Source organism: Diadema antillarum, unplaced genomic scaffold, assembly GCF_040938485.1.
Source record: "Diadema antillarum isolate AM-2024a unplaced genomic scaffold, OU_Dant_1.0 seq00000824_RagTag, whole genome shotgun sequence".
Classification (NCBI taxonomy): Eukaryota; Metazoa; Echinodermata; class Echinoidea; order Diadematoida; family Diadematidae; genus Diadema; species Diadema antillarum.
The window spans coordinates 185,942-330,120 of NW_027271701.1; the positions used below are offsets into that span (position 1 = coordinate 185,942).

The following is a 144,179-nucleotide window of genomic DNA, read 5'->3' on the forward strand; positions in this document are numbered from 1 at the left end:
TGAGATCACAACACCTCCACTCAGACATGCCTTGCCAACTCTGCCATCCTCATCACCTAGTTTGGATCTGGCGCTGATGAACTTCATCACCTTTTGCCAAGCTTGCTTCGAGGTAGGCTGATTAAGTCTCGTAAGGTATCCCTGTCCTGGTAGCTCAATCCTCTCCCAACATTCCTGTAGAACATTCATACCAAGAATCCCTTGGACTGAGTCAGGTTCCCTTCTTTCAGCAGAATCAGCCAGGACCAAGACAACCCTCTCCCGGACTATCTCTCCCAGGACCTTGATATCTGTCTCAAAGCATCCGACGTAGGGGATAGTACTGCCATTAGCAGAGACTAGGGTGAATGGGGAAGGAATCTCCTTCAACACTATGCCACGCGGTTCAAGGTGTTCCCTGTAGAAACTCTCACAGATCGTTGTAACTTGAGAGCCTGGGTCCAGCAAGCAGGATACTTCAACACCCTCGAATTCGACTTCAACTGCATAACAATCTCCGACTGTCTTGGCCAGGAAGTCAGTATCCACATTCTCAGAACTTGCATCAACACGTGAGGTTCCAGCCCTTATTGGTCCTTCATTCCTCCGATCTGGCTGAGGCCTCTGTTGGTCTTGAGTGACCCTCTGATCTGGACTAGATGCCTGCTGTTCTGGTCTCCCAGATCTGGCATTATACTGGTTCCGTGTAGGGCTTGGTTGATTCACTCCTTCGGAATGAGACCAATGCTGATGCTGTTGCGCCCGCTGATCTTGGAACCTCTGTTGATCAGGTTGAGTAAAACGCTCACCAGTCTGGAACTGTGGTTGGTATTGCTGATATGCGTACTGATTAGGGTAAGGCCCCTGCTGACACCTTTCAGGGCACGCTCGTGCAAAATGTCCATACATCCCACATGCATAACAGGCTCCTCTTGGTTGTCTCATTGGGTAGGCAGGACGAGGACCACCAGTACCAGGGGGAACTGAACGAAGAGGTTGCACAACTTCATGCACTGCTTGCACCAGGTTCTCTCCCATCTTCTTGAGGGCCACCAATATCTCAGACGAAGGGGTTTGGAGCCCACCCTGTTTGGTCTGTAACGCCGCTTGTCTTGCACTGTCATGACCTGTAATTCGCGACTCCTCCCGTCCGGACCTGCGGATTGCGAACTCTCTCAGGTCTCGAAACTTGATAGAGCTATCTCACTCGTAACGGTCCCGGCAAGCATTCCGGAGGATCTGGTCATCCAATCCCTCGATGAACTACTCAACAAGAATGATGTTCGGCTCTGAATACAGCTTTTCATCTCGGCGACAGAGATTGTTGAACCGTCTCTCCAAATCGATGGCATAGTCTCGTAGAGGCTCTCCCCTTCTCTGTTTCCTTTGCAGGAATAACCTCTGCAGCTCTCCAAGGTTCTGGGCACCTGAGTAAGAGTCTTGCAAAAACTGGAGGATCTCCTCTGCAGTCTTCTCGTCCTTAATAAGGGCCTTGACCTCAGCCTTGGGGAGTCCTCGCACAAAATCAAGGAGGTACGAAGTTTTTTCTTCTTCGGAGATGTCGTACCTCGAGAAGGCAGCTCTGATACTGGTGATGAAGTCGTCCACCTCCGACGCCCTTCCTTCGAACACCGGGATCTTCCGTTCTGGGGCCATTACAAACTTGGAAGACTTTCTCATAGACAGCTCCTGGAGTTGCGTTCTCAGGTCTGCTAACTCTTTGCTCGTTGCATCACCGTCTGCGTGACCAGGAACACAAGGGACGTAAACCTTGTCTTTCCAGCCGCCAACTGGGGGTTGAATTTGCCCTTGCACTGCCATGGCTCGTCTCTTTCTACCATCCTCCTCCGTGAAAACCAGTCCAGTGGCCTGAGGATGAACACCTTGTAGAACTTCCAACAACAGGTGTCCCTCACTTTGCAAGGGATATTCAGAGATATCCCCCGGTGCATCTTCAATCTGAATGTAAGACATCTTCAACAATATTATAACTTGCTAGTTATACATAAACAACAAAGGTTTAGCCTTCTTTTCAAAGAAAGAAACAATCAAAACGTTTCTTTTCCTTTACAAAAAAGAAGGGAACACTGATGGGAAAACCTGGCCCACCTCCAATAACTTGCAGTCACAATTGCAACTGAATCATCCCTTGTCAAAAAATGATCTTACAATACTCTCACGGGGAATGGTATTAACTGACCATCACAATCAATCAATCCCCCTAAGTATACACACATGCATGGGTACCAGCAATATCACTGTGACATGACAAGAAGTTATGAATACCATCACATATAAACATGCAATGACATTGGATATATAACTGTAGCCCTACAATACACCTTCCTCATTCATACATGTACAGTATAGCATGTCATATCAATCAGTTACAGACATTTGTGGAACTTGGTTAATGCTATCCACACCTGTCCAATACAGTTTTTCAATCTGTAACAACGCCCTGTCAATCCGTCCTTCGCGACAATCGTCCGCTCTTTGACGGTGTTGAGTCCATGAAACGCTCTAGTCTTCACCACAACACAATCTCAAAGTTCCATAAGATAGCTGTTACCAAAACGTAGCCACATCACCGCTAGCAGGATGCTATCAGTCTACGTCATATACCAGCATCAGTCACAGCGCCGAAGAACGGTAGTCCCACTGGTTCAATGTTCCTCTGCTGCTATTCAATCCCGTCGCTAAATCACTGCAGCACCACAGTCAGCGGTCACCCAAAATGCGGAAAGTTACATCAGTTCCAATTTAATCCCCTTCTCGCTATGAAGACATGTCCGCGTGCGTAAAATCAACCCCCTTCCCGGTACAACAACAGTTTGCACCTGCTGTACACGAATGCTACATCTGTCTGGTCTGCTCCCTCATACGAAGTCAGGTCCACGAAGACATCCAACATCCATCCTGCTACAGCAACAGACTCATGGCGCCAACCACAAGACATAAGGCGCGTCCAACTCTCTCAGTTCCTACTGTAGCACACCGCCATCGATATCCTACACGGACGGGTATGCAATGATCCGTCTCGAATCCCATCCTCGTCGCCAAAAATAGCTGTAGTGGGGGAGATGGTGGTGTCCTCTCGGGGGATTATTGCGGGGTGTGGGTGTATGTGTGTTGAACTGGATGATTTACTAGAAGTGTGATGGGGTGCTAGGTGTGTGAGTACGCCCTACTGGTTCTGTTGCGGGGTTCTTATGGCAATCCAGTGGGTAAGGGGCGAACACGAGGCACCATGAAAGATGACCGAGTGGGAGACGGATCTGTATAAAATAATGGGAGAGGTCCCCAACAAAATTGACAGAGGCCCTCTATAGTCCAATGACAGCATATTGTGATCCATCACATTAAGATCTTGCTTCAGACTGTTGGATGTTTTATGAGAGAGAGAGAGAGAGAGAGAGAGAGAGAGAAGGAAAGAGAGGGGAGAGAGACAGAAAGAGGTAGATAAGGGGAGAGAGATAAATTAGATAATGTACACGATCTTGCAATTAGTTTGGGTTTGGTAATGAGAGTCCGCACTCTAGGCGTATTTTTGAATGCTTCAAGAGGACTCATTTTCATTCTTTAAAGCTATAAACAGGAGTCTGAACTGCATACCACCCGTAATAATTACCGGGTACATATTGCACTTGCGGTTCAAAGTGCGACGGTTGAATTTGTTTGCCGATCATTAAGCGCAATGCAGCTAAGACTTTACGCTAATGCTCTAAAATGGACTGCGATGGACTTTATCTACACGTCAAGCAGCATAAACATACATCGACATCGTTCCATGCCTACGAATGACAAGATTGCTACCGTTTAGAGAGAGCTCTGGAAATTTGACTGCAGCAACCCTTGACCATTAAAACAGTTTGGCTTTGTATATATGTTTTAGATCAAGTATACCTTGGTATCAGATATAGTCAATGACTATAGATGCATAGAAGTGATATAGAAGCATTCAATGTCCGTTAAGGTGTGAATGAGACTGGCACATCCTCCAATCATGGCCGCAGCAAACTCGACCACAGACCTTGAAGGACGGCACTTGTTATTCCTTCGTCATGAGATTTTATTTTGAAGACGCTGCCTAACTTCTGGACGCAATACTCACAGAAATCATATCTGGGATTCCCCTTATTTTTTCGGCAGTAAAGTAACGTACAAGGTACCAACATGGTCAATAAATGCAAAGAGTGCTGCACCCTATCTCTGAGGGATTTCGGCTTGTCCTCGACCAACTTTGAAGACTTGACACGAGACCAGGTAATAATGATACATTGATTAACATTTTGCGATTGTTGCCCACTCGGCCGCGTTTTATCGAGAAAATTAGCATGCCTTACACATAATACATTTACGCATTGGCCATAGGCGGGACTGATATGCCAACTGCTGATTACCTTGTCGTTTCCATGGCTACTGCAATTATCATGATATTGCATTGTTGTCAACCATATTGGACTTGGGGAAAATGGCGCACTGAACGTGTTGTGTACGATTCATGGAAATACGGATAGGGAATGTGTATACGTATAATAATACCGGTATCCTATACTGACATAAATAGATAAACAAAGAAATGCACAGACGTCACACAAGATACACACCTACAAACACTTCCATACACAAAAACACATACAGATGCACACACTGACCTCGTAATTTTGACATTTATACTCGGATATCTACCTATTCTGTACATTACCATTGTATATCTGTTTAGTCAACAAACATATCAAAGTTCTTTGTATGGGTGTTATCTCGTGCTTTTTGATTTGTAAACTGGTCTCATGATTGTGGGCACATCTCGACCCAACATATCTTAAACCAAATAAAAATCATTTTGTCGCTTTGTCAGTGGGCCCTTCACTGGATAGTCCTCCTCATCTACCGGATAGTGGTTACCGGATATTTCTTCGGATACGAGCTGTACCTATGGATCAAGGTGCTTGACATTAAGTTCTACATTTACATGACCGACTGGACATATACGGTCTTCGTCATCTACCATGTCTTAGCGCTGACAAATTTGGTGGCAGACATCATCCTTAAAAGATATCTCGTGACGCGAGAGGCAACGAGTGGTAAATCTTAAACCCTTCCTATAAATATTGTTTCCCTGCATCCATCGTGTATGATATTATATCCCACAACCTTTAATCTGCACCAAATTACCAACGCATCATGCGTCCTCTTCTTTGCCTTCTTCCGAAACCCTGAAGAAGACTTGTGATGCGTCCTAAAATTTGGTGCAACGATTAAATATTGTTGGACGGTAATACCGTATTATTCTCTTCGTTTCATCGTGCAAAGCGAAGCCAACATGAAGACCAATTCACATTATACATGCATAATGTATATTCACTATATATTCTCACTTGTGTCACTCTCTCTCCCTCTCTCTCTCTCTCTCTCTCTCTTGATTTATTCTTACTCAACATCCTGCAGTCCTAGGCTATATTCAAGTTTGACGGGTAGATATGTTGCACGCTCTTTATGAGGGCGTTGCTGTTAAGCTCCGATTTTAGCTAAGTCACATGTCTCAACTTCATCACCGTTATTATCTAATTTTGTATCATATAAAATTGGTTACTACACATTGTAGCTTGTCTTATCTGAACTCACATAGTTATCCTCATCTGTGAATTGAAAGTTGCTATTCTATCATCTCTTGATCTTTCAATTTCATTTTTGTTTGTTTGATGTTTTAAGATGTGCACGTCGGTAAAATGTATTGTTCAGCGTGTAGGCATTCTCTCATTCTCTCTTTTTCTTTCTTTCCTTCCATACTTTTCATCTATTCTGGCAAGTTGTGTCATGTTGTTGTGTTTCTTCTGTTTTGTCCCGTCCTGTCGTATATCATATTTGTCACAAGTGTTTGTAAATAAGTAATTCATAAGTTTTATGAGTGGTTCACAATCTACAAGCTTTGCTTTTTGGTGGACCTCCCTATTCTTTCTTCCTTTTTTTCAACTGAAGCATGACTTTGTATTTTTTTGCCAGTATGCGCTCTTATGTTTATCGATATCATTTATTTATTGCAAAGGCAAATGGTTTTGTTTATGATGTAATACCTGATTTATCTTGTGTTATGTTTTTGTTGAAAGAAGAAAAGAAGAATGAAAATAAATGAATTGAATTGAATTGAATAGAATTTGAAAGTTTGAAAGGAAAAACGTAATAACAATCTGATAGAATTTTACGTAGCATCACAATTCGTTCTTGAACAGTCTAAGTGTAAACAGTAAGTCGCTACATGGATACACAGCGTATACCTGGCCACTTTAACACTTTAGTATGATTGTGGCACACACTGTTTTGGAGAACGATCTTATAGTTTCCCCAAGAAATCATTTCTTGTCTTGGAGAAGATCAAATCTTATCCAGTAGACATCAAAATGGTAAGCATGGTAAGTTCGCGGTAACCAAATATCATAGAAGTCTGGCAGGGGAATAGCAGAATATAAACATTTTTGTGGGCTATATCTATATCTACATCTATCTTAGTCTATATCTATATCTCTCCGTTTATACATAAATTTGTTCTTTCACATGGAGATATCTCTATGTGAATCTATTTCATTATTATTTTTGTAAATCTATATCTATACATCTGTTTTAATTTATTTTTTTTATCCACTTATCAATATTAGGATTTTCGTCGAGGGACCCGCACAATACAAGCACTGCTTTTTTAAGTGGGTCCCTCCATTGTTTGCTGAACATATTTGAACAAACTTTTTTTTTAAAAGTGCAAACATTTATTTCAAAAAAATTATATTTACAAAATGACGTCATTGTATTGTCATATCATCTGCATGCCAACCTTGTTACTTTGTGTTATGTCGGAAAATAAAATAGATTTTGAATTCGATGTGATTTGATATACTAACATAATCAAAGTACGCTATTTCAGACAGAAAGAAAGAAAAGAAAGAAAATTGAACCCCCAAACGAAAAAAAAAAGTATATCGTATTGAATAAAATGAAATGCAAATCATGGTTTTCAATTCTCTGTTGTTCCTTCAGTGTTTCGGGTGCGGTACATGGTCCAGTGGCTCCTGTATAATGTGGTACAGACATGGACGATGTTAGTACTCGTAGTATTTTGGGGCGCCCTCTTCAATCCAGCTTATGTCGACTGGTTATTCGACCTCACGTGTCACCTCTTTCCTGGAGTCTTCAGCCTCATCGAGCTCGGTCTCGTCGCCACGCCCTGCCGTGTGGCGCAGGTAGTGTATCCCGCTACCTACGGCATCATCTACCTCACCTTCACGCTCATCTACTGGGCCACAGGGCATCCGCCCATCTATCCAATTCTTGACTATAGCGGCAACCCCGGGGTGGCGGCCGGGTCCATTGCCGGCATGGCGGCATTTATCTTCATATACCACATGCTCATCGTCTGGGGGTTGACGAAACTCAGGGTTCGGGTAGCAAGGAGGTTCAACCGCTTCCCCCGAAACTCAGAAAGACGTACGGATATCCTGCAGACAGAATTGATCGACATTGTTTTATGAAGAGTTATATACTGTAGTTATGTCATCAGTACTTTGTGTCCTATCTCCATTGCAAAGCGTATTCACATTGGTATTTGTCCCTGGAATCCGCGGTTACAAGCTTTGCTTTTGCGGTTCCTTCATGTTTCACATCTTACCGAGAATAGTCTTTTATGTAGGTACGCTGACAACCTTTCTTGTCATAATCCACTGTAGGGCCTACATTATATTTTGTAGTTTTCTTGTTTGTATTCTGTTTTGCTTATAGATTTTATGTCTAACATTAATGTCAAGTGAAATACAAAAATAAACGTCCTGGAACTGTTCACTGTTTCTCGAATGTAAGACCAGTGCAGTTTCAATCATTCAACCAAATTCAAAAAGAGCAATACAAAGCGTCACACACCTAATTCGACCAATCAATTTGTTTATATGTTCCTTAATAATGCATCGAGTGGGCTTAGTTTCCCAGGGCTAGTTTGCCCCGGGTTTTATGTCATTTTTCAAAACCCGTTCTGTACCAGAGACTTTGGACAAAAGTGTTCAAGGCTATGACATTTTCTGGACCAATCGAAGCACACGAGGAGTTAATAAGCGTCGGATGTGATTCGTGTTATTCGTTAAGGGATGACCAATGGTGTAGCTTACACATAATGTAGAGAGTCAAACAGATGTTCGAACATAAAATCTCTTTCACAAGACCTATGCGTGTGTTTTGAATCAAATAAATCAGTGACTTGATATCGGCAGTGCCGTTATTAATTATCGTCATGAACTTGAAGTAGCTATTGGACAACAAGAATAAACAAAGCATACACAGACACATTTTCTTCGTTCCTGTTAATAAACGAAAATCTGTCATGGCAGTGCTGTAGAATCGGCTTTCACATTTCAGACTTGTGATGTAAACCTTGGTTTTAACTTGTATGGAAAATAACAATATCTGAGATTTTGCCACTCTGCTTCAATTTTCTATAGTATGTCCCTCCCCCTCCCCCCCCAAAAAAAAAATGACAATCAGATTTTTGCAATGAAAACATCCATATGATTAAATTGTCTAAATGCTACTTCAGGGTCTTAGAATATAACATTTTAGCTCTATTTTGCAGAAAACCCCATTCGATTTGGTGAAGCTGTCACAGAAAAATATTGATTGTTGTCAAACATGTCATGAGTTTGATTCTTCCAAGTTTAGCACTTCGATGATCTTGTGTGTGAATATACACAGTAGTAGACAGAACTTGGAGGGAAGAGATTCCTGACATCCTCTACAAAATTCCTCATTTCTCTTTGACCACTGAAGTAAATCGAATGGGATTTTCTGTAAGATGTGGGTAATGAGTTTAAGTTTCATACCTTGAATTTGTATTTAGATTGATTCGATATTTTTAAAAATATCATTGCGGAGGGTCCCGTTGTATTTTTCGGGAGACACACGTTATAGCGTACGTGCCTCCACTAATATACTGTAAAAAAGTAAATGAAAAAAAAAATACCCCCGAAACAAAACCATCCAAATTAAACAAGAGGCAAGTTATGTGTACAGTGAACAACAGCTACGTTTATGTTGCCCTCTACATGTAGGTATATGTGTATCATATATCCTTTTTTTTCAGAGAACAAGAGAGAGAGGTCGCGCCTTAAATGAACATTTCTTGCTTAGAGTGTGATATGACATATATACATGACATAAGGTAGATGAAATCTGCCTTGCAGACAGATATTACTTTTTGCTCAGTATCTTTGCTGCCTATACCTCATTATAATGATCAGATAGTCTCATGCATTCCTTCGAAAGAAAGATTAAAGATGCAGAGTGTACATTTCGGTGTGAACGGTACTTCGTATTTGATGCGACCCGAGACAACGTGACAAGATTATATTCATTCAAATTAGGGATTTTTGCATCGAGTTGTTGTTATTCTTATTGCAAATGATTGACAGAATTCCCTTCGTCGACGTAAATGGGCACCAATTATTCAGTGTTTGGAGTTATAACGTAGATAAAAGAGTCATGGGCACATACTCGAGGTATATGTACGACCTCCTGATTGCTAGACAGACGTTATACTTACTAGACTGTAATAAGGACTTAAAAGTATTTGAATGAAGTGATTAATTGATATAAACGAATAATGTATAGATATGCAGTACCCGCTGCTACGTGGGATATGAGAACTATCACTGGCGATAAGGCAGACGGTCGGTCAGTGTCGGCAGTTAAGGTGCATGTAACGCCTGTCTAGCAATCGAGAGGTCATGGATTCTAACCCCACCCTATGTGTGCCCATAATTGGTTCTCAATCATGGCTATTGCTCTAAGCACTGAATGATCGTGCTTACGTCAATGGAGAGCACTGTCTTAATCAGTCAGTCATTTTTTTTTATTCTGTATTCGAATTTCGTTCAATGCAACAAAATTCACACTCAAAAATACAAAACAAAACATTTTATAAAGACAAAATGCATTATACACAAACATTATACAGAGATGTCAATCTTACATCATGACTCATATGACCAAAAACGAAATCCGTTTTTTTTTAAAAATATATACACATATATTCTAGCAAGGTGCCCGCAAACGGGAACACGATAATTTGCTCGAGGCTTTTGGGCGCATTTCACCATTTGTTTCTTGGAATATGAATATGTTTTTTACTTTTTTCTCTTCTTTTTTACCTTCTTTATTTCTTCTTTCTGAAAACCAACCAATCAAAAACCGACAGATATCAGAAAATAATATTCAAAATCTAAATTTAGTTTAACAAAAAACAAAAAATAAAGCCAGGCTTCATTAAGTTACAATCACAAGCACACACACACACACACACACACACACACACACGCAAATTATCTAAACGTATTAAAATACGTAAGCGTTGTGAAATATAGTTTTTCACTCAGTCATACCATGGCCGACTTCAGTATCCCCTCCATAATCTCACTGAATAAAATCAATTGGTATTTCAATTCACAAATGTTTGAGTACTAAGCCATACTTATGCAATTAAGTGTTTATTAGTGATTGATACACACTAGAGGAAAAGCAAACAAGAGCTTGTGTAACGTTACGTTTTGTAAACAAGATATGATTTATCAGATCAAATCACACAGGACCATGTTTGCTCTGGCTGCCACTTAGATCATAATTTGTTTAAAAAAGATAACGTTCGGTCCAAACAGAAGGACGATTGTATAATGGATCTCTCTGAGGTGGAAGTCAGCTACTTGACCTTCAAAGATTTAGCAAGTTTTGCTAGTTTTACATACTTGTGTGTTTTTTTTTTTATACAGGTTGATTGCCTGCGTGAATGATTTATCCCAGCATAACTCATTAGAGCCCCTATACCAAGCCTGCATTGATCCATCCAGCTCAAGAATATTTAGTGTTGTTGGCCACGTGTACGCTGATGCATAATAAGCCATTTCAGGGTTCCACTTTGACCATTAACAGAAAAAGGTCGTTTGTACCAGCAGAGCATGTTGGTTTTTAAATGCAAGAGATGAGCATCTATCTGATGTAATCAGTAATCCTTAGAAGTGGTGCTTGCCATCACATCCACCTGACAGCAAAAACAAAATCTGGCAATATCGATAGAAAATGATTGTTAATACATTGTACATTCAATGCAAATTAATGAATGCTTTCCAAAGTGCAAAATGATGGATAATTCTGGTCACGTCTGCGCAAGTTAATCCTTTGTTTGAACATGACTGATGATTTCCATAAATTGTCACATCGGGCAAGCTAATGCATTCTGTTGCTTGCAAACTGATGGAGTTTGCAAGTCATTTGTACCCATGTGCACTTATGGTAGAATATGACACCTCCTCTTGCCTCCTCGATCATTCTAACATATGACTTGTGAAGTGACTTTATCGTGTGTGTGTGTGTGTGTGTGTGTGTGTGTGTGTGATAGACATCTGTGAATTATTTCTATGCAGTCTACAAATCTCAGTATCGATACACACTTTGCTTGTTTTGCTTTGTTTCGGTTAATGCACAAGACGTACAATATCAATGAGGCACCAATTGTAGCAAACGAGTAAATACATAATTATGGTAATATACATATAAGTAACAAAGCTGCAACAAAGTTCATGCTGTATTCACCAACGGTTTATTTCTTCACACAAATTTTCGAGCGTCTCGCCGCCCTTTCTCAAGTGATGATACTTGATGCCTGTAAAATTGCATAATCACAATGCCCTTTCTTAAGTGTTGATGTATCAACACTTGAGAAAGGGCTGCGAGACGCTCGAAAGTTTGTGTGAAGAAATAAACCGTTGGTGAATACAGCATGAACTTTGTTGCAGCTTTGTTACTTATCTTTTTATCTTGCCAACACGTGGACTACCTTATCAATATATATATATATATATATATATATATATATATATATATATATATATACCGTATATGTTTACATTAATTCATTGTACATCCTATAGCTGCGTATTATTTGTCATTTTACTTTGTTGTATTTTCATTGAGAAATATGAAAATAAATTGAAAATATACAGATGACACTAGTGGCAAAGATTTGAGATTTTTTGAAGTACCTCAATATGCAAGTTTGATAAATTTATCACACCACTTTTTTATTTCTATATTTACAGATATTCATATTCTTTTTCCATTTTTCAGAACAAAGGGTATCATTGTGAAATAATTGTGACTATCGATATGCTCTTGCACAAGCTTAGTGAACTACACTATTCACCTTTTGTGTGTGTGTGTGTGATGAAGATGGTGTCTTCCAAATTGATCAAGCCGAAATAGGTATTTATTTAGTCAACATTAACTTTGCTCATTCTAATAATCCTAACGAAACTGTCTATGGCTAATACACTACATTAAGTACAATGTACATCTCTTTCAAATTATAATAATTTATTATTACGATGAAAATATTTCCTATTTGCATGCTTTTACAGTATTTCAAAGACAGACATTCTGGGACTGGAATCCATATGTCCCATGTAGAAAGGACGGCAGTGCTCAATATTTTCTCGCATCAAAGTATGATAATTTGCCTGAAGAGAAATACAGCATAACAAGCAAATATCTACATTGGTGCATATCAGTCAGTTCGCTCTTGCACAAATAATTATGTATTGAATTCCTTCAGGCTTTTTACCAATTTTACTCAATCCGAAAGAATATATTTCGACCGTGCATATTTGGGTGGTCGCATATAAATGTGTACAAATAATGTGTGACCATCATACACTTCAAAACATGCACAATTTCATTACAGGCTCTAGGGACACTAAACAGTACTTGCGTACTCAGATACAATGCTATACATAACAGTGAAAATATTATGGACCATGTCTCCCGACATTTTTTTGTTGTTTCCTAAAGGGGCTTTATGCTTTAATTATCCCTGTCTTGCATCAAATATCCTTCCATGGAAACTCCATACTCTATGCGTGTTTGCACGATAAAGAAGACAAATATTAGTCGAAAAAATTCTATCAAAAGTAATCTTTGTGAACAGTTTGTTTTTTGTTTCAAGTTTCATGGCACTGGAAATCAAAGAAACAGCATACACGGGGTTGATCCGGATGTCAATATAACAATAAAGCAATCAACATACAGCATTCAGTGACCTCGTATTAAATCTGTACATGGTGTTCGGTGGTTTCGGCAGCAGGAAACCGAACTGATCAACAGGAAATTATACATGATGTGGAGTACTTTTAGAATGTTGGACAGGAACACGCATATCGACAAAAACGAAATTCACGCACATAGAGTTTCGTAACAATCATGCGAAATGGAGTCCTTATGAATTACCAAATTGCACTAGGTGCCGTTAATAAATGACGAGTGCAATATACTTCTTATTTTAGAGTATAAGTTAAGTTGTCCTTTGTTTGTATATGGGCTTATTCATTAGATCAACATCTAGGCCTACTGGACTGGGTAGACTATCTTTCTGCGCCAGGGTTTGTAATCTGGCGGAGATTTCGACAAAATGATTATCATTCTACAATTGTCACGTGACATCCTTGTGACCCTGTTTCGTCACCGAGCAATGAAACAATGCTGGTCAGTCCAACGCACCGCCACGCCTTTAAAGAGCGTTTGGGCTTATGACGCAGTGGAGCTGTATTCGAGTATACCGCAGTGTATTGACGTATCCAACTTCCAGCAGACATTATTAATCTTCGAACGAGGTGATGGCGGTCGCACGTGCTGTTTTGCTTCTGGCCCTTCTCGGCCTTACAGCCGCAAAGCCCTTGGGACTTCTCGGAGACTTGTTTTCTGCTGTTACCGACATCCGCACCGCGCCCGGCATCCACACCGTGCCCGAACTCGACGTCGAACAATATCTGGGACGATGGTATCAGGTAACTTTGAAGGGCAGTGCCACAACATGTTCAAGTTAACTTTATCAAATAGATAACTGTATCGAGATTGATACAAAACGGACTTCAGATAAACAAAATAATAGAATCTTAAAGTTTCACGTGTTTTAAAACAAAACAAAAACCGAAAGTGGTATTGGTCGCACCCACATATCGATCCACACCGCAAGATGCGATGATGTCATCACCTCGTAATTCTCCCACTTTGAGTGTATATACACAAATATCATCTAATTATGTTTTTGTTGAAAATTCAGCAATTACAACCAATATTCACATTTCTAACTTGGCGTCGTTGTTGCTATAGTCTTTTACGAAACTATACGATAAGTTTGATGCGGAAGATACGTCTTATTATTTTTTTTTTTTCGGTTGCATTGTCGGAGTACATTCGGAGAACAATATTGCCGAATGTTGGACTTTGCCGTTTTTCGACATTCGCGTCCATCTCAAACTGTTCGCGTGCCCAGTGAAATCATTCACTAAAATCAGTCCTTTAACTTGGCGTCATAATGATTGCCATAAGCTCTTAAATGAAGATATGTCTCATTTTCGGCTGCATTGTCGAAGTACATTTCGGAGAACAACTTTTCCGATGTTGGACTTTGCCATTTTTTCGACATTCGCTTCCATCTCAAAAAGTTCGCGTGCTCAGTTATGAGCCCTTGAACTTGGCGTCATAATTGCTATCGGTAGACTTTTAGAAAACTATACATTGATTTAATGACGAGGATACACTACGTCTTATTTTGTTTATATCATATCTAACAAAGGAAGTGTTTATAGTATTGATTTTTTTTTGTATGTTCAAATCAATGATAGACTCTTAAGTAAGGAAATTGTCATATATGCCAATTTTAGCGTAATGGTTGTGAGTAATATCACTCTTTTGGAAAACATTTGAACATTTGAAATTCCATAGCTTTATTTTTCATTAATTTTAATGAAACTTCTATTACTCTTAATTTGTCTGATTAGTACTTTATGTAATTATCATATGATAGTAGGGAATTATCGTGAAATGCACATAGGTGCTAATTTCCAACTTCTGAAGTGTCTTTTGTGTAATAATTGTAGCTTCAAGATTTCCATTGATGACCGAAATAAAAGTTATGTAGACTGTCGGAATCATAAAGCATACTGCGTAGCTTGATTCCACAACAAAGTAGGAGTCTCGGCATTGCATTTGCATTATGCTTTCAGCAGCAAAGATAATGACCTACTTTGGAGTCTAGAATAATCAAACGCTGAAATACTTATCTGAACTGTTTTCTTTTCATCCTACAGATGTTCACTGATTTTGTCGTCACCTCTACATTTGAGAGAAATGCGGTGTGTGTTACAGCTGACTGTGAGTTTTCCAGAAACACCCATTATTTTTTGTTTATTTTTTTTTGTGGTAAATACGTGAACTTTTTTCTTTTCTTTTGTGAAGGAATAATGCCTGTTAAGATGTCACTCTTTCAGTCGAAAGTACGAAAAAGAGGGTTTTCATTAATATTATTAATATTATTATTTCAATTATTATTATTATTATTATTATTATTATTATTATTATTATTATCATTATTGTTATTATCATTTCGCTCATTGCCTGAATGGCTGTATTTTTGTTTTAATGCTTCTTCGGGCTAATCTTGAGGAGTGATGTATTTATCTTTGCTGTTATCATTTTGTCTAAACTTGAATTGAATGTGGAGGGGCTGGTTATCTTATCAGCCCATATATTATTGAGATGAATAGATAAATTGGACAGTGTCGACTTTGTAAAACAGAGAAAAGATTTTATTCGGTGATTACAAGTTAAACATGGACGACAAATTGTTAAGGGTTTATAAACGGGAATTGTGTAAAATGACCTCCCGACAATGCTGGGTTGATAGTGGCAGGACCAAATGGGGTAGAAAAAAAGTACAACAATGCCGACTCTATGGAGGCCTGTACCCTCGGAAGATATACAATAACAGCTTTCATTACCATTACTCATACAATAAAGTAGTGTTATATATCATTAGTATTTGTCCTCAACATCACTTCATCATTATTCATGATGAATGGAATTCTATGATATTACTATTAATACCATTGATGATATCATTATCATTGTTATGTATTGTTATTAATGTTACAATCCTCTGAAATTGTACATTGAATGGTTATGTACTGTATCTATATGTTAGAACTGCCCTGTGTTCTGTATATGTGCATGCATCATGCAAACAAAACAAATTTCCAGAAATGGACAGTAAAATCGAATTGAATTGAGGTGAATTGATTTGAATTGTCACTTTTTCATGAACGATGAGTTAGATCATCATAAATAAGTATCTAAGACATAACCAGATCTTAACCATCTCTATTTCTATAGATGGACTTAACGGGCCAGGAAACATTTCCGTGTACAACGCGAACAGGGAGAAGACACCCGACGGTGACCTGAACGACATCCGGGGCTATGCAACTGTTCCCGACCCAAGCCAACCCGGCAAACTCGAAGTGAAGTTCGATTCGGTACCGGGTGTATTGGGTCAATGTGAGTCGACGCTTTATTCATTCAATCATGAATTAATGTATTCATTAATTAAAACCAACGGAATCCCATTTTCTTTGCTCATTTTTCCACTAATGAATCATATTATTTCTGGTCAGTTTTCTTCTGTCTGCATGTGTTACATCAATAAAAAATGTCAACAAACCATCACATTTTTCATTTGTTACATCAATAAAAACGTCGACAAACCATCAAATTTTTCATTAATTCATTCCCTCTCTCTAGCTGTCTCCCTCCCTCTGCAAATACTTCACACATAATTCTTACGAAATAGACTCTTTCCGGGTTATTCGAGTCATGTTATGTATCAAGTCTAATAAATTTATCTTTCATCTGTTATCACACTTTGAGAAAGACAACAACAATAACAACAAAAAACACCAGAAAATATAATACGGGTCTAATGAAAATCTGATAGCTGATGCTAATGAAAATAAGTCATAGAAATTTCGAAAATGAAACACAATCAATACATGTATGCTATTTTCATACTCTTCATTAAGTTTGTTGTCTCCAGTGATGCTCGCTCTCTGTTCAATTGCATTTTGCAGACTGGGTGATTCGACTTGGCCCCGTCGTTCAGGGGAAGTACGACTATTCCGTCGTTACGGACTCCTTCAAGATGACCCTCTTCGTCCTAGCTCGAGACCCGGACAAGTTCCGCACAGATTACCAGGACGATGTCTTGGCCTTCCTTGCGGACCAGGGCTTCACGAGGTTCTACAACCGACCCATCGAGACACTCCAATCTGAAGACTGTCAGTACGCACCTAAACCGCCAAACTGAAATAATTATTCATTTCGATGTGATCAGCACAACCGGGCAAACCAATAAAGCAAATATTTGAAGAAAAAAAAAACCCGACAGATAAAGGACGTCATCAAATTTAAGTATCAGCATCTCATGCATATCAATTTATTATATTTGTATCAAACAGAATCTGAATTTCAAGAAATGATTCTGAAATTGCAAACTGGCAATCACGCCAATGTCCTACCATGTAATAAAAAATCATTATCCCCATGCGATTATAGATTATATGTATGTCTTGTACTTTGTGTGAATAGTAGTGATTGAAAATGAAGGGATTTTTTTTTGAATTATGTACCTCTACGTTTAAATGCACATATCAAATCAATACAAATGACTATATATACTTGACATGACTTTCATCAAATTTACATGTCATTAAATACATGAAAACGACTCATTATCTTTGTATATTATTTCAAACGCAAATAAATACCCGGTGTAGTTTGTAACTGGCATTCGTTGTCACCCTGCAATATATTTTTTGTCTCTTTCAACCCTTTGATGTATACAGTATGTTTAACTTCATATTTAAAATCTACCTGTATTTCGATAAAAAAGTAGTGTCATGTAGGTGCCTAATCCTGTATATACGGATGACATTGTAACGGCAACTGATAATAACAATTGGCTTAAAGATACGTATATTATACACACATAAGAAATAAACGTAAACAAGTAAGCATATATATATATATATATATATATATATATATACATTCAGCAAAAATAAGAAAGTAAACACTTTTTCAAGTTCACATTTCTCATAGAATATTTGGCTAGAAGCTAGTGTACTATATACCATATGAAAGATAATTTAATTGGCTATCACCCATGTAGGTCAATAAAAAGGGAAACTTCATGCATGAGTAAACACTTTAGTAAACACCTTCGTTTTTCTCTCCAGAGGCACAAAACTAAAAATATGATTATTGCAAAAATGAACAAGTTGTCATTCATGCGTAAGTGCTCTTCCATGTAACCTTAAGAACAAACGACAAATTTAACACAATAAAAAACATAAAATCGGTTGTAAAAAACAAACCTTTGATCTTTACAGTATCTTTGAAGCCCAAAAGATCAATAAAGGCTAAAAATAATGGAGGAAAATGAAGAATCTTCCGTCAAATCCAAATTCAAATGAAATGAAAGAGGAATCAATATTAACAAAAATGGTTGGAATTTGAATTGATTGCTAAAATTAGGAAAATTATAAATGATATTTGGTTTTTTAATTTGTCTCATGAACTCTTAAATTACTACATCAAAGAATGAAATAAAAATATTATATTCATCTTATCATCATTGTGCCCTTACTTCCTATGTCATTTGAAGTTTGAATTGACAGAAAATTCTTATTTCCCCCCATTAGTTTCCCACTTTGATTTTGTTTCAGGTTATAAAGAAAAAAGAGTAAGAAAACCTACTTTTGCTATTTAAGAATGTCTCTTATTGTGTTAAACTGGTCATTTGTTATCATTGTTATCTTGAAGGGCATTTGCAAATAAAAGAAAACATGCCAATTTTTGCAATTTTTATTTATGGCCCTTGGAGGACAAAAATGAATGTGTTCACTCATGCGTGAAATATGTCTTGATATTGACCTATTACGTCGATAGCCAATTAAATTACCTTTAATATGATAAGTAATATATTGATTTTTCATCGAAATTTTCTGTGAAAAATATGAATGCGGAGGAAAAAGTGTTTACTTTCTTTTTTTTTCTGAGTGTATACATTATATAAAGGATTATGATATACATATATACAAGTACTTATACATTTAATATGATATATATAATATGTATGAATATATAACGATAACATTTTGAAATATATCCATTATACACATGCATGATATAATATACGTCATCATAAGAATTGAAGACGGTGTAGGCCTACATGACTCTATGTTATTGATTGTTCAAGCATTAAAGTCAAAGAGGATGAAATATAGATCTTTGCAAGGCATCCATTTCTTAATGTAAAGAAACCACAAAAGCTGTTCTTAACTTCGAGTCATATACTCCAGCTGCGCGCATATCCTGCTTGTAAGAAACAAAACAATTCTATTCTCACCACTCTAAGTAATCGGCCTACATGCAGAAAGCGATGTTTGACTGAGTTTGAGGCAAAACCAGTAGGGATCTAACTCTATACAGAGTGAAAGTTGAGCATGGTATGCTATAATCATAAGCATTTTATAGCACTTTAAGCCAAAGAATAAAAAGACGAAAAGAATGCAGTAACCTTTATTAAAACACTGAAATTGAAAATTGCACCAAAGCAATAACTGAACAATTTACAATCATAATAAACCTTACTTTGATAGAACAGGACGTAACGTGTACCATGCATTCGTTTAACGACTTTAGGACTCTGCTGGATATGAAAGGACCTTTGACACAATTAGGAGACATGGATAGAGAACGTGTGAATCAAATTCAACAAATATTACGTAATATTGAACTATGGTCCTCCTGACCGGTCATATTGATTAGCCCATCTCTTGGTCAGGGACGTACGCAGATGAAATCCCTACCGATTTGATAGACCTATTTCTATAACCTACGTCACAGCATTGTGTAGCGGACAACCTTGATACCTCGACACCCTACCACCAGAGTGCGAATAATATATTGTTGCTGAACTTCGCCTATCACACTCTCATTGTAAGCTCTCTGAGGGCACACGGAAATGGCGGTTCCCTTTTTTCTCGTTTGTTTGCTGTCTCTTCTTTCTGGAGCGACGCCCGCGGCTCTCCGACACTTCCGCGGTAAAAAGGACATCCACACCGTTACAGAACTGAAACTCGACAACTACTATGGCCGCTGGTATGAGGTGCGTGTGCTTTCTAATATATTTTTAGTATATTTCTAGTATATTTTTGATGAATGTATGTAATATTGATTGATGTTTTGTCATAGAGAGTAAATGGTAGTTTAATTGTTATGATGAAAAATATGTGTGATTATGATAATGATCATTTCAGGTAATAAGAAGTAGAGGTTGGTGAAGTTTATAAGGAGGGCGAAAAGAGAAGATGAAGAAAAAGAATATGAGTAGAGGTTGAAGGAGGGGAAGTGAAGTAGAGGATGGTGAAGTTTATAAGGAGGGCGAAAAGAGAAGATGAAGAAAAAGAATATGAGTAGATGAAAATGACGTTGATTTTAGTAAGATTTTTGTATAAACATAGGTTATTTATGAAAATAAGGAAAAAGGTGGTAGAAATTGTTAAATCTTACTAAAATCAATATATTCATTTAGTGCGAAAGAAAGACCAAAAAGCAATGATTTGTTTTGAACTAGATGCGACAGGTCGTGAAATGTTAAACTTATTTTCATCAACTTCTTTCATGGGCTTATTAAAGAATGAATAAACTAGAATCGGTAAGATAATACTTCTCTTGTTTACCCTATTTATAAGCCTACACCTTACAGATTATAGAGGCCTACTACTATGAACACGCCTTGGTCTACACCTATCTTAATATTTCCAGTGTTAAACGGAATGAAATACGTGTAGTTGGGTCTACAGGAAGAAATAATTAGGGTGGCCTCGAAAAGGTCTCCCATGTCTGAGAATTTTCAACGAAGTACCACAGATCTGTAAACACTGCGGTATCCTTGTTTGCACTATAACTATTTGATGGTCAAGGAATCGACGTTCGATGATCAGGTCATTGCCAATTTATACACTGAGCAGTAGGGTCAGTTGTATAGTGGAAAAAAGCTGATCACATGACTTCATGACATGTCCCATACACTCAAAGGAAAACAATACAAACACGCTGGAAAATAAGACAACAGGAGACGACTAGAAATTAGATCCATTTCCCTGAATCTTAACATGATGATCTTATCTCTATGCCCCCAGAAAATCATTAGTAAGTATAGTATAAGGTCTTATTTACCCAGGGTAGCCTCTTCAGTGTTGCCACTGCTCTACCAGAGGGCCCTGCCATTATTATTATCCTAGCATTGCCGGGTACTCGTACCCATTTATACACCTGGGTCAAGAGGGACATGGTGGGAAAAACATCTTGTCCAAGGACGTAAGCGCTGGGCGGGACTTGAACTCGGGCCGTGCCGATCGGGAATCGGGAGTCGTATCCACTGTGCCACAGCGCCCCCACATACATATTAGACATATAATATGAGTTTGCTAGCAAAATGGGTTAAGCACAAATGTCAAACATTTTAAAGTGAGTCCATCATCAGATGGGCAATATCAAACCTTTCCAATTATTAACGGTCTATCACTTGTTGCATAACAAAGAATATTCCTGAAGATATTTGCCAATATTCTTGATTATGATTAAAACTATCCCTTATTTTCTAATCATTTTCTGTCTTTAGAACCTCTCGCAAGCGCCTCAAATTGCCAAGAATGGATTTATTTAACTCGTTTTGCAATCAAACTCCTCATTAATGATGGCGCAACGTCTCACTTTACTTTGTCCGCCCTTGGAATGATCACTAATCCTATCACGATCTGCAATCGAGAAACAATGATTTACGATCCTATTATAATAAATAAATGGAGAAATAACAGATGTAAGCCTATATTACAGATTACAACATGATTCATGCTTGAATACATATCAGCTTACGTGGCAATTCCAGTATTGTTCAACAACAATTTCTACTTTTTACTGCGTCTCTGTGCAGATGTATTCAGACCTGATCGTCAAGTCAACATTTGAAAGAAACTCATACTGCACCACAGCAACTTGTAAGTAAACTTATCTTGACTTTAGTCAGATTCATAGACAGTTACAAAGCATACTCTTCTCCAAATGCTGTTAAGGGTTTAAAAAGTTGTAATGTATTTGAAAAACGTCTATATACACGTTAAGGAGTAGTTAACCATAGGAAGGCAGTTCATCTTCAAACCACCTCGAGTGTCAATACATGATGATTACAAGGCGCGAATTATGGACATTAAAAGGAAAGTTATAGTTTGAGCGTTTGGCAAGCATATACGCAGTCATCCTATGTTCAAAGCTCTAGTCCTGCACTTATTATATTAGTGTCAAAGACACTACAGTAGGATCTTTGTTTTAGTTCAATGTTTCCGTGACTGTATAACGTCTTTTGTAACTGTAATTCTCATAACCACTACATGCATTTCAAAATAGATTCACAAGTTATGCAGTAAATATGTCCTTGACACTGAAGGATTTTTCTTCTTTCTTTCTTTCTTTCTTCTTTTTTTCATTCAGATGGCAAGGGAGACAACAATACAGTCACTGTTTTCAACTCCGGCCGCCTCGGCTCGCCCACCGGCTCACCAAGTGAAATCTCTGGCTATGCCTACGTCCCCGACCCGGCGGAACCGGGCAAACTCAAGCTGAAGTTCCCCAACATTCCCCTCGGCGATTGTAAGTGAATCAAAAATATCTATAATCACACATTTAGCACTTAAGTCAAGTCAAAACATTTTAGACGTAAAAAAACAAACAAACAAACCCGATGCTTTTTATAGTTTTACTTTAAGTACATGTTTCAAGAAAAGTAAAGTTATTCATAGTAGCCCCTTACATGTAGGCCTATTTTCTCCGAATAGTTCATATTCAAATTACTTGCTACTCGATTTTTTTTTTCCCTCTGAAAGGACGAATAAGGTAGGTAGGCCTAGCCTACAGTTTGTAACGTTTGCTACTGCAAAATTTCCTCCGTGCTAGTAGGCCTATATTTATCCGGGCATCTTGTATGGCGTTTAAAGGTTTACACATTGTACACTTGTATCTGCTAAGATTTCCAATCTTCACATATATTCAACTATAAATTATATGCTACGAGATACAGACGAAACATGAATGTGATATTCGAATAAGGAAATGGTGCAGAGCTTAAATTTCCCCAAATAGAAAGTCTCCAATCAAAAAAAAAAACAAAAACAAAATGAAGAACAGACAAATCTTATCAAGTAAGTCTGACTTTGTATAAAATTGTCAACAATCACATTATGAGAATGATGCATTATATTCATGATTATAAATGTGGATGTATAGTGCAGAATAAGTCTTGACATATACACAATCACCAAATATGCTTTGTAAACATTGCATCCCTATTTCTGTCCTACATGCAACCAGACTGGGTAGTGGCCCTGGGTCCTGTGGAGAATGACCAGTACCAATACAGTGTGGTCACTGAGCCCAGTATGCTGCAGCTCTTCATCCTCGCCCGGGACCCCGCAGACTTCCGCCAGAAGTACCAGGACCAGGTCCTGGATCTCGTGAAGGATATGGGCTTCACACGGTTCTGGAACAAGCCTATGATCACGTACCAAGGATCAGACTGCATCTACCCTGACCCGCCGGAGTTGTAGATGGGATGACCTTATACGATGTCCTTAGCATATAAGCATGGGAAGATCTTGTACGAACGATGCACCTATAGGATATTGACTGTGCTTGCATGCCTAATAGGCCCTATCATATCGGTGCTTTCATTGACAAAATTGCACTACCAGTACACACGCTGGTATTCATTTAATCTGCTTTTCTTTTTTATGATACCGGATTCACTGGGGGCAGTCATTGAATTGAGTGATGATAAGGTATTATGGTTAAATCTGTAATACACTTATATACAAATAAATTGAGATGTACAATCTTTGGATTTTATTCTAATTATAACATTTGCATGTACTGCACTCCAAATCAGAATCAGTGGGTACTTAGTGTAAGGAGACAATTTTTAAAAAATTATTATTATACAAGGCAGCATTACTTGAATAAAATCACATTTCACTTGCAAATCAAGACAGGAGTTAAATGATAAAGATTGGAAATGAGCCCTAATTTCTATTCTCACAAGAAAATAATTCCAGATGTAGAGAGGCCAGTAAATACGTGTACAACAATTTCCAGATAAGATTCAGAGTAAGGACATGTCAATAGGAGTACATGTACTAAGTAAAAATCCAATTCCTTCCGAATGATGCACAATGAGAAATAACTGTCACACCTGATTGGGTTCTAACGTATGTAGACCTATCAGTAATATTGTTTTGGTGATGACTTTGATTTTAATGATGGGTTAAGTATTTGAGATTCAAGCAACAATTCACTCATCTATAGGGATTTATACTCATATACACATTAACATTTTGATGCCTGTAAGATATCATATCTTGCTGTACCAATAAAAAACAAATCAGTGAATACTGTTCTGCAAGACTTCTCTTTATACCATAAGTTGTAAGAATTCCATCACCATGTTCAATGACAATGGTAAAATTTGTAAGTTACAAAAGGAAAATGCACTTTCAAGGTTCGATCATGACAAAACTTGGCATAGACACCAGGAAAAGTGGGTAGAGAGACACAGGCAGCCATACAGACAAAATGTACAGACACCACTCCAAAACAATTCGCAGCACAATGTACAGCATGACATAGCACACTTTGAATGCAAGGTTGAACGCCTCATATTTACAGCATGGCATACCTTTCACGGTACTTGTACATGTATATGGTAAATCTGCAATGCACAACACTTTGCAAACAGCAATTTTCAAATACGACAGACAAGGTAATGACTGGGGGTAATGACAAGAACGCATGTGATATTTCCTGATTCTACCATTTATTTCTTGATATATATCTTTGTACAAACTCTTAAACATGACAAGTTTACACAATCTGTTCTCGCACACTACTAGTTTCAAGCTATTACAATAATTTGCTGATGACCCAAACAAATAGCAAACTTGACTTGAAAAGAAAACTCTTTCAAAGAACAGTTTTTTGAAATGTTCACTATCACATATGAAGCAACATCTTCACCATTCAAGGAGAAGCCCACCAAATTAAATGTGCTAGATCCCTGTGAATAAAACAATACCACAGCATCAAATGCCTGATATCTCCATACAATGATCATGCAGTAATTCTCAAGTTTTAAAGAAGAAAATCAGTAGCTATTCATAGCATGTATGACTCAATATATCTTGCCACATACCTTGCCACACAAATATCTTGGCATGTATGATGTCAATCTCTGAAGTCATGCCCCATAAGACTTTGCACTCTGTTGAAGCAGATAATTTCATCACAGACACAATCATGGACATCTTTTACTGTCTAGCTCAATAAAGTTGTCAAATTTAAGCATATTTATGTGTATATGTGTTGAGAGATTGCCCATAATGGCTTGATTATGGTGATCTTGTGTGTATGCATGGAATGAATGTTGTAAAACAAATACAGTGCACTCCTGTTATAACGAACACGGTTATAACAAATCCCGGTTACAATAAAGTATTGTAAGAATTTAGGCCACAACGTTATCCACCATATGTATCTTTATCATCTATTTGTTTGGTTATAACAAAACTTCGATACAATGAAAGAAAACTGCTGGTCTCAAGGACTTTGTTATAATGGGAGTCCACTGTAAGATATATTAAACTCTGTAAAAATGGACAATTACAGGCATCCTTGTCAAAATACATGGCCAAGAATGCACACAACCTTCCTTGTAGTAACTCCTTCAAAAGGATTCTCAGAGAGAATCCAATGCTTGACACAACAGGAACTGTTCCAATTCCATCACACTTAGCATCTAGTGTTTTAGTTGCAAACCATATCTTGATCCCTAGCCCACCCCGCCCCCAAGTAGGAATTAAATTATGTGTCAATCAAGCTCTTAAAGACATCTACTTGGTTCAGTATGCAATTTTCTTGATGCCACTCAGATATACTCTCCAGGAATTATGGATTCACACAATTATCGTAAGTCTCTGCTAATAATGTACAAATAAATATGTTATACAACTGTACATGAGCTGTACAATGCCAACACATAATACAGACTGAGTGTTGCAACATGAGTGCAACAGTTTTTGTTGTTAATGTTTTTGTTGTTAATGCTATAATTTGTACAAAGAAAAGGACAAAAAAAAATATAAGTGACTTTGTGTGCCAAGACATATGGCTCACTCTTATTTCAGGGCTTCATGAGGGAATGATATATGCAAAGCCTCGCAACACTGTATGACATACTTAAGTCTTACAAAATGAAAATCTCACATGCAACACACAGATTATGAACAGTTCGGAAACAATATCACAATCTTGACTAGTTTGATTTTTATCATGATCTTGAATGCTTATAAGCACGCAGCCACAGGATAGATGGCTTTAAGTCCCCTCTGAAAGACCAGACAATGAGCATAAATTGTCTCGTCTACTACGGGCACAACTGCTCCTGCCAAAGGACTCAAAAACCACAGACCTCGAGACTAAGTCTGTGGTCGTCCCCACTGAGCTCCAACTCCAACTGCTCCTCACCAGACTCCTAGAGATGTTGGGTTCAGGTCCAACTGAAAGTATGCCACACAATGTTTCACTAATATATTACACAGACCCAAACATGTGTAAGTGATCAAACAATAGTCTGACCATATTCAAAGTTTCCTTAAATATGCTTATCACTCTCACTTTCCTCAGTATGAGAAAGTAGGGGAGATTACTCCATGCAAGATTAAGCAAAGCAGTGTTGGCTTTGATGGCATACTAGCAGCATATTCATGTGCTACATGTAATAGATACGCACCAGTATCTATCTGACATAAATGTACCAGGTGAAATGTGTGATGTTACCTAACTTTCTTTGAAGGTAGCTCCCTTCATATATCTTTTAACCAGAGTTTGATTCTTGAATACAAAGAGACAACAGTGTGTAAACATGTCTTCCTTGAGGAAAATGCCTCCACATTCAAATCATGGTCAAAACGTAACATGTGACACCTAAATGTTTCTTCAGTATTGTCAGATGGAGTCTGAAAGACACCTCAAGCATTTAAGGAAAATTGAATGATATTGATATCCTGTTAATATCACATGGTGGTTTGAGTTGACCCTGACAATTGTGTACACATTTTACAAATTTATGCAAACAGCCAGCTACATAAAACATTGGAACTGGCAAGAACAGAAAGAGAGCTACTACACACAAAATAGTTTTCAAACATACAGTTCAATACAATGTCAATAAGCATTAAGAAGATTGCACCACATTTGAAGTGGAACAATAATTTCCTTGACATCCTGCTGCAATTAACTCTTTATGTGCCACGTTCGCATGCCCACCTCAGTTGACAGCGTGCCAAGTTCACATATTTTGCTCAAACGCACAAGCCCACCAGAACCGATCAATAAATCGCCAAATGCCGCTGTATTATGAAAGCTTGCATTATGTGGTGATTTAATATCAAGCGCTGTTTCCTATTGGATTTGTGAGTGAACTCTAGGTTTCTGTCACTGTTTTGTGTGCAAGTTACACCTGAACAATACAGTAGCTACTGGTTATTTGAAAGAAAAATAATCAGAGATTTGTCATAAGATTTACATCATGGCAAAGCTTGGCATTTTCTCTGCAATCTTTGCTCATTGCATATCCAGTGTTACAAAATCTATAACAAGTTTAATGCATGGATCTGAAAAACTAAAGCATGCCTATGTTGCAGTTACAGAAGAATGTCGCACACATGGGGTTCACACTGTGGCACATAGAGAGTTGAGTGTTGGCATTCTTGTACAGGGGATTGACTTTTGTCCGGATGGCTGGTAAGAGGAGCATGAGCCTTCTCCTCTCACTCTTAGTCGTTTCTTGGTCTACCAACTGATGCTGGATGGTCTACAAGTCTCTCATTTAGCTTCCAGCATCGGCAAGAAATGTTGGTAGTACCCCCTGGTCACATCAATCATGAGTTCCTGTGTGCATTCAGGCAGCTCGCCGGATATCGAACCTGTGACAGAGTGATAGTAGCGAGATTGCAGCTTACATCATCAGAGTAGGCATCAGCATCATCTTGCTTTATCCCTCAGCTTACAGGAATGTTTGTGTTTAAATCTGTCACTATTTCTGTGGATAGTTTCTGTAATTAAGTATGAATATTGATGATAAGCTCATCATATACCACCCCCAAAGAAAAAAAACAACAACAACAACATAACAAGTATTGACCATGTAGAAACATTATGAACAAACCCAAATCATGATGTGAAGGTTGACACACCATCCACAACATAAAGCTGTCACATAACTTGGCAGCAACGCTTTCCATACTACAGCAGTGTCTCCCACATGAATTCAAAAATATTTCATACAAGTCAAGGACATATACTCATTTTTTTTTTTTTTTTAATCTGTTTGCCTCTCTCTCACACAATTTTTCTCTCTTTCTTTCTAGTCTAGAATAAATAAAGTTTAGAGATGCACATGGGCAATTCCGCGGTTAGTAACGTTACATTTTAAGGACATTCTCATTATTTAGATTAGACCCATTTCTCTATCTGTGGATGTGAAGTCTCATTAATGTCACCAGAGATCATTCTAGTGTAGACCTAGAACAGAGCAAAGAATGAAATCATTTCATGAATTATTTTAGAAGAAAGGTCTGCTTTTAATGCCGGTTAGTAACGTTACAAAAAAGGACGTGAAAAATTGATGAGCATCTTTGAACAAAAAGTTTGCTAAAACTGGTATAGCTTGAAATATATCAACACTTATTTTTCATTTCTAGCTTTAAGGGCAATGTCTACCCCAAATATTCTTTCTCATTATAACTTTGTTTGAAAATTAAGTACAAAAATCATGGTTAGTAACGTTACGGTTAGTAACGTTACGGTTTGTCCAGTGATAACAGAATTGTGTGTTAACTCAAATCATTACATGTTTCCCCATGATAATGCAAAGTTAAAGCTAAGAAACATCAGATAAGACATGAAACTCTTATTTCAATCATCAAACTAATGCAGTATAGTACATGTACAAGTACTTGTACATGTTAAAAAAGACTAGAAAAAAAGTTTGCATAAATTACAAACTAAAAAAAAGTACCACTTTCAAAGGCTAGGTCAAGTGATATCCACAGTTTCATAACTTTGCCAATCACTGTTTATCATGACTCACAGTAATTCACAAAAGCAGCCTGTTTTATTGAGCAAAACAGTTAATGTATTCCTTATCAAGAGTACCTTTAATAAAGGGGAAAGAAATCAAAGAGCAAAAACTAATGTACCGGTATGTAGTATGTACAGTGTATGGCCAATTGTGGTGTGCGTAGTCATTGCACAATAGGAATCCAGCATAATGCAATGTTTTATATTATTGTGAAAGTAGTTTAAGTCATATGACATTAACTCAAATAATACAGTGTATTAGTTGAATTCATGTTTATTCAAGTCTAGAGACATGTATTTTTTTTTTTCGTTTAGACCAGTTTGAATGTCTAATCTCTGCACTGTTCGCTGTACCTGAAGCGTAATTAACCCCGACAAACCATTGTATGATAATTTCAAATTGGGACAGAAAATTTGAAGCAATGGCCCTAATTGTTTTTAATACTTCTTTCCACACAAAATGCTCTGCTGGCCCACAGATTCCATCAATTGCCCCTTCCCATGGGAAGTGGTTAAAAAAAAAAAAAAAAAATCGCTCAATGTGCACCTTGTGAGCCTTCTGTAGTGATGCAAATGCTGTAGACCCCCCCCCCCCCCAACATTTCCCGCCATGATTCCGCAACGCGCAAAGTTTTTGCCGCATCGTCTCATGACTTTTTTCATTGAAGTCTCCCGCATATTTTGAGATCAAATTTGCGACGTCCGGGTACACCGTTCTGCAGTTATGTAATGTTTTGCATAACTCCATGTCGACCTGAAAACAGCTCAAATTCATGATATCGTGTGCAAATCCAATGCAAATTGTGTTTTTTTGTTAATTTTATATTAATAAGATTGTTTCAACCTTTGACCTGTGAAATTAATCAATTGTAATGTAGATAAGCTTGAAAAAGTGCCTGCAACAAATTTTGGCAAAAACGACCAATAGAAAACAAAAGGTAAAAAACATTAAAATACATAAGAAATTAACAAAACAATAAAAAACAAAAGAAACTGATTTTGATTTTGCTATTTTTTTTGCAAGAAAATTGTTTGATGTGTCTTGAGGAACTCTTATACAAAAATTTAGCAATCCTTCAGTCTGTTTTATGGAGTTATAGGTGAAAATATGATTTCATACGTAAATTTGCATAATTAATTTACTAAAAAAAGAAGCCAATATCTTTTTACTGTATGACCATGTAATCTCGTAGTTGACATCTGGCTCTATCATCAGGCAAAATTTTGCCAGACCAGGACCTGTCCATTGGAGTCTTATTCACTTATTTCATGGTTAGTAACGTTACAATACACACAGGCTGTGGTTAGTAACGTTACGTGGTTAGTAACGTTACACATTTTGACTGCTGTTATTTCTAACTTCTATAATGATTAGTAATACTTATTTTTATATTCAGTTAGTCATTGGACACAGCAGGAAAAATTGAAATATTATCATTCATAGACACTTTATACTCTCTGGAGGTAAATAATTTCACTTTTTGGTTAGTAACGTTACATGACTGTCCAATGGTTGGGGAAATGCACACATATTTGCATTTCGAAGACATGTAAGTTGATTTTACTTAATCTATCCATGTAAGCACTGCATTGCCTCTATGAATTCAATATTTGTGGCTAGAAAATGGCATTTACCTTGACTAGCTACAGTGTATCTTCTTTGCTATTATGGAGATTTTACTGATGAAATTCAATCTGAAAGATTACTTGTTCAAAATTGGTGAATTCAATACCTAAAACTATCAAGATACCCTGAAAAATAGTTTTTCCTGAATTATCAATGTGTTCTTTCTGAAGTCAAACACAAAAATCAAGGAAAAAAACAAATTGAAATTTTATGGTCATGTCCCTCTAACTGCGGAATTGCCCACATAAAGATGTATGTCACACGGCAAAGTCTGACCTGGGTTGCCACCAATGACGGTGAACGGAGGAACAACAGTCTCAGGAGGAAGGTACGTGTTGTCAGCTATTGCACAGCAGTCCTTCAGCACACATCTCCTTCCCTGATTTCAAGACAAAATGACATAACAAAACAAAACAAAACAAAAACAAAGCATGTTACAAAGAATAGCAACACTTCAGGCACCTCCTGTACTTCACCGCCACACTGCATCATAGTACTTATCATACTTGTAGTTTCTTAGAATGCTGAAACAAGGTGTCCATTGGTGCCTCATACTGTACATCTTTCTCAGCATTCAAAGGACAAATAGATTATGGAATTACTGTAAAAGGCAACTGCATACAAATTATTTCACAGTTGCATACTGTACTGTGTAGTTTGACCAAGGAGGTTTGAGAAATGGATTAACAACAGTCTCATTCCCTTTGATCCCATGTTTCATGCCGCAACTCAAAAATACTTGAAGTATGTGCTAAACTGGAGCTGCCTCGCAGATAGGAAGACACTTGATTCATGTGGCACTGCATCATGACTGTCACTCTCAAAGGAAGATATATCTTTATGATGGTAATTGCTTTTTGCCATCCCTTCTTAGAAAACAAGCAGCACATTAATAGTACAGGCAAGGGTATGTGTGAATAAAAATTGTACAAAAATTGATGAAATAAAAATCAAAATTAATAGTTTTTACATGACTTTACACAAACCTAACATATAAATGAATAAAGAACTACGTGTATACTCGAAAATTATACCATATCAGTTTCATTTGTCGGAAGCGATCGGAAAGATGATAAAATCGGCTTTTGTAGTGAGAGTACAGTTTCAAATATTTTCACGACATACAGCTCAGGTTTACATTTTTGCACATAATGGATGGGATTTACTTTTGTTTCATATGCTTTATCATTAAGAGAACATTCACTCTATTTGACAAATAAACAAGCAGAATATAGATGATATAATGTTAGAGTTTAAAATGAATCTTCAGATTGCTCAAAAAGACGGCGGCATGGAACCCTGATCATCAAAGGCACAAGTGCACAGATCTGCGGAATTCTTTTGTGCATCAAAAGAAAAATGGCGGCTGTTTGAATAATTACAGCAAGTTGGAACTCCATCTCTTAAACCTCCTTGGTTTGACACACTAGTAGCCTACCCTTCGAATCAGCAATCAGTTTAGATGGTGCAAAAGCTAACACACACACACACACACACACACATAGGGCAAAATGTGGAATTTATTTTCGCTAGCGAGCGCATACCTCTTTCTTCTGTTGTGCATTTTTGTTGAGCATTTTTGTTGCGTAATTGTTCGCATTCTTCTCCTCGCATGCTTATATATTCTCCTAGTTAGCCTTTCAGGCTTCATTCTCCGTCGAGCATTCCACCATCACTCCCACCCAACACACCCCTCCCTTGCAGTTTTTTACCTTTTTTCTTTCCTTTACAGGTGTATTCTCGGTCTTTGTAAATATTTGTCTTCTACTTTAGTTCTCGGCATACTTATATTTTTACAAGTTTTCATTGATCATTTCGATCATCACATTTATGCAATTTTTATATTCTTCAAGATTGTTTCCAAGCAAGATTGCTGGTTTGCCGTTCTTTTTTCCTTTCTGAATTTACAGGCGAATGGGCTAAGTTGACCGCTCCATTACATGATCCAGCCCTGCAACGTCTGACAGCCGTAGATCTTCCAGCACTCCTCGCTTCTTCCAAAGCCGATTCTACCACAAGGCTCTATCTCACATACTGGAGAAAATGGGAGGCTTGGGTATTTTTCGCATCCAAGCATTCCAGCTTTCCCGGTTGCCCCTTTTCATCTTTCCCTCTACCTGGCTCACCTGGCATCTGCTGGTCCCAAGTCCGTCGCAGACCTCACAATAGCCGCCATCAAGTGGATTCACAGTCTAGCCAGTTTTCCGTCGCCCACTGATGATCCCATGGTCAAGACTGCTCTTCAGGGTTTCAAGCACCTACATTCTTCTCCAACCTCACGCAAGTTACCACTAACTCCTCATAGTTTGTGAGAAATCTTGAAAGTGCACGGCCAAGCCAATGCGTCTTTGGCGGATCTCCGGATCCTATTCATTTCTTTTATTTCCTACGCCAGTTTTTTGCGTTTTGACGATCTAAAGAAGGTATCTCGAAAAAGTTGCACCTTCTTGCAGGATTGTCTCAGTATCCATCTACCAAGTTCGAAATTGTATCAATTCAGACAAGGTAGCGACATAGTCATCGCCAGGACAGGCAAGGACACCTGTCCAGTTCGTGTAGCGGAGCGCTATTTTGCCGCTCTTGGTGATCCTCTAGATTGTTCTCTTCCAGTTCTTTGTAGGTTGCAGGTCTCTAAGCGCGGTCTGATTCCTACCTCTCATCCTTTAAGTTACTCTCGCACTCGCGAGATCATACTGGATGCCATTAAGCCTTTTGTGCCTGCCATTTCGAGGTACGGGCTTCATAGTATGAGGTCCGGCGGTGCCTCAACCGCATTCAATGCTCATGTTCCTACTTTTTTGATTTCCAGGCAGGGTAGATGGAGCTCCGATTTGGCTCGTAATAAATACGTGCAAATTGATTTAGAATCCAAGCTTTTAGCTTCTACTTCTCTTGGCATTTAATCGCTTTGTTTTAGCTTAACTATATAGCAAAGACTTTATGTTCCTTTTGCACAGTTTCATTTTTTGTGAACGTCCCAGTATCTAAACTTTCTTGGTCAGATACCCTATATAGTTTTGTACTGTCATTCCATATTTTTCATATATCCCATTACGAAAGTTATTCTCAATTTCTTAATGTTCGTAAACTCCCGCATCTAGCAGTTTCTATTTTTCAGTATTTTTTGGAATTTCGTTATTTTTTGCATGTCATCTCGCATAGTTTGGCGTGTCATACCCTAGTTTTTTCTGACGCCTTTTTCTAAACAGGTAATTTATGTACTACATTCATGCCTATGCTTGTTAGCACGTTAAGGTTCTGCAGACATTAAAAGGCTTCGTTTATTCCGCTTGCTCATTTGTTTTACGCTTTTAAAATAATTTTCTCCATATGGTCATTTTATCCTTCATGTTTGAGCAAGGAGCCAGGGAGTGCGCCCTTGTTTAGTATCCTTGGTTGCAACCACGTTTCCTCCACGGGTTTTTTTTCGTGGCCTCTGTATTAACTTTTGTTCACGCATTACACGTAGTTTTGATACTATATGCCTTGCTCTTTATAGGGCTCATACTTCCATTTCCCTTTATAGAGGTACCTATAGTCCATGAGCCAAGTCTGAAAAAGCCCTTATTTTTCGATTTGGTTGCACCCCCGGAGGGCCCAAGATTTCTTGTTTCCAAAAGATAGGTACAAGTCTGTAGTTCATGGAAATGACATTTTTTACCTTGAACTCTTGATCGTTACCATGGCAACGCAGTTGATATATCACAACCTTTGGTAATGTGTGCCATTTCAGTGTCAAATCAAGAAATTGGGTTTAATTGTTCAAAGTTTATTTTTTATGAACATATTCTTAGCATATAAGTAGTATTTTGTAAGAATGTAGGTTGAATAAATTTCTTGAAAAATAATTGGTTTAAATAAACATGAGTGTTGCATTATGGGTACTAATGCCGTTTGAATGTCATGTGACTCTTTTCATTGTAGGTCATATCAATGCATTGTCAAAATTTTAGTCAATGTTATTTTATCTTGGCATTATTCAGTTAAAATGGACAGAATTCATTATAACGAAGCATATTCATAAAGAATAGTGTCTAATGACTTCAATTTTCCCATATGGAGGCAGACTACCAGCTTGTTACCATGGCAACTGAAATCATGTAAAGAGCATAAAAACCTGATTCTGCCTACACAAAGCTCCAGTAAGGGCAATAATGTCTGTGAAGTGTACAGTCTTAAAACCAAAATTTATAAAAAAATTATTAACTGTCCCAATAAAGGACCAAATTGATTGACCTATGAACAACTAAATATTTTTGTCAGGTCAGTGTCAATGTCATTTCAAGGTCATTCTCAAGGTCATTTTCAAGGTCAAACTTTAGGTCAAATGGTACATGGCATCTTGCAGCTTTATATCATGGTTATGTAATAAACACTGCAAAGAAAATAAAAAATATAAGATATATTAAGCAATGCTAAAGGAGCACCATGACATAAAAAAAATAAGTTTTCAGATCATTAGAAAAGCGCCCTCTTTTGGCCAAATGTGAAATAATACTTCTACATCTGAAGGAGACAAAGATGGAGGAAAATGGCAGAAGTATTAATGATGGCATGATCCAGGTCGCATCCAGGTGTAAGTTGTTTTCATCATAAGGGAGAAAGCTAACCAGCTGATACATCATGACCAGAGAGCATTTATTACAATAGGTAAGTGTTTACAAAGTTTGTGTTAATCTAATAATTAGTAATTATGTCTCAATATTTAGAACTAGAAAAACCAAGGTCTTAAAAGATTAGTCCCATATATTAATTTTCATGTAAGTTATATGAAATTTCATTAAAGGCTAAAAAAGCGTAGTCTTTGTTAAATCTCTGTTTGTCCAAGCCATCAAAAAGGAAATCAGTTGTTCAGATTAAGAGTACGGTATTGTGACAAGTAGATAACAATAGCCAGAGTAAAATCATTATATCTGTATATCATCAAGATTAGGTCCAGAATATGGACCAATGCAAGAATTAGGTTCAAAACTGTGTTTTTTTTTTAGACCAAAATGTTAACCGTTAAATCAGGACCAAGATCACGATCACGTTTTGAGCTGATGAATGAATATGTTATCAGTACTAAGATCATTGGTCTTTGCTAGTGATCAAAACCTTTTACCCTATCCTAATATTAAGATTTAGAATATGATTAAGAACATCATTATTAGGCTCAGGCACATATTGAATTAATAATAAATATCAGGAATAAGACTTAGTGACTTACGTAGCCTGAGTCTAAGATGAAATATCAGGACCAAGATGATGGAAATGCCATGATCAAATTAAACATACAAAAGAAAAACCCAGTCAATGTTGGTCAAAATAAACGCTGAACAAAGTGGGAAAATACCAGAATTAAGATGATAAAATTTGATATAAAGCAAAACATTCTCCTATTTAAGAACAAAGTATGACTTAAACCAAAAAGAAAGACCACAGATCTAGATCAAGGGCGCAATGGACACATTGAGTAGCAGACCCAGTTTGCTGCAGGTTAAAGCCTTTTCGAGGGTATTTAGTTGTACACGTATTCTGGTAAAACGGGCAACAGAAATTAAATTAACAACATTTTTTTTTTTATAAATTGGAAGAGGTACCAGTGGTACCAAGGCCATTTGACACTGCATTACAATTTTGTATGGTGGACAATTACCCTAGTCATAATAATCAATTTTATGCAGGTTTGCAATCACCAAGAGGACCAGGTTTGCGGCAGGGGGTCCAGTTTGCAGCACCCCACACAAAAATGTCCCCTGATTTCTTCAAACATTAAAATTTTGCAAAAACCAAATATTTTTTATGGTCCAACTAGTTTTCAGCTTGTTAGAACACTTTATTTGGATTCATTATCTTGATTCCTTCATGATTTCATAGTTTTTCAAGATCGCATGTATTTCATCAATCAATTTCCACCCATTTTGACATGTGAAATAGCGCTATGTGTGTAAATCCAATAGGGGTGCCGCAAACCGAACCCATCTCCGACATTTTGGTCACTGTTGCAATCCGCCTCAAAACTGACAAAGGAAATTAATTTTAGAATATTTAACACAGTTACTCGAGGAATCCTTACCACGCCATTCCTCTTTTGAGAGTAAGATTTAGTATAAAAACGCAAACAAGGGATGATGGTGGTTGCCTAGCAACAGAAAAAAAAAAGTTTTGTTAGAAGAAAGTCCTACTTTTTAAAATCAGCATGACACACACGGTTTAAATTAGAATTATGAAGGCCATCATCCCAGTTATTTCATGATTCTGGTATGAAAAGAAAGCTCTTCAGCTACTCTGCAAATAAAACAATTCAGAAAAAAAATACCCTTCTACTTTTGAAGATAAGGTTAGATATTCCTCGGGGTGCCGCAAACTGGATCCCTGCAGCAAACTGGGTCCGCTGCTCTAGTGATCACTACTTAGTCCAAGCTACATCTAGATTCCATGGCACAAGGTGGGCAAAGGGTCCATTGTGCCACCTCCGTGTATTTTCTTTCTTTTTCAAGCAATTGCTCTAAAATTTGGCGCAGATGTAAAACAAGTCATGATCTAAATTTGGTTCCTTAAGAAATTGAATGGTGATATGGTGACCTTCAGATATTCATTATCTGAAGGTTGCCACGTGGGGGCGCTATTTCATAAAACATGCCATAATGTAGTGAAAATGTAGACCATAACAATGATTTACATTTTTAAAGGTTTTTAAAAATGTGTTTTAGCCAAAAAATGAAAAAAAATAACTGTCAAATATTTTAAAACAAAAATATACAGGACTTAATTTCATTTCCATCGAAAACCTTTATTTCCACAAGCTCTTCCTTTAAACCACTTTCATAAAATCTCAGGGAATATTTCACTTATTAAATTATTTTTTTCTGAATTTTCATTTGCACTTTAGGTCACATTTTATACCAACAGTAGACGCTTAATTTATATTATAAACTTGTTTGTGTATGAACTCTCTTTTTCAGATATGGATGCCTTTTCACTCAATGTATCCCACCAGCCGGTCAAGCGGTCAGTTGTGAGTGAGAGTACTTCTCCATCTATTCATGATGGACCACTACCTGAGAAGCGAACAACTAGAGCTAGCATTGCCCCAAGAGATCTCAGGAAATGTATCTTTTGTCAAGCAATGACCTATGTCAAGTCACACTCAGGTAGTAGGGTGGCAGAGACTCTTGTATCTTGCCAATCTCAGGAGGTTGCCGAAAACATCCAAAGAGCCGCAGAAGTCAGAGAAGATGAAGAACTCCTACTAGCCATCAGAGATATTGCAGTCACACACATCAGATACCATAAGAGTTGTCACAAACGCTTCACGAAGCGAGAATCTTTGGAACGATTGGCTCAGAAGAAAGATGCTCACATTACAAGCCCATATGATGCTGCATTTGATGCCTTAAAGGAATACATCAATACTGAAATAATTAAGGATATGAAGGTAATGCAGATGGCTGATCTTCTTAGGAAGTTCAAAGAGCTCCTCTTTGATGCTGGCATTGAATCTGACTATCGATCAGAAAAACTTAAAAGAAGAATAGTGAGCCACTATGGAAATCAGTTGTCTTTTTGGCATCCGAAGAATCGTTCCGAGTCTGAGATGGTATTCCTTGAAGAAGTACCAAAGGGCCAAATTGTTGAGGCAGGTGTACAGTCTGCATCTACTTCTGTGGAAGAAGATGCATGGAGCAGCGACATCATCTCATATGATGAAAGTGAGGAAAAAAGCTTGCAACATGTAGCAGTTATCCTACGACAGGCTCTACTTCAGGTGAATTCAGCGGTCTCCCAACCCATTAGGCCTGAAGATATAGATGAGAACAATGTTCACATTCCGAATTCTGTGTACAACCTGCTGGCCTGCATTATTCACGGAAAATGCAAGTTTCAGGTAGATCAACGGGTTTCTGTACCAGCTACCATACATCGTCAAGTCCTCTCTATCAGTCAAGATCTCATACATGCCGTGAGTCGGGGACGAGTAAAAACTCCAAAGCATGTGGCACTTCCTTTCCTTGTCAAAACCGTAGGTGGATCTTCAGAAATTATAACTGTCTTGAACAGAATGGGTCATGGTTTGTCTTACACACAGGTAGAAGAGATGGAAACTTCTCTTGCAGAAAATGTCTCAAAGACTTACTCCAACTTGCCAAGCAACTGTCACAGTGGCGTATTTGGGACATTTTGTTGGGATAACAGTAACCTTCAAGAAGAGACGCTCTCTGGACGTGGAACTACACACTGCACTAGTGGCATAGTACTACAAACTAGACGTCAAGAAACAGGGCTGTCACAGTCTTCCACCAATGCTCAAAACACAAACTCTGACGGCGCCATCAACAATCGCAGGCGTTCCATTAAGCCCCAGCCAAATGCAGTAATGCCGTACCAATCAGTTCCACGGAAAGGACCAGAGAAACTAGTAGTTGATCAAGATCTTCTGACAGCATCGGCTTCTGAAAATGCTGTAGCAAGGAAAAATGACTTTGCTTGGTTCTTGACTAGGTTGGCGCCTGAGGAAGTGATGTTCCAAGAATGTGATGACAAACATCAGAATGTCCCCAGCTGGACTGCTTTTAACAGGCTTATTCAGGAGAGCGTACCAAGTCTGAGCACTATCAGCTATTGCCCGTCAATCGATGCCAGCCCGACAGAGACGTCTACTGTTTACACCTTGTTGAGAAAGTCACTTGCCATGGCAGATGAGCTAAAGCAAACAGATTGTCCTGTGGTGTGTGATCTGGCAATCTACTCAAAGATCATGCAGATAATCTGGCAGAGACCCACTGAGTTTGCCAGAATTGTTCCACGTCTAGGGTCATTTCACGTCGCCTGTTGCTTCCTGTCTGTGATTGGGAAAAGGTTTGGAGATGCAGGTTTGGCAGACATCTTGACTGAGAGTGGGGTAATAGCTGCCGGCAGTGTCAATGGAGTACTTCAAGGTAAGCACTACAACCGAGCTGTACGTATGCACAAGCTTCTGTATGAAGCCCTGGAACGTATCCGATGGAGAGAGTTTGGCAAGTCACTCAATCACAAAGAGAACAAAGTCGTCCATGAGAGCATCCTGGCTGTCCTTTCAAGCCTACGTGAGCATAAGCAGCCAAGAGACTTCCAGGAGCTAATGAGCATGACAGAATTTGACCAGCTTTTGGACACCTACAATGGATTTGCAGGAACTTCGAATGGTCCAATGAAAGCATTCTGGAACAGCTATTTGGAGATGGTGGGTCTATTGCTCCAATTCTTGAGAGCTACAAGAGAAGGAAATTGGTCTCTGCACTTGGCATGCATTGCGCAAATGATTCCACACATGTTCGCCTATGACAATGTGAACTATGCACGCTACTTAGTAGTGTACTGGGGTGAGATGACAACTTTACCAGACACACACCCTGAAGCCTACGAGCACTTCTCCAGTGGCGAGTTTGCTGTTCAACGCAACAGTGACTGTGGATTCAGTCAGGTGGCAGTGGACCAAACAATTGAACAAACTCTTAACAGGAGCTTGAAAACAAAGGGAGGAATTGTAGGATACAGCCTCAAGAAAGGTGCAGTCTACCGTTGGATACTTACCGCTCATATTCGAGCTGCTATTGCTGACAAGTGCAAGGAGATGTTTGGCGTCGAGAATGAGGTTTCCTACCATATGGAAACAACCAAGCCACGACTGAGAAGAGATGAAAGTGACGTACAGATGCTCATTGATACCATTTTAGCTTGGGGTAATCCATTCAAGGAATCCGACACACTAATCAGCTTAGCATCAGGCAGCGCAGCGAATGATGACATGACACGTGATCTGTGCGAGGCTAAGGCTAGAGGACGAACAGCTATGATGGTATTTGTGCAACAACAGCTTACAGTTAAGAACTTCTTCACTCCACTTCGAAAGCTGCAGTTGAAGACCTTTGGAACCAAGAAGATCGAGGGTAACAAGAAAGCAAAGCAGGATGCCACGAGGAAGACAGATAGTTCCCTCTTTGCTCGAATGCTTGTTGTCGCTCAAGTTCGCCATCTGGATATGAGACACGTTTTGCAACATGAACTTACCTCAATCCCGTCATCTCTTGCCAGTGCTGGTGGAGGTTTGATGAAGACAGCCAAATCTTCTCTTGTGCATGTTCTAGAGGAAAACATTGAATCTGCTACCAGTGAAGCTACGTGCTGCGTCATAGATGCAATGGCAATGCTACAAGCAATGTCAAACATCCCACCTACTTTTGGTGAGCTCGCAGACAGGATTTTGGGAAACGTCATATCTGCCGCAGGTGCTGCTACACGGATAGATCTCGTTGCTGATCAGTACCCTTCATTATCTATCAAAGGTATGATTGTTTAGATTTTTATGTATCCCCATCCCTATTTGTAAATATTGTAGATTAATTCAGAAGGATTGTATTCATTGCTAGGTTTGATTTTGTTCAATTATTAATGAAGATGTTATGTTTAAAAAGCTGATATTGCATGCTTCCATCATTCCGCATATAAGGGGAAAGTGTGAAACAATTCAAAATCTATTGGTTTAAAATTAGATAAGGTGTAATGAACTCCAAACCCAAACAATCTTCCTTTAACCACTTACAACATGGCTGTTTTTAATGAAAAATTGATACAACTGAATTAATGAATTTTGCTGTTGCAGATTCAGAGCGGGAACAGAGAGCTTCAAGTGGGCAGCTGCTTACAAAGGCTACGTCAGCTGCTCAGAGATGTCCTACGCAGTGGAAGAAGTACCTTTCCCACGGAGGCAGTAAGACGCAGCTCTTCTGTTTTCTGGCTGAGGAATGGCAGTCTTTGCGGTAAGTTTACAATTATTCAATGATTACTTAAAATAAAAACAAATTCAATTCCTGAAGTATAGTAAAGATCTTTGGATATTATCATGACACCACAGTGTTTTCTTAACATTACAGTTTTGCAGAGAAGCTGAACAAGAGGATGTTATATCTAACACGAGGTGACGAATGTCTGCAGCTTGAGTCCAAAGGAGGGGAAGTGATATGCAAGAATGTTCCTGATCTGCATAGTACACAAGAAGAGGCGGACAGCAGAATGTTTCTACATGCTAAACATGCTTCTGCTGCGAGACACAGAAAGGTAGTGAAGGCCCTGTACCCATTAAACACTGCCAACATGCATGTGTGAAAGTAAAAATTGTACTCATTCCAAGTAAAATAAAAAATGTGCCTGTAGACCAACAGCTGAAATACATGTTCAGTTATCAAAACAATTTTCATTTTGGTCACCATATTATTGCAAATATCCGATTTCTATAGAATATGAGAGAAATGTCTTCGCCTCAGTCAGGCCCTTATCACCTCAGGTGTCATGCAGCATGTTAAAGCTCAGCAGATAATACAAGGTCAGGAGATTCTGCACGCTTCCACGGTCTAATGCAAATTTTACTCATGTTCACTTTCAAGTGTTGCCTTCTACCTATTATTACAGTAAGTTAGGCAAATCATTCTATTCCTTTGTAGATTCTCATCAGGTCACCAGACACGGACACGGAGGTGCTTGCGCTCTTCCATCAGCTGCAGATTCCTGCTACACTCTTCATTGAGAAGGGAACATCACACTCACAAAAGACAATCAACATTCGGGCACTTGCCAATGAGCTAGGTGATGGTTTCTGTAAGGCACTACCTGGATTACACGCAATCACCGGATGTGATAGTGTTAGTGCCTTGGCCGGACGTGGTAAAAAGATGGCAGTGGATCTGGTGCAAAAGGACAGAAATCTGCTGAAACCCCTCCAGAGCCTTGGAAACAGTTTAGCTCTGTCCACTGGTTTGATTGAGCAGCTTGAAACATTTGTCTGCCGATTGTACAAGTGTGCTGCTGACACTGTGAATGAGGCACGGTATGAAACCTTCTGCAGGATGAAGATAGTACAGGTTGGTGTCTTGAATCATCCATTAAGAAATAAACAATAACGTACGCACATATTTTCACCGGCATTTGCAGCCAAGCAAATTAAATCCTCAGGAATTTATCAAATGAATTAATAATGAATAAATGATGAACTTACGAGCTGAAACTCCGAACTGAATCAAAATCATATATTTCATTGCAGTCCCACAGGCTTCCACCGACTAAGCGCGCTCTCTTCTTCCATCTTAAGAGGGCTAACTACCAAGCATTCATTTGGAAGGCAGCACTCACTCCGTGCCCAGATATACCAGGACCAGATGGACATGGCTGGAATATTGAGAGTGGTAATCTTGCCATCAACTGGACGGACCAGTCCCCAGCTCCCCAAGCCGTACTTGACTTGTTGGCATGTTCCTGCCGTTCTGGTTGTAAGACCAGGAAATGCAGGTACGAATATGTATTTTATTTGATCTACCATATTCCCAAAATGAGAGATAGAAATTTGGGATTATTCACGTTTAAGAAATTTTCAAAAATTCTTTATGAATAACCACTGAGTCAGCAATGCTTTTCATGTAGCGTTGATGAAGTAAGTCTCCTCATTAAGACTAATTTGAAGCGGTAAAATACTCTAAAATGTTTATTACTAATCATGCAGCCAACAGTTGGATGGGCTACTGCAGTGTTCAACTTTACTTTAAGCTCCTGGTGAAGTGTTTCCATGAAATGATTAATCAGAAGCTTTCGGTTTTCTTTTTTAAAGGTGCCGTTCTCATGGACTCGTCTGCACAGATGCTTGTGGTTGCAGAGACTGCACAAATTGCATATTGGATGATGGCAAAGAAGAAAGTGAAGATGAGGATGACGATGAAGACAACAGTGACTCCACATAGAAGCATTCTCTTATACTAGCAATATTACTTTCCAGCTCATAAGCCATTGACTTTCATGTTTGGATAATGAGCAATAATGGCTTTCAGTCTTGATATATAACTTACCTTAAACAATACAGAATACATTTATCTACTTGAAAGTGAGGAGTTAGCTTCATTTAATCTTGATGCTGAAAGACCCTGTGATTCACAAAATTAAACACACAAATAAAATGATAAAGAGATTGACTTTCTTTGGCTAAACAGTGTGTTAATGCATGCAATATGCGAAGTTTAATACGAGCGTCATCCAAAGAAAAATAAATGTTAATGTATCCTATTGTTTAGGGTACCACCAAATGTGCTTTTTATTGCAACAAAACTTTGAAATGGATGATTTGCTAGCTCAATTGGACCTGATCGGGCCACCAAAAGGAGGTTAGTGTTGGAACTTGCTGTATATGGGCGCATTGTCAAGTAGGCACCTCATCAGTAGTCATCGATTCAATGAAGGTCTTGCCAATTGAGAAACGGTGTAAAACTTAATTGCTGATATTATGCTTTATGAAGTGCATGCAAATGACTCCATCTAATTGGATTGCACATATATCATCCATGACATACAAGTACCTATAGCTCAAGCTGTATACTTATGGCAATACTTGTCTATTCATGCTTGTTTTCATTTGATAAAGCGATCAACAGTCATATTTAATAGGCAGGCTGCTCTTGTTTATTTCATTGGATCAATGTATGCATTATAATGCATCTGAATTTGATTGTTGGAAACTAGCGTTACATGTCAGTAACTCGTGTTTCATGGTAACTCGCGTTACAACTTTTGTGTACATTGTTTCTGTGTGATGACACTTAGACCAATATTCTTCATAAAAAGATCAGTATGTTCTGAATTTAGAAAATAATAATTTCCAACAAATTACTTCCACTGCTCCCTTCAGAATGAAAAATGATTCTTATTTTAGTAACTTGTGTTACATTGCTCAAGTGCGTTATATATGTGCGATGATATCATTGTTTGAAGGTAGCATATAAATTTTCCTCTATGGAGATTGGAGAAAACCACTTCAGGAACATGAGAAAGGTGCATCAGGATGGTAGGTACAAAATGAAGATATATTGATCGGGAGTACTACATGAAACTGTCCTGTATGGACGAAAACTAGTACAAATGTACATATCCTATTTTTCTCCTACTTTTATTTCTTGATTCCTACTTTTTCCTGAATTTAGCTCATATTTTTCTCCTTCTTTTTCAGCATGGTCAACTTGAAAGCCTGTACTTGAAATCATGTTGAGTATGACATTGTAATATATAATTTCTGTGGAGTAAACATGACTAATTTAAGGTATTATTTGTCCTTTGTACTTTCAATAATTTATACTAAAGGTTTGCATGGTTTCTCCATTAATTTGGGCCTTTTAATCATCACGTTTGGCAAAATTGTGATGATATATAAACACAAGTCTTTAATTTTCCTTCATTTGTAGTTGCAATACCTAATTTCCCTATTACATAACGAAAAATCCCATAAAGCTTTATTTTAAAATATTGCAGAACCTTTTTTAAAAACTGGGGCTTTAAAGATTGGCCGTCCCTTTTGCATTCCTTCCCTAATAGATAGCACAGAGCCTGATGTATTCAACCAGAATGACAAGACTATTGTAAAGCTGTAACAATTCTGTGAAATTTGAAGGTTGTTAGCCGTTAAAATCAAAATAAAGCACAAATTGTCCACCTTAAGGTATTCTGTGTACTATTGATATCTGCATACTTTTATCACCCCGTGATTAAAATACGATACTTATACTTCGAACAAAAGATACGCATGTAAAAGCTTTCAGAAAGGAAGAAGTCATTTGCTTCTTTTACTTTGTTATCAACAGCACACTGTCCACTTACATGAATTACGTAAGTGCATCACACAGGTCTGTAAAACTAGACTAATGGTTTGGATGTGGAATTTTTTCGAAGTAGGAAAAGATGATTCAAATCTCAATTTGCTCAACAAATAGAGACCCTCTTCAGTTCAAAATGTACAGGAGGTTTCCAAATTATTTGTTCTTCAATACCTTTTGCAGAACAAACCATATCCATCATCAGGGCAAGGAAATGAACAAAGTATATTTATCCTGTCAAGTTCATGTTTATTAAAATCAAGAATGATAATACATTATATTTTGTAAGATCTCTATTATTTTTTGCCCCTCCATCTTCCTTTTCAGGTACTGAGATAATTCAGAAATAGACTCTCACCGTACGGTAAAGAAACATCCTGCATTTTATCCTCATTGAATACATTGAATGGATTGAATGGATTATCCATATTGAATTAGACATTTAAGTAAAGTATCCAAGAAGAAGAATCCAAGGAAAATTTGTTAATAAAAAGATATGCTATTCCTTATTGTTCTATTATGTTCTATGTGTTGTTGTCATTTGGTGAAAGAGCAAATGTTGCAGATCTATGATGAATTGAAATGTCAGTATACATGTACAGTACTTGTACAGCCTTAGAGGAGGCAGTGGCAAACCTAAGTTTTCACATACAGAATGACAAGATGAAATGTTAAAGGCTATGACCTTGAAAATGACCTTGAGAATGACCTAGTGTACATGGTTATCCTTCATTGAAAGTCAATATGAAATGTGTGATACTGTTCTATTCAGTTTTGGTTATAGATCATTTTTGCACATAAAGCACTGTACTGTCACATATATGTAGCCTACTATAGGGCCGGAAAGCTATCATGAATCATTTGCACTAAATACCATTGTTGCCATGGTAACAAAAAGGAGCAATCTTTCCATTTATTTAGAAAAAAACAACAACACACTTTGTAGATTGTGAACTTTAATGATTTGATCATTAGGGATTCTCGCAAAGGAACTGACTTTTATCATATAGATTAAATGCTTTGACCTTGAGTATGACCTTGAGAGTGACCTTGAGAATGACCTTGAGAACGATTTAGAGGGTAAACTAACCAGATACCCTCTATTGAGAATACCTAAAATGCTTAATCACGATAAATAATGAGAAATGATAAGTTGAATGGTCATTATTTTACATTGTTACACATTTCAAACACAAATTTCTATCACGTGGGCCTGTTACAGAGCCAAAAGATCTTCTTTGCACAAGAGACTCAACTTCCGTTTCCATGGTAACAACTTAGCAGACTGAGGTCATGTGGTAGAGTTAGAGTCAGCTTGCTTCCTAGTTTGTGTAGCAAACTCATAGTAGTATGTACAGTTCCTTGAAGGATTTGACAAAAACTTTATCACAAAAATTGGTGCTGAATTTGTATAGATTTTGTGATATTCAATAATTTGACCTTGAAGTGACCTTCATATCCTCGAAGAGTGAGCCATGTTCATATTTATTGCAAAAATCTTTAGTAAGTTACTTAAGCCTTTATTCCAAGACAAGATTATCCTACTAATTCGATTACTTACAGAAAAATTTTTACCTTTAATATATTGTCTCATTCTCTAGAAATGACATTGAATCGGCACATGGTTTAAGAGGTTGTGATATATCAACTGCGTTGCCATGGTAACGATCAAGAGTTGGAACCTAAGATCATCATTTCCGAAAAGTAGAGACTTGTACCTATCCAACGGTACCAAGATATCTTGGGCCCCCTGGGGGTGCTACGAAAATGCAATTTTCAGGCCTTGGCTCATGGACTACTAGTACAGTTGTATTCCTGTTCCAACCTCTCTTGTCCATTTTACGTTGAACATCCGTACTTTTCATTTTTTCTCATCTGTGCCTTACAGTTACAGTACTTTTCTTACTTTAAGATTTGCAGGCTATGGTTTTGGTAGAACCCATATCTCAAATTTTTTTGCTTTAGTTATCTATGACATTTACTATGTTAATGGAATTTTTGTTATAATAAACGCATTATTGATATTTATGAGCATTTCATATTGGATCTTCAATAATTGTCAAATTTTGAAGTTCAGATGCAAAAACACGCTATTTTCGTCTATGATATGTGTTCTTTTATATTTCCCCGACACATGGATTGCCTGATACTTCTTTTGGTTTTTAATGTTCTCTCTTATGAATAAATCGAGAGCGTGTGGTATGCCCAACCTAATTTCAGTGCGTTCACAAAATTCAACATTTTCATGTGTCATGATTTCATTATGTCTGTGCGTGTGTCATACGTCTATGAGCGAGATATAGAAAATAAATGAACTTTCGTTCGGAGTGAGAGCGTAGCGGTAACGGAGATAGAAAGAATGCCACATATCAAGGGCAATGAATATTTAAAAATGTATAATAATACCCTCAAGGATGGCTGAAATGTCTCACAATTCTGCATGAAAGTTGTCCAAGTAGAAGGAAAGGAGTGATAATGTATTTGTGCATACATTATTAGCATCACTAAAGAAACAAAGGTTTAGATTTTGCCATTTTTGACAGACTGCTACACAAAGCAGTGATGTTCATTTGAGCAGAATGGATAGAAATTTTTACTACTGACAAAGGACCGTACCTGCCTAGAATATTGACTTTGCATTTTGAATGCGCATACTTTTGATGAGCTATTGAACTCTACGCACAAATGGTTGTAAAGAGACCTTCTGTTCCTTGAACTGTATAATCTGTGCAAAAATTTGCCTATGGGTTGTTTGTTGTTGTTTTTTTTGCCACTGAAAGTGTAATATCTATAAAACAACAACTCCAACATATCCTACTTGGAATTTTGTGTACAGGATGTTAGTCATGGTTCCTGTTAGGAACTATTCTTGCAACATTCATTGTAACATTACAGAATGGGACACCTAACTTGAATGTTAAACTGTCTGTTAAACTATTTCATTACTCTTAAAAATGATTTCCTTTTAATACATTTTGAAGGGAAAGGAGAGCTTTCTTTTCTTAGTTGATTGCACATCAATCAATTACTTTAGAACCAAGTTAACACTAACTGTCCCTAATGGAAATTTAAAGTAGTCATTCAGCTACCATTGGTGACTTCATTGATCCTCTATGATGGCTAAAATACTCCAAGCAACAACAATAGAAAAAAAAATGATTTAAAAAAAAATCATTTAAAGTGTTTGGAAACTTACAATGACACAGTTCTTTCCTATATGAACATATGATCCAACTTGGGCAGCGTTGACTATGCAGTCTTCATCAATGAAAACATGGTCTCCTATGTGCAGAGGGAAGAATGCCACTCTAAAGAAAAATAAACAAGACAAGTTTGGGATAAATGTTATCTCTCAGAACTTATTTGATTCAAAAACTCTCTGTCTAAAACTGTATGTGTGCTGACGTACAATTAAAGGACATGTTCACCTTCATGAACATAAGGATTGAGAAAATGCAACAATATTAGTAGAACACATCAGTGAAAGTTTGAGGAAAATTGGACAATCGATGCAAAAGTTATGAATTTTTTAAATTTTTGTGTTGGAACCGCTGGATGAGGAGACTACTACAGCTTGTGAGTCATATGCGTACAACAGTATAAAGAAAATATAAAAGAAAATTCAACATATTTTCACGTTTTTTGCATAATAAAAGAGCAATTGACTTGCCTCTTTCTAAAGGCAGGGGGAATAATATTACCCATAACATTTATCGGTAACGAGTCAGAGGAATGTGTACTTTTTTCAAAAGATGGAATTTTGTGAAATTCTCTTTATATTTTCCTTATATTGTTGTACGCATGTGACATCTAAGTTATTCATACACTGCAGTAGTCTTCTCATCCAAAAACAAAAACTTCAAAAATTCATAACTTTTGAACCGATTGTCTGATTTTCCTCAAACTTTCAATGATGTGTTCTACTAATATTGCTACATTCTCTCAATCCTTATGTTTATGAAGGTGAACTTGTCCTTTAAAAAAGGAAAAGACAATAAACAAAGCACAAATGACACAAAGAACTGTAAAAAGACAATGTTGTCGTGTGCATGGCAGATTGTCGTTAACAATATTCTGCCATGTGCAGGGAAGCGCATCAACAACAATCTGCCACGTGTGCAACAATGTTACATTGTATATCACAAGTAGTGACAGCAACAACAGGCTTTCTCATGAAATTTCCCTATAAAAAATAAATATTCAAAAGCACTCAAATGTGTTTCTAGGCATGGTTGCCATGGTGTTGTGTCTTCCCTTATTGCATTTATTTAGTTTTATTTCACTTACATGTACATTTAGGACACTGTACATTTACTCCTACACCAACGCTTGATTTGTTTCTTCCTCTTAACCATGTACTAAAGCAGGCATTTCAGTGGTATTGATTATGTAAGAAATGACATCTCCCCCGCCCCCTCCCCCCCCCCCCCCCCCCCCGAAAAAAAAAGACCAAACACAGACAAGCACACACACACACATGCACAAACATGCACAAATCCATCCACTCACACAGACATGCACATATACAGTATAGAAAGCAACATGTCTCACCCTTTGCTGAATTTCTTGAATGGTGGTCGGATCACTGTCCTTGACCCAATGATGCAGTGTCTGCCAATACGAACATTGGCAAGGTCACCCCTGATGATACACTCCGAATGAATGATTGACTGCAAAATTGGGGATAAACAACAATGACAAAAACTATAACTGCATCATAGGATATAACTTACTAGTACATGGCAGACATAATCAACAAGGTTAGGGCAAACAATATATATATATATATATATTTTTTTTTTTTTTGGGGGGGGGGGGGGGAGGACTGAAAAAAAAATTACAGAATGCTGGTGCTGCAGAAGACATCTGCTGCATTTGAGTTTTCACGTTAATGAAACAATCTGTACATGGTTTGCTTTTCTAATTGCCAGAGATAATATTAACTCACTGAGACAAAGTTTGAACATCTTCTCCAAAAAGAAAGAAACAAAGAAAGAAAACAAATGAACATACTGAGGAACAGCTTCAACTGGTAGGAATAATAGTACCACACACATTCACATTATACTTAGTCAAATGACAGGAGGCTCACTGCCAGCTAAAATTAGAAATGGGCATCACAGAAGATGATTTTGTTGTTGGTGTTGTTGTTAATTTTGCATAGGTGATAATATCACAAGTTAGAACAGTAAAATGCATGTTCATTCACTCACCTTGCCATTTAGGACTATATTCTGACTGCCGCATAGTACAGACTGCCTGCTCACCTTGTTCCCAGATGCCTACAATGATACAAAGTATTTCAAATATGAATCACACCTGGCTTGGGGAAAGATTACTGGTGTGTGCATCACTACACATCTCAGGCTGACACTTGATGCAGTGATCCCACAGAGCAACTCACAGTAAAATAGGATTCCTCCAGAGAAACCTACATGATGTATGGCTGCCCCCGTGAAAATCAAAGAAAAGGCATACACGACAAACATACGCCCAATCCTTGAATTGAGTACATGTACTTGTAAAGCCTCGAAAGCCTGGGATCCTCACTGCCAAGATCAACAAAGACCAAATCTGAAAGCTCGAAACGGTTCAGGGCATGCTGCTCAGTGCACTCTCGGAGATTATTACCTTCTACACGGTGTTACCAAAATGCTCCACTTGCTAAAATAGCAGTCTTTCACAGAAAGAAGAGCCCAGCTAACAGTCATAATGCTGTACTGCATCTTGCATGGACTGATTGCCATCCAACCTGAACCACCTTACATCCACCCAGTAACATGATCATTTGGACAACAACATGCTGAATATCGACAGCATCTCTACAAGGACCTCTGGGTTTCAAAACTCCTTCTTTCCATTTTCCAAGTGTTATACTGGAACCAGCTCCCCACCAGTCCAGTGTTTGATACACTACAGCCGCTTCCCGAGAACAGTTTAGGACGCAGCTGGTTGGGATGACACTGCGTCAAAACCCAGTTGGAAAAGAGGTATCTTTACCTGGACAAGGAGCACTTTTCACCTTGCATACAGTGTAAATACATATGTAACCTCATAGATTTTTATTGAGGATCAAATTTATAAATGCAACATCATTCATTGATCATAGTTTACAGGATGCACTGCATCCGCACATGTGCAAAGTACGGAAATGCATTGTACTCCACTCAGAGGTCAGTACTTCATCTGGAAGAAGGAGAAGAAGAGGGAGAAAGAGGAGAAAGAGGAGGAGGACAAAAATTAGGTTTATTTTGTAAATAATGGGAAAACACGAAAAGTTGATTTGCTTAATATCTAACATGTTAGAAACCTACCTAAAAAAACCTACCCGAGTACCCCACCATCACTTTTCACAATATTTGAAAAGATCACGCAGTCACTCTATCGTTTTAATAGTCACGTGCCTCACACACAATAAGAGAAAATGTTCAACTCCAATTCAACATTCTACAGGTCCGGTGATCCAGTTCGGTCAATACTATAAATTTAAATTTTACTTCAGCAGCTGTTGTTCAGATCGCGATATCTCGCTTTAGTCAGCCAGAATCCAACACCAAATCAGAGGCGTGGGACTTTACTACACACACCCACGGCTTGAAAGCCGACAGTACACGTATAAAGGGTAAACATCACAAAATAATAATTAAAAAAAGAATCTAATAAAGATTATACAGTACGTAGGAATCTGAAAGGCAGAATAAACTGAAGACACATACCGTTTCTATGTATTCAGCTTTCACGTAAAATGTGTCTTGTTGTTCCATGATTTCAGGAACTTCTACGTAGCCGAGAGAAATTCACTGCTGCCCTCTGCGTCAAAATCTTTCCAATCTCAGACACACAAGCAACATGGCAGGGGACGAAGAGAGCATGACTGATGTGGCAGACGAGAGCCAAGGCCCGAGTCAGAAGGAAACATTCACCCTAGAAAGTATCCTTTAACATCACGGAAATTCCGTTTGCAATCATGTTCTTCTGAGGAGCGAAAAAGTAAGATAAGCGAGAAAAGGAAAGTATCAGCCACGTCCCAAATTGTAACATGAGCATGGCTGCAAAGGGAGCTAGATTCTAATGTTTAAACGACTGTGGCATGCTGCGCCGTGCTGCGCTGGTTGTGTGTTCGTGAATGAGCGTGACTGGTTGTAAATTGTGCACGGTGCAGGTAATCCGGTAACATATGGCATATCTGGGACTAAACCCTGCTGAGCAAAAGAAATGGTGGACAGACTTAGTCTTAGAATCTCACACTTAATGCTTTCTCGGGTACATAGAAGGATTGATAGTTCAGTATTCTATTTAGTATGATTTAATTAGTGCCTGGAATGAATTTTGAGTGAAAAGGTGATTACCGTAGTTATGGGTAAACTCGGCCTAGCGGGTAAAGTCGGCCGCCAGCGCGCACAGTACAATTTTATGTACTGTGCGCGCTGGCGGCCGACTTTACCCACTAGGCCGAGTTTACCCATAACTACGGTACTGTCTGTGGCTGTAAAAGTGGATATTTTAACGAGACCAATTTTTTGCGCTTGGCCAGGTAAGAAGTCAGCGTTTTCGCCTGTTTTGGCATTCTGCGAAATCATGACACAAAGTACAGAAACATACATTGTATGGCAAGCAAATGTATTTGCGAGCTTTCATTTTCGCGCTAGTTTCTGGTTGCGTGAAATGCTCGAAAATTTCAACAACGCAAAAATTCCCACTTTTACAGTATTTTATCATTTGTTTTGTTAGCTTGTTTGTTATTCATCAAAAAAGGAGGAAGGGAGGGGAACTCTGGTCATTCCATTTCTTTAAATTCATGAATCCTTGGTCAGTCAGTTGAAAGAGGCTATATACATGTAATTGTACTACTTATCCCTGTTTGCAGCATTAAAAAAAAAAAAGAAGTTTTTTTTTGACCTTGGAAAATCTTCAACATATTCCAGCCTCTGTGGAAAAGCCAAAATAAATGGTACAGTTACTAATTGTATGACTTCTTTGATTTATGCAACTCACTCAACATGCAAGACACCCGTATGTTTTTGTTGTTATTACATGTATTAAAGTTTTGTGGCGTATTCGTGTGCCGAATATTGACACCATCTACGTTCGGTTTTCTGTATCTTTTTGGCTTGCTTGCGTTTTACTTTTCATGAGGAGTCCCAGGTTTTCATTCTTTTTTGTTCTACCTATAAAGCTCATCTATAGGTGATTCACATGGTCAAGAGTGACTGGTCAATGTGCGGTCAGGGCGTCCCTCCTTGCAGCAGAATACGCCGGTTTAATTATAGTGGCAGTGTCTGATTTTGTGGCAGGGGGTGTTCCAGTTTGTGGCACAAGGCGATAAGGTAGTAGCACGCACGATCACGATAAGGCTAGGTTGTAATAGCACCAGCAGACTGCATGCGTTCAGTGAATACAGGTCTGATTCGCCATCTGAAGCAAATCAGAACTTGCGCCCTCCACCCATGCCCTGTTTGTGGCCTCCCCTAAAACTTTGTTTAATTATTTGAATATTTCTTGCGTTCTGGAGTCTAACTTATGAGGCGATTCTTTAATACTCTGGTACATCAACTAAAATTGTATTCATTTTGAATTGATCTAGTTATGTTCATAAGCTTTACTGAATAGTACTCTGTGAACTTACTGGCTTTAGAGGCTTTCCAGAGAATCAGATGTGTTTTGTCCCACATACATAAAACAAAAGCAGAAGTTACTTTCACATATTATTAAAAGTGGGAGTACTCTAGCTCCTGATTGGGTAGTTTCATCTATGAATGAAACTGCCCCTGCCGCAAATAAGCACCCTGCCGCAAACCTAGATGTGTAGTACTTCCCTATCAGAAGAAGAGGTCTAGTCTAAAGAGGTCACTGCACTGCCTGCTTGGATCTAGTCAATGCACTCAAGAATACTGAATAGGGTGAATGAAAAACACTGGGAAAGATAGCATATTTTCTGGAGTGTTCAGGGAAGCTCTGCTGCACCCTTGACCCTCCCTGCCATGCATGGTTGCTTACTGTAGATCTACTTCTACATCTATTTTGCTCAAATCCTATGACAGAGAGTAGCAGAGGAATTTCAACTCGTAGCTACTGATAGTCGTAGAGTACCTCATTGGAGAAAAGTAAAACACTACAGTAAAGGTATCTGTGAACAGTGTTGTATACAGCAGTCTGCCATATTGCGGTGTAAGACATTACCAAATAAAGATTGAATGTATGACTGTAGAAGAAGCATGAATTGTTATTGTGTATAAAAGTGAAAGTTGTCTTAATACGCGTCATGTCATTTTATGAAAGTGTTCTACTGGTGATGGACTTATAACACAGTCCTCAAGGCTGGTAGATTTCTTTTGCCATATCAAAATTTTGTTATAGCAGAACAATTTTGGGGATGTAAATTTGTACTCTATTGAAAGGTCCCTATTCTATGTGTTAGGCGCCAAATATGAAAGAGCTACATAGTTTGTCTCGATGTTGAATAATATGATTTGCTCATGGTATCAATCCTTGACAGTGTCTACTTTTACTTCTAGTCCTGAGCATCATCAAAGAGTCTCAACAGCAGCATGGTATGCGCCATGGTGATTACCAACGGTATAGGTGAGTCCAAAATACCAAAGACACATTTCAAATGATGATGATGATGATGATGATGGTGATGATGATGATGATGATGATAATAATAATAATGAAAAATACCAATACTGTGTCCTCATCATGATAATACTGATAAATACCACATGATGATATGTTATGCTTTATACATCTGTGTGGGGCAGCACCAGTGTACATCATTCTGTGCATGTGACACACAATGGCACCCTATAATGTACCAAAGAGAAGTTATTTTGAATGGATAGAATGCCTTTATAAGTAGTAGTGAGAAATTAGACATTATGATGACATAAGCTACCAACTATCCTTTGGTACACTCTGAGTTACCAAGAAAAAAAAATATGATGTGAATGTTGATATTATAATAATAGTGATGATGATAAAAGATTATGATAATCAATTTTAATCTGTGACTTTGGTTAGCTTTGTTTGAGCATGTAAAGCAGGCCAATTCAAGGAATCTGCTGAGTGAGGAGTGAGAGATTCTTGAAGTTAAAATACCCTGTACAAGGCAAACTGTAAAGGTATTGCCAGTGATACCCACTTCACACAGATGCCATTTTACCTACTCCTGACCCAATCTTTATTATACTGAGATAAAACTGCATTGCTATGATCTGCGATTGGCAGAAGAAGAATAGGCTTTTTTTACAATCACACACATTGGAACAGGAAAGTTGCATTTGACTTTTGGTGGTAATTTTTGTTGTTCTCCCCTTCACAGGAGTTACTGTTCAAGGCGGCTGAGGAGGATACGCAAATCTCTCAAATTCACTTATGGAAATAGGAACAAGTATGTCAAGAGGCAGATCAAAGAAGATGTCATCACAGATGTCAGGTCAGTTTGTTACTGTCAAGATACTGTCTGGTCAGTTTGTTACTGTCAAGATACTGTCAGGTCAGTTTGTTACTGTCAAGATACTGTACACCATTTGCAACCATGTCTCGTATTCATGTCATATACAAATTGTATTAGCATACAATGTATTACATGTGGCATTTTAACTCCGTTTGTTCAAAGGAGCAGTAAATGAAGTTATTTTTTGACACAATTTTTCATACAAGATCAATAATTAGTTGAATCAAGAAACTGGAAAACAAACTCACTGTTGCGACGTTTCGCCAATTATCAATTGGCTTCATTCGCCTGAAGAAGTCAATTGATAATTGGCGAAATGTCGCAACAGTGAGCTTGTTTTCCAGTTTCTTGATTCAGCTACATTGATCTTGTACTTCGACTGGATGAATGAGAAGAATTTACATTAGTCAATTTTTCATACACATTAACAGTGTTAGGAAATTCTATTTCTCCGTGGATTATCTGTATTAAAAGATATATAGCACATTTCTGCTTACTGTAGCTATGAGTAAACGACAGCTTTGATTTCGTGGGACATTCATATGAGTAGATTCTATGAAATAGTAAGTTTTAGATATAATATACCTTTGAAAATAAATGTCAAAATATCTTATACAATTGCTTCTCATTCTAGGTTTCTGTATCTACCCCTTGTGTGTGCTGAGAGAGCATGGAGTTATGCGATGCAGCTCAAAACAGAGGGAAACACTGAGCCGCGAAAGCGCTTCCACGTCATCTCACGGCTGCGCAAGGCAGTCAAGTATGCCACAGAGCTGGAGACACTAGCACAGAGTGACAAGTGCGATGCTCGATCGAAGCTGGAAGCTCAGGTAGGGCACTCTACTGGTGTTTTGCACATCATTGTTCAGAATATTGCTCTCATATTACTTGAAACTATAATTTTTACTTGATATACTCTCCTTCTTACCTTCAGTATTTCCCTTTGTCCTTACCAGCTTGATATTATAGAATTTTCTTTTTTTATTATTACTATTGATATTTTCATTCTACAGTTTTCTTATGCAGAATTTCTAGCTCAGGTTCAAATGTCTGTGTCTGTAATATCCTATGCCTTTTCCTGTAAATGACAAAGACAAAGACAGAATTGATTTGCATTGCTTCAGTGTTTGGAAACAGATTAGTAGTTGCTTTACACAATTTTGTTTCCTTGTGTATACAATGTTTATAACTTTTTCCCCCAGGCTTATTGTGCATGGATGAAAGGCATGGTGTTCTTTGAGCTGGAGCAGTGGGAAGACTGCATAAAAACTCTCAGTGCTGCAAAGTGAGTACAAATTTGTTCATGTATTCTCGGAAGGTTTCCATGGCGAGAGGCATAGTCTTGGTGATTTTCAGTCCACCATGCACCAAATTCTTCTTGGAGCGAAAGGTGGGACTGGAAAGGACCAATGCAGTCAACTCATTGGCCCTTTTCAGGGCCACCTCTCACTCCAAGAAAGTATTCTGTGCATGGTGTACTGGAAATTACCTAGAAATTTGTTCTTGTCAAAAGATAAACAGGTGTATCTGTGTTTTCTATGATGTATATGTTTTACTTCTTGTTCCTTGATCACATTTTAAACAAAAATACCATAAACATCAAACAGATGAATGATTGTAGATGCTGAGTATGTGTGTGAAACTGGAGGGAAACTTTCAAAATCATGCATCATGCTGGAGTGATGTAAAAGGAAACCAAAATATGCAGTGAAAAAGATCCTCATACACTTAACACCCCACCCCACCCCACCCCCTCAAAAAACAAAACAGAACAACACAGAACAAAATAAAACATGAAACAAAACAGCAACAAAAAGGTGCCAAACGCAAGTGCAGGGTAGCAATGTAATTCCAGTGAAACATTCATTCATTATTATATAGTATATCATTTCATGAGTGTGACTGTGATCTGTGTCTGACTGTTGCAGAACTATCTATGAGAAGTTGGCAAGTGCCCTCAATGAGGAGCAGAGGGCTGTGTACATGCAGCGTGTGGAGGAGATCTCCCCGAGTATACGATACTGTGCCTACAACATCGGCGACGAGAGCGCCATCAATGACCTCGTGCAGATGAGGCTCAAGTCGGGAGGCCAGATGTCAACTAACATAGATGTGAGTTTGCTCCATTCCAAGAGACAGAACTGAGATAAAGTGACACATGGTTACCCCTCTGTCTTCTCATGCGAATCGAGTACGGCTGTATGTCGCCACAGTAAAAGGTGACAGAGTGAATAGAAAAATGATTAATGTACTTTTCTGTCAAATTGACAGGTACAAGATAAAGGCTTTCTACTGATGGTTTTGTGCATTTTGTACTCTGTAATGTGTGATCCAAGAATTGTCAGTGAATGTGTTGCTTACTAAATCCACCTAAGAATTTGTGCAGGGCAATATTTTCTCTAATTAAAACCAGACCTCCACAATCTATTCACTGACACTTTACTGTCAATTGACCGCATTTTAGAGTCTTCTTGCCCAGACGAGAGAGAAGCAAGCAGCCACCCTGAGCGAGGTCACCTGGCGAGGGCGCACTGTGCCGGTCCGCAACGAGCAGGTGCGAGCCTTCCTGCTGACGTGCCAGGAGAATGAGCAGCAGCTGACGACGGCTGTGATGGACCACGAGGGCAAGGTGTCCGTCTACGAGAGCCTCCTCTTGCAGTGCAAGGATGCCCTGCAGATCATCCGGGAGGAGCTTAGGGCGGATCCGGTGGGTGGAAACAGAGGGTTGCTCTCCTCTTGGGAGCTCTTAAAGGGATCGTACAGTTTTGCTTGAGACCTAATTTCAGGTTTCTAACATTTTTTGGTGAGATAATGAGAAGTCTCTTATGAAATATGAAAGAGCATGTAATTCTATGAGGAATTCAACGTTTATTTGATGAAAATTGGTTTTGAAATGGCTGAGATATCCAAAAAAGAGCGATTCTAATAAAGTGTGGGACCCACACTTAACTATGATCGCTTTGTTTTACTTTGTTTTTGGATGTTTCATTCATTCCACACCCGATTTTCATCAAATAAACTTTGAATTCCTCTTAAAATGGTATGCTCTGTACTATATAATAAGTGTTTTCTTGGTATCTCGCAAAAAGTTAAAAGCCCAATTCTCATCTCCACCAATACTGTACTATCCCTTTAAGCACACCCTCAAACACAAAGCTTGTTGGAAATCATATTTATTGGAAAATCAGGACGGACTGATATCAATAGTTTTGGGTCATTGGGTCTTTTTATTTATTTATTTTTTTTAGGTTGCATGAAATAAAGAGCACAAGGGTTAAATCTGGGTGTAGATTTGCATTCCAATTCTACTTGCAGTCCACTTGTGCAGAATGACTATGTTGTGTGTGGATGATTTTCACTGTGGCTCTTTGATTTTTGTGATGGATATACAGAAAAAACTCTTTCGTAACAACTCAACATCAGAATGTCTGTTCCTTATGAGTCTGATTAGTCGTCTCCACTGAACTGCAAATTTGTCATGTTTCAGAAAGAACACTTGATTTCAAAATGCAAATATTTCATGACAATCTTTCCTCCATTGTTTAAGCATTGACTTGGACTTTATATCAGCTAATAGAGAATATTTGAGCTCTTCAAAACAACATAACTAATCGGTATCCCCTCATTTCCCATGTGGTGACTCTATAGACGGCAAAGCCAAAGGGCCAGCGCCAGGACGGGCCTGTGTCCGGTGTTCAGTACCTACACACATACCTCACTTACATTCGTCTGACCAAGACGATAGAACGCAACATCCTCCTGGCGGAATCGCTCAAGGCCAACCTCCAGCCCCGCGACGAGACAGAGCAGGAGAACTCGGGCCAGAAGCGCACCAAGCCCCAAGACCTCATCCGACTCTACGACATCATCCTACAGGTGAGATGTGCTGTTTCAGGAGCAAATCTATTCTTTCTTTTTTTTCCACAGAAAGTTATCACACTGACATAATATACTGAAAAATGACTTGTAGTAAAAATGATATATCATGCTAAGTACTCCATAACATGCACTTTCAAATCGTCTCATTTGATTTTCTTTTTTCTTTCCTTTTTCAGAATCTCTTAGAAATTCCACAGCTACCAGGGTTAGAGAGTGACTTAGACTTACAGCAAGAAGTGTCTGCCAAGACTCTAAAGTACAAGGCCAATAGGTAACTGTTTTTCCTGCTAGATTTTTTTTTTCGTTTTTTTTTTTTTTTGTAGAGATAAGAGTAGAAATACATTTGAGACATTTCTTGATGTTGTTGTTTTTTTAAGTTTTCAAATCTATTGTTTTTGGTTTCAGGTTACTTGTAATGGCTTCCTATGCCCTCCCAAATCTGATGAGGAATTTAATGCGAGCCACATCCAAGTAATGCAACCCAAACTACTTTTTTGTTGGTCCCCATCTGCAAACCATTAAATGGTTACCGCTTATTACTCACGAAGGGTCTTGTCTACACTATATGCATTGAATTCCAGTGATAATTCGTCAAAATTTCGTGCCATGAAAAAAATGCTGTTTCCTTTAGGAAACCCACTCCTTCATATAAAATGATGCCTATGATATCATGCCAATTGTTTGCTCATGTGTCATTCTCATCTCTAAATAGTTTTGATTCATTTATTCACTCTCTACTAACAGGTGTTTCTTCCTAGCACAGTCTTACAGTCAGGTCAAGAAGTGGACGGAGGCGGCTGCATTGTTTGAGAGGGCCATCTCACATGCCAAGTCTTCCATTAAGGAGTGGAAGGCCATCAAAACGAGACCTGTCAAGGTGGGAAAGGGGTTCCTCTCTCTCTTCCCCTCCCCCTCAAATATTTTTTTTTTGTGCGTGTGCCTTCGTCCTAGTTATGTTGGAACTTGTAGCATTCAATATTTTTGTGTTTATTAGGGAACAAAGTAGTGTTCCTTAGACAAGTTTTGGAGTGGGATCGTGATGAGGGTGGCATTTAAGAGAGTGGACCCGTAGCAGCCCTTCACTGTTCAGGAGGCATCATGTTTTAGGGTCGTCTATTTGTTTTTCCATCATCCGTCTGTCTGTCCATGTAACTGTCAATTCCGTCATTCCCAGCTAGATTTCGGTGTAAATATAATGGCTTATGATTGTCTGTGTTACATGGATGTTTGAAGTTATTCATTTTCTTTTTACAAAACAAAGCAGAACAAAACAAATGTTTTATCATGGCTACTACTAAAACACTGATCAATTCAGTGCCTAAATATGTCAATGTAGGACAATTTGTCAATCAGATGCATTAAAAAAAAACCGTGACGGAAGAGTTTCATGAATTTGAAAACAAAACAAACCTTGGCGCCCTTTGTGGAGCATCATGTAGCTACATATGGAAGTTGTGTGTAACATGTACAAAGTATATGGTGTCTGTCATGTAATTTTAAGTGTCACTTGTGTGTTTACTCCCATCATGTTTTAGAATGAGATGACAGAGTTAGATGAACTAATACAACAGGTGAACGGTGTCAAGTACTCTGCCCAAGCTGCATCCATTTTAGGTAAGAAAATATACTGGTTTATATTATAAAGTGTCCATCTTCATTATATACAGTCAACTTTGCCGGAGTCAAATCCAAAGGGACTTGAAGAAAATCCTCCAACTTGCCTGAATTTTGACTCTTACAATAGAGTCAACATGTGTTTATATCCATCTGGGGTAGAATTTTGTCTTTGTCTAGCCAAATTTGTGACTTATTAAAGGTTGACTGCAGATGTTTTGCCTGTGATCACAATGATCAACTTTTTCCGTTTCATATGACATTTTTTTTTAGTAAAGTAGTCCATCGCCCTGCGACCCATTAGTTACAATCTGTTCAAATTGCCACTCTCAACTTTATTTTTACTCTTTTTCTTATGCTAAATGCTAGTGTTTTGGTTTGCTATACAAATGAATTATGTATTCGACAAATGTCATGCGCAACAAAAACTTTGAGCAGGCAACACGACTTGGTGCTCCATGAATTTTCTATACTTCTTATGTGTTACTTTGTATATCCACTTTTATATATTTTTTTCTGAGATAAGCTGTCATAAAGGGAATACAATGATTATTGTCAATGTTGAAGCAAATTTAGAGAAAGTACAGTGTACATTGTTTTCTAACCATGGAATACCTCATCTTTACTTTGTCAACAGATTCGGAGGAAGTAACCGACAGCCTAGCCAAACTAAGTGTGACGCCGACTGCCAACTCCGCCCCAGTCAGCCAGCGCCTCGGCCAGTACCTATCCGCCGCGGAGGTCAACCCAGCCAAGCCGAATCTGGTGCCGTTCCCGCCGGACTTCAAGCCAGTGCCCTGCAAGCCCCTCTTCTTCGACATCGCCCTCAACCACGTGGAGTTCCCATCCCTGGAGGAGAAGCTGGAGACCAAGAAGGCTGCTCCAGGAGCCGGCATAGGTGGCTTCCTGAGGGGCTGGTGGGGCGGGGGCAAGAAATGAGGGGGAGGGGGGCAAAATTTACCCTCTCCTGGAGATGTAAGAGACATATATGTATAACTATAAAACTATAAACACACAAGAAAATGTGCCAGAGAGACCAAATTATTTGGAAAGACAGAAAAGTCCTGGCAGTCAATGCAGACATGGAGAAATGGTGATAATATGGTGATAATGAGTATTTTTTTTTTTCTCTTCCTGTTTGGATGCAAGAAATCATGGAAGCTCGCTTGAGTTCAATTCCAACGTCTGAGTTCAGTGTTCAGAAAATGCCACAAGTCTTGTAACATTTTGGTCATTTTATCTTCATCACAAACTCGAGTAGATTTCAGACAAGAAGAGTTGCTGTAGAACAAGTAAGTCTCAGATGTAAACATTTGTGGAACATTTTTATCTAACAGCCTTCAGCAAGATGCTGTAGCCTGTGCAGTCTAAGTACTGCTTATGACTAATTTGTTTTTAACTAATATCTCATCCGTGAAGTCAGCATTGTCGATGTCGATTAGAACTGTAGCTGATAAATTCCCCACATTTACTGTTAATTTGCTTTGGGAACTGGACAATCACAACCCTGTGAGAAACATCATGTAGAGGTTAACTTTGAGAAAGAGAGGAGAATACCAAATTGTACTAAGAGTATTAAAGCAAGTAATGTCAAAGACCACACATCTCTGTGAAATATCGAAGCTGTAAACTCAGGTATGAGGAGAAGAGACTTTGCATTACACTGTGGCGAGAACCTTATTGAAAAGTATTGTCCTTGTGATTTGTCTTTGTAGGTTATTTTGGCATTTTTTTTAAAGTTTGAGTCCAATATACATGTATTTAGGTATCCATCCTAACATGCTGTGCTAAAAGAAATGAGAGACATATTTGTTTCACTTGAAAACAACTGAGCAGTGTTCACTCGCCTTAGTCAGCCAGCTTTCTCCTTGGAGTTTTTGATACATAGTGGCCTCAGTGATGAGTGAGGATTTGTTTCTTTAAACAATCTGGGAACGAACAGAAGAAATTGAACAACAATTGATATTGTGTGCCTCATGTGAGCTGGAAAATTTGTGTCTTTTCTTTTAGAAAGAGTGTGACTGGCAAGAGATTGTCCCTTGTGAAGGAATAGGACCGCCATTCAGAATGCAACATTTTGTATGTGAGAGGTGCATCTTTGATTTGCTGCTTCAAGAAGTTTGATTCCAAGTTTATGAACTTCAATGTGTACATGCCTTGACTGTCCTGCAATTGAAATCTCCATATGCACTAGTTGCATACTGTCATGTACTGTGGAATAGGGGTAAAAATGCTGTTGTCATCAAGCGTCATATCATAATTCTTAGTACATCTACGTACATCTGGCTTTATGGAGAAGCTGCTATCGGGGTTACATCTTCAAGGTGGCTGTCCCCATCGCATTTCTTGGAAATGGTAGTTTCACTCATTGCAACCACTATTGGAGGATATGGGTGTCTCTTGCAGTTACCAGAGTATTCAAGTGTATGCAAACCATATCAAGAAAGGTTGTCGAGTTTGGTCGAGACGACCAGGAAAGCCCAAGGCTTGCTCAACATAGCGACAACTAATGCATGCAAACGGGATCCTAGGTACTGAAGGACATTGAGTATATATGTACAAGGTGGATGGATAATTTCATAACGGGTACTCAAAACAAAACCAAAAATCTACATATTGTAGACTGGTGAACCAGTATGAATTGGCAGAAAGACAATGTTTGTAGGCATCAAAGTGTTGGAGCCATGCTTACAAGCAAGTGATAACGAGGATGGGATAAAGGCAGTTAGCTTCTTGTAGGGAAAAGCAACAGAAAAAAATGTTTAGTCTCCTGCGTGTGAGTAACATTTTCAATTCAAGCGTTGTCCTTGGTGCTATTTCTGTAATGAATGCAGGAGGTGTGACAAACTCACATTTTTTCCCTGCAATCTTTGCTTTTAGAGAGGGACTGTGGTCAATTTGTGGAGGAAATTGAGCTCATTCGCCAGCAATACACAACACAATCAAATTTCTGTTGAAATCAAACCAAGGCATGATGGTCTTGCAAAAACAAAGGAACATCCTTTGAATTTTTTTTTTTTTAATTTAAAGGAATGACTAGTTATTTATTTGATCAAGTCGAGTTGCAACATTGTTAGTGAGCGATGGCTTGCAGGTTTAAGTTTTGGTGATGAATGTGATGCCAATTTGGAGTGGAGAACATGTCTTGAAACATTCCACTTAGATGATTTATGTCTCATGTATGTAGCTGTTTATGTGTAGCCTGAATCTTTGTTCCTTCTGTTTTATGACTTTGAACACAAACTAGTGCAGATAGTGATTTTTGTTGATCAAGTTGTGTGTTGACTCAATTTATCACCACAGAGTCTAGAAATATTTACATTAATGAGATTGAGATTCATGTATCAAGTTCGGTTATAATCTTCGAGTTACAGTGCCAAATTTAAACTTCTTGGCTTTCTTTGATAGGTCTTGAAAATATATGAACTGCTGACAAAGTGCAGTGTATGTGGGACTCGACTGAATCAATGTCATCTGTGTGTGTGACTGCAAATCTCATCTTACACTTGAAAGCTGGAATTTTCAAACATACTGAAAACGTAGTCTATTAATTATGCAAATTTGCCTTTGCTCGGTATGCCTTTGTTGTAGTCTGTGGATATGATTGCAAACATCGATTTGATTTTTCAAGTACCTTTATGAACTTGGACCTTTGTTGCTGGCACCGGGCATTTCAAATCACTTTGATTATCGGAAAACGGCTGACCCCATGCATTCCCATCATTGGCACTATTTTGAAACTCTTTGGCAATAAAGTGGTCTACTGTATTTCTTGTTTGTGTTTGCAAGTATTGTGAGTTACATTGATGGACATTACAAATGTATATGCATGTTATCTTTCAGTTTTTCAGTTCTATCATTTGTCACTTTTTACTCTGTTTTTGACTGTGGGTGTTGTTCACCAGGTTAGAATTCACTGAATCTCAGACACATTTTGTTTGAGAAAACAACGATAACGGCAGAACACAATCATCATTCTCACTTCTATTTGCTTGGGGCAGATTATTTTACATGAAAATTGGTTGGACTGCATGTTCCAGGGGTCTCACATAAAAGTTTTAAAAGATCAAAAAAACTTTTATATATACATATATATATGACTGGCTCCTGTTGTTACCAACCAAAGGCAGATCAAAACAACAACCAAAAAGAAAAGCACAAACGTTCTTAACAACTTGGAGGTTTCTTTTTATGATCTTGCTTTGGAGAATACGTGTAGTGGCTTCAGCAGCTGTCAAGGTTTGGCATTCTTCTGTTTCCACCAATTTGGAGAAAAGTCCTTGCCTTTGTGCCATTTGGCAGTATTGTCACTGTGACAACTAGGTGGATGCTAATCTCCCTTCACTGACTGATGCACTTCTCAAGTTCATGGCACAATTTACTTTCATTGCATTCTGAGTCAGTATTTTAGCCAGTTTATTACCCATTTTCTTTCTTATTCTTTTGGCATGTGATCGGTGATCGGTGAATTTGTATCTGTGTTCTGGTGATAAAACTGAATAGTCCCGTATAATATCATGTTTTATTTCGAAGTTGTCTTCTCATTGCCCTAATACAGCCGTGAAGGAAATATGTGTAATATGCATATATTGACAACCCACACAATGTGGCACTTTTTACTCAATATTGGAGGAATGACCCAGTTTTTATTACATTGTATTACTGCATGCTCTTCAAGAGACCTTTTAGACTGCAGATGCAGATAGATTCTACACATATATTAGACTTCATAAAAGTTTAGATATTGTGAGTGTAAACAACATAGCAAATGCTATGGAGTGCTCTCTTCCATGAACACTTGTTGAATATATTGTGATGTGTCCAAAGTTTCCTCATATTATGCTTATTAAATGCATTTCAATTATTAACCATACTACAGTTCATTGCTTTTCTGTGTGTGATTAATATTTTGCGGTCTTCTTTTTTGGGTAACGCTCTTTTTATAGTTGAGGCTATTTTGTGTATGCGTAAAATTTCAAATGTGACCATTTGTTGTTAAGGGTTGAATGTTTTCCATAGGCTTGAAAAGTGTGTTTTGGCTGTGGAGTTTTATTCTAGTTTTGAAGATTTTTGATAACGTAATCTCCATATACATGTACCTCTAATATCAGAATCCAGGAACCGTACTCTTAACTTATATTGTAAGAGGTGCTGCTAACTTTTGCAACTGAACTCACTGTAAGATTGCATAAAGCACTCCAAAAACCTCACAACAATCAGACACAGCATCAACAGAATGAACGATCTCACACTCTGAGCAATAGAAACCAAACAGGATACAAAAAGGTAGAAACCACACACAACACCTGTCTGCACAAATATGCACGGTATTTACAGGCACATATGAAGCAAGCTCTTTAATTTTATCAAAAAAGTATAAAAAAAACAAACTTTCATTTTGCAACAAGATAGCACTTCAAGAATGACATCAACCATATTTAACATACTCAAATTCATCAATGTCATCATCGTGATGGCACAGGTAATCGTGATGGCACAGATAATCATGATGTCTGCTGAAAATATATCGAACTGATTTTAAATTAACTTGTAAAATTTGTCAATTTTCTAAAATTCCTGTGGGTCATCTCAACTAGCTCTCTTTAATATTACAGTCTGCCATGCTAACATCAAATGCTATCTGCATTTATGGAGCTGCAAGCCTAAGAACAAATAAAAAAACAGAATGGAAAACAATTCTGGAAGCACAAAAGCATAGTTTGATGACGCAAGGCTGCCCAACTCTCATGACCAAAATACATCCTAAACTATTTACACAGTAAAGACAGCAGAACCTTGAAAACTTTCAAATGCAAAAAACAAAGAGAAAAAATGGACAATGGTTAAAGAATAAACACATACATATCAAAAGCACATTGTCATAGAACTAATGACATAAAAAAATACACCAAATACAATAAAAATAAATCAAAGTAGCACAGGGTAGCTCTAAAGATGGCACTTGGCAAAACAAAAACAAAACATGAACTTGTCAGACTTCTGCTCATTCCCTTTTCATGCACAGAAGTAAAGAGGCAGTGTTCAAGAGAATGTTATCCTACATTTAGGGTGACTACAGCAATTGTCACGTGTCAACAATAAAAAAAAAATAATAATAACAGTCCAAAAATAACTCTTGAGGCACCCTGTCTCCACAGAGCACTTGAAAATGGCCTAAAGGTTGCCATAGCTAAGTTGGCCGGCTGATATATATTTCAGCTACGAGATAAGGGGGAGAGGCATTACAGAACTACACTGATTAGCACCTCTTGCTCCACCTCATACTGTGAACTATCTCCACAAAAAGAACACTGTGACTGTTACATTAACACTTAAGCATCACACCTCCTTGGGAGAAAGAGTACAAAAACAACATCAAACAAACCTGCACAACCACACACAGATACGGTAAAATTCAAAGCATGAATCCATTATTAACACGAGTAGATCAAAACCAGCAGACCTACACTAGTACAGTACAGAGTTTGAGAATGAATTCAACACATCCAATGCCAATACTGAAGGGCAGCTTTCGGCTGAAATCAGACCAAATATCTTGAGGTTTGGATAAAAAAAAACATACCCCATTAATAAGATTCAAGATTACGAACTAAAATTTCTCGTAATGATCTCATAAATCTGTGCCGACACACAATAAACATGGAAGTAGCCTGGGCCGGTTTTTAGGAAGGGCCATTCCAAGCAACAGACACACTCTTGCTTTCCTTTGTTTCACTTGTTGATGTTCCTTCATCCTAATAATCATTATCTGTGATTCATTTAAAGGGGGATGAAGCTCAAATATTAGGCTGAGTGAATGCAGCAATATTAGTAGAACATATCAGTGAAAATTTGAAGGAAAATGAGACAATCAGTTTAAAAGTTTTCAATTTCTTATAGTTTTGGCACCACCATTCCTGGATGAGAAGTCTGATACAATTCATTGACATCAAGTATGGGAAACGATACACAGCAAATAAAAAATTCCAACATATTTTCACTTTCTACCATAAAAGAAGAGTAATTGACTTACCTCCTGAGGGAGAATAATTCTACTCATTATAGGACAGTAATAAGTCGAGGGAATGTGAACTTTTCATTTAAAAATATGAAATTAGTGGAATTTTCTTTATATTTTCTTCAAGTTTTGGTATATGATGTCACTCAGGATTACTGTAGAAGTCTTCTCATCAAGCAATGGCAACATAAAAACTATAAAAATTCACAACTTTTGGAATGGGTTATCCAATTTTCCTCAAACTTTTACTGATGTGTTCTACTGATAATGCTGCTTTCACTCAATTCACATGTATATTTCCCTAGAGTCACATTGTGCTTGGTCGACAGGAGCAATGGATTTTAAATGATGCTAGGGGCTCACAATAATGCAAATCAAAATCAACTTCATGGCTAGCACAGCAATTTGACAAAAGGCAAGCAAAATGATATCTCATACGGAAGGCAAGTGCTGAAAGATGCGTACAAAGTATAGAACAGATGTGACTAAGTAAAGCCTCTCCGTTTCGCATGCAACATACAACATAATCCCTGTTGACTAGCAATGCAGCATATTGCAAACATAATTGGCTGATTGCTATGTGTTTTAACTGCAAATGAAAATACAAAACAAATAAAATGAAGAGAAAACTACATAGTATTTATGCACATGTATATACATTTCGATTTACAGTCCATTGGACTATCACCCCTAAACATAATCTACACAATCACGCCTCATTATGACATGATATACCAAAATGTCCACTGGAGCAGTTTCTCTATTACAAATGTAAAGGTCACTAGCCCTGAAATTATTATTTGGTAACTTGGACAAAAAACATAAAGAGAAACTCAGCCTTTTTGCTTTCCCATGTGCACAGTTGCCATAGTTATCTCAAAACCAACTGCCAGAAGAAGAAGAAGAAAAAAAAAAAAACAACAACAACAACAGCAACCAAGCTTCAAGGTCAGGATTTATATAACCTTTAAAGAAAAAAACACACATACACAAAACAGGGAACAACCTCTTCTCCAGTTGCAGCCTCGGCTAAATACTGGTTTAAAATAGTGATAAGATTAGAGTAAAGATGAGGGTTAGGGTTAGAGTATAGGTTAGGGTTAGGATTAGGTTCAGGATTAGGATGAGGGTTAGAGTCAGGGGAAGGGTCTGGGGTAATTGTACAGGGGGTGACTGCCCTAGGACTGCCTTTAGATCTTTCTGAATGCTTGGAAAGTAGATTGGATCTGGCGATTAGGGGAGGAGAGTAATCAGTTTGCTGTTATTCCCTGATGTGCGCATACATGTCAGATCAGTTTGGAGAGGTTAACATGGTGTTGGATGCTGGACTCACAGTTAATGCTGGGACTCACAGGGCTTTGCACCCTTGTGAAATCTAATCCTGCATAAAGAGTATGATTCTCTACGATTACTACTAGGTCTACTTGCAATTGTAGGCGGGGAGTGTGTAAGTGAAGAACAAGAAATGTGTGAAGCCTTTTGATCCACCTAAACTCCCAGGGACGGATAAATAAACTATGACAACATGATTCTTTGTTTTTCCTTCTAATATTCAGTGGCATTAACTCAGGGATTAGCCAAGCTATGTACCCAGTACATGACATATACAGTATTGTATCAATCAATAATGTCTTGTCCTCCGATTGGTCAAGGGCATTGAAAGTGACAAAACATATTTGCAACATAAAAATCCTAGTCCAACTATTTCCCTGTGGAAATTAAAAAAAAAATAAAACAATAAAAAAAAGTCACACTGACATGCAATATTTCATTTGCTAAGAGCATGCACACCACTCTTGTCACAAGCGTGTATTTTAGTGCATGAGACATCACATCACAGTACGGTTTTCTACCAAATGACAGTGTCTACGCTTTGTGAGATAAAAGCATCGTGCAGTCAATGCATACACTTTCACATTGTAATTTTGTGCGTAAAAAGAAGAATTTACAACAAATATACCAGGTCATTGCTCGAGGTTCTGATTAAACTGGGTGACGGTTCTGAAAATTCAATAGCACTATTGTCTTCGGGGCTGTGCCCCTCAGAAAATAATACTATTGAAGTAAACATCATGCAGATAGTTTCAACCAGAACCCCTCAAGCCTGATATATTTGTATACTATACCGAAAGTTTGATCATGACTTCAGTCAAACAACGATTCACAACCATCAAATTCTTACCAACATTTTCCTGCTTATGCTATCAGCAAATGCGCGTGAGGAAATGCTGGAGAATCAGTACAAAAATATTTAAAAAAAACAAAAAACAAAGACGAGTGGAAACATCACTGCAATATGATATGTCTACCAAATCTGATTTACTGTCAAGCATGTTTTATTCAATTTTTTTTTTTTTACTTTTCTTTCCATCCCATGAGACCTCCCTCTCTAAAGAGTTTGATGGGTTCTGTAAGCTTCACAGTATTATATACATACCAATAAATCATGGCCTATATAAGAGATTTAAAAAAAAATGAAATGAAAAACCCTGCATACAAGAAAGTAATTGCATGTATGGCAGAAGCCCATCAAAGGTAGCACAACAGACTGCTTTATGAGAGATACGCATATCAAATATACTTTGGAATGTAAAAAAGATAAATTACCACAGGAATATTTAAACAGAGGAGCGGTATACAAGTAGCTTTGTTTCATGATTCAGCCAACACATCATTATTGAATACTGTGTGCTCTACTCTGCTCTAGGTAGATGTGTGTGACTGCCTCGCTTTAGACAATTTCTTGGAAATTATCTACATTATGCCGACGACAAAAACCAACTGCAGGGAAAGCATAATTACTGACTTTGTTTGGTAAAACAAACACAGTAAAATTGGAATGCCTAAGTGTAAAATTTCTGTGTGCTCACAGACGCATGGAATGCTTGGGGCATTCCTGAACCTTGCTGAGCTGCAATGTATTAAAGGGGCATTCCAGACGATTTTCATAATTTTACATCATGTAGTACATAATTCGACAGCTCCATGCATAGATTTGTGGAATCTATTGCGGTCCTTGAGCAGAGAAACCAATGCTCTGAAAAAATCTTAAACAAATAACACTGAACCAGTGTTGATGACATAGGAGCCTACATTGTAGCATATTTCAAAAATGTAGCGGTGTAATTTCATTACAATACTGCTTGCATATCAAGTTCACCTGTGTAGAATCTATGCATGCCTTCTTCTTTTGTTCTGCTTCCTTGAGCCCCAACTCATGCATTCTTATGGTGAGGCTGTCATGTCATCGTCCTTGTTAAGTGCAATTTGTTATAAATTTTGAAAATATTCTTATTCCTCATCCCAATCACTATAAATTCTGAAACTCTGTACTCTGACTAACTAATTTATAGTTGTTCAAATATAAAAGTCTGAAAATCATCCCGAGGTCTCCTTTAAAGTATTGCTTTGTATCACATGTACTCCTTTCATGGTGCATCAGTTATCAGCCTCTTTGCCATTCTTCTATGATGATGACATGTACACTTGTACCACATAGACTACATGTGGGTGATTATGAACACACATACAGCACTGTACAGGGGAAGCAACTTGACCCTTTCTACACTGTAATCTGGCATACCGAATTCCCAAAATGTGCACAAGAATGTTTATGTTTGTGGCGTGAAGTCATGCTTGTGTTATACTGACCAGAAAAATGACCTTGATTGAAAGTTACTATCAATATCTGTTCTTTTTCTGTATGAAAACTGTGCATATTTTTGTTTAATTTACCTTTTCCAATGTAGTGGTGCAATTGTTTCGCTATAAACTCATATGAAGACAAATGTAACGATCAAGGCTGAGCTCACTACATTTGACTTTCGCTGACCTCATTCGGGTGCTCTTATAGTATACCATAAGGAAAAGTTTTTATGAGCCTAGCGTCCTGCTCTATCCATATCTCACATCCGAACGATATATGGCATTGTTCAATGGCACATGCTACTGATAGTGGAAAGGGGATACATGTACCACTTGATTGCTTTCACACATTACCAACCTGTTCATTCTTTGTTAATGTGCAAAGGATTGATGTTCGGGGGCACTGGTCTCTCTCAGAGAATTGTGGAAGGAATTGGTTGAGTAGGATAAAACTCAAATGATGCACGACAGTATAAAATTCAGAGTCACCATGATTCAAGTTTGGGCTAAGCTCGAAGAGAATAAAACACACCGAGGAGATGCCATGTTTATACAATAAAAAAGTATGTAAGGTACTCAGAAATATGTTTTGTGTAGTTGACATGTGTAAAACATGGCCATCCATCTTGAGAACCCTTGGACATCACAGCCATCTCTGCACCAGAGACCCCACCATCTTCTGCAGCTCCAGGTTCGGTCTACTCCACAGCAGGATGGCCGCACCACCGGCCATGAGAGAGGCAAGCATGATGAGGCCACTGTTCACCAGCTGGAAGGAGGACAAAAGCAAAGTGTTTACCTTCAGCAGTGTGTCACTCTTCAGATCAAAGACTCTGTTTGCATGATTACAGACAAAGTAATATCGGAAGACTATAAGCTATCAATCATGGGCCCCCTTTCTTCAAGTGATTTGCAAAGTTGGTCTACTATATTTTCTCGTTCGGAACAACGTTCCAGGTTGATATCGCTTGCTGACTACAGGTAGTCACCTCTTATATCACGTGAACGACGAGGGGTCAGCATCATTCGCCCGCTTTTCTTGTAGGTAGGTGGCCACATCCCCGGGTTAGCACCCTGCACTTTGTGATGAACAAATGAAGTGGGATCTTGTATGTGCATGAGTTGTGACTCTCTCACACAAAGAACATCCACTTAATGTCCGATCCTTGAGAAAGAGTGTTTTGCCTCTTACTAGAGAGGACACTTAAATTACAAAATAATGTTGCCCTGAAAGACTACAGAATAAAACCCAGGTCATTAAGATAGGGAGGCAGATACCCTACTGACTGAGCCAAATCACCGCCCTATTTGCAACTTTGGTAACTTACTGAAAGCTTGACTACCAACATAAATGCTCGATACTGATTTAAGAGATAGCCTGAACATGGGGTCATTTCTCCTGACAGCTGCATGCCTGGATCACGAGTCCAGTATCACTTCTGACCTTGTCTTGCTTTCGCCACTTGTTGATGACGATGTGGTATCGGATGCGGCTGAAGGTTACCATGGAGTAGAGAGGAATGTACTTGGAAGGCAGCAGCCAGCTGAGCAGACGATCTACCTTCTTGCGGAAGAGGAACCAGCGAGAATTGACCAGTGCCCTCATCTATAAAGGTGACAGAAAAGCGTCGTACCAAATCAATGTTTGCTGCATTTGGAGTCGTACTGCAACTTTAAACCAAAACATACTTCTCGTATGCCAGCAGAACTGTCGATTATTGCTCTAAAATGTACACGCATGCATAAGAAATGTGTGAAATAACGCTGTAATAACACAATTTCAGCTAGGTAACGATGAAAATGCGAAATATTAGCCGAAAAGGTTTGCCGGAAGTCCACATCAATATCCATCGTTCTTTTGCGCTATTGTGAATTTACATACAGCTTGATGGAAAATATGATTGCAAGGGTATGATCGATCATCACAGTAAGTTTACCTTCCCACAATGCTGAACGCGGGGTTAACGACGTATAATTGACGTGTAATATGAGGAACCCACTAAAAAGCAAAGCTTGTAGGATGTGAGTTCCAAAAATATAACATATAGGCTTTTAGTACAGTATATCAATGTCAAAAGTGACGCAACATGCAAAAATACAAAATATCGAGAATATTATAAAGTTTACGGAATGTACAAAGTATAGTATGATGTTTTTGATTAAACCTATGGTATAAATGCTAAGAAAAGTAGCAAGTTGATCAAACTACTGAAGTCATCCGAGCGAGGCATCATTTGAGTATGCAGAAATTTTCAAATGATTACGGCAAAACAATTAAACATAGGATTTTAGAAAATTGGCTTTGAGATTTTGATTAAAGGAACTTAAAGAACTTGATTGCAACCGAACCGAATCTAACTCATTCCAGAAAGAAGGTCCGGTCGATGTAATTGTTTTGAGGGCTAAAACTGTACGAACAAGGGAAAAATGATAGGATCCACTGTGTCTTGTAGGGTAAGTATGAATATCACTGTTTTTAACAAACATTGAGGAAAATATACTAGGAAGATCACCAGTATTCAACTTATACATAAAAATTCCAACATGATACAAATACAAGTCAGAAATTTTTAACAGTTTACTTGAAACAAACAATTCATCAGTGTGATCAAAAAATTGTGCACGATTTATAATCCGCAAGGCCTTTTTCTGAATCAAAAATAACGAATCGATTTTAGTCTTAGAGCAATTCCCCCAGGCTAATATTCCGTAATTCAAGAAAGGTAATAATAAAGTTGTATAAAGAGAAAAACATGCAATATTGGCTTTGGGAGGAGATATTTCAGTTTGTGAATAACTCCAACATTCTTGCACAAAAATTTGCATAAATAATCAACATGTACCTTCCATGAAAGGTTACTGTCAATATAGATACCTAAAAATTTTGTTGAATCTATTTGGTTTAACTGTAAACCGTTCACTAAAACTAAACCTGGAGGAGATTTTATTGTGTTACTGAAAACCATATAATTGGTCTTATTTATGTTAAGCGACAATTCATTTGCCTGAATCCACTCAAATACCAGCTTAAGTTCATTATTCAAAGAATCGAGCAAAACATAAGGATCTGAGTGAGAATAAAAGAGACTTGTATCATCTGCGAACAGAAGAAAAGACAGCAGAGAGGATGAGTTCCGGAAGTCATTGATATATAAAATGAATAAAAGAGGACTTAAGAGTTCATAGAATCTGTTCAAATTCTCAAATCTAAATTGCATCACACAAATTTGAAAGTTTGTTACTCGAACAGTAAAGACATTGCCAGTCCAGTATAAGGTACAGTGTTTGTGGGACAAAATTGACAAGATGCAGACTTTAAATTCTTGTGTTGTGCAATTCACTGTGTGGCTGGAGGCCCCTGTATATACATTGTGTAAGTTGCTGGTAGGAAGATCAAAATCATAGAAAAGAGCACACACACACACACACACAAAAATATGCAATGTCATTAAGGGCAAAGCCAGTTTTATGACACCATGGGTTGCTCATCTTTCTAGCATGAGGCTGCCAATATGATTATTGTATGTCGGGATGTTGTGTCAGAATGGTCTCATATCAGCACATCGTACGTCGTATGAATATATATGATGCATCATTGTGTAACCCATCGTAGATCACAAAAGGAAGAAGAATGCACGTAAAGTAGACTTTGGCAATGTAAGCTACACAGTTTTATACAGTGTAACTTTGGTTCTTTTATTTTCTAAAGTATTTTGGTGTACTATGGAAGTAGGGCAAATTATTTTATCTATTCAAAGCTTAGCATCTAATGAATTCAAATCTGCCAAACAGAAAAAAAAAGAAATTCCCAACATTATTTGGCTTTTATGATGACATATCACATACAATAATTGTGTGTCTGAAAGTGCCATACATTAAATAGAGAGCGTACTTTTGTATGACAGTGTTTGGTTCTGTCTCACAAACTCACCTCGATATAATTGTACATCGCTAGATCACACATTGCTTGGGCATCCGGACCTCGGAACTTGGAAAAGTGGGGCAGGACCTTGGCTGTTAATTAAGGGGAGACATAAGAGGTCAAAGGTCATTTTTAACTTGTTAATGTGCTCTGCACATCAAACTAGAATGTGCTGCTTGAAAAGGTGGTCTCTTATAGGTCAATGTGTAACGATCTTAACCCGTTGAGGACGAGTCCCGAGTATACTTGGACAAGCGTGTATGGGAAAAGTGTGTTCCGGCAAAAGTCAGCCTGTAATCAACGGGTTAATGTAAAAACAAAAAGAGTTGTAGAACATTTTATTAACAAGGATGCCTCATCTAATTTGCATCTGTGTTTTAACAACTAACATCACCTTTCCTGAAATCATATGACAATCCAGAATTTGGGAAGAGAGGTTTGTGGTAAGACCATGTGTATGAAGTCCTTGAAAGAACCTAGAAAGAGGGGAGTGCAAAGAGAAGTGGCACACAGAGTGTGTAAGGAAGGCAAATTGTGACAGTCGATGGTGACCTTTGAACTTGACCTCACATCACCCTTCACAGGAGTCACATTCAGGCAATATCTCTTGATTCATTTCTATCCTTCTTACCAGGTAATATTACTCACATGTTTGTAATTGAAGTTATAGCTCAAAGGAGCAACATTTCTACATGAAGTATGGTGACCACAGATTTTTACCTTGACCTATAATGATCATTCTCTTCTTTCATGGATCAAGACTTCCTGACGATTTCATGGGTGGGATCAGAGTCAATATTTTTGCATGTTTTTAAATTTGCGAACAGCACCGGACTCACGATTTGCAAAAGTAGAAACCTTGCCACAAATTTGGCATATACAGTTGTCCTCTCAGCAAGATACATCACAAAATATACTGAATGTAGGCAATGCCCGGCATATCTCAATCGTAAATGACCACACAATGTCATCAAACACAATGAAGGCAAAGTGACTGATATAAAATGGATGTATACTGTGGCAAACCCCAATGTTAGTTAAGGATGCAATAATCTTTGCACTTACTGAAGTTCCCATTAAACTGCTCCATTACCTCCTCGAAAACCAAGCAATCTTCAAATCCCTGCAAAAAATTAAAATGAAATAAAAATATTGATAATTATGTCTCAGAAGAACAGAAGAGTAACACTTAGCAAACAGAACAGAGTAATTGTTAAAATCAGATGTAAATATTAAAAAGAAAGTTTCGGAATTTTTATGATATAACTTCTGCAAATAAGATGACCTCATAACTCCTCTTGTTGTTTGCCAACAGAAATGTGAAATATTATCTTTATGCCACCACTTATACTCTAGATCACCAAGTTTCTGCCCGACAGTCAGTGCTGGTACTCATCCTTATAGCATGCAGTGGGTATTGTGTATTTGTTCACAAAATGCATATAATCTTTGAATTGCTTGCATCGAGTTGGATGAAATGCCTGTCTAATTATCAGGTACACGTTGCCTTATTTGCTGCTACTTTATGTCGATGTAGGGCGATTTGTCAATTAGTTGAAATAAAGGCAACTCAATGCAAGAATTTCATTGACTTGAATCCAAACATTCTGTTCAATAAAGAGATACACCTTTTCTCTCTGTCCAGAACTACAGAAACCTGTTCTTCCTTCATTGTACTTAATAAAAGTATGAAGGAGCATAAAATCTGTCTTGACTTACAATAAAAATCGTCTCCGGGACTGTCGGTAACAAAGTGTATGACTCCACAGGTAACAGGGTTCAAGGAAACACTCAAACTACAGTTATAAGCTGTAAATGGTGTACAGTATTACTCAATACGACCCATAAATCCACTTGTTCAGTGCAAGTGAGTCTCACAGGCATAAGATGAAATTATGTAGCACTAGCTCAGTATATGGCTTTAACAAAAAAAAAAAAAAATGTTTTCCAAAGGCACTTAAGCATTGCAGTCTAAGCACAATATGATGCACAGATGGCTTAATACACCATGGCACATAAGAGCTGGAGTCACTACTGTAGTGATTTCATGTTGTGACTTACACAATTCATGCCTTGTCCATAGAAAGGCACCATGGCATGGGCAGCATCTCCCATGATAACAGCCCTGTCCTTGTAGTGGTACGGCGAGCACTGTGCACATAGAGGGGAAAGGCAAGAAATGAAGCCAGATGAGCAGAGGCCAATGTGCAGCTTTCCAGCACTTGTTGCTCTGTCTTGGATGCCTTCAGACATCACTGAAGCTTCATCTATACATATAATGTGATGACTACCTGATTCTCACCAAAAATTTAACTTGTATTGATGCTGAAGACCTAATCAGGTCTTTCTGTGATTTTGTTGTTCTAACTGTTCTAATATTCTACAACAATCCTCTCTTTTTTGTTTCCAAAGCCTTGGACCTCAGTCTGTTGTACATGTTATGGCTCCTTTTGGTGAACATTGAAAATAAACACAAACAGTCATTTCACACTTTTTCTACAATTCGATGATTGGAGTTTTTAATAGTGAAGTCAATCAATGTGAATGGATAGAGTTCAGGAATATTCATTGCCAGTGTTCTAGAAGGTAAAAAAAAAAAAAAAGAAAATCACTTTTTATGTAAGCTCATTGTTGTTTCAGAATTATTGTTTGAACTAGAAATGGCGCTATGGCGAATGGTATGCCTCCGCCATAATGCATGATTCTCCTAATAGGTCCAGATAGTACATGTGGACAATGTGTGATTACATTTTCACAAAATTGGCAAAATATTAAAACAACAAGTTTGTCACAAATGTGTTAAATATTCACCTTCCTTGACCTAGGTTTAATTGGATGAATAGGAGAGCATGTATTTGGGAGTTAAGGACTTTAACTTGACTTTGACCTATTCATATGTTTATGCATTGAGTTATTTTAAAGGTACAGAGAAAAAGTGCAATTTCTATATTGAATAGTAAATTGTTACCATTTTCATCCGGTCTTAGACCCTAAAATTCATAAAATAATCACTGTCAGGCAGAACATGCATTTGTAGTACGTTTCAAGACAACTTGAGCCACTTCCGAGATATGGAGGAAAAGCTTAGTTCAGCACTTTCACTTGATCTTTGACCTTTGAGGCAAAAACACACGAAAAAAAACTTTCCAAAGAATCTCTATTAGGTTATGCATGCATAAACCAAGTGTAAAAAAAAAAAAAAAATCCTGCATAATTGTATAAACATGAAGGAAATAGTAAAATTTTGAAGCGTTTCCCTCGACCTTTGACCCCATGAACCCTAAATCTTCTAGATAATCACTGCCAGTCAGTACATGTATATATACTATGTTCCATGAAGATACCTTGAGCAATTTCCAAGGTACAGAGAAAAAAGGTGAAGTTTTAATATTTTTACTTGACCTTTGACCTCATGACCTAAACTTTCACCAGAGAATCTTAATTGGGTAATACATGTATACACTAAGTTTCAAGAAAATATCTTCAGGCTTTGCATAGATATGGTGGAAATAGTGAAATTTTATGTATTTGACCTTGACCTTTTGACCTTTGACCTCAAGCATGTGCACCCAAAAGCTGATAGGCACAACTTCACCCCCTAATACACATACATGCCAAGTATCATTAGGATACCTAAAAAGGTTTTGATAGTTACCCTGTCCACAAAATTCATTACGGACGGACGGACAGACGGAAGGACGGATGGAAGGACGGACAGACGGACGGACGGACAACCCGAAACATAATGCCTCTGGCACCACTTCGTGGCGGAGGCATAAAAAGTTGTAATAACTTCTCTGAATTCTTACATTCATAACTTTTTCTCAATAAAGTTTGCCATGTGATAAGACAGAGACCACATCAGCATTGTCAAAACAGAACAAGGAAAAGTAGAAATTATGCGGTGCGAAATATATGTCCCCGCCAGAAGTAGCATTTGGTAGCGAAATGTACAATATAGGTCAAAAATCAAGGTCAAAGAAGTCAAAGGTCAAAATTCTGTGTAAAAGTTTTGAAGCCCTCACATGGTGCCATCACATAAAGCAGTCGGAATCGAAATCGGGTTAATGGCGAAGGAGTAGCATTTTGTAGCAACATGTACAATATAGGTCAAAAATCAAGGTCAAAGGTCACAACTGAAATTCTGTGTAGAAGTTTCAAATCTCCTATGTAGTGCTATCATTACTCTCATATAAAGGATACAGAATCAAAATTGGCCCATAAATGACAGAGAAGTAGCAAATTGAACATTTTGATCACACACGGACGCACACACATACACACGGACACACACACGGACACACGGACACACACACGTACCCAGCCCGTTTCATAGTCCCCTGCTCGAACTCGTTCGGCGGGGACAAAAAAGCACCACAAACAAAGATCAAATAATAACAATATCCAGACCTCTCAACCTTTCTAATTGCAAAATAGGGATGATTTGACTCAAAAGTAGGAAAGAAAGAGCAGTTCCTACAGGAGTGTGTAGTAGAATTCTCAAGAAAACTACGAAACTCCCATTGAAACAGGAGCTGGGAATGGTCAAAGTTCAGATTCTTTCCCCCAAATTCAGAATGGCTGAGAGGCACTGAATGTCCCCCCACATTTCATCCCTGGACACCAGTCCTGACCACAAGACCTTGGATTCTCATACAACCATGTAGTCAAATGGTTGCTGATTGACCCTTAATACTACTATGGCAAAGGCCTGCCATACATTACCTTGATGGAGACTAGGGGCAAGGCCTTACTGCTGTTGAATGTGTCTTTGAGGTTCTGGACTCCGATCTTCTCTATGGAATCGGGGAAGTACTGCTCGAAGAATCTGATGACCCCTGCCTCACCCGCTGCCGTGATCTTCACGTACTCGTCGAATGGCATGAAGAGGGTGAGAGTGAAGGAGCCGTCGAGGTTCGGGAGGGCGATCATCATGAATGTGTTCCTTGGCCAGATGTGCAGGTGGTTGATCTCGATGTTATGCTGCAGCGAACCGTCACAGAGAGTGACAGTTAATGGGTGAATGGGGTCAAGGGCATGAATGATACAGGGGAATGTAACTGTCATACAGTTCATTCATATCCTCACTGACAAGAGTGGGGTAATCTCAGCTTGGTTTAACTACAAGTAGATAACTGTCCCCCCCTCCCCCAGATGTGTAGATTTTATATGGATACTATACATATGAAGAGTTTGTTCGCAAAAACCGATAAGTCCATTTTTGAAGATTTTGAAGTACGGTCTCTGGCATAAAGTACAAAATAATACCTCTTAAATGATTGGTCACTTCATATAAAGGTACATTTTTGAAGTTATGGTCAAAAGAAGCAAAAATTTTCTTATTATTCTCTCTTTTTTTCTTGACCTTTTATAGCAAATATCTCCATTTGGCAAATATGGACTTACCGGTTTTTGCAAACAAACTCTTCATATATTCATATGTACAGCTGTACATTCATACTCACATACCTTCGCACAAACACACATACACATGACAGGCAATAAATCATCCTGTGGTGTGACAAGACTTCAAATCTCAAAATCAACATTGCCAGAAGGGTGAAAAAAGTCTTTCATTCTTGATGCAGAATACTTTCATTTTTGCAATATTTTCATAACATAACGTCAATATTGACATCTAATACTGTACATAATCTGGTACTGTAAAATGAGGAATTTTCGTATGAATTTTAATTTCGCGAATTTCGCAAGCGCCAAATTCGTGAAATTAAAATGCACGCGAAAGCTTTTGTCTACACTACATGCATTGAATGCCAGTAGCAAATCGCGAAAATTTCATGCCACGAAAAAGGCTGTCAGCTCCAATTCGCGAAAATTTAAATCTGCGAATATATCATGTTTTACAGTATATTAATATGCTGTCATGACAACACATCTGCTTTTAATATGCTGGTTTAATGATACACATGCATTTCCTGGAACTAACCTCATTGGTCCCAGGTTTTGGGGGTAGGCAGAGTTCCATATAGCCATGTGGAATGTATTCTTGATTGTAATCTACCAGTGTCTTTCTCATCAGCTGTCGACGGACACACGAGTAGGCCCCATCGCAGCCAAAGATAAGGTCTGCCTGTGCCTTCACCTCCTGGCCATTTTTGCTGGAGAAGCAGACGGTTCATAAGGAAGAGAAGAGATAAGAATGACAAAAGCATTTATTAATATACAAATGATGCACAGGACAGAGTGGATCGGTGAGAATTGGATGTGCGAGTTTAACTTTGGAAATGTTCAAACCCATGGCGCAGCTACAGTAGTGGGTTTTAGACTGTTTCCAAAGTTAAACAAGAGCATTCAATTCTCACTCATCCACAAAATAAACCTGTGCATCATCCGTTTTATAAAATGGGCCCGTAAATTCACGAAATTCAACCTTTTTCCCCATCATGCGTCCGGTACACCTACAACACTATACAAGGTTTGAGCCATGCGTTTGGATTTTACCAGACGTATGGCCATGCATTCCGTTTTAGTTGACGCATGGCTATAAAGTGTAGTTTAGTAAAAATCAATACATGATAATTGACCAATCAAATTGCAGAGATTCTAAAGCCCATTTTAAGAATATAAAATAGCATACCATAGCATTGATTACAGAAAGGGTACAGAGTGTCAGTCTTTAGCTGCTAAGGACAGGATGCAAAAACATCAACAAAACATTTCTTGAAACTTTTACAATTGGCCCTTTCAGGATGTACAGTAAGCCAGGCTAACTAGTGTATCTGCCATAGGGTGACAGTGTCCATTGCTTTAAGGACCTTTAAAGTTCTCTAACAAAAGGGAAATCATCCACAGAAGTCACTTACATATGGGGGGGGGGTACATTGTACAGCACATTGATCACAAAATGATACAAAGCTAATGCATGCAAGTACTACGTCATTTGCACAAACACACATGAAACTTTTCCAGATGAACATGCAGCAAAGTTTAACAGTTGCAGACAAGAACTAGCATCTACAATGTATATGCAAGCTGATGATGTGATCTAAACATTAATGATTTCTTGATTAATTTTTTGATTTTTCTTTTCTGTTAGAACGAATGAAATGCAAATAGCTACAACATTGAGTGTTTTTCCTTGTTACATAATACGTTGGCAGATCATTACATAATCCTTGATATGTGAAGTCTTTCCAAACTTTTGCTGCTGTGGACTGGATAAAAAAGGAAATGGTGATGCAAGATTAGACTCACTCTGTAAAGAACATCAGCCCATCATCGAGGTCCATCCGTGTCAGTTTGTGCTCAAAGTGCAAGGTCACATGATCCTGTTTCTCAGCAGCTGAAATGATGGACGAGGTATGGAATGACTTTAATTAGTGATACCGACTTCTTCTGAAAATTGAAATCCACAAGGCAGTACCTTACAGTACAATCTGTATTAATATTGAAAGGAGTCAACAATGTTGCTGTTTATGGTTGAAATGGAGATACATATTTCTGACTTTTTTGTGAGATAATATAAAAAGCATACAATTCTTAGAGGAATTCAAAGTGTATTTTCATGGAAATGGATTTTGAAACGGCTGAGATATTTAAAAACAATGAGGTCCTTATAAAAGGTGGGACCTATATGTACCCTTCATTAGGACCACTTTGTTTTACTTTGTTCTTGGATATCTTAGCCATTTCAAATCTGATTTTCATCAACTTTGAATTCCTCTCAAAATTGTATGCGTTTTAATCCCTCCAAAGTGGTTTCTAATTATTTTGCAAAAAGGTAAAATCTGAATCCCCTATCTAAACAAAACCTATACCATCCTTTTAACATCAGGTATCAAGCATGCAATGTTTCACTTTGCAATCAAGACTGTCGGAAGTACTGCAAACATCATAATGATTCGTTATGCACTCACAACAAACCACTGAGAACAAAATACTCACACATTGTGCCAACAGATCTATACAAAAGGCAAAATGGCTTTGCATGGATAGAATAAGCTGGTTCTACTTGCCATACTTTACTGATATATTACATCTTTGTACATGAAGGCAGCAGTAAATCTTATGACAAAATGTAAATCTAGTATTCAAGCTGTATGTGTGTACATACAGTTTGATATCTTTCATACCGTCTGGTACAAGGCCAAAGATAGTAAAAGAACAAACAAACAAACAAACACAAAACTCTGCCATCTATCTCTCATGACAGTAAAATTCCTAAAATATTATCCCAACAAGCTCCTCTCAGACCTGGATCTGATTGTCTGTGTTTCTACATTGGTAGACATCAGCAGTTTGAAATACAAGAAATGCTACATCATCCATGAAGGGTGCATACACATATGCACTACTGGTTTTTAGTGCCTCCCGACACAGTTACTACGTCTCCTACAATGGTCATGGCTCAAAAATTTGTCTGCGTTTCTACAAAAGAGACCAGTGAATTCCTCCTTTCGGCATGCGTACAGGAAAGGACATTATACTCAACACACCCATGCCCAATTTGTTAAGATTGATAATAGCATAAAACCCTTTGGGAGAGATAACGGCCCGGTGTAGGACCAATAGAAGTAGGTTGGGAGATTGAACTCTTTGCTCTGTAGAGCTGGGTGTGCCCACTGATCTATGTAGGAAGTATCTGGGTATCCCACAGGTCAATCGCTTTGAAGCCACTGTGCCACCATCTTACCTTGCACACATAGCTATACATTTTGTTCAGAGTTCACGACATCGCATGATCTGAGAGATGATCTTTGCTGGAAAATGTATGCACATCTGCATTGAGTGTGCATGAAAACAGGGCAGCGCAGCCGCTTCAATTGTTTTTATAGTGTGAATGGACCAATGATATATCCAGATACTTCTTATTGAGATTAATGGGTGTGCTGTGCAGCCACTCTGTGGGCATTGCCATTCTGAGGAAGCAATATTTAACACGTGAAAACTCCAGGCAGTAATTTTTGCTGCAAATAATCATCTTCTCTTCCTTGCTAACTTGGTAGTTCTAAATATCATCCTGAATCCTATACTGCAGAAACATTAAATATACCTGGCTGAATTCATAAAGTCTGCAAAAAATTGGAAAAAAAATCCAGACAGAAAAATAAATTTGAACCTTTAAAATGTGTTGCCAATGAAAGGATCAGCCATGAATCCGGCAACTTTAGCAGCTTTGATAATTTTGCATGACATCATCACCCCAACCCCTAATCCCATCTACACACTGTACAACAATGCTTTATGACCAAAAAGGGTTGAAAGGAATGACAAGCTTTTATTCTACCATGTGAAATACTAGTAATGAGTAGTAAATTCGATTTCTGAAACTAGATGGTTTAACCCTAAAAGGGCTGGGGTAGGGGGGCAGAATCCGCCCCCTCGACGTTTCACACCATAGAATTCACACAGGCGCTTAATTTTATACCTAGCAAACAAAATGCAATGGGAAAAAGATGATAATTAGATTTCTAACTCCCTCATATGAAACTACATATCACAGAAAGATGAATGATTGGTAATATGCAGAGCCCCTCAATGAAGTGCATTAACTGCTAGATGGTAACTCCTTTCTCTTAATACACAGGCTAATCATTTTGCAAGGTTTTTATCTTTGCAAATTTCATGAATAGGGTGCCATTTGGAAATTTAAAAACACATGAAAATATCAACTCTGGTCCAAACATGAATGTGACATGCATGCACACATTTCTCCATTGAGTGATTGTACTTCACAACTGTGAATTAAACCACTCTCGAAACTAACGGGAAGCACTGATTCACAAAAAATTATAGACTCACTATTAAAATATATGGCGTATGCAGTATTCAATGAAAATTCCAGTTGCAAGCATTACCAATGATTGCAATGCCTAGTTTTGCATCAAATCTTATACTTTTATAGATATGTACAAACAAGTCTACATGATACGTAAAGATCACCACATACCTGTCAAAAGGAGCTCATTCAACTTTCTCCTATCAACAGATAGAATTGCCTGTTAATCAGTATAAAACATGAGGGGGGGGGGGGCAGAAGATGGGGGGGGGGTGAGGAGAAAGAGGTGAAATTGAGATACAGAGGAGAAAACAACAACAACAATATGGTATTACCTACAAATTATGTAACACTGTTATAGTAGTGTACATCATGGCATGGTATTAGCCTCACAATATGTTGAGATTTACTAACTAAGGTATGTTTCTAACTAATCAGTATTCTTCATGACTTAGGACTTCAAATCTTTTTTCAAACTTACAAAGCAATGTGTACATCACAAATCACAAAGTAATTTGCCTCTACTCCTAAAATGAGAGTCAACAGTTTTAAGAAACAAATTCTAACTGTCATACAAAAAGAAAATCTAACCCAGATTCTCTCGCCACATTCATAACTCATACCAAAACATTACATAGCTAACTTTCACTGTCAAAACAACAAATCAATACATGACAATGGGCTTTATAACATAGTGATCTTTGGTACTAACAGTAATATCTCATAAAAAGAAAAGATTTTAAAAATGCAACCAAAAAAAAAAAGAAAAAAAAAAGAGAGATAATGTACTGACCTCCCCCTTCTTTCCATAAGGTTGAGCATTCTTCTTTCCATCAACATCATGGATAAGACGAGAATACATTGGGATTCCAGATCTAACAACCTGTTGATGGAAAAAAAGAAGACGACATTTTAGCATTTTCATTCAGTTTTTATGAGAGAACAAAAAAAACCAACATCATATATCATAAGGCATAGTAGTTGGCAACTCTGGTTAATGCAGCATACAGCCACTTTGAGACAATTAACTTTTAGTTGATTGTTTGCTTGTGACTGTCCAACTGCCTGCAGCAGCTCACATTGGAACAGGGATCCACGTTCTGATGGAAAGAAACAGTACACTTTTTGTACATAAAATTGTTGCAAGAAACTGAATAAAGCTCTACCAAATACTCACAAGGAAGTCACTAATTGCAATATCATGATCAGAAAAAAAATCTTTGAGAAGACTTTCATATATCATTTAAAGTTTTCCAAAGACCTCTTAGCAAGAATAAGTTACCTGAAAACTTGTCAATAAATCACTGCAAAGTATTGAAATTACTAAGCATACAAAACCAGTTTTATGACCATACAAAATAGAAATTCAGTCCAATTTTGAGTTGATTGTCACATATGAAGTTTAATTGAATAAAAATGATGATTGGCTTACAAGATTTGTCACTTTTTGCAGAACTTTCACCACACTATTTGATTTCTAGAGTTAAATTCAATTCATCACAATGATTACGAACATTGAAAGAATTCCTTTTTGCATGACACATTTTGCTGGAGCATAAAGAAACCTTCACAAGAGTTACACTAACTGGATTGAATTTGGCATGGCGGGGGGGGGGGGGGGGGGGGGATGGGAAGGAAAAGAAACAATAAATGTAGTTTCCTAACTACAACAGTGGAACTGTAAACAGACCTCATCTTCGAGCCCAATGTGGCGCAATGCGGAGCGCCCCCTCACAGACAGGGCCAGGTTGATACTGCGGCCAACAACATGTTCTGCTAGCCGAATATCTGATCACGTGTTGTTACAAAAAACAAAACAAGAAGAAAAGAAAACAATGGACATTTAAGGATGCACTCACAAATACACTTATGCACATGGAATTGCCACAAATATTTGTTGGTGAAGCCTTACACATTGGGCGAGGCCTTGTACTAAGAACAGTAACAAAGGGCTACATTGTACAGCAGGAAACAGAATTTGTCTCTTGAAAGTAGACTTTCATTCAGAGAGAGAGAGGGGAAAAAAAGATGGAAATATGCACATGTTTATATGAATCTTTCAGAATGCATTTAATAAACACACGAATTCTATCTATTTCTCATGAGGGATCCATGACTAACAAGCCAAATTTTATAGCAGATCCCTCAATTTCCACAGTGATTATCTTGTACATATTACAGTTTAGAATTACATTTTGCATCCATTATGTGTAATTCATGAAAAGAATTCCCTATTATGTTTGTAATTTTTTCTTATGCAGATCGTGTTGTTATAAGTATGTAAAAATACATATTTTTTGTTCTGTTGTTTCTGATTGAATTGAAACAAATTCATATACATACACAGAGCAGCACATATTTCCATTTCTTCTAGCATACAGAAAGAGGACATGACTTACATTACAATCCTTGATTGTAACTATTTCAGAATAGATATTCAGATATTTCAGATGAATGTTATCAACCTTATTAAAAGTATGTAGTTATGAAGTTGACGAAGAGTGTATCTATAATGAAAGTGAAATATGGAGGAATTCTCTGTACACTCCCTTACTGTCATTTCACTAACATTGTGGCATCTAAGTTGTTGTAGCTTTCCTCTTCACCATTGATGTCACATGGATTTAAAACCAAAACTTTGAGAATTCATTTTAAAACTTCTGAATGACTGCTCAAATTTTCCTCAAACTTCAGAGAAAGTTACGATAATTTTCTTGCATTCACTGAATTCACATGTGTGTACCGAATGTGACTGGAAAGTTGAGCCGGCCTGATTGTGAGAAAATAAGTTTACAATTTATCCTTGTAGAGACAACATTTATAAGTATAAGTGTTTGCAATAAATATGGCTTGTGAATGTAAAGCTCTTTTTCAGCTTCTACTTGACACATGAATACACAATAATACAAAAATGCCCACAGTTATATTACCATAACACTCTTCCATAGATTTGAATTTAATCAGTCATGTATGATGTGTAACCACTCAGAACCTTCATTTGATAACTTGATCACAATAATGGAACAGTAGACTTACAGGTCTAGCGCTCATCTGCTGAACATTGCCTTTTCCTCCCTCCACCCCTGGAAACTATTCAAAAAGCCCCCGGTTTTCCATAAAAGAATAAAAAGATCACATATCACTAATACTGGCTGACTGTGATTAGAGACATTTGGGCCCCACCAGTTTTCAAGTTGAACTATGTTAAAAATCGAACACATGCCAGACACCAAAGGGTGATCAATTGCAAGATTTCACTCAAAATACATGTAGGTCTCACCCAAATGGCCCCTCCCTCCTACCCCCCCCCCCCCCAAAAAAAAGAAAACAACAATACACAAAATGCTGAACTGCATTCACACAGCAGTTTCTATCAGCTCCACTAAGTAAACAGGTTTACAGTGACATGGCTTGCACCCATAATTGTACACAGCACCCTCACCTTTTCTTGTCTCGAAGAGATCCACCGTATAGCCTCTCTGAGCCATATAGCATGCCTGCATTGCACCAACCTGGGTAAAGAAGAATATCATTCAAATTCTGAAATTTGATTTTGATAAACGAAGCACTACACAAAAATGTAATTTGTGTCATAATGGATCCACAAAGGGCTGATTTTCAAGAGAAAGTGGAATATGCTGACAGACTTTATTGGACAAGAGGGTGGTTTCGATTCAATTGGCTGCATAATGCCAGGTCTGAAAGTACACAATGCAAAGTACCGGGCAGTTTATTTTGTACTTTTCTTCTGTTTGGAAACACATAGCAAACTGTCAACCTCACTATTTGTGGATTTGTTGCAATGCAAAGGAGGTCTAATACTTGTAACCAAATGTTGCGTTACGACTCTTGAAAAGATATCTGCTTCTCAAAAGACAGAGAGTCCTATTGATCTGAAATATTTGGGAACACTTACAAAAGCAAGTTCTTAACCCGTCGAAGACAGGCTGATATTGCGACAACATACATTTTCCATATGTATCCCTGCCCAAATATACTACTCAGGACTGGTTTTCAACGGATTAAGATTGGGGCTCCACACAGTACGGGTACTGTATGGGGCAATTCTACAAAGTTTATACAATTTTTAATAGAAAATATTCTTTAATTCTCACAACAGATTCGCCTTTATTCACATAAAATGCAGATGGTTTTGTTGATTTCATGTGAACATACATTTTGCAAGGGTTTTAACCTACATGTACAGTGTACACAGAGAATACTCTAGGTTTGATATGCAATTGGGGTATGAGCCTTACTTGTAAAGTTTTGTTCAGAACTTTAACTTACAAAGGATCTGGAACCTTATACTGTATGCTTGGTTCAATATTGCTGTGATTTTATTTGGTGAACTCACAAGTTGACTGATGCCCCCAACATTAACATCTCATAGAAATATCTTCTCCCATGAGATATATGTATACTCCATCTAGGTGTCTACATTGTAGAAACTACATTGTATGTACATTGTAGCATTTAGTCCACATGAAGGGAACTCCTTCTCTCGCTCACATATATGATATAAGGATAGAAAGACTACTTCTTTCTCATATGATATTGCAAGATTGTCGTATGTACAAGTCCCGCCCCAAGTGGACAAATATCATACCTGCATTAACAAAATCACAATACACAATACACAATACACTCTACTCGCATTTATAAACACAATTAACCTATGTATACACATACATACATGGATGCACACTAAGTGTTTTTACGAAATATTTTATGAAAGTTTGAAGTTTTCTGAGCATGTTGCACTGTGTTGTGTCACTGTACATGCATTTTTTTCCCTGTAAACCTACAACACCAAGTATCACGCCTCCGCCATGAGACTCTTGAGTTTCATGTCTCAGCGTCTCTTTTCACGCTCACAAGCCAAGCATCCACTTTTTCATGCCTCCAGGCCCAGCAAGGAAAAAAAAAAGACTGCAAAAAATGAAAAATGCTTCGATCATGTAGACTATAACTAAGAGTCCTGTGTTTGCAGTTTATTCTCAGACAATTAACCAGTCTTATAAAATCATGAGATTTGGTGCATACCGGCGCTATTACCGGTCATGCAATTTCATTAACAAAACTGCCTCACAGGTATGCACTAAATCTCATGATTTCACATCCCACATAAAAAATCTCCCTCCCCTGAGAGGAGAGCCCTGTCCCCTCCCACTCTTGACTCAGTCAGCTCGGTTGCTTCACTCCCTCACAAGGTCTCACCCATTTTGCACACCCAGCCACTTCACAAACTTGGCTTCTCTGTTCCTGGTTAAAAAAGTGGCACAACTCCCAGCCAGGACTATCCCGAGCTACTTGTAGACTACAACTGGACCCACCATTTCTACCAATACTTGACACTTGATGGGTAGAATTCTCTGCCAAGTTCTAACGTTACCAGGGCCTGGGAGTGGGACCCCCCGATCCGTGGACCCTGGTCATAAATTAAAATAGTCAATGCCTACAACTTGCCACTTCTAACTCTTACTTGTTTGCTTGTTGTACGATTGTAGCTAACAGCTAGTAATCAGAATGATGTCCCTTACCAATCCACCGCCAACTATTGCGATGCGGGTGCTTTTGGGTCCATTTGAAGTCTCCATTATCACAGAAAGTCTGTCTATGTTCTTGCAAGCGGACCCGATGGGATGGTAGATCTAGTAGTAGTACACTTCACCGGCTAAACAGAACAGTCAATGAAAATACGGCGGGGATACGAGATCGGGATCGGAGCAGCTTGCTATTTGCGGCAGAGATAGCGCTAGCTTCCTATTTGCGGCTCAGCATACGAACAGTACAGTACATTGTACATGTGTTGTTATACAAGCAACTTGCGTAAGAGTACCGTGCGTTCACATAACAGTACAGTTGTAGTCGGTCGCGCGTATGGCAAGCCATATTACTTTTTAAAAAGATTTTCTGATATCACGAATTCCCTTTCGTGATATCAAAAATTCGAATTTCTGATATCACAAATTCAATTTTTGATATCACAAATACCCATTGGTTTATCACGTAAAACCAATTTTTGATATCACGAAATCGAATTAGTGATATCACAAATTCAATTCGTGATATCACGAATTCAATTCGAGATATCACGAATTCACATTCTTGATATCAAGAAATACATTTTGTGATATCACTAATTCCAATTTGTGATATCACTAATTTACATGGAATTTCAGCACATATCTTTCGCAAAGAAATAATTTGATTTCGAGCATTAGTTTTGCGCTGAAATTCAACCGTAAATTCTAGCGTTTGTTGAGGGCAGAAATACACAGGGAATTCGAGCTTTAGTTCAGTGCAGAAAACCAACGGGAATTTGAGCGTCAGTTGAGCGCAGAAATACACACGGAATTCGAGCATTAGTTTTGCGCTGAAATTCAGCTGTGAATTCGAGCGTTAGTTGAGAGCAGAAATACACAAGGAATTCGAGCATTAGTTTTGCGCTGAAATTCAACTGTGAATTCGAGCGTTAGTTGAGCGCAGAAATACACAGGGAATTCGAGCATTAGTTTTGCGCTGAAATTCAACTGTGAATTCGAGCGTTAGTTGAGCGCAGAAATACACAGGGAATTCGAGCATTAGTTTTGCGCTGAAATTCAACTGTGAATTCGAGCGTTAGTTGAGAGCGGAAATACACAGGGAATTCGAGCATTAGTTTTGCGCTGAAATTCAACAATGAATTCGAGCGTTAGTTGAACGCAGAAATACACTGTGAATTCGAGCATTAGTTTAGCGCAGATATTCGTATGGAATTTCAGGTTTTATCTTTACATAGTATCTAACGATAGTTACAAAAAAAAAAACCTAAATGAAGAGTTTTGGCAACTCGTCTTCATTTAAAGTGATTAGGAATTGGTTTTAAAAGAATCGATGAAAATAAATCGTTTAGCAACATATCTAAAACGCTATTATTGATATGTTGTCAATTACTTCAAAGTCATTATTATATTCTTTTTTTTCTCCATTTCTCGCCACTGATTTGGCAGAGACTGGTTGACTTACAACTTTTGTTTGCGTTTCTCTTTACTCTGTCATGTGAAAGATACTCTCTCCCGACCCCCCCCCCGTTACTCCTCCGAATTAATAATTAAAGAGAGATTTCTCATTGCGCAGATTAACAAAACTGAAGTCCTTCGTACCACTGCTTTTTCTTACTACAAATTCTAACTGTTTGTTTGCCATGCATACTGCTGCATAAACTCCTCATAAGATCTGGAATCTTCACTCTACTTGATCTGGTCTGAAGACTTGTGGGCTTGTGCATTCCAGTTTTGTTCTCCCCGGTTTTGTTTCTGGAATAAACTTGCCTATATGATTACACTTTAAATTACTTTACAAAATCATAAACATATTGGGGCAGGCAAACTGTACACCCAACACAATTGGTCTTAAGACACCCCTTTGTTCTGGAGGACTGATTTTGAGGAGTGAGAAAATGTCTCTAGGAGAAACACGTTGCTTTATGTGACCACCAGTCGACACCAGTGGTGGACATTAAATTGGCAAGTTTACGACTCCCTCTCGCACCCCGCATGACTCACAGTCTCTCTCTCTCTCTCTCTTATTCTCCGCTGCTGACATACACCAGGGAGGTGAACCTCCCTGCATACACCGTACACAGACCAGAGGGTTGATTGCCCTCGGTCGGTCCTCCGCAATACAAACACATGGTATATGCTTTTATAACACACATACACATACAACCACACATAATTATCATCGATTTGGTGGAAGAGTCTTACTGTAAAGGGGATTACCACATGACAAATGTATCATAATTAACAATAATATAGTAATAGATGACAATTTGAGGACCAAAACGATGAATTAAATGTAGGCCCTAAGTGAACATTGAGTATCATTGAATTCATGATAACATGTTGCAAAACAATTGATTTGTATCAATAATTCATCGAATATACCTTGACGATCATTTAGGGAATGATGGATGTGTAAATCTTTCATATATAGTTATTGGTATTTTGAACATTGTTCTAAAAAAAAGTTAGCAGTAGTATACCTTCCATCTGAATATCAGCTCAAAAGTAATGTTCCAATTCCCTGTGTATTTCTGCGCTAAAATAAAAACAAATAAAACCGCTCGAATTCACAATTGAATTCCAGGGCAAAACTAACGCTCGAATTCCCTTTGTATTTCTACGCTAAACTAATGCTCGAATTCACAGCGATTTTCTGCACTAAACTGACGCTCGAACTCCCTGTGTATTTCAGCGCTCAACTAACGCTCGAATTCACTTTGTATTTCTGCTCTAAACTAATGCTCGAATTCACAGCGATTTTCTGCGCTGAACTAACGCTCGAAATCCCTGTGTATTTCTGCGCTCAACTAACGCTCGAATTCACAGTTGAATTCAGCGCAAAACTAATGCTCGAATTCACTTTGTATTTCTGCGCTCAACTAACGCTCGAATTCACAGGGATTTACTGCACTGAACTAACGCTCGAATTCCGTGTGTATTTCTGCGCTCAACTAACGCTCGAATTCACAGTTGAATTTCAGCGCAAAACTAACACTCGAATTCACTTTGTATTTCTGCGCTCAACTAACGTTCGAATTCACAGGGATTTACTGCACTGAACTAACGCTCGAATTCCCCGTGTATTTCTGCGCTCAACTAACGCTCGAATTCACAGTTAAATTTCAGCGCAAAACTAACGCTCGAATTCCCTGTGAATTACTGATATCACAAATTCGATTTTGTGATATCACAAATTCGAATTTGTGATATCAAAAAATCGTTTTGTGATATCACGAATTACCATTGGTTTTTCACGTGAAGCCTATTTTTGATATCAATAATTCGAATTTCTGATATCACAAATTCGTTTAGTGATATCTCAAATTGAATTTTAGATATCACAAATTCGAATTTCTGATATCACAAATTGAATTTGTGATATCAAGAATGGATTTTGTGATATCACATATTCGATTTCTTGATATCACAAATTATGTTCATGTGCTACACTTACGGGAATTTGTGATATCACAAATTTAATTCTTGATATCACAAATTGAATTCTTGATATCAAAAATTCGATTTTTTGATATCACAAAATGGAATTTGTGATATCAGAAATTAACTTTAAATGTAGAAAAGGCTTGCCATACGCGCGGTCACAACAGCACGACAACTTCTCGTTGCACGTTTCGCAGCTGTGAATCAGTAGTGTGATGTTTTTTCACGTGGTGGCCTGGGAGGAGGAGTCTAGCGACTGGTCGATTGCGGGCGACTGTCCTCAGTCTTTTTCAACTGCACTTTTGTTGTTGTTGTTGATCTTGCTTTTTGTTTTTTTTTCTTGCCGTAAATTAGATGTATGAATGCATGTTTACTTGTGTCGAATACATGTTGTACATTATATGATGGCACCCTCAACAAGTGTCATGTTATATTTCAATAAAACCAAGTCTACTTTCATTTCTTTAAATTGCTCGGATACACCCATTAGAAAAATGAACAAAAACAAAAGATATAGATCAAGATTCTGTCGATGACACAATCTGTCAATCACTCGTATTTACATGATTTACCAAAGACATCGTTGAATTGGAATGCACTTTCCTTGACTCAGCATAGCATGCATGTTTCCCATTGATGCAATGTCTTCTAAATCGTCAATACCCAAGGGAACTATTTCAAGTTACATTTTATCCAGGGACAGGGTTGACACTGTTCTACCAGATACAGGATAGGCCCCCTACAGAAAAAAAAAAAGAAATCCTATATAAACAGTAGAACACATCGACCAACAACATGGAGTAGAAAAAATACAAATGGTCTGTTACAACATAATAAAATCATTTTCTTTATTCAACATCATTTTGAATAAACATTTCTTCGTATGTTTTTGGAGATAGTTGTATAATCATTGACGACTGATTGTGATGCTCTTAAACTTTCAAAAGTGCTACGAAAGTTTGAGTAAATATTTGGTGTTACCAAATGTATAAACTCTATTAAAGCATCATCGAAAACGCATGGTAAGTCTACACTTTATTTCTTCAATGCGTGTTCTTTTCATCTTGTTTTTTTTTTCACATCAGACAGGCAGATAAAGAAGAGGCCCGGGGATGCGGAAAAGTGAGCTGTTAAGCTAAAGAAAAAAATATTAATATTATCCTATATGAGACCATCCCATTTGATCTGCTTGTCATTCCCTTGTCCAGTATACACAATAACGCTGGAACCACTGATTTGCTTTTTTGACCAGAAATTGATCCACAAAAGCAGAAGGCGCATTTGGAAATCATTCTGGTTATAGCTTTGATAAAATAGGGTATAGAGTACAGCAAAAACTAACACACAAGCATAACTATAATAACAGATGGGGGAAGAGAATTAAGAATGGTGGAGCAGTTTCATCAAAATCTGACCTATATCAAAAGTTATCTGAATTTAGAAATTCTGTCATCACTTCTGTGATAAATTTTAAATTAGTTGGTATAAGGTCACCATCAGGAAAATCTCGTATCCTTCCCATGGTGATTCTAATCGCTTCGTTGCACTATAAACCTATTATCAAAGGCCTATAAGCGACGTTGACTTTCGGAGGAACAGTTTGATAGTTGCTATGCCTAATTTCGATCAAGGATATGATTTTTTTCAGGTTATAACCATTGAGAGTAAACAATTTTGTTCAGTGGTTTGCGACCAATATCAATACTTGATAAAAATGGAAACTTGTGGAATTTTGATCACTTTGTTCTTTTTTACGCCGCTCCGGGATTTTGCTCAACATTTCAAAGTGAGTAATATAGTAAAAGGGACCTAGTGCTGCATATACAGCATGTATATAGAAAAGATACAGGAAGGTGTTATGGGATGAAAGAATATAATAGGCCACAATGAAAATAATTCCACAAGTTATCATTTTTCTTAAAATTGTTAATTCTTTCAATAAGTTCCACAATGTTGAGTGTAGAATTATTATTTTAAAGGAGTAATCTTTTTAAAGGAGCAATTTTAGTCAAGAAACGCTTTTATTTCTATGCAAACACACAATTTTCTTGATAGTTTGATTTACGTTTGGTCCACTGAAATGCTGTGACATCATGAAGTCTTGTATAACCTTTTTATCTATTGACGACACAAGATGGATTTTACGAAAAATGAAATAATTTACAAGTTTAAAACAAGTTATCTGATTTTCCTCAAAATTAACTGCTGCACTTATTTATCAATATTTTGTATTTGATGAATTTACTGTAATATCATATACATAATGCATGACATAAATCCATTCTTAGAGAAATGGAGTTGAGAAATGTGTGGAATCAATGACAAAGAGAGTACTTCTCATCCACTCAGAACCTAATGTCATCAGAGCCTTTAGTGCAAGAAGTATACATGGCTATATAGACGAGGAGTCCAACGACTCTCTTTATCAAAAACTAATCAAAAGAAAGAAAAAGGGAATTCAGAGCTACAGAGGGAGAGGAAGATGGTAGCAGAGAAGGCAATAATTGAGAACAGTGTCTGTGATGATTTTTTTTTCTCTGTAAGCTTTAATTAAATTCCTGAACCTCTCATTGTTTGCTATATACACTAAATACGTAAATTGCGTTCTCATAATTTGGAGAGCATAATACCATACTCTTGATAGCCAATCGTATAATATATACAGTGTAGGACTCTATACACACTTTTCTCCTCAGACATCTTATACATCGACAGGAGAAGGTCGATTCCTTGTTCAGGTTGCCTTCCATAGGGAACGTATAGAGACAACAAACAATATATAAACAGTTATAGTTTCATTAAGAATCGGAAACAAAGCTATAAAGTATAGTGTGATCTGTTTTTTAATGCTTTCGCTAAACATCAGCATTGGTCAAAATCAAGCAAAGCGGAATAAAGAGAGTGTCACTGTCTCATGACACTGTCAGTGGTTTGTGCACAAAGGCATAAAATAATTCTTGGTCAGTAAGTATGTAAATAGCACTGTTTCATTATTATACAATCATTATTGCCATGTCGTTGCCATTCCAGAGCAGTTTGGTGTGGACATTTATCTTCTAAATTCTCCTTCAGGAGTTAAGGTCACTGAGACCATGACGTTAACACATGTGATTTGAAACTGTTCTGTCTGTCTAATTATCCTACAATATATATATATATATATATATATATATATATATATATATATATAAACTTTCTGAATATTTGCAAAATGATTTGCATCTGAACTTAACATCCTTGAACAAAGACGCTAATATAATTATGCAATATATATGTATATATATATATATATATATATGTAGACTACACTATAGGGGAATGGGGCTGATCATGATTTGCTGAAATACTAACTTTTTATGAAGTTTGTCCTCGACAGATTCAAAGGCTACAAAAATATGAAGTCTCCGTGTATCCATTCATTTTTTCCCTAACACAATGATTGGTCTGACTGACGTAATTAACAGAACAAAATGTATATACTGTATCACATTGAGTTAATTAAATGTAGAGATAAAAATGTATAATTTATTGCATCTATATGTATGATATTCATAGACGTTAGGAGGTGTTTTCATCCAAAGAATGTTTCCATGATCGTGTCATTTGTCTTTTATAATGATAAAAGTAATGATAATAGTAACAAAAAACTGATTGACACTGACTTTTTTTTTTCGGTGGCCCGTTCGGGGAAATCATCAAATATCTTTTTTTTTCTTTCTTTCTTTTTTGGTGACAATGAAATTTAGTGGTCTGAAAAAAAAAAGAAAACGTACAAAAGAATAAAACATTAGAATGACATTGGACAATGAAAATCATTTAAGGGGAATGTAAGGTAGGACATAAATGCTTCAAGTACCATTTGCTGTATCTATTAAAAAAAGAAGTTAAACGTTCAAGTGAAATAACTCAAAAACATTAAAACAATCATAAACCTTGATAATAATGTGAAAAATAGCAGGTCCAAGGGTTTTGATCGCCACGTATACTGCAACTAAATTCATTAAGTCCAACACATGCAATATTGAATTAAGGCATAAACAGGATTCTCCATGACACACCTACTATTCATGGCATAAGTTAACATAAGGTTCTTGGAGAGACGAAATACGGCAATACATTAAATATAAAGAACGAAATAACTGAGACGAATTTGGCCCTGAAAGTAAACTCGTAAGTTCGGCCATGAAGACTATACGTTACATAGCGGCGATAGAGGACAACCCTGGTCGAGTCAACTTATAACTGAAATACGTGCTTGTTAAACACTGCGCCGCGAGTTGTGCTGCCGGTTCTGGGTGATAAAACCACATAAAAATATTAATACACTGAATAATATTGTGACTCGTAAAGTGTTTGCTAACGTGCCTTCTAAGTGACACACAATACATTTACAAGAAACCTGCATGCATCATTGTGAGGCAACAGCTAAAGCTGACAAAATCAATATGAAATACTATGCTGAATTTGACCTTTAGAAATTGCGACGGATTTCTATTACAAAGCACATGGTGCATAATATCGATCGAAATAAATGAGATATATAGGCCTACCTTTTATTTCTAAATCTTATTTTAAAAAAAGATAGACAGAAATAGAACATCGAGAGGGGGAGAGGAATAGTAAGTGACAAATGTGAACGACAGCAACTAGGTCACATATGGAGTGAAAAAAAACAAAACAACAAAATTCCTAAGGAGCTTTGTGAATAGCGTGTGTGCTCGTTTTTTCTTTATTTTTTTAATGAAGCACTACCTTGGTGAATATTACGGCCACTATTACTATACTACTCTTACTTTTGATAGACAAACTTAAGGACAACTTGTATACTTTCAGTCCACTTTATTTTTAGTTTTCTACCACGTCATTTTGCTCTATCGAGATTTTTATTATTGATTACGGTCTTGAAACACCGACCATGTCAAACATCCATGAAGTAGAATAAAGATATAGGAACATTTTCAAAAAAAAAAAAAAGAAGAGAAAAGAATGAGTTTTTTTATTTTTTTTTTTGCTCTCATCTTTACCATTTCATGATTATACTAAGAAACGTTTATAACAAAAGACATTGAGCCTCAATGTATCATTCAATATTTGTGTACATATTTCTTTTTTTTTAATCATATTGTTATAGCAAATCCACACCATCATGTCTTCTTATCTGATATACAGTTTTTACTTTGCATACTTCTTGTAGTGATATTTGTGTTAAAGTATACACACAATCACGTCATGCGGGAATTAAAATTGTAGAATCAAAATATGTTCAAAATCAGCATCTACGACCGTAAGAATTTGTCAATGGGTTAACATCGGTGAAGGATCATGGGATAGAAAGAAAAGCAGAAACCAAACACGAAGAATTGAGAAATATATATATATATATATATATATATATATATATATATATCATATATCATAATGTATAGATATATATTGATCCGAGACATGCAGCTGCAAGGATGAAGTGTGACTACCTTTGTTCTGTGCTGCTATTGTCGTTTTAAGAGTGCGTCAGCAGAATCAGATTTTTTGTGCCTCTCCTTTTCACGAACTGCACGTCGGTCATACTCTATACGCAACTTCCTTCAAGGTAACTGGTTAGGAGTAACACTGCGACAGAATCTTTAAGAATACGTTTTCTTATACGCCCCTGTGGAAAGGTGTTTTCAAGTTATTTGCAATATCATGAGAAAATATATAAAACCTAACGCAGTCGATATAAAAATGTAAGCAGCAGAAGGAAATCTATTCAGGTTGAGACCCACATCAAGGTATATAGTGTGCAATATTTATCGAAAGTCTTGCAAGCATTGTGATTGAATGAGATACTTTCTTACTTCTTCGTTGAACGAGAGAATAGGAAGTGTTGAGGGGAAAGGAGAAGAGAGAGGGAGATAGAGGGAATTCCAAGAATGACTCAAGAGCTTGTTTTAAGTTTCATTCTAGAATACCAGTAGAAAGTTACCATACAGTTATTGAAACATCTCTTCATATTATTATTGGGTCTTTGAGCTCAATGGTGACGATCATTGGATGCAAGTTTCGCAGTGTTCTAACCAATAGGACAGCGAGTCTCTCTCCTTGTTGAAGGCATCTCAAGGGAGGATGAAAATGCAACCCAGTTTAATGGCAGGTGGTATTGTGACGTATAGTATCGATGTGATCAACAGGGTATACAGCAGTGTATGTTACCATCTAACGAAGATTTTCGAATAGATTGGGTGATATAAAACGCAAATGCAGATGATCAACCCGGCTTAGAAAGCGAACAGGCTCTCGATGCATGAAAACGACAACAGCTGCAGGGAAGAATCAGAAGGTACCTTCATCGTTTTGAACAGTTTTGAATTTTGAAGCTGACATCTCTTTCTCCACTCTCTCAACGCGCCTTTGGTATAGCAAGATGAATACTTCCTCGGCAACAACGGGAGTTCAAATAGATTTATCTCAATCAACCTTTGTCATCTACATTTGTTTCGGCATCATCGGAGTTGCCGGCAACGGGATCGTGCTCTTCGTCATTGCCAGAGTCAAAGAGCTCCGCGATACCACCAACATTCTCATTGCCAACCAATCCCTCATCGACTTCACGTCATCAGCCCTCCTCATTGCGTTGTTCGTGGCGCCACTGCCGCCTCTGCCGAGACGCAACCAACCTCTAGCCCGTTTTCTCTGCGGATTCTGGTATACGCAGTATCCCTTTTGGGCCATGTTTCCCGCCTCAGGGATCAACCTGACGATTCTGACCACGGAGCGATATTTGGCAGTCGTCCATCCCTTGTACTATCGCAACAGGATGAGGCCGCGTCTTGCTGTTATCATATCATTAATCCCTTGGATATTTGGTATGTTGTACATGGGCTACCTTCCTTTCCTAACAACTGTTCGTGGACAACTCTGCTTACAATTCCTATGGCCGAATGACATCATGCAGCCAGCCGTGGGTATAGCTACTATCGTCATAGTGTTCCTCTTGCCGTTTTTCGCAATGACGGCTATGTACGTTCAGATTGTAAAGGTGCTTCGAGCTCAAGATGCTAATCTGTCCGGCAAACGGTTAGGAGCGGTGCATCAGGCCAAAGATTATCGGAATGTGGCGCGCAAAAACATGATCAAGACTACGCTACTCCTTTTCACCTCGTACGGCATTTGCTTGGCGCCGAACAACATCATCTACCTTTTTTACTGTCTTGGAGGCTATGTCGACTTCAATGGGGTATTCTATTACGTAACAGTCTGCGTCGCATTTATCAGCATCTGGACTAATCCGTTCATCTACACCCTTCAATACAGGAAATTTCAACGTGGACTATCTGTTGCTTTCGGTTGCAAGAGAACTGTTTCCTCACCTCATGATGTTTCAGCAAGTGTTTTGACGGCATCGGAACAGATTTAATCATTGTAAAACATATCGGTCATCAGCTTGGTAAGGAAAACAACTTTTAGAATATATGCAATTTTGTTAGCGTGAATGAATTGTGTAAGAAATTGGTTTCTATCTGTATCATACTACATTTTAGACATTCAAAATATGTCTATAAAGTAATGAATAACATAGTACATTGTGGGGGTATCGTTTCGAAGAGGATAATCTATAAAGTTTATGAAGATTTTCCCCCATTTCTCCATATTCCTATGTAAAATGCGGATAGGATTAATATAAAACGTGATTTTCTGCACAAGTGCCTATGAAAGATAGGAAAATCACAATAACAGCAACCTAATTTACAACTGTTGGGCATGACTTTCTTAAGTGTCATAGTAACAAGACCCTTTTCCCCCCTGTTTTGCCTTTACCATGAAAAGTAGGAAAGCTGAACAGGTTTCAAGAAAAATAAAGGGGAACATAGGGAACCAACTACAGTGCATTTAACATGAACATTCACCATTAGAAAGATCCCTTTCAAAAAAAAAAGGGAAAATGACTGACATGTTCATTGCAGTTCACTCCACTAAAGCTCTAATACTTACTATTTATTTATTACAAATATAATTTCATGTACTATCAGCACTCAAATGTAGGATTTTCTGTTCTTCGATATAATCCCCGCGGTAAATAACATAATGAAATATCATAGGGCTCAATGTTCAGAAACACAATACTTTATTTTCATTTCATCGAACTCCAGGTTTTTAGAATTGTCATTATTTATCCAACTTTTTGTATATTAAAAGTTACAAAACCATCTCGTTGGACACATCTGTATTTCTTAAGATAAAAACCAAGCAACACTAGTTGCTCATTTTCAGGTGCAGTGGCCAAGAGTACTGCAGGAGTTCTTCGCATTTTATTCCGACACATATTTAAGGAGAAATGGAGAAATGTGGTATCATGTATCTAAGGAAAAATGAATTCAAAATCTAGTCATTTTAGTTTGAATCCACCTACCGACACAAGCACCACGCCGACAGACTGAAGTAAAAACACGCTCGAATTATCTGTTGTTTGCCCCAATAACCAACTTGCGAAATTTTAAGTGACAGAAATTCTCCTGTAAGTATTGTGACCTGTGGAATATATCGTGACATTCAATTTGAGAAATTTTGTTATCACCCTTCGGATTATAACATTGGTTTGATACTAGTAGCTCCGTGCTCCTTCAGGTGGAAATGCTATCAAAGTGAAGCTCAGTCCTAGACATGTCATTTTTGTCATGTTTGTAGAAGAAACGCTGCTCTGACGGGGCTTCAATCCTTGCTCCGATTCTGTCTCTTGAATGGTACATTATGGAGTTTCTGACTTTGAACTCATTTTATATTCCACTAAATCAAGTCTAGAAATATCACTTATTTATTCTTATAAGTTCAACTTTTCTCCATCAGAAATTAACATCAGTCATACGAATGATAATTGTTTAATTGACTGTCTTTCCAACGAGCATGTACGATTTGATATCAATCTGAATTCGACTTCAGAAAAAAACCCAATCCTTTGAAATCCAAATCAACAGCTTGGAATCAATCAACAATAAGCATAAATGCTTTTGTAGAAGTTACGGAACAGAAATGATACGTCAGGCAAAGAAATGAAATCTTATGTAATTATAATGAAGAGCATGATGGTTTCGCTGCATGATCGTCCTATAGTCATTGTACATGGTAATGACTTTGGTACATTGTAATGCCCCCCCCCCCCCAAAAAAAAAAAAGTAAATGAATAGTTTAAACGCAAGTGAGTTCTTTCTAAGCATATGCGAAGAAGTGTAATCTACTTCGGTGGTAGAAAACTCATACATCAGACACATTGCTTTAAGTGATGGAAACAAAAATCAGGAGCAAAAGCAGAGCGTTTGCCGTTTTGATATTCTATCAGCGAATGCATTGATTACTGGGGGAAATACTACTAATAGATGTTCAATTTTGCTGATTTTGCTGAAATCATTATTATGAAACTGAATTACTACGTAATAAAAAGAGTATATTTGTGTGCAAATTTGTCTATTGGTCTACAAAAATATGTGTGGTGCTTGACTATATATGCACTGACTGAAATTGATGGCAACTATAAATACAACCCACGGTGGTGCAGATTTAAAAGTATGACCTTCACTTTCATCATGTCAATCCCAATGCATCATGTGGCAATGTTTGTATTTTTACTGTTTTATTTCTGCATTCAATCTAATACAAATTGAATGCAAATATCAAGACTCAGAGACAAAAAATAATAAGTGCAGTGATTTCAATAATGATAAGATATCAGTACACAAATAAACTCCTCAAAAAAGTCCTGCAATTCCAATTTGATGTATCATATTTCTCTTGAACTATATCATTTCATTCAAATGTGACATCATAAGAAAGCCTGATTAATTTTCTTTACAACGGTAACTCACTGTCTTGTTTACTTTATGCATTCCTGGAATGCACAGTACGACTTAGTATGAGGAAAGGTCAAATGTGAAATAATGCAAAACAGAGCAAACATGTTACGACACAACAGTATGATTCCCATTTGCTTTGTCGTTTCAGGGAATGAATGTGCATGAAAAGAATGCATTCTGAGATTATCATTAGATTCCAGGCTTCATCCACGAATTAAAGTCTGCAGTAGTATCTGTAGATTAAATTAAAATAAAGGTTGACCAAACAATCATCTAATGTCTAGGAAATTGAAATTTTTGAAAGTGCTCGAATTTCAGCATTGCTTATTCCAGTGTTTTTCTTTTCATTTAAACTCTACATTATCAACAGCAGAATTATTGCGACTTTTCACTTTTGATCTGTCCCCATACTCAGCTGTTTTGCATATTCAAAGAACATCCAATCATAGCAAGTGAGGTGTCATTTTAAAGATAATTAATCATGCTTTCTTATGATGTCTTATCTAATGAAGATAATGCGGATATAAGAGAAATATATAATATCAAACTTTCATTGCAGAACTTATTTTGAGGAGTTTAGATACACATCAACAATGGTATATTGTGCAGTAAATATATCCAAAATATGTAAATAAGATGCAAAGTAGACCTGAAGTATTTTCTAGTAAATATCAGAGATAACTGAATGCAGGAGACCGCCATCGTGTGCGATTAAACTTGACTTGAATGGGGTCTTATTAATGAATTGAATGGATATGACTGGCATTATGTGCATTCAAGTATTGTGCGTATTTGCGTCAATCACCGAATTGGTCGAGGCTATTAAATCCAGATTTATGGGGAAAATACTTTTATGTTCATAAGAATTTGGCAAAAAATACCGAATAAAGATGTTCAATGCTGGCCTGTGTTCCGTGAGTTCACGTAAAACATTCTTATTGGTCTTAGTAATCATCTCATTTTCTGGAGAATACAAAGAAGAAGAATCAATAGCTCACCACTAGTGTCGAAAACACTCCAGGCGTTTTATTATTATCTTTTTAATAAAATATCAGAAAGAGTTTTCCTGAAAATGATTACTACCATTCAGGGATAGACAGAGAGATGAAATCCATTCATAGTAAAGGTGCATCTGTTATGCTATTTCTATACTTATTTTTATCCTACACTAAAAATTTTCGGTTGAATGAAACATGATTGGTGGCAAGTTTTAAAAAGCTCAGAGTGTTCGACAATGCTACAATCATGACAAAGGGAAATCTAAGTGATGCGTAAGTGATCAAAACTTACTCTTTACACTCGTTACACGCTGATTTCAGCCGAGGTCAGCGAATAATGATTGAAGATCCGCGGCGCTTTTTATCCTCTGCAAAATTTATTTGTGGCGTCTACCACTACTAGTACCGTGTGGCGTAGAATGGAATTTTAAGCTCTCTCTCTCACACACTCACAGAAACACACAGACTCACACACACACACAACACCACAATAAAATTGTTCCAAGAGCTCACGTAAAACATTCTTATTGGTCTATAATGGAATCTTCTCATTTTCCGTAAAATACGAAGAAGAAGAGTCAATAGCTCACCACTATAAAGTTTTGAAGACACTCCAGGCGTTTTATGATTATCTTTTTAATAAAATATCAGAAAGAGTTTTCCTGAAAATTATTCCTACCATTCAGGGATAGACATAAAGATGAAATCCATTCATAGTCAAGGTGCATCTTTTATGCTATTTCTATATTTTATTGTTATCCTACACTGAAATCCTTCTGTTGAATGAAACATGATTGGTGGCAAGCTTTAAAAAGCTCAGAGTGTTCGACAATGCTACTATCATGACAAAGGGAAATCTAAGTGATGCGCACGTGATCAAAACTTACTCTTTACACTCGTTACACGCTGATTTCAGCCGAGGTCAGCGAATAATGATTGAAGATCCGCGGCGCTTTTTATCCTCTGCAAAATTTATTGGTGGCATCTACCACTACTAGTACCGTGTGGTGTAGAATGGAATTTAAAGCTCACACGCTCACACGCTCACACACACACACACACACACACTCACACACACACACACACACACACACACACACACACACACACACAACACCACAAAAATCGTATATAAGCATTGTGCACGCGAGGTTTCGTGTTACAGATGGACATTGACAGTTTCTGTTTTGGGTAGTAAATCGAAAAAAAAATACCTGTCTTCAAAATGAATACTACGTCGCAGTATTCGAATGATGATGGAGGAGTCGAGATAGACCTATCGCGACCAACCTTCATCATATACAGTTGCTTTGGCGTTATAGGTATTATCGGTAACGGGGTCGTTCTCTTCGTCATCGCAAGAGTCAAGGAACTCCGCGATACCACCAATCTCCTCATCGCCAACCAATCCCTCATCGACTTTACGTCGTCTCTCCTGCTCTTGGCGTTGTTCGTGGCGCCACTGCCTCCTCTGCCTAAAGACCACCAACTCCTGGCGCGCTTTCTCTGCGGCTTCTGGTACACGCAGTATCCCTTCTGGGCCTCATTTCCCGCATCTGGCACGAACCTGATGATCCTAACCGCAGAGCGGTACCTCGCTGTCGTTTATCCGATTCACTACCGAAACAAGATGAGACCGCGCATTGCCGTTTTTATCTTCGTCCTGCCGTGGATGTGTGGCTTTTTGTACATGAGCTATCTTCCGTTCCTAACTAATGTGGACGGTAACATTTGTTTCCAGTTCCTCTGGCCGAGTGAGGCAATGCAGCCGGCTGTGGGCATTTGTACCTTCATCCTCTTCTTCTTTCTACCCTTTGCCATTATGACAGCCATGTACATCCACATTGTTAAGATTCTTCGCGGACGCAACGACATTTTAGCAGTCAAAGACGCAGGTGCGGTTCACCAAGTCCGGGATTATCGTGAGGTCGCCCGCAGGAACATGGTCAAGACCATGCTCATCTTGTGTATCTCGTACGGAGTCTGCTGGGCGCCGAACCACATCATCTACCTCTTCTATTGCCTCGGGGGCGATGTCGACTTCAATGGGGTCATATATTACGTAACAGTCTGCGTCGCCTTCATCAACATCTGGACAAATCCATTCATCTACACCCTGCAGTACAGGAAGTTTCAAAGAGGGCTTGCGAGTGCTTTCGGTTGCCGGAAGAATGCTGCGTTGAATGTGGCAACTACTGATGGTGGCGCGGTCGACAAACGGCCCTAAAACAAGCTTAGATGAAGCTTCACATTCCACCACTTTTCACTCGGTAAGGGAAACATTTAATTTCAGCAGCTCTATAGTGTCCATTTTAAACACTGAGAATCTTCATACCAGTAAAATGTTTATCAGATGGTTGTGTTTTCTGCAAAACAAATATAGTATTAAAGCAATATAATAAACAATTATAGAGCGAAACTAGTTGGTCAAGACAAACATATCCGTTCTCCGTGTAAAATTATATGCCTATGAATTCGGGAACTTACAGTTTTACAAGCTTTAAAGCTTTTATGTAGGCCCCATCATATTTCTTATACTTACTAGTGACATTTTTACACGATATGACCTTGTACATTTGTGTCAAGTATATTTTCTTTTTCTTTTCTTCTACAATCATGATTGTATATATTTTGTATTCTCGTTTTGTTGTCAATAATTTTGCAATGTCATCATTGAGAAATGGAAATATGAAATAAATTTGAACTTGAACTTTGAACTTGAAACCCCAGCAGAATTATCAAAATTCAAACAAAACAGGTTAAACTAAATCTTACGCAAAGAACAGCTTTGAAAAAAAAGGATTACATACTAAAAGCAAAATTGAGTTAAAAAATGACAGTCTTGCAAGTCTCGCACTAACCCAAGCTTTACAAAGTTTGCTCAATAAATGTATCTATATCTTTGCATCTGGCAACAACAGTTGCTTCAAACGACAGAAAAGGAGAAGATTTATCCGTTCTCGATCTAAAGCTGGAAAAAGTTACAGAAGTAAAGGTTATAATTATGTACATGGCTATTGGCCGCGATCTTGTTGCAGGAAATGAAATTATTTGAGTGCATGATTTGACCAACACATTCTGTGAAGCTTATATAATACGATATGATATTCACACAATTATTTTGATGTACAATCGCGTGTGAAGTATACAATCATACAACTACAATGGATTGATAGAGAGCTGAACAATGATAGCATGGCAATGTAATGTGTTTTAAGAAAATAGATTCGAACAGGGAAATGCATGTCCAGTAGAAAAATGCAGAATAAATACATGAAAAGAGACTATTCAACTTGATTATGGGATGCCAAGGTTTCTGGAATTGCCTTACTAAGAGCAATATATTATTTGGAAAACATTACATGGTGTTTGACTAATGTCATGGCGCAGAATGATTTTAACTCTTATATCCATGATTTTGGAGCTCAAAACTGCCCGGATCTTACATAAGTTGTTTTCTTTTTCCTTTCCTTTTTTTTTGTGGAAGGATTCATCTATTAATCTGCCAACATTAAAAATCATATTTTGAAAGTGGTATGATGTGAATGATAATCGTTCATTTGATACGATTTTATCGCAATCGCAAGGCAGAGTACTACTTCTAGCAGCATATGGAGAAAAGAAAGTTTCATCAAACTTTGGTTCATGAAATTCTAATGCACTTAAACTGAAAAGGGAAGAACTTTACAAAAGCCTATGTCTTGAAGAGTTTATGCGATTACTGACCATTGGAGTAGAAGAAGGACTTCCATCTCCCTGGGCTGACCGAACTGAATCAGGTACAATGTACGATTGAGTCACACTTCACGCGTGTCCCAGAATGATATTGATGCATTATGTGGCACAAAAACAGGCAATCTATCAATCAAAGTACAGATCGAGCTGTTGATGGGAATCTATCTAATTGCATGTTTAAGTTAATGATAATACTACAGATAGAATTTGTTCCTTATTTAATATTTAACCACCCACCGTTAAAATAATGAAAATTAAATGCCCAAGAAAGTGTTGTTTGCTCTCTCATATGGCTCTGTTGTTTGTACTTGTGTATATATAATTTTTGTCTCTTGCTTGAAATAAGTGTCATTGAACCCGACTGTCTGTACTGCACTGCCTTAGCAATCATAGCCAGGTTCTAAAGTTCGCTTTTCATCTATTTCAAAGGGGATCGTCATGATCAGATTAATTATGCAAAGGTGAAATATATACAAATTATTTTTTGGCCTACATTGACATGCTCTCTTCTTTAAAAGTCTTTGTCCTATTCTTTGTTTCGATCACATCCCAAAATACAGACTCTTGTGACCGTGCGTCTCCTCTCGTAAGCTAAATTATAACTTACTATGATTGATGTTCAGTTGACAATACTAAACACGAGGCTATGGCTCTTAAGAAGTCTCTAGTTTCACATTTGTAGAAAGTAGCACGGTTCTTTTTAAATTTCACAACTTCCATTTAGTAAGATTCTTCCATTCTGTTTAATTCAAATCCACTAGCTCTTCAAATTTCAGTTAATTTGAATATGAAACGGAACTGGTAACTCCTTAACTTTAATGGTCGTTTGCAGGTGGATTATATAGTCTTTAAATATTGTGCAAACGTGTATAATTTTTATGATGAGGGAAATAAGACCTTGGTCTGCACAGAAGGACAAACTTGTTCTTTTTAAAGAAGTTTATAACCAAGCAAACTTACGATAAATCGTCAAAAAAAAAAGAGTATCTAGCCACACAAGAGTGCTATAAAGGATCTTCAGAGAGGACGAGGACTTTATGTATACGAAGTACACTGTGAACTAGCGCCACCTACTGATATTTTTTTTCCCTCTGTCACCAGACGAACATACATGTATTTTATTCAAGGCACGCCGCAGAACCATTTTCAGAATCCTACTGTTTATAATGTGTTTGAAGTGTGGCGAAAGGTCATTGCGTGAAAAAAAATATAATGAGATGTGGCGGATACGCTTAAAGTCCGACAAATCATGAAAAATTGTCAAATTAGTTTAAGCCATGTTGAACTTGCCACAGGACGGAGTGTTTACACCACACATCCTTAATGTTTTCACATATTACAGTCACTGAATTGCGATGACAAGACAATGGTATCGCAGAACTTTTCAGTTAAAAAAGAATATATGTATACATATATATATACACACTATATTTTTTTTAAATTCGAGGTCCATTTCATGCTAATCTTTTACTCGAATAAAGTGTGCGTCTTCATGAGAGAGTAAAGTGCATAATAAGATTGAACAATCCAGAGACAAACTATTTATTACTGATTTATATACAAAAACGGTGTGTGTATATATATATATATATATATATATATATAATGCTTTGATTTTAGTGGAGAAATATACGATACAGCAAGAAAAGGCGGCAATGCTCGTCGAGAAGGCAATCTCAGATCGTGTGCATGGTGTTTACACGTTGGTAGAGCTTTACAGAGGAAATCCACCCCCTAAAAATATATGCATTTCAAAAGAAAGAGAAAATTGTTCCCTACAGAACTATACAAAAATGAGAAAAAATCGGATAAGAAATATTAATGACATGTAGAAATTACACATTTTTCGGAAAACATTCCTTGACTATAGTTCTGATAAATGTTAAAACCAGCAATTTGACAATGTCATGATCTCACAATTTCCTACTGATTTCATATACAGATATCAGATATATATATCAATATATATATATATATATATATATATATATATATATATATATATATACATATATTTCAGCTGTATGAATATAAAACTTGTCCTAAAACCACCAAAAATAAAAAGGAGCAAATGTTAACTCTGATATATCTTGGTATGGTAACATGCTTTACTTACATTAGCTCAAAATAACAACTTTTCTGAATTTCATATATGATATACATGAACAATTTTGAGGGTATGACATCACCAACTCACTCATTTGGATATTCATGAGGACTTGTCAAGAAATAATTTCCGAAAAATGGTGGAATTCCAAATTGTCATATCTCCTTTTAATATTTCTTATCATTCTGTAGAGAATACTTTTCTCTTTCTTTTAAAGTTTATTCATTTTTGGGACGGATTTCTTCTGTCAGTATAGAATGTCGTGCTTTGGACAGGTGGAGCAAACAAACCACAAAAAGCATAATGTTCCATCCAAAATAACAGACCAGTTGGGTAATGTATTCAAATTTTACGCATTGATACTTCGTTCACAAAAGTTGCCTTCAACAACCTTAAAGATTGCCGGAGGCTTGCCCTACCTGTCCTATCAACAACTAGGTGAATTCCCTGCCGATGGAACTTAATAGGAGGGAGCAGGTGAATAAGGAAAAGAAACATCCCGAAAGTTTAACATGTTACAGAAACTGTCTATTGGAAAGAACACAAAAGGAAAAGCACTTTGTGTGGTAAAATGTATATATATATATATATATATATATATATACATATATACATATATATATATATACATATATTATATATATATTCATATATATATCTGGTATATATATATATATATATATATATATACATATATGTATACATATATATATATAAATATATATATATATATATATATATATATATATATATATATATATAAACATATACATATATATATATACCGTATGTCCCCCCAAAAAATACAACGGGGCCCTACGCAATGATATCTTTAAAAATATTGCATCAATCTAAATACAAGTTCAGGGTGTGAAACTATAAGTCATTGCCCACATTTACAGAAAACCTCATTCGATTTGCTGTATAGTGGTCAAAGAGAAATGAGGAATTTTGTAGAGGATGTCGGGAATCTATCTGTCCAAGTTTTGTCTATTGTTCACATACAAAATCATTGAAGTGCTAAACGTGGAAGAATCAGACTCATGACATGCTTTACTACAATCCCCATTTCTCTGTGACCGCTTAACCAAATCGAATGGGAATTTCTGCAAAATAGAGCTAAGATGTTATATTTTAAAACCATGCAGTGGCATTGAAAAAAAAATCATATTATTGGATGTTATCAATGCGAAAATGATTGTAATTTTTGTGGGACATGTGGGACATACTGCAGTATGTCCCTCAAAAATTACAATCAAATTTTCGAATTGATAACATCCAAAATGATCGACCTGTCTAAGTGCTACTTCGGGGCCTTAAAATATAGCATCTTAGCTCTATTTTGCAGAAAACCTCATTCACTTTGGTTAGGCGGTCACAGAGAAATGTAGATTGTTGTAAAGCATGTCATGAGTCTAATTTTTCCAATTTTAGCAATTCCATGCTCTAGTGCGTGAATAATAGACAGAACTTGGACAAAAGAGATTCCCGACATCCTCTACAAAATTCCTCATTTCTCTTTGACCACTGAAGCAAATCGAATGGGGTTTTCTGTATAAAGATGTGGGCAATGAGTTATAGTTTCATACCCTGAATTTGTATTAGATTGATTCACTATTTTTGAAGATATCATTGCGGGGGGTCCCGTTGTATTTTTTTTTTGGGGGGACATACTGTAAATATACATATACATATATATTATATATATATATGTATGTATATAATCACTATATATATATATATATATATATATATATATATACACACACACACACACACACACACACACAATTGCCAACAAAACTTGCACGCGAGACGTGACTGTGATGTTGAGCTGCAACCCCTTTGATTGAGCTTTATGGGCTGATCGCCCTTCATCAGATCTACAATGACAATGTGTTACAATAACATTCACATCACATTTGTGTGTGTGTGTGTGTGCGTGTGTGTGTATGTGTGTGTGCGTGTGTGTGTACGTGTGTGCGTGTGTGTGTGTGTGTGTAGGTATTCTGTGATGGGGATCATTCCCATTTAATCCATTATAAACTTCAAATACTCATTTTTTTGGAACATCCAGCAACATAACAAACTTTCATTTTTAATGTAGAGTTATGTATGATGTATTATTATTTATGTGTCATTAGGAAGATTGAACAGTTGTTGAAGTAAATGTGAGATGGGGGTATGTAAATAGGTATGTATGAAAATATATCCATGTGTATGATTTATTCATGTACACGGATTAGTTGATATATATGTATAACAGGAAATGTTTTAATTTGTAGAGATTGAAAATGAAAATTCAGATTATATATAATATATATATATATATATTATATATTATATATCATAATCTTATATAATATATATATAAGTATATATATATATATATATATATATATATATACCTAAAATACATATGCACACACGATTACAAGATTCAATAAAAACTACAAAGTTTTCGTACCTTCATATAATAATTATCAAATATATTAACTATCTCAGGGTTGAACATTAGCGGTGTCCCGGTGGTCAACGGAGATTAAAATTTGATGTCGCTCCATCAAGTTTCGAAAAACGACTTCTTTTGGGGGCCCGATGCTAGGGCAGCTAAAATTTAATATGAATTTCGATAATTTCCTTTTAGTTCGGGCCACTAAAATGCCATATACAAAGATGTTAGTGGCCCGCACGGGCTACGCGAGAAAACAATAATTAAGTTACTGTTGAGCCCTGATACCTTATAACAAGAAATCAAACTTGATTTTCCTTTTTCTTATCTTCACTGTTACGAGCCATTATGTTATCCTGAAACCATTGTTTCGGGGTACCATTAAACTGCTATCCTGACAAGTTCAAATGAGATATAGCATGTTCGACCTTGGTTCTCAAAGTGTTTGCCCGAGAAAGAAAACAGTAAATCAGCTGACATTCTGCCTACCTGCATGATATCAGTAAACCACACATGCCTGTGTGTGTGTGTGTGTGTGTGTAAGGGGTATAATCTCCGTCTTTGATTTGTGTCGGAATGCCTTTTTGCATGAGTTTGAAATAATGTTTCATCATCATTTTATGTCCAATTGCATTTTATAAATAGCATTATCAATCTATCATTCATATACAGAAGGTAGAGAAGTATCATTCGCTCACTAAAGCAAACCGTCCTAAACGGGTTAATAACAACTTGTAAAAAGTGTTGCTGCAGAGTCACAGCGTAAATGCATTTACCAAGGAGGGTTGCTACATAGGCGAGCTTATAGTACCTTCTTGCACTGACAGAGATAGAAACATTATGCTCTACAAATACATTTTGAATCAGTTTACAAAAGTCTGCAACAATGAACAACTCTCTGCAATTAAACTGTTTGGACAGTGACCTGGTGTCGTGATGAAACTCTGCTATTCCAAGTACCACAACGTGTCATACTAACTCCAGGAATGCAAACCAAGAATACAAGGGAGGTATGTTTCAAACAGGTAATACTTGTATGAATTACTGTTCATGACGTTTTTCTTGAATGAGAGATGTAGCAGTCTCGAACAGCAAAAATATATAGATGCTATGCCCTTACTGTGTCTTTGAAAAAACACACCAGATATTATTATTATTATTATTTATTGATTTTGTTCAGCAACATGGACATCAGCTGCACTGGTTTTTTTAATATGCTGCTTACTAATAGAATTATTTGCTTTTTCTCATTATCTTCTTTCGGGTAAACCAAAATACATTTTCTGATAGAAAAGAAATATCATTTTCCGTCATACATGATGTCTCACGTTAACAAAAAGTTTCAATTTTCTATGCCATTCCTGATTACACAAGAACTTCGCTTGTCAAATTTTTGTTTAGGATACAGATATTCCATTTGATATTCCATTAAATATTCTGAAAATCAATCCTACTACTGTGTATGTACTGTGTATTCATACTACTCCAATATACTCCAACTAAACTGCACCCAGCAGTGACTTTCATCTCGTGTCTAAACCAGTAATACAGCAATGCGATGTCTGCACTATTTCAACGGCAATGAAAGTCACCAAACAAGGATATCCTCAGATGACTTGATCGATAACGAAAACAGTGCGTGGTGTGGATTTGATCAACCTTCTAATTCTTCCCTTTTTCACCAACGTGGAAGGAGAAAAAAGTCACGTATTATCCATGGGTATGCCTCAAATTGGTGTCAACAACAAGAACAACAACAACAACAACAATAACAGAAATTAAAGAGATAATGCACATAAACTTCTCAGTCAAAAGACATAAACTGTAACGATATTTATTCAGGAAATTCAAAGAATTATGGTGAGCTAATGATGCTACAATGTTTTCTTCCTCTTCCTCAAAACGTTCTTGAAATCTATCTTGCGTATTTTGTTCTTTTTTGTGACAAAATTATGCCCCAAATATGGTGAAAAAAGTCATCATTCTGGAATGCCATGTTCTAACGAGATCAATTTGCGTGGGTATATGCAGTGTTGTAAATAAAGGAGAATCAACTTCATACCAACAATCCGCTCTTTGTTCGCTAATAATTTTCTTTGAAGGAAAAGAAAAAGAAACTACCACCATTACACATCAAATTGATGTGAATTATATCTCTACAAATAAATAATGTATTGTATCAACGATATAAAAAGAGCGGAGAGTGTAGGTTTCATCAGTTTACATACATATATATATATATATATATATATATATATATATATATATATATACAGTATATATATATATATATGTGTGTGTGTGTGTGTGTGTTTGTGTGTGTGTATGTATTTTATTATTTTGTATTTCCAGTACCAGAAGCTCGTTTAAATCTTTTATTTCTCCAAAACCTGGACATTCATCTTCAGTCAGATCAACGTAGCCTATCAAAATGTCAAGTACAAAGCTACCTCCGGGATGTTACATTCAACAATTATTGAACGTTTGATCAATGACATATTAGAGCCATTTATGATACCCGAGATTCAATAGAGAATAGGCGATTGATAAAGTCCCATAGAAAGAGACAGAGAGAGAGAGAGAGAGAGATGTCTACAAACGAAAAATCTTTGCAACTTAATGGGCTTTTTCATCAACACATTTTCCCCTTTCAAAGTCGTTATTAAGGAATAGATTAGATAGTGGTTGCTCTGAACGATTTTCAAGGACACTTCTACTGTAAACAATAAATTCCAACCTTCGCGCGGCTTTAGGAGGTTACCGACTTTTTGAAATGCAAACAAACACAATCTTTTCACCTTCAGTACGTCCAATGCTTGCAAGTAAGACCTCCAGTTATCTTTTTCTTCCGTCTTTTTTTTTTCATTGAATGCTAGGGATTTTTTTTTCTTCAACACTTGGGCACTTAAGCCATTACGTGACCTATAACTCTCATTATATTTCTGAAGTTGAGGAAAATGAAAATGCATTATATCATGAAAAAAATACTTTGAATCGGGCTTGTACCTAAGTATATTATTTGCTGTAATGGAATTCCTGCAAACTTTCATGGATAAATTTGAAGAGTGTCCTTTCACTTCCCATGCCTTTCATTCTAGCCAATAGCATTTCTCATCCAGCGTATCAAAACATCATGCATTCCAAGACATCTTTGTGAAGAAAAAAAAATCAATATTATGGCCAGCATCGATTTAGTTATGAGATTTAATGGGCATTCAAAAGACGGCGTATCGCAGCATGTCATCAAAGAGTGGTTGGAGCTTTTAGGTTTTATCTGAATTATTGATTCAGAAACTGCCTCCACCATTGACGTTCCCTCAAAGACGGTTTTTAGATTCATAAGGGCACATAGACGTCCGGCACAGACAATTCTTTGTATTAATTCTTGCTCGTTCCACGTCTCTTCATAAACCATCACAAATACCCTCTTTTCATTGCTTCCCAGAATTCCACTGACAGCGAACTGAAATCATTCAGGTATCTATGTTTCCGGATTCATCTGACATTTGGCTATTTTATACAAATCTTCCTTGGTTTTAAAAGTTTACTTTTTCTTATCACACACGCCCAGTGAACAGACACTCTCCCTTACACGTACAGAAATTCACGAACACATACACACATACAAATTATATGAATGCACACACACACATACCCACACACACACATATATATATTATACATAAAATATATTGTTTGATATCAATGACTTCTGATAATCGAGTACACAGAAGGAATGTAATAGTAATTACAGTATTTCATCAGTATGTTTACACTGCATTATTTTGAATCGGAATGAAAAAATGTAAAAGATGCAACACTATTTAAACGAGATTGTTTAAACAAGATTGTATAAAAAATAACAAGAAGATAATATGATCATAGAGTAGTCAAACGGATATAAAACATACATTTAGGCTAAAAATGCTAAATACCATCAGGAAAAAAATTCATACCCTAAACTATGATAATTGTATTCTCACCAGACCTAACTTCGAAAACAGCTTGCAAGTGTCCTTGGTTGCTAATACCTATACAACTATCTCTGACTATAGGTATAATGAAACTTATCTCTTGACGATGTTACGTGTCATGGAACCTTTTCCAATTTTTATGGTGATTTGTGTCGGACACATTGATAATTTCGAATCGTTTAATATTATAGCAAAACTTGTTCCAGAGTCCAGAGATACAAACATTTAGTTGTAGAGAGCTATTTCATTTTCTCCTCTTCACAGTATACTTTTAAGCACTTTTTGAGCACTATCATAACATCGTCAATGTATATCATTTTATATCAATGTACAAAATATCACCAAAGAACACTGCCATCAAGTTGAAGTATTTGAGGCAGCACCTTACATAATATGTAATGATATATAATTATAGGATGTGTCTGTTATTAAACTTGTAAAACCTGGAAACGGTCCGCTCCCACGCATTCAGGGAAATGGCACGAGCATTAGAATTGCCTTTCGCTTTTAACTGTTTATAGGTAAGAGGTATCAGTGACATCAATATTAACATAATGACTCCATTAACAAGGCACAGTAATATTCATTACAGAGTACACAGTATCGCACACATTGTGGCTGAATAGCCTCCGTCTCGACTCATGAAATATTCTTCCAACAACAGAAACTATCGGTGGAAGCACGTACCTGTATCTTCTACAACCAATCAGCTTTCAGGTTCACTAGGATTCATTTTTCTTGTCATGGAGACGACAAAAACCTTGCTACTACATTGGGATCCAATGCTTGATTGTTGAGATCATGTGTATGTACTTATATAGAGGCATAGAGTGAAATGTGTTCAGCCAAAAATGAACGATCTGGAAGGTATCAATCACGTAAAAATGACATTATAGGGTGAAATAAAACCTTACGCCCAACAATTGAATGTCAACTCTCAGGAGCTTGTAACCTCATACAATTAGACATATTGTTTGATTTTACTCTGATGGTATAATGCAGCCACCGCCTCACACATCCTTTTTTTGTGTGTGTGGAAAGGACAAATATACGCCTCTAAATGCATGATGCAAAGCTCAAGACTCTTTATTATATCTCTCTGTCTTTGTATGTTTATTTGTTTGTTTGTTTGTCTCTCTCGCTATGTATATATACATATATATATATATATATATATATATATATATATATATATATATATGTGTGTGTGTGTGTGCATGTGTGTGCGTGTGTATGCGTGTGTGTGCGTGTGTATTTATAATCACATTTAAAGCAGTATAGGTCACATACTTTCATTTTGACACATCAACACATATATTTGTATTTTTAAACTGCAGTCGTACACAGAAAACATGAAAAAACTAAAAATCTTGACACATTGAACACACATACAAAAGTTACGGTCCCACTGTAAGGACCCCTTGCCACTCAATTTCTTTTCAAAGGAGCAAATGAGGTGACATAAATGCAATCTATAGAAATTGCACTGCCTGAGAAGTCCTCTTTCTCATTAACAAACATGACAAACCTTAAAAGTGTCATGAATAGAAGTTGAAATTGCAGTTGATCGAAACTTAGTTTAACCGATATCTTCAGACATAAAACTCAAGGTCACATTTATCTGAAGGGGACGAAGGGACACACTAGTTGGAAAAATGAGGAGTTTATTTGCAAAAGGGGTTAGATCCACTTTTAGTACTTCAGAGAAAAACTGGTTTGTTTGTGAGAATTTGTACACAAGTGTATGGAAAATCAAAATCTAATTTTGCTATAATTTCTTTTCAAATGTTTGTCTGGATGCGAAATTTTCACTGTAGTGTCAATTTTCATCAAAAATGGATCTAGCCCCTTTTGCAAATGAGCTCTTCAAATATAGATTAGATTCAGCAAATAATCTTGATTGTAAATAAAGTATACTTGTTGAAGTTTGAGCTGTAAGGGACAGTTTATACTATCCGCATTTTAAATTGAATCCTTGGGATGTCTTAAAGACTTGAAAAAAGAAAGAGAGAGAGTAAGAAAGCACTTATAGAAGGTTAAATAGAGAGAAAATTCCCAAACTAACACACTGGAACTTATTTCTTTCCCTCAACAGCACCTACTTTTACTACTACCACTGACTATTACTATTACTGCTTACTACTACTACTTACTACCACCAATCACCACCACCACTACTATTACTACAACAACAGTAACAACAACGACAAAACTAAAACAGCAACAACAACAACAACTAGTACTACAACTACTACTTGATAGATGCATTTGAGATCAAGTGCAAATTGCCTTGCCAAATATATCTGTCCACCCTCAGTGTTTGCATGTCGGCTATTCCATGCAGTGAAATCAATATGCATAGTAGCGCAGAGGTCGTATGGGCAGGGTATAGTCTCAAGGAAACTACATCAGATAATATGATTTGTTCCTTTGCACGGAAAAGGTGACCAGTAAATCGTTTTCAATAAGCTACGATCTTTTGTGGAATATCACCATAGATCCCCTTTTCCGTTTTGTGCTCTCTTCAACTGATATTCTGCACTCTCAGAATCAAATGAGTGTAAACGATAAGCCTTTCCTGCAGGACCTCATTCAAAGCCTATGCCTGGGATCGATATGTTAGAGTAAGCTTTCAACACAAGATTGAAAAATGCAAGTTTTGTGGTTCTTCAAATGTTGACTGCCAGATGGGATGCAGTCTGTTCTATTCATTGGGTTGCTTAGTCGTTTGAGTTTTGCTAATCATTATGAGCCTTACACATGGAGCAGACACATAATTAGGAACCTAGATATTTAAAATCACTGTCCTCTTCCACACATCGCAAAACACGATATGATGCAAATGAGTATTCACTTATTTCTAACCGCGGAGAGCATACCAGTGCTACCAATATATTTTTTCATAACATAAGTATTCATAGTTTCCCCAGGGATACGGCCGCCTATTTTTTTTATGTTAATCAGATAAGCAAATATAAAAATGATATTAAAAACACATGGAAAACATTAAAGAATGCTATGAATACACCTAACAATTCATCCAATATTTCTGAAGTTCGGTGGGGCAATGCCTCCAGCAACACTCCCGCTGGCATGGCTGAAATTTTTAATGACTTCTTTTCTTCAATTGGAAAAAATCTTTCTCAAAATATTCCTCTTTCTAGTAAATCTTTTAGTGATTTTTTAGATACACCTAACTCTAAAACTATATTTTTTGACCCAACATATAAAGAAGAAATAATAAAGATTGTTGCCAATTTGAAAGAAGGTAAAAGTCCTGGCCATGACGGAATTGACAACCATTTGATAAAAAACATAATTCCTCAAATAGTGGATCCCTTAGTACATATTATCAACTCATCGCTTGCAACTGGCCATGTGCCAAATAGCATGAAAATTGCGAAAGTAATTCCTATTTATAAGAAAGGGGAGAAGGATGATGTCAATAACTATAGACCCATATCTTTATTATCTTCTATTTCTAAGATTCTTGAAAGAATAGTCTACATCAGGACAGTACGTTTTCTTAAAACCTGCGACATATTTTCAAACTTTCAATTTGGATTCAGGGAAAATCACAGCACAACACACGCACTACTTGCCCTCATCGACAAAGTCACACACGCACTCGACACACTTTCACACACAATAGGTATCTTCTTGGACTTCTCCAAGGCCTTTGACACGATTAACCACGGAATACTTCTCGCCAAACTGTCTCATTATGGAATACGTGGAAAGGCCTTGGAGTGGTTCACGAGTTACCTATCAGAAAGATCCCAATTTGTACATGTCAACGGCTTTGACTCTCAAAGTAAAACAATTGCATGTGGTGTTCCACAAGGGAGTTTATTAGGCCCATTGTTATTCATTATTTATATTAATGATTTTCATAGATCCTCGGAGAAACTATCATTCATATTATTCGCGGATGACTCTAATCTTTTTTTTTCCCACCCTGACCCAAATATCTTAATAAGAACAGTCAATGAAGAATTGATAAAGGTTATACAATGGATATACGCAAACAAATTGTCATTAAATATTCAAAAAACAAAAGTTATGCTTTTTAGTAATTCTTTAGATAGCCTCCCAGGCAATATAACATTGGATACTACTCCCTTAGAAGAAGTTTCTTCTTTTAAATTTCTTGGTGTTTGCGTTGATAACAAGCTTTCATGGAGGAATCATATTGATAACATATGTAAAATTATTTCACGTAACATTGGCGTAATGAATAGATTGAAATATTATCTTCCTTCATCTGCATTATTAACTCTTTATTCTAGTTTGATACTCCCTTATTTAAACTACGGGATTCTTGCTTGGGGTAATACATATCAGATGTTACTTGATAAACTTCTTTTATTGCAAAAGAAAGCGCTTAGAATTGTTTTTAATTTACACACCCGAGAACATACAGATGCTTTGTTTTCTGACCATAAAATATTAAAAGTAAATGATTTGTATGTGTTTCAACTTGGTCAGTTTATGTTTAATTACAATAGTACCTTTTTACCTAAAATATTCCACGATTTATTTCATCGAAACAGTCATGTTCATAACTATCCCACGCGACGATCCGACGAATTCCATCTTCCGTTAATGAGAACCGCACATGCCCAAAATACATTTCTTTATACCGGACCCAGACTTTGGAATAATTTAGATAATAGTTTAAAAGATTCCCCCAAATTTGTCACATTTAAATATAAACTCAGAAAACATTTACTTTCTACTTATAATCTTAGATAATTTAAATTGCTATAATTTATGTTTGAGCTTTCACCTGTCCTGATGTCGCAGCACTTGGCGTGTTCTGTGTGCAGACCTCTCTTCTTTCTTCTCTCCTTTTCCTTTCCCGTCTATTGTTCTTCGTAGACTTGTATGTTGTTACCGTCTTCTCTCCTCTCGGTACTGTCTCGCGTCCAACAGTGTATATGTGTATGGGTAATTGAATGTGTGTACGAATGTATTGTCCTTGTCATATTTCCCCGGTACACGTGGTTCAATGAACAGTGTCCGGGCACTATAGCATTGGTATTCTATATTTTTTTCCCGACCTGTGTATCTCAAAATAACTACATGTATATTGTTATAGAATAGTATATCATTCACTCATTATTTATCTAGCGATCCACGTCCGACAAGCTTTGCTTTTTAGTGGATCACTATTTTCCATGATCGAATTTATTTTCCGCTCGCCCACGTAGTATTTGTACAGTGTTCCTCTTTATTATTGTACATATATGTTGTTCTATAATTTGTCTCGTATATTACATGAATCTTTTGCAAGCGTTTGAACAATATCATTTAATGACATGTATACATTGTACTATGTTTTTGATTTTCGTTGATTGGAAATAAACTATGATTGAATTGAATTGAATTGAACTAATGGGCCATGTTATGAGGCAGCAAATATTACTTTAAATTTCTCACTCAAATGGTGCCAGAGCACATCAAGACCTTCCTGGATGCAAAATAGTAAATTGGTTCTTTCTGTCATTATGGAGAAAGTATGTCTCCCAATTTCGTATTGCTCTAGATTGTTATATACTGAAGTCACTAGTGTGCTGAAGAGTATTTCTTCCATCTCGCTGTAAGTATACCGCAGTGGAATCATATCAAAGGGATAAGGTAGGGTAGTATAGTTTTGATTGAGATGGGGCTTGAGGTTTCCATTTTTTTTTGTGAGATAATGAGAAACCTCTTACAAATATGCAAAACATTTTTACAATTCTAAGAGGAAAGTTTATTTGACGAAAATTGGTTTTGAAATGGTAGATATACCCAAAAACAAAAAGGTTCTAATAAAATGTGGGACCCATCTTTTATCAAGACCACTTTGCTTTACTTTCCTTTTCGATATCTTAACCAGTTCGAAACCGATTTGCATTAAATGAACTTTGAATTCCTCCTAGAATTGTATGCTCTTGTATATTTCATAAGTTTTTTTTTTCATTATCTCCGATAAAGCTAAAATATGAATTCCCCCTTCTCCACGAAAACTGCATCATCCCTTTAAAAAGCTTGTAACTTCCGTTGCTTTAATCTATGTCTATCCCTCATCAGAATTACTTAAGATAAGGCGTAGATATGTATTGATATATAATACAAGAAGGAGAGAGATATGACACTCGGCAAAATAAAGTGACACAACTGAGTTAAGCAATATATCAAGAAAATTTTAGTTAGGTTTTAATGCAACCGTATGTCTCGAAAAGAGAAGAGGCTGGGCATATTGCACGAACATTTTTTTTTAATCATATAACAGATTGTGTCATCATAGAGAGTGTACACTATCCATGGGTATTGGTGATCCTTTTGCGCTTGTTTAGTCTCTTTTCCAATAACATAACTGTTTTATTCAAAGAGTTTGATATCGGTTTTGCACTTGCTCATTTTTCTTTCCCGCTTTCGAATGTACGTCTGTTCATATAATTAAACTGACATTTTGACTATTGGATTAGAAGTGGGATACCGACAATTTGAAATGTGGAAATCTTAATCGAATGGGAAATGTTATTATGAAATAAATTATTCTCTACCCAATCACAGACCCCGAGGAGACAAAATTAATTATGCCTCCTATGATAACTTTCTCCATGGTGAGAGTTGATGCCTTGGATTTATGTTATACATGTATAATAGAAGTTACGGTTTCGTGTTTTTTTTTTCTTTATACTAGCATTTTCGTCCAAACTATAATTTTCACCATAATTTGAAGTTGTCTAGTCTGAGGGTCATGCCTCCAGACCAAAGTCCAAGACATGAACAGTTGATTAGATTGATTGGGCCATTTTCGTCAACAACCTGTATTCTTTTTGTTTGTTTGTTTGTTTGTTCATTTCCATCTGAGAAGATGGCTGGATAGCCCATATTCAGCTAAGCTAAACTGGTCTTCTATGGGGTCCAGTTGGATGTGAGATGGGACCACTTTACCGGGTTTAACACCCTGATCTTTGCGATGAATGAATGAAGCGGGATCTTTTACGTGCATGAGTTGTGACTCTCTCATACACGAGACCTCCATTTTATGTCCTATCCGAGGGACAGAGTGTTTTGTCTCTTGCTAGAGGGAACGGTATGATAACACACAACATTGCTCAGTCCAGACTCGGGTTCGAACCCGGGCCCTTAGGATCGTGAGGCAGACGCGCTACCGACTGAGCCAACTCACCGCCCTGTTCACCCGTATCTTATTTCTCTTGGTGTCCCTAAATGGAATGTAATTTGGTTGTACATTCTGCATCTATTCTTTTGTCCCCTAGACCCGCTTTCGGGTATATGACACGTATGTCAGCAGTAAAAAATGTGAGTGGTAAAAACATCAAGGAGAAAATATCAGAGGTAATGATTTAAAGAAAAAATGACAGGAGCAAAATTTTCACAGTTAAAAAAAAAAAGTCAGAGGAAAAAACATATCACGATAGAAATGTCAGGACGAAAATACAATAAGAATAAGTTTATAGTGTCAACCCCGGGTCTCGTATTTCGTTTCCATGTTTGCACATCCATCTTTGCTATTTTACCTTTTTACATTTGCGCCATGCATTTTCATTGCTGATTCCTTGTTTTTACCTTTGACATTTTGCCCTTGAAATACCTATTACTGACACTTTTACCCCTGATATTCATCCCCTGACATTCTTACCCCTGACATTTTCGCCCTGACATTTTTACCCGTGACATATTTACCCCGAGGCGTTAATACAACTGAAGTTTTTTTTTATCCCTGACAATTTTACTCCTGACGTTTTTACCAATGACATTTTGATCATTGACATTTTGGTCATGACATTTTCCCCCTAACCTTTGATACCGCTGGCGTTTTTACCTGCCATTGTATATCCCCACCATAAAGGCCGCCCGAACCAATTGAACAACTTTGTGTTTCCGCACTCCTGAGATGATTTCTGTCAAGTCTGGTGAATGTGAGATCATGAAGTTTAAATAAGAAAAGAAAAAACAGAAGATATAGACCTTTTTTTTTTGTTTCAGTACCACGTGATGCATTAAATGCATTAAAGTTAGAGAAATATACATTGCAATTGTATATATGAGATTTAAAAATTTATCATGCAATGGTTTGATTTTTGGTTATGTGCCATATTTCAATAACTGTTCTAGGTACAATCACTTCTTATCACATTGCAATTTTTTGGCCATTTTCAACATCTGGTTAAATGTATCTTTGATTTCAACAGGGCGTCTTGCTCTTTCAATTTTGTTTTGTTTTTATATTTAGGATATGCGATGTACAGGACCTTGATGTGAAACAGCATTCACTTGCTGATCTTTTTATCCTGCCAAAAATATGTTGAAATAAATATGAGGTTCCAGAATAAGTAGTTAAATCGCAGTTGATGACTGCAAACAAACTGCATCAAGGGGGAAGTTGCATCAAGGTTGAATTATTCTGAAAGCTCTGATGATAATCAAGCCCCTCCCCCGGCTCTTGTTACAATCACACATTCTCCAGCATAATATGGCAAACCTTTATACTGATGTGAAAGTGATGTGATTCATGATGCACCATTAAGATTGTACGCCAAGTAATTGCAGTTGGCATATTTTCTTTCTTTTGTTAGCAATGCTAGAGGACGTGTCTCTGAATGGCCTTTGACACCGGAGCCATCTTAAACGTGTATTATGTGAAGCTGTCACGTGATCATGGGTAACTGAATATCAGAATATAAATACAGTTGATCACGTTTTAATCACTCAACATTTCCCACCCTGATCCAAGACTTCTTTCACTTGGTGGTTCAGCTGTCAGCCATCGTTCCATACGACAATTTTGCTTCGATCAGCGAGAGTTTTTGTTGTACTGTTCTTTGCTTTCAAAGAAGAGAGGAGACCTTCAATTAGTGTATCGTGACTTATAGAAGCGCAGGAGGCATGCAGCTTGACTGACGGGAGAAATTCCGTATTTTTAGTACAAGATATTGTTTTACCCGACAGAGAGCAGAAACAGTTTTTACTCTGCGCTCAAAATTTGGAAAAGAGGAAAGTTCAATTTGGTGAGTTGGCCTGGTCTTTATTCTCTGCAGCCTTACAGAATCACTATACTAGAGACTATATTACTAACCATCTATAGGGTTAGGCTAGTTGTAAGGGAATGAAAGCACGTTTAGACCTTTTCTCATTTTGTCTTCAACATTTATCTCAATTAAGGCCGCTGCCCAAATTCACTGAAAATCGTAAAAGTGATTCCCATCCATAAAATTGCCATCAAACACAAATAAGATATTATCGCCCAATATCCCTTCTTTCCAGTATATCCCCCCCCCAAAAAAAATAGAGAAAATTGTTTATAAAAGATTATTTACTTTTTTATGATAAAGAACATCTTTATTCCAAATCAGTTCGGATTTAGTAATCATTCTACCGACTACGCCATTATTCAACTTTGTGACCAAAAAATTCAAGCTTTTATTAACAAGGAACATATTATTGGGGTTTTTATGGATCTGAGTAAGGCATTTGATACTATCGATCACAAACTTCTTATTCGAAAATTAAAACATTATGGCGTTCGAGGAAGAAACCCTTGTTATGGTTCACTGATTATTTATCCAACCGTGGGCATTATGTCGACATTGATTTACGTTCCTCCAGGAGATTGAAAATCACTTGTGGACCACCATAAGGGTCTATCTTAGGCCCTCTTTCATTTCTTATATGTGTTAATGGTATAACTAATGCCTTATCAATTCTAACTTACATTTTGTTTGCAGACGATACAAATATATTCTACTCACATGAAGATCCACAGACACTTATTCGCACACTTGATTCTGAATTATGTAAAGTTTCTTCTTGGTTTTATTGAATAAATTATCCTTAAACATTGGTAAACTTAACTTTATACCTTTTGGAAATGTTCATTCGCCTGATATTGAATGTAATTATATTAATGAGCTTTCCCTTGCAGAAAAAGTCTGTTAGATTTCTAGGCGTAATTATTGATTCCAATCTTACTGGGAATGAACATATAAACAATGTAAACACTATAATATCGAGAAATATAGGTATTGTGTTTAAACTTAAAGCTTTTTTTCTAAAGAAAAATATCGTTTTATCTTACCATACATCACATAATGCAACATAGTGTGGGCATATTCCAATAAAACAAAAATTCAATCAGTTTACGTTCTCGAGCATTCGATTAGTACCAATTCACATTATCTGGCAAACTCTGAACGGTTATTCTCTTAACAATGTTGACAACCCTAAAATAAACGATATTCATACATTACAATGCGCAACAATCACGCATAAATACACATCGAACACCCTCCCATCCTCATCCCACAACCTGTTCACTGTGAACTCCAGCGTCCACGCTTCGAATTACCCGACTCAACATTCCAAATAATTTGATTATTATCACCTCAGCAATCCTAAGCTTATGATAGCTCAAAAGTCAATTAGATACCATGGACCAGATGTTTGGAAAAATCTTCCTGAACAAATAAAGGCAACCTCTAAATTATGTTTTCTAAAACACTTATGAAAAAATATCTTTTATAGAAAAATAATTGTGTTTGATACTTGAGAAATTTGGGGGTCTATATGTTAGATTATTAATAAAAAGCTCATTAGGTACTTTCGTATATTAGGAGTCTAGTAACTTGCTGCATGAGTCTTTTTAGATTTATTATAGCAGAAATATGTTACACACACACACACACACACACACACACACACACACACACGACACACAAATACACTGAAAATAAACCCAATTATATATGCCCAAACGTTAAATCAACAAAATTGTACTTCACGCCCTGCACAGCACAGGACAGGTAGCACAGTATAATAATAATAATAATAATAATAATAATAATAATAATAATAATAATGATAATAATAATAACAATAATAATAATGATAATAATAATAATAATAATAATAATAATAATAATAATAATAATAGTTTGTTCGCTATACTCAGGGAAAAATGCCGCTTGAAAACAAATAAAACGAAAACCATTTTGAAATTTCCCCCTTTTTTGTATTTTCCCTACTCTCTTTTACCTCATTAATCAATACAACATTTAGGAGTTGATTATTGATTCTCTTTTGTAGACACGACCCTCCTCACAGTATTCGAATTTAAGTTCGAATTTTACTCCAAGGCCTCGATCCATGTCAAACTGCTGCTTTTGATCGCAGTCTCCTGCTTTTTCTGTTATTACAATGTCTAGAAATACACAATTCTCAAATCAGTTTATTTAAAACACTCTTTTTAGTTTTTCTTCCTAAATTGTGGTTATTGTAAGGACATAACATATTCTGAATGAATAGTCAATCATCACCTAGTTAATTTACAATTGTTATTCTCTCGATTTCCTTCTGAACTCGTTTGTGATATCATGCTATATACAGATTTATGTACGTCTTATACGTCGAATACTGTTACGCTCATAATGTACGTAAAACGTATTTCGTATTAATTTGTAAGACAGTTTGCTAAGCTTATGCGTCGTGTAATGTTATTTTCAAAGTGATTGTATTCTTTTATGTGTGATTTGAAAAAAGGCGTAACACAACCATGAACACACGAACTCTTACAATTAATTGTAGTCGAGTTCATATGCTAAACAATCTGTTTACTTGTGTTTTAAATGCCTGCCTTAATCCACTTCTTGTCTCCCTCTCCTTTGTACTACCAGAGAAAGGGGGGGGGGGGTCAAATCAACATTATTTTCCAGTGTAAAAATGCACGAGTCTGAGCGTTTCTTTTGTCAGCCAAACTTTATCCTATTTATCGAAAGATAATGAAATTATGTGTTCTGTTGAAGGTCAAAATCAGATAAGTCAGCTCATCTTTGTCTCAGTATTCATTCATAGTAGTATAAACTAATTCCAGCTTCAATGATTTTAGTTGATTTTACTTGTATTTCATACTGATGTACATTTACCGAGTTGAGGAATTTTTCAGACGCTTTGTGTTGAAAATACGCGGCCTTTTTAGGCAAGTAACTTCTTTATTTTTTATGCATTGGCAGAACAAACTTTCTTTGTCAGATAAAGTGGCATACAAAATGTTTGTAAGAAGAAAATCCCAGTATTTTGCCTAGATACTAGCATAATAAAAGTTGCTTTCAAAATAATGGTTTTTTATTTGATTTTCTTTATCAAACGAAAAGAATGGATGAACTACTATAATGAATATTTAAGTGACTATATGGCGTATACATTCCTTATATTTCTTTATGTCGAAAGCTATTCGTTCATCCGTGATTGGCAGGAATTCAGTCGCCTTGGATACCTTACTGTCTTACAAAGATTCAAAGATTTGTCGTTAGTTGTGATTTCGTTCCACCGACTGATATATTTACCAGTTCATACCTTCGTTTTCTTTTCTCTCCTGAACTAGTGCCCTGAATATGTCATTTAAAATTCAATGTGACAATTTCAATAAACGATAATTCATACTGCCAACAATCTGGTCTGGAATAGTCGCAGGGTTGCACATTATATGCATATTCATGCTTATAGCAGTTTTGAACATGTCAAGATGATATGCATTGTGATATTTATAAAAGTTAGTTTCAGGTGCACCATAATTTATGATCGCGGATGAATTGCAAGGCAGGCGCGTCGATCGGCGGGGGAGGGGGGGGGGGGGCGCCCCCATGAAAATATTGAAGGCAAGCATCTCATTTGCCTCCCCCCCCCCATAATTCCCGAGATGTGAAAATTTTCTGTTTTTTTTTGGGGGGGGGGGGGTAAAAAAAATATTTCACGCAATGTTTTCACGAGATTGCTGAATTTCAATTCTGAAAATGCAAAATCTCTCTCTCTCTCGTGATTTGGGGATACCCCTCCCACATTCCTTTTCTCCACGTCCTTTTCCCATAGACTTAGTACACTTCTAAACTGACAAATTTCAAAGTGTTTCATCAAAAGTGTGCACCAGAGCTGTCATCTCAGCTCAAAAAAATAAAATAGATAAGAATACAAAATACAAAGTTCCGTCGGATGGGAGGGGATAGTCTCCTTTCTTTTTGACCCTTTTCCCGCTTGGTTTCCCTCCACAGAAAGCTTTCAAGATTGACAGCTTCCCAAATTCCATCAAAAATGTGTTTATGAGATATTTTCATTTGTACTCTAACAATGTAAACGTTCCCTCGTATGCATACTGGAGGATAAGGGGGGCAAACATGGCATTTTGTCCAGAGTGAGAACTGAGATACCGCGATTTAATTCTTCAATTATCTGTGATCATTTCTTTTCCTTAGATTTTTGATAGAAAAAAATCCAAAAATGTTTAATACCCAAAGTGTCTACCAGATCGCTGAATTACATGCCTGAAAATGTGAAATCTCCCTTGTGTGTGTGTGTGGGGGGGGGGGGATACTCCCTCCCACATCAGCTGCTCCCTCGCTCAGATATTCCAACTCCAAGATTGCCCCCCCCCCCCAAAAAAAAAAAAAAAAAAAAAATCGAAAACGGATCAACGCCGCTGTTACAGGGGGAGTACAAAGTTCACTCTTTCCCTATTACTTTAATATCTGAAAGACAATTATTGAAATTGGCATCCCATTCAAGGATATCGTTACACGTGGCAGTTTGGCCATTCGAGAAAGTTAATTGTCATCTTCAGCTTCATCCAGGGATGGCTAAAATGACCCTTCAATAATGGTGTTGGATACTTAGGTTTATAAACGGAGAAGTCCGCTTTAATTAGACATTATAAAGGTGAACCTTACTACCTTGTGTGTGACAATGTTTGTAGCAGTAAAAATTGTCTGTAACATACATCTTCACTCCTGAATAATAATATATTCATGTTTCTGTGCTATCTTTGAATATGCATTCATCTTCCGTTTTTATTTTCTTCCTCGAAAGGTTTGTCTTTGAACATGGAACACGCCATAAACTTCACGTCTGAGCATGAAAAAGCAGGCTCAGGAATCGATCTCCAAACTTCTGTTGTTTACATCACGTTTGCGTTAATGGGGACATGTGGGAACGGTCTGGTCCTCTTTGTCGTGGCTAGTGTTCGGGATCTTCGTGATATTACAAACATCCTCATTGCTAACCAGTCACTAATTGATTTCACCTCCTCGATCCTACTCGTAGTCATTTTTGTGGTGCCATTGCCTCCACTTCCAGCAAATGTGATATTGGCACGGGTTCTGTGTGGGTTCTGGTACACACAATATCCATACTGGGTGACCTATGCGGCTTCAATGGCAAACCTGACGATTATGACTTTCGAGCGCTACCTGGCAGTAGTTCATCCGATTCAGTACAGGCGACGAAGCTCAAGTCGGATCACCAATATCTTGGTACTAATACCTTGGATCTTTGGTTGCCTGCAAATGGGCTACCTCATCCCCATAACGGAAGTGGATGAAGGAACCTGCTACAGATTTTTGTGGCTGACAAAGATGATGCAAACCAGCGATAGGTATCTACACTTTTTTCATTCTCCTTGCTGTTCCGTTCAGTCTGATGACCGTTTTGTACTGCGCCATCATAAAAACTCTGCGGAAGGGACTGGCCCCTCAAGACGACAAGATGAGCGCCGTTCACCACAAAGCTGACTACCGGAATCGCGCTCGGAGGAATATCATTCGTACAATGATTACCCTCAGCGTTTGCTACTTCCTCTGCTATGGACCAAATATTACTATCTACATGATTTACTGTCTAGGAGCCAACATCGACCTCAACGGGGTTGAGTTCTACGTCACCGTTTGTATCGCCTTTATCAATATTTGGATCAACCCTTTCGTGTATGCCCTGCAGTATCGCAAGTTTCAACGTGGGCTAAAACAAGTTTTTGGCTGCTCCAAGCCTAAAAATTAGAGTAGAATAATTGATGAGATCAATCGAGAAAACTTTCGAACACTCCTCGTCATCATAAACCACACCTTGGGGTTCTCTGGTTCACACTATTATAGAGTATAAAAAATGACGCAAATTATTCTCAAATTTGTTCTTCACCCTGTACCTCCCAATTATCAGGAGAGTCATTGTCTTGATTTGCACATGCAGTTTATGATATCAGTCACATTACGATTTATCATGATTACATCACAATACTGCAAAACCGTGGTTGTTCATGTCGCACAAATGTCTTTTCTAAATACATAGACCTGTCGATATATCGTTGCATAAAGGTGTTGATGTATCATAGTAAGTTCTGATAAGAATTAAGTACAGAGTGATTATGATTATTTGTGTGGGTACTATAATAAGGCCTACATATTACGATGTAGTGCCCACGTCTCTTCAGATAGGAACAGTTTCACAAAGACCACGGTCGAATCGAAATCGCTTGCTCCATGTGATGTTTTCTATAGTATACGACGAGATTCATTTAACAAATTCAAGATTACTTAAGATTAATTCTTAAAGAATAGATAAAACTGAGGATCACATTCGTACAGACTATAAAATCGCATCCGCACAAGACATTACTTTTTTAGTTACGTTCATTAGAATTTTACGATTTAACGTTAATAGATCCACATCCTATAACTTATGACAAATCACAATGTAGGATAATTAGTCACGTATGAACTAGACTACTAGTGCTGTTGTTTTCTCTGTTCCTTTGCCTATATCAGACATTTCTTCACATTGACACGTGGAGCCCTAAGTAATCATAATACACTAAAGTAACTGTATGACAAAATATAGCTGATGTGTCTGTCATTCTCAATTTTCATCTTATGTTCATTGCTGCGGATACAGCTAGTTATTTCGGAGGTTCATTACTCCGAAAGATTGCTACTTCTATGCTACGCTGTTCCGAAAGTTGGATCGTCAGAAAATGGAAAGAAGTTTGAAAATCCGAAAAGAGTTTGCTAATCCAAAAATCAAAAATATTTGGTAAGTCCACAGTGAAAAAAAAAGGATTCATTGAACTGAAAATGAATCAGGGAATGTCGATATCAAGAAAATGAATTCAGATTCGTTAAAATAATTTGTGATGCTACTTAAGTGAAAAATATGGTTTACGTGCCAAATGCGTATAGATATTGCCAAACGTCCAGGCATTAAAACATTACACATTCAGAAGGGTTATTGATTCTGATCAAGGATGGGGATTCTCATACGGGAAATTATCTTCTCTTCGTCATTGTTTAGGTGGTACTAGGCATGACGTTGTTAAGATTCCAAGAGGCCACTAATAGGCCATAATACTTCGTATTTTTCGATAAAACAAACATCATAAAAACTCTGAATATCGAACCCCGTTTGATGTTTTGATTAACAAAACCCTACATGACATGTTCTAATAAAATGGACCTCACTGCATTCTGGTATAAAATAAATCTTATTTTATTTCAGGATAGAGAAATTAGAAACACTGTAAATTCCTCTTGATATTCGAGTCACTGAAGAATGAATCTTGGAACTGATTAGTGTTTGTAATGTAATCATAACATATAAACTGTCCAGTATATGAGAATAACGAACATGATTTTACCACTTTCCGGTAGCTCTTCTTGCATGTCATCTGAAAAATACACATATGTCATGTAAGCGGAAGTCTCATTCAGGTTACGGTAATGTCATTTTGGCATTGAACAAAAGTTGTGGACACAATGGTAAGCTAGGAGTCTTACTAAGAGCTAGCAATAAGTGTCAAAGTGTCAAATACTAGAAAACGTCATTGCTGTCAAGTCTATTTTATTGTTTGCAACGAAATTAGCAAGCGGCAGAATATACTCGCCTGTAGTGCTTTATTCAATTTGTGTGCCGAAATAAACTGTTGGTGATTACAGCATGAACTTTGTTTCAGTTTTGTTTTTGATGATATCCTTTCAATGTCATTCATAACATTTATCCTGCATAGTTTTCATATCATGGACGAGGAAGTCACACCCCCCCCCCTCCAAAAAAAAAATGCACATGATGATTGAATAACTCAAATGACATGGTTCCATAGCATATTTCTATCATTTCATAGATAATACAATCTGCACTGGAATTACACCTAAAGTTGCATTATCTAAGCATTGCGTTAGTGGCTATCATGTTCTGTTTGACAAATAATTATAACAAGTATAGTTCGTGTGGATATGATGTCCTGCATTTCAACTCGTTTTGTTTAGTTTCCATACTTGTGTGTGGGTAGTAGAAAATCGCTTGATAACATGACCAACCAAACAATCTCAACGTATGTCCTTGCTGTTTTAGCAGAAAGTTTTATGAGAAGAGTTTAATAAAAGTTTACACTGTTTTTATTTGAAAAGACAACTCAACTTTATCAGATCAAATTTTGATCCTTAAAACTAATTACGAGGGGAGGTTCTAATTTCCGTAATGACATCCTAATGTACACGTATTAGGGTGCAATGCGTGAAAACACACACACACACACACATACACACATCACCCACACATGCACACTCAATGATATTGTACAAATATACGCACACGTATTATCAAATATACCTGTACATGGTCATATTGTGAACGCGCATTGCGAAATGAATAGCAATAATATATGAAGATATCGCATTACGCTTTCTCATCCTTCGTATTGGTGCATGTTACATATTCATGAGTCTACTTAGTATTGCGAAAAAGACTGTTATTTTCGTTGTCCACCTTCGATTAACTTTTATGTCTCTCGCTGTGTGTCATGCTGATAAGAGAAAATTTTGAGCAGTTGTCAAATAAAAATAGGCTCTTACTATCCATGAGATATGCGGTAGACATTTTTGTAAAAGATTCCGGCCATACATTCCTTGACAAGTGCCTCGGCTAATCTTTGAAAGACTACTTATGTAAGAAAAAAATAGGATCGATCACGTGGTATCTACAGTAAGATATATAAATTGACTTGATCTGTTGGATCACATTTTCAAAGATTTCCGATCTTGCGCGTTGGGATGTCAGCATCTAGCTTTCTGGAGCAAACGCAACCGGGATGAACACTGACAATCTTGTAACCATTCGGTTTATATGACTTTGTTTTTAGAGTATCGGGGCATTCGCGATAAATCTGACCATTTACCACAAGGGACAACAGATCCGGAATAGTCGATTATAGGGAAGTGGCTTACCATATTAAGCAATACTGCTGGCAGATATGCCATTTTCTTGTATCTACTGTATGTAGAAGAAACTGCAGTGTGGGGAAATCCGCCATAAACATCTACGTGATTTTAATGCTCATAAGAATTACTACGTTAGTCACAAAGGAGTCATCCTAAATATATTTCCTCAACATTTGTAAAACATCTGTTCCGGCTTTGTGATTAACCAAGCGGTTCTGACTGACCACTGTCCTTCTTGGCGTCTTTAACGAGGTAAGTTGTTATCTAGATATGAACACAAAGCTTAATTTGTGCCTAACGCGTATTTTGATGGAACATGAGGGTAAATGCAGCTCAAGAGAAGTATTCCTCTTTGCCATGTTATTCAAAAGCTATGACTGTATTTGCACATTGAACAAATAACAACAATGAGAAAAACGGCGAAACATTGTTAGGAGTGATGAGTAATGGAGGCTCATGGCGTCTTATTACGAGAGCCCTTCATGGTGTAGTATTCGTATTGCAATATTTACATCTTTGTCTTTAAGACCAAGATAGATTTTAGCAGATCATTGTGATTTGGATTATTCTTTAAACATCAAATTAACGACTCACATAGATATAAGATGATATAAAAAGGTCAGCAGGGATACATGAAATGAATATTAATAGATGAGCATAAATTGTATTAGCAAAGAACACCGCTTCGTTTAATAAACATTTGTTTTGATCATATAGTTCTTCTCAACAGATGTGTCAGTACAATTAGACAGATTTCCATCCATCTTCGTCATAAATCATGAGGAATAATGAGCAATTTTTATCATTCAAATTAGTGAAATTCTTCCGTCGAGATGTTTCTCACTGCAACTGATTGACAAATTGCCCTGCATCGACGTAAATAAGCACTGGATTGATCAGTGTTTTATTAGTAGCCATGATTAAAAAAAAAAAAAAAAAAAAAAAACATGGGCGTACATATTCGAGCAGGATTCGAACCTACGACCTCCTGATCTCCGGACAGGCTTTATCTTCACTAGACCACCGAGCTTCCGCCTGACAGCAAGTGTTGATTTTAATCCTTATAGCATGCAGCGGGTACTGCTTTTTTATTATTCAAATTAGTGAAATTCTTCCGTCGGGATGTTTTTCATTGCAACTGATTGACAAATTGCCCTACATCGACGGATGTAGGGCAATTTGTCAATCAGTTGCAATGAGCAATTTGTTGAAATTTGTGAAAATAGTAATACCTTATAGTTCACTACACCATGGACCTAAAGTACTGTCACAGTACGGGTAAATGCATTCTTGACAGTGAAAATTTTCATGACAAATGTAGTTTCTTGTAACTATTGTGATAAATTAGTTGTATAGTCATCCACTTTGTGTGTTGAGAACCGGATGGCATCCTGGCATCCATCTTAGATTTCTGATATTAAATACGGAATTTCCTATCGCCATGTGATCGTTGATGATTTGTGAATTTACAGAAAGAAAACCGATATCTTGCCATACACGAAAGTAATTACAGAATTCCTGTGGTAGATATTAAGAAATTATCAAACTAATATGTTAATATGGTGTGGGTACAGTATATTTTCTTACGCAATAGCAGGGAATTAATCAAATGTTAGTTTAAAAAATCTCAACTGACGTATGTTTGTGTACGGACAACGGAAATTTCTGGGAGGAAATTCACACATTTTGAAAAAATATGCCGATGTTAGCTTTTATAAGGTCTTTTCCTTTATGCAGAGCATTGGTGATCATTTTTTTTATCTTCATAGTCACAAAGAGATATGAAGCAAGTAATAAGACCTATCCAATCACATGCAACATTTTGACATGACAGCTACCTCCGGACACTTGCCGTATGAAATATTTAAACGTTCATTAGTGAAAAATCTGATTCCACGTTTCTCCATAAATCAGTTGATTGAATGAGTAAATTGTTAGAAAAGATGGCAAGTCATGCATGGATAATTATTGCTGACGTCAATCTTTTTGATGGTTGTTTTCTTGTTCTCTCTTCGTCAACGTTATGGGTTCATATTATCTATAGTCGAATTCACAACTTGAAACAGGACAATATGAAAATAGAAAACAACTTTTTTTTTCTGTTTTACAGGAGAGCAGCTTATGAAGGTAATCTTTGCAGAGAACCAACTCTGATGGTGTTTATTACGAAGGTTACGTTGACGGAGAAATATTGTTGGTCTGAAACAACCCTTTGAAGACATAACAATGAGTGGCGCTGCGATGTTTAGGCAGTACTAAATACCTCTCTATTATGCATTTTCATACCTTGATGTTTGCTTTTGCTTTTGATTTTCGAATGTAATCTCTGAATCTGTTTTACTCTTTATTTCCGTTTCCATTTTAATGAAGGGTTTGTCTTGACTCGGAGCACGTCATGAACATCACGTCTAACCAAGAGGAAGGAGGATCGGGAATAGACCTGTCACTGGAAACTACGATTGTCTATATCACATTTGCAATAATGGGGACATGTGGGAATGGCCTAGTCCTCTTTGTCATAGCCAGTGTCCGGGAGCTCCGTGACATTACAAACATTCTCATTGCTAATCAGTCACTAATCGATTTCACCTCCTCGATCCTACTCGTAGTCATTTTTGTGGTGCCATTGCCGCCACTTCCAACAAACATAACATTGGCAAGGGTTCTGTGTGGGTTCTGGTACACACAATATCCATACTGGGTGACCTTTGCGGCTTCAATGGCAAACCTGACGATTATGACTTTCGAGCGCTACCTGGCAGTAGTTCATCCGATTCAGTACAGGCGACGAAGCTCAAGTCGGATCACCAATATCTTGGTACTAATACCTTGGATCTTTGGTTGCCTGCAAATGGGCTACCTCATCCCCATAACGGAAGTGGATGAAGGAACCTGCTACAGATTTTTGTGGCTGACAAAGATGATGCAACCAGCGATAGGTATCTACACTTTTTTCATTCTCCTTGCTGTTCCGTTCAGTCTGATGACCGTTTTGTACTGCGCCATCATAAAAACTCTGCGGAAGGGACTGGCCCCTCAAGACGACAAGATGAGCGCCGTTCACCACAAAGCTGACTACCGGAATCGCGCTCGGAGGAATATCATTCGTACAATGATTACCCTCAGCGTTTGCTACTTCCTCTGCTACGCGCCAAATATTATTTTCTACATGATTTACTGTCTCGGAGTTAACGTCGATCTCAACGGTCTTGCGTACTACGTTAGCGTCTGTATCGCTTTCATAAATATTTGGATCAACCCTTTCGTGTATGCCCTGCAGTACCGAAAATTTCAACGAGGACTAAAACAGGTGTTCGGTTGCTCTAATCCATGAACTTGGACACGAATATATAGATACTATGCAATCGAGCACACAGGCGAACTCCTTTCGCCATTGTAGCTAGTGTGTAAAGTGTGCAGTAACCTGGTCAATCTATTAACAGTGCTATACAATAAAGTCGTTTTAAACTTTTACTGTCAATTGCTTTTTTCACCTCGTGGCTCCCAATCACGACAACAGTTATGGTGATATACATGTATGTTGTATATTATAGCCATCACGCTTTGCACCGGGTAATTCCGATGGTTCGTTCTTAATCCGAAAATGAAATGAGGCTCGTTAAATCGAACATGCAGTAAGGTTCGCTGATCCGAAAAAAAAAAGTGTAAAGACAGTGCGTACTAACGAACCTTCGGAATTACAACCCTTTTTTCGTTTTCGGATTACTGAACTTTCGGAATAACGAACTTCTTTGCATTTTTGGATTAACGAACCTTCTAAGACTTAAATTCCTTTTCTGTTAAACGAACCTTCGATAATATAACGCAATTCATTCCATTTTCAGATTAACGAACTTTCGGAATGACGAACTGCTGACTGTATATACTATTGGATTGTCACAGTTACATCACAACTCTAAAAAGCACCAAATATTGCGATGTGCTGAGACAGAGTCATTTAAATCATTCTTGATGTTTTTTGTTGTAGAAATATATTTATTAAATAGCAGTATCACTTTCTTTCATTTTAGAAGTTCGGCATAAAATGTAACTGATGATCACATTCGTTTAGACGTTGATATGTGAAATCAAAATTGCATCGGGCGTGTGTTATATTAACTTGAATTAACTTTATGAGAAAATGTGACATCGTTGACATCCAAATTGGCGATCTTATGATCGTCTCCTCTGTCAAGCATCCTCTGTCAAAAAAAAAAATCTAGTGCAGAAAGATCATTTAAGTGTCAACCCACTATTGCTCTTTACTCTATGGTGTTCATTGATATCGATCTTTTTTTTTTCAAAGTGATATAATCCGCATTGATTCATTATATGTAGCAGAAAGTATTATGAGCATTAAATAATGATAATAATGTGGTAATTCTATGAGCATTAAATTAAAACATGAAGTGTAGTTATGACAAAGCATGATGATATGAGATTTTTGCGAACGTTGTGCTTAAAGGGTGTGTACAGATCTGGTTGAGGTGAGGATTTAGCTTTTAATGTTTTGCAAGATATTCAGAAACCACTCTATGAGATGTCAAAGAGCGTGCAATTCCACGGGGTATCAAAAGGTTATTTGATGTAAATCGGTTTTGAAATGGCTGAGATATCCAAAAACAAGGTGAAACAAAGAGATCCTAATAAAGTTATGTCATGTCGCCTTTTATTATTAACACTTTTTTATATCTCAGCCATTTGAAAACCAATTTTCATCAAATAAACGTTGAACCCTTCTTAAAATTACATGCTCTTTCATATTTCATAAGAGGTTTCCCATTATCTCACTTAGGAATGTGCAAAGCATGAATCCCCACCTCAACCAGTACTGTACAGTCCCTTTAAGCTTGTAACAGAAGCTATTCGCTGCTGGAGAAAGTTATTTTTCAGAACATGTGATAAGGAAGAATTTCAAAGCTCAATGTCGTCAAAAAGGCAAATTACTCCATTATCCAACCAGTCACCTTAAATACATTTTACAACCACAACTTCAATGATACCAACACCCTCGTCACCTGTCTAAGATACCGGTGCAGCAAATTGTTTCCGTCACAAGTACAATCAAGATTTGCTAGATATGCCGACCCTAACCAAATCATTGCCTGTGATGATGTACTTGTCTACTACCTCATATTAATTACCTGAAGTGAGATTGTTGATATGACTGGTAAGCATTGTCTTCAAAATGGCTCCATTTGTGATACATATCGATTCTTGATGTTGTTCGTTTCGTTCTTGATAACTTGTACTACAGTCATTGTGCGATCTTCAATAGGCGTGCAAAAACGTGATATTGAAAGCCAACTTATTTCAGTTTTGCAAATGTCATGCTTTATAGCAACGTACCATACTTGTGTACAGATCAGGAGGATTATAATGAAAACCCTCCGTCGAACCTCGCCCATTCCTTTTAAAATAACCGATGTCACTTCGAAAGCAGAATAAAGTATATTTAGCAAGATTATGTGAACTCGTTGACCTAAGTTACAGGTTTTCCTGCTATTAAAAGGAAAGCGTATCTTAAAATTTCTTGAATGAAAGCAGAATAAATCTATTACCAAGTCTACAAATGAAATAACAGAAAAAAGTTTTAAGTAATTTTATGTTACATGTAAAGATATATTCCTTTTGGCGCCTTTGCACTGTAATGGTAGATGTGGAACGACATGTAAGATAAAAACAAAGTCTATTGACAAGTGCTGTACTGTATTCTCTCTATCATACACACACTGACGCACACGCACACACGCATGTGTGTATACAGAGAGAGAGAGAGAGAGAGAAAGAGGAAGGGAGAAAAGGGGTCAAGTTTGTACTTATGCCCCTCAAAAACTTCGACAATAAATAGTCCATGGGCCAGGCCAGATATTGGTACCATCTGAGGTGGCAAAACCTTTTTGGTGTCATTTTGTTTGTCGGGCATAGATATGCTTATCAAGCTATGATAGCATTTCCAAATGAGTAGCTTAGTCATAGTAAATGAATTTTTAATCAATTTGGTCTCGTTGTTATATCCCTATACTTCTGAATCGAAACTAACCGCTTTACAAAGAAGAGCACTGTCTTCTGTATGTTCCATAGAGCTGTAAAATGCAGATCTATGGTATGTTCACAGGTGTTCTGTTGTAAACGCGGTGCGCTTAGTCTTTATTCAAGGCAGCGAAGGGAATATCCAAAGGTTATGATGTCCACAGCGCTTAGTCCTTATTCTAGACGGCGAAGGGAATATCCAAAGCGTATGATACAGTGTATATCCTTTTATCTAAAAGCAACAACAACAACAAAAGCAATTTCTCGTGAATTTTACCGTATCTTTCAATTATTTATCATTTTCCGGCGAAAACGCTACGGTGAAAACGCTGATACCACGCCAATGTCGCTTTATTTCCCTCCAACAATATAAGATAATGCCAAAACAATGTACCGGTACACTACGATACATTATAATGAATGATATTGTAAATGAACAGAGTGATTTTTGTTTAAAACTGATGTATTTGTTGCTAGGGTGGTATAAAAACAGTATAGATAATCCCTTTTATGAGGAACTTTAGATATGACAACGGTACATTGGTCTAGATAAAGACTAAGCGCACCGCGTGACAGCTGTGGACGTCATAACCCTTTGGATATTCCCTTCGCTGCCTTGAATAAAGACTAAGCGCACCGCGTTTACAACAGAACACCTGTGGACATACAGAAGGCAGTGCTCTTCTTTGTATAGCGCTTTAGTTTCGATTCAGAAGTATAGGGATATAAAAACGAGACCAAATTGGTTAAAAATTCATTTATTATGACTAAGCTACTCATTTGGAAATGCTATCATAGCTTGATAAGCATATCTATGCCCGACAAACAAACTGACACCAAAAAGGTTGTGCCACCTCAGATGGTACCAACAACCCATTTTTCGGGTCTTGGCCCATGGACTAAAAGTATGATCTTATGCTCATGCAATCGTGGAATGCGTAGCAGGGGCAAATATTCTAATGTTGCCAACTTCCTTCTTTTGAACAATAACTTTCCCTTGGTTTAATTGGTGAACTAAATGGGAGTAATCTTGACGTGGTGATGCGTAAAAACGCAATGCATTCCTGACATATTTTCTCCTTACATTTTTGACCCTCACATTTTTGTCCCCTCACATCTTTACCTCAGACATTTTTACTGCTGCTATTTTTCTCCGTTGAATTTTACGTAGGACATTACCCCTGACATCTAATCCGTGACATTTTTACCAGTGATATTTTTGCCTTTATTTTTTTTTTCTTGAGAAGTTTTCCTGTCAACTTTTTTCCCCAGGACGAGAAACACACTTCCTCTCTAGCACTATCAAAACAAAAAGGACAACAATCCAAACGTAAATATAATGACAGAACAATGACAACGCACATGCATTTGTCTTACCTGCTAGACGCGTGCTACTTAAATGCTACTTGCGTGTATTCTGTGTGACCTGCGTGAGAGCTTCAAAACCGATCCGTTTTCAGTTACGAGCGATATACGGGGACTGCGAAGTATTTGCGTGGGAGTTGCCCGCGAGGTGCTGTCGATAAGGGCCTCCTACTGGTGTAAACCCCCGCGATATACCCGGAACAAGTTTTGAGCATGCCGAGGGTTTGCCAAACCAGGTCTGCGGTTGACTTGCGGGGAAACATTTTTGCTACCCGGAGCCCCCTCTTAAGGCCCCGTCACACCTTTCCGGGTGAGCCACGCGGGTTTGTTGCGAGTAGGGATTTTCCAGCACGCAGGAAAATATTCTGCGGGCGGACATGGATGTTGGCGAGTTCTGTATTTGCGTCTTACCTGCTGGACGCGTGCTACTTACCTGCTACTTGCGTGTATTCCGTGTGACCTGCGTGAGAGCTTCGAAACCGATCCATTTTCAGTTACGAAAGTCATACGAGGGCTGCGAAGTATCTGCGTTACAGCTGCGAAATATCCTCGTATGAGTTGCCTGTGAGGTGCTGCCGCTATTAAAGGGCCTCCTACTGGCGTTTTACGTGTACCTCTGCGGGCACACCCCCGCGACTCGCCCGGAACGAGTTTTTAGCATGCTCAAGGCTTTGTCACACCGTGTCTGGGAAAGTATTTCCCAGTAGTTAGCCGGCACTTGACAGTAGGCCCTACATATCATATAGCGCGTATCTCGCCGGCAGCTGCCTGGAGATGCGCACGCAAGTCCGATTTACCCACAGCCAGGTTTTGAGCATGACCAAATCTTTTCCGGGTGAGTCGCGGGGATTGCCCGCAGAGGTCCACACAGAACACCAGTAGGAGGCCCGTAGCTGCCGCAATTGTCACAGGCAGTTGACCCGCTTGATGTACGGTAAGTTGCCCGTGGATATATGCCTATGCGCCG

General features: G+C 37.4%; 9 protein-coding genes across 9 annotated transcripts; 7 read left to right on the forward strand and 2 right to left on the reverse strand.

Annotated features, from left to right (window-relative positions):
• The first annotated feature begins 4,155 nt into the window (after window positions 1–4,155).
• Window positions 4,156–7,502, forward strand: LOC139739999 (protein rolling stone-like). The gene is made up of 3 exons (XM_071650595.1): window positions 4,156–4,245; window positions 4,841–5,066; window positions 7,012–7,502. The coding sequence occupies exons 1-3, from the start codon at window positions 4,156–4,158 to the stop codon at window positions 7,500–7,502; spliced, it is 807 nt and encodes a 268-aa protein (XP_071506696.1).
• Window positions 7,503–13,673: 6,171 nt separating this feature from the next.
• Window positions 13,674–17,200, forward strand: LOC139740000 (apolipoprotein D-like). The gene is made up of 4 exons (XM_071650596.1): window positions 13,674–13,844; window positions 15,150–15,213; window positions 16,231–16,395; window positions 16,965–17,200. The coding sequence occupies exons 1-4, from the start codon at window positions 13,674–13,676 to the stop codon at window positions 17,198–17,200; spliced, it is 636 nt and encodes a 211-aa protein (XP_071506697.1).
• Window positions 17,201–19,921: 2,721 nt separating this feature from the next.
• LOC139740001 (uncharacterized) lies at window positions 19,922–23,561 on the forward strand. The gene is made up of 4 exons (XM_071650597.1): window positions 19,922–20,065; window positions 21,896–21,959; window positions 22,450–22,608; window positions 23,326–23,561. Exons 1-4 carry the CDS (start codon window positions 19,922–19,924, stop codon window positions 23,559–23,561), a joined length of 603 nt encoding a protein of 200 aa, XP_071506698.1.
• Window positions 23,562–26,782: 3,221 nt separating this feature from the next.
• LOC139740011 (dynactin subunit 5-like) lies at window positions 26,783–52,203 on the reverse strand. The gene is made up of 6 exons (XM_071650607.1): window positions 52,134–52,203; window positions 50,631–50,699; window positions 49,969–50,087; window positions 48,614–48,725; window positions 31,049–31,151; window positions 26,783–27,989 (listed from the first exon to the last, which is right to left on the reverse strand). The coding sequence occupies exons 1-6, from the start codon at window positions 52,179–52,181 to the stop codon at window positions 27,889–27,891; spliced, it is 552 nt and encodes a 183-aa protein (XP_071506708.1). The 5' UTR covers window positions 52,182–52,203; the 3' UTR covers window positions 26,783–27,888.
• Window positions 52,204–52,266: 63 nt separating this feature from the next.
• LOC139739989 (signal recognition particle subunit SRP68-like) lies at window positions 52,267–62,324 on the forward strand. The gene is made up of 12 exons (XM_071650585.1): window positions 52,267–52,348; window positions 54,933–54,999; window positions 55,739–55,852; window positions 56,508–56,703; window positions 57,076–57,158; window positions 57,802–57,985; window positions 58,338–58,580; window positions 59,522–59,749; window positions 59,929–60,023; window positions 60,497–60,629; window positions 61,288–61,366; window positions 62,004–62,324. The coding sequence occupies exons 1-12, from the start codon at window positions 52,267–52,269 to the stop codon at window positions 62,303–62,305; spliced, it is 1,806 nt and encodes a 601-aa protein (XP_071506686.1). The 3' UTR covers window positions 62,306–62,324.
• Window positions 62,325–71,100: 8,776 nt separating this feature from the next.
• On the reverse strand, window positions 71,101–91,338 carry LOC139740012 (kynurenine 3-monooxygenase-like). The gene is made up of 13 exons (XM_071650608.1): window positions 91,234–91,338; window positions 89,133–89,202; window positions 87,381–87,478; window positions 86,484–86,573; window positions 85,862–85,910; window positions 83,167–83,254; window positions 81,899–82,070; window positions 80,677–80,934; window positions 78,013–78,102; window positions 77,017–77,074; window positions 75,961–76,043; window positions 73,474–73,635; window positions 71,101–72,798 (listed from the first exon to the last, which is right to left on the reverse strand). Exons 1-13 carry the CDS (start codon window positions 91,288–91,290, stop codon window positions 72,673–72,675), a joined length of 1,401 nt encoding a protein of 466 aa, XP_071506709.1. The 5' UTR covers window positions 91,291–91,338; the 3' UTR covers window positions 71,101–72,672.
• A 9,745-nt stretch (window positions 91,339–101,083) lies between these two features.
• On the forward strand, window positions 101,084–102,076 carry LOC139740002 (somatostatin receptor type 5-like). Its single transcript, XM_071650598.1, has one exon. It carries the CDS (start codon window positions 101,084–101,086, stop codon window positions 102,074–102,076), a length of 993 nt encoding a protein of 330 aa, XP_071506699.1.
• Window positions 102,077–106,727: 4,651 nt separating this feature from the next.
• On the forward strand, window positions 106,728–107,729 carry LOC139740004 (galanin receptor 2b-like). Its single transcript, XM_071650599.1, has one exon. The coding sequence runs from the start codon at window positions 106,728–106,730 to the stop codon at window positions 107,727–107,729; it is 1,002 nt and encodes a 333-aa protein (XP_071506700.1).
• A 23,924-nt stretch (window positions 107,730–131,653) lies between these two features.
• On the forward strand, window positions 131,654–132,605 carry LOC139740005 (neuropeptide receptor 15-like). The gene is made up of 2 exons (XM_071650600.1): window positions 131,654–132,204; window positions 132,245–132,605. The coding sequence occupies exons 1-2, from the start codon at window positions 131,654–131,656 to the stop codon at window positions 132,603–132,605; spliced, it is 912 nt and encodes a 303-aa protein (XP_071506701.1).
• Window positions 132,606–144,179: the final 11,574 nt, after the last annotated feature.

Excerpts from the sequence above, each read along its gene's own strand:
- LOC139740002 (XM_071650598.1), top strand. The coding sequence starts at position 101,084 with ATGAATACTTCCTCGGCAACAACGGGAGTTCAAATAGATTTATCTCAA.
- LOC139740011 (XM_071650607.1), bottom strand. The coding sequence starts at position 52,181 with ATGGAACAACAAGACACATTTTACGTGAAAGCTGAATACATAGAAACG. Across the intron at positions 50,700-52,133 it reads AAGCTGAATACATAGAAACG|GCATCTGGGAACAAGGTGAG; the intron begins GTATGTGTCTTC and ends GTATCATTGTAG. Across the intron at positions 48,726-49,968 it reads TTCAAGAAATTCAGCAAAGG|AGTGGCATTCTTCCCTCTGC; the intron begins GTGAGACATGTT and ends ATTTTTCTTTAG.
- LOC139740001 (XM_071650597.1), top strand. The coding sequence starts at position 19,922 with ATGGCGGTTCCCTTTTTTCTCGTTTGTTTGCTGTCTCTTCTTTCTGGA. Across the intron at positions 20,066-21,895 it reads ACTATGGCCGCTGGTATGAG|ATGTATTCAGACCTGATCGT; the intron begins GTGCGTGTGCTT and ends GTCTCTGTGCAG. Across the intron at positions 21,960-22,449 it reads ATACTGCACCACAGCAACTT|ATGGCAAGGGAGACAACAAT; the intron begins GTAAGTAAACTT and ends TTTTTCATTCAG.
- LOC139740004 (XM_071650599.1), top strand. The coding sequence starts at position 106,728 with ATGAATACTACGTCGCAGTATTCGAATGATGATGGAGGAGTCGAGATA.
- LOC139740000 (XM_071650596.1), top strand. The coding sequence starts at position 13,674 with ATGGCGGTCGCACGTGCTGTTTTGCTTCTGGCCCTTCTCGGCCTTACA. Across the intron at positions 15,214-16,230 it reads GGTGTGTGTTACAGCTGACT|ATGGACTTAACGGGCCAGGA; the intron begins GTGAGTTTTCCA and ends CTATTTCTATAG. Across the intron at positions 16,396-16,964 it reads ACCGGGTGTATTGGGTCAAT|ACTGGGTGATTCGACTTGGC; the intron begins GTGAGTCGACGC and ends TGCATTTTGCAG.
- LOC139739989 (XM_071650585.1), top strand. The coding sequence starts at position 52,267 with ATGGCAGGGGACGAAGAGAGCATGACTGATGTGGCAGACGAGAGCCAA. Across the intron at positions 52,349-54,932 it reads GGAAACATTCACCCTAGAAA|TCCTGAGCATCATCAAAGAG; the intron begins GTATCCTTTAAC and ends TTTTACTTCTAG. Across the intron at positions 60,024-60,496 it reads CTAAAGTACAAGGCCAATAG|GTGTTTCTTCCTAGCACAGT; the intron begins GTAACTGTTTTT and ends CTCTACTAACAG.
- LOC139739999 (XM_071650595.1), top strand. The coding sequence starts at position 4,156 with ATGGTCAATAAATGCAAAGAGTGCTGCACCCTATCTCTGAGGGATTTC. Across the intron at positions 4,246-4,840 it reads AAGACTTGACACGAGACCAG|TGGGCCCTTCACTGGATAGT; the intron begins GTAATAATGATA and ends TCGCTTTGTCAG. Across the intron at positions 5,067-7,011 it reads GACGCGAGAGGCAACGAGTG|TGTTTCGGGTGCGGTACATG; the intron begins GTAAATCTTAAA and ends TTGTTCCTTCAG.
- LOC139740012 (XM_071650608.1), bottom strand. The coding sequence starts at position 91,290 with ATGGAGACTTCAAATGGACCCAAAAGCACCCGCATCGCAATAGTTGGC. Across the intron at positions 86,574-87,380 it reads ACATTGGGCTCGAAGATGAG|GTTGTTAGATCTGGAATCCC; the intron begins GTCTGTTTACAG and ends TTCCATCAACAG. Across the intron at positions 76,044-77,016 it reads GCAGTTTAATGGGAACTTCA|CCAAGGTCCTGCCCCACTTT; the intron begins GTAAGTGCAAAG and ends CTTAATTAACAG.
- LOC139740005 (XM_071650600.1), top strand. The coding sequence starts at position 131,654 with ATGGAACACGCCATAAACTTCACGTCTGAGCATGAAAAAGCAGGCTCA. Across the intron at positions 132,205-132,244 it reads ATGATGCAAACCAGCGATAG|TCTGATGACCGTTTTGTACT; the intron begins GTATCTACACTT and ends TGTTCCGTTCAG.